This window comes from Diospyros lotus, chromosome 2 (assembly GCF_014633365.1).
Source record: "Diospyros lotus cultivar Yz01 chromosome 2, ASM1463336v1, whole genome shotgun sequence".
In the NCBI taxonomy this organism is placed as follows: Eukaryota; Viridiplantae; Streptophyta; class Magnoliopsida; order Ericales; family Ebenaceae; genus Diospyros; species Diospyros lotus.
Window position 1 is genome coordinate 39,882,811 of NC_068339.1, and position 144,179 is coordinate 40,026,989.

The window sequence follows — 144,179 nt, forward strand, 5'->3', positions numbered from 1 at the left end:
CCAGGAAAGGCGCAGGACCAGAACTCCGCCTAGGGGAGAGAGTCGTTAGAGGGAGGGGGGTCCTCCACAACATTTGATTTTTCACACTTTAGCCGCTGGAATGGTGCCAGGCAAGGAGTCGGGAGAAAGTTCTGGTCTACATCGACATATTGGAGTCAAGAGGGCTCGGCCAGGGGACGTTATCTCTTTTACGGATAACAACTTGCCCGGGTATCCGGTTTCTAATGATCCACTGGTCATCACAGCGAAGTTGGGAAAATGGGAGCTTCGGCAGATCCTCGTGGACCCGGGGAGCTTCTCCGAGGTTTTATATCGACAGGCCTTCTTGGGCATGGGATACTAGATGGAACAGTTGAAGCCAGCTCGGGTCCCTTTGATTGGATTCGACGGGGAAGTGGTATATGCGGACGGTATGTTTCAGCTCTTGTTAACTCTGGGAGAGGGTTCTCGGTCTGCCCAGGTCATGTTAGACATTTTGGTAGCAGAGGTCCCCTCAGCCTACAATATGATCTTGGGGAGATCGGGGTTAAATGCTCTACGGGTCGTGTCGAGCACTTACCACATAGTGCTTAAGTTCCCTACTACTGCGGGGATTGGCGAAGTCAGAGGAGACCTAAAGTCCGCTCGGGAGTGCTACATGGCATCCATCAACACTACTAGGGGTATTGTGCAAAAGCGGTCAGGGGTTTACCCTATGGAATTTGGAACTGCGTATTTTTCCTAAATAAAATCTCATTATGTTTTCTTGTTATATGTGCAGATTTTTTATCCTACAGAGTATAAAACAAAAAAGAAGTGGTGAAGGGGAAGGAATTGTTTTCCCCTGACCTCAGAAACCTCCAAAGAGATTTCTTGAAGTCCTTTCGTCATCAAAGATAGCGAGGACGTAGAAAGAGCAATGGACCGGATATGGTCTTAGGGGACCACCCCTAAGATAAAAAAAGGAAGAGCAAGGGATCAGATATGGTCCTAGGGGACCACCCCTAAAATAAAAAGAAAGAGCAAGGGACCAGATGTGGCCCCAAGGGACCACCCCTAAAATAAAAAGGAAATAAGGGCTAAGGGGGTGGAAATGACCCCCAAAGAAGCCGACCTAAGGAGTTCCGGAGGAGACTCCTAAGTCCTCACCTCCATACCGGAAGTGAAAGAGGGCTAAAAATAAAAGGGGTAGATGTGACCCAGGGGACCACCCCTAATAAAAAGGAACCAGGTATAACGGCATCCATCATCATGAGAATTACAGAAAGAGGTGCAAGAAATCAGATAACAGAGACCACCCAACTCGAACTATTGCAAAAAAGGCATAACTTCGAGGCATTTTATTTAGCAAATGATCAAAGGTCTAGTACAACTCAAGATCACGACAAAAAGGTACATATGAACCTAGAATTAATAACTAGTTTTCTTCTTCGAACTCCTCAGATTCAATGGCAGGGGCTTTGGAGGATGATGCCCGGGTGAGCTCTGCGATCACGTCGTCCATAGGTCTGACGGGGGAGAAATCGAGGTCAAGGTAGGCTTGTCGCACTTCCTTCTTACTCCGAATGAAGTCTTTCTTCTAGACACCCTGCAACTCATGTCTGATAAACCCTTTCACCTCGGGAAGTTGGGTGGGGTTTGCATATCTCTCCCTTAGCTCCCGAACACGCTGTTTAAACTGCCCCAACTCTCCCTCCGTTGCATGGTGGCTAATCTCAAGGCTTTGGAGGCGTTCCTCCAGCTCCGCGTTTCGTTGATGCTGAGCCCTTAGATCCTCATCTCGCTGCTCGACGGTCCTATAGCATTCAGCAAGGGAATTATCCAACTCGAGCATTTTGCAGGAGTTCCTCGCCATTCGTCTCTGGAGTTCGTTCTGAGCGACAATACTCTGCATGCAAATAGCAAAGATTAGAATATGGGGGAACCAAAAGTTCTCCATGATAAAGGACCAAGAGACCAACTTGAACCAAGCCCTGGCAGTAGCACGACTCCAAGGTCTCCGAAGTCAAATCCGCAGCCCCCTCGATGTCCGCCTGAGTTGGTAGACCTTGAATAAGCTGAGTCACCACCCAAGCCTCACTGCTATGGTCTGACTCATGAACATTCCAATCTGGTCGATGGAGAGCCCGAGCAGGAATGGACGCCTCCCCCTCGACCATGTTAGAGAAAGCCTCAGGGCCTTGGGGCCCCCTATCTCGGCTCGGGGCAAAGAAGAGTGTGACCCAGAGGCCTTCGATTTTTTGTGCCTGGGTGGGAGCCGAGAGTCTTTGGTATGTTGCTTGGCATTCTTTCGGGCCTGTTTAGCCTCTTCAGCGGCCTGCTTATCGGTCCCCCATAGCTCCGCGTTGTCAATCATCTTGGCTACAAAGCATGACAAAAGAAGATCAAGGGTCAAGATAAAGAAGTACGCATAAATGGGAGACATAAAGCAGAACGAGGGGATTGAAAAAATCAACCTAAGGGAATGTCGGCTGCTGGATAGGGGTACTGACACACACCCTAGAGAGACAGAGTTTGCTCGTTAATCAATCTGGTAGTACTGACGTGCTCCAAACCCATCAACACCTCAACATCCCTCCTTTCTAAAGGGGACATTTCACATGAAAATTTTGTACAGGGAGGCCGATGCCAGGCGCTGGGCACACCCATAGTAGCGGAGGAAGATCCCATGAAAAAATATCGATTTTTCCAACCTTTCAAAGAGGACGGGGTGTCTACGAGAAACTTACAGCCGGGGTATGCCATGAACGAGTAGCGAAAATTCAGATTTATCAACACATACAAGGCGGAATAATTTTAAGAAGAGCTCGGCTTTAGGGGCGATACCTCTCCCCCAGCAGCATATAATGAAAGAGACTAAGTTCCTACACCCGTTGGGCACTAGCTGAGAAGGAGATAACCCTACGAGGCGAAAGATCTCAGCTAGGGTGCCTTTGAAAGGGATCCGACAGCCGGTTTCAAGAGAGGCTTCATAGATGGTTAAACCCCCATGAGGGGATTGATGGGCTCTAAGTTTGGAGGGTGCAGAGTACCAGTAGCCCTTGGTGGGGAGATGATATTTTTGGGCGAACCCGGAGATCTCATTCTCGGACAAGGAAGAATAAGTAGGGGTTAGGTCATCAGGGAGACCATTATTGTGGAGCTCTAACTCTAAGTCAGTATCGTTATCAAAAGAGGACGCATCAAGATGGGGCCGGGAGGTCCCAGCGTCTCCTATTTGCATACCAGACTGGGAAGAGAAGTTAGAAGAGTCCGAACTATTCCCATTCGAGTTACTAGAGGAGGTCATGGGGATCGACTTACTACAACAACGTGATATGGGGAAGAGAGACAATGAAAAATCACAGAAAAATAAGAGAAGAGAGATAAAGGAATACCGACGGATAAGAAGAATTCCAAAGATGAAAGGGAATGCACTAGAGAACCCTTATGAGGGAGCCGGTCCATCCCCTGTTGAGCTTGAAAGCGCCGCTCAGAGTCTCTCATGCTTTGTGGGAAGCTTGCAAAAAAAAAAAAAAAATTAGTTAGAGAGGTAGGCAGAAAAAAAAAATTAACAAGGCAATAGGACCCGCGCGTGCGGCAAGCCGCACGGCCGAGGCGCGCGGCCTCAGCCAGCGCGGCCAGCGTGCGCGAGCCGCGCGACCTCAGCCAGCACGCGCGGGCAAGCCGCGTGGCCGAGGTGCGCGACCTCCACCAGCGTGGCCGAGACCGCTGCTCTCGGCCACACAAAAAAAAAAAAAATAATAATAATAATAATAATAAATAAATAAATAAACAAAAAAAAAGGAAGAAGAGAGGGAAAACCTCTTACCTTTTTACTCCACCCCAAGCATGCTCTCACTCCAATAATTCTTAGGAGGAGGGGACCATGCCCACATCCCTTTTTATAGAGTCCTTGGAGGGCCATGTGAAGGGTGATGGGATTTTGGGTTGGGAAAAGAGCCAATAATGGAGTTCATTATTCTTATTCATTTTTATTTTGCAAAACTCTTTTTTACAGGAAAGCAGAAAAGCTTAGAGGACTACTCCTTCAGCTGCCCGAGCTCCTCACCCTCACAGCTCAAAGAGTTGGGGGGGCAAGTGATGAGGGGATATTTCACTAAGGGCAAAATTACTATACTACCCTCGGAGTATACCAACCTGGTGCCGCCACGTGGCACTCTCAGGAAGCGCCACATGTCATCTAGATCTTCAATCCATATTTGATTTTGAACGAGACTGACTCGGTCAACCGAGATTATCTCCATTATTCAGAGGTTATCTTATCTCTTCAGGGTATGCTCTACGCCATCTTTAAATAGCGATCAACTTCTACAGGTATGGATGATTTGACTACTGTGTGATTTTTCATTTCAGATATTCTTCTTCTACTGACTTGAGCGTCGGAGTTCTCCCGGGGGATTAAAGGCCTCGCCCTTGCAGGTACTTGCTTCGAGGCAGACCTTAGTGATCGGTCCAGTATCATCAATGATGAATTGTATAATGAGTTGAATATATGTTATGTAGCTCATGTATTTAAGTTCTGCCACATTGAATTCTGAATGTTTTGAGAAATGATGATGTATAACCTTAATTATGGTGAATGAGGATGTAATAATTGATTTATGATTAATGTTAGGATGTTAGGTTCGATTCTAGTTTTCGCATTTAATGTTTATGATGATTCTCTTTCGAGATAAATGTATGGAGATTTTGGGATAGATATGAGGAGTGATATGATTTAGCAATAGTTTTAAAATAGAAAAAATTTATTATCTCATAATTGTCCTAAGTTATAGCGCACTTGAAAAATAGAGCATTATAGATAGAGCTTTAATATTCTTGTGTTATCTCGTATTTAGTGTGAAGGCAGTGCTTTTCTTGTATCTATCTATTGTCTAGCCTTATATTTTCATTAAGAGAACTTATAACTAAGAGGTCAAGCTCTTAGAGTTCTCATTTTACTGTTGTATTCGTTTGTTCCAATCTTGTAGAGCTTGAGGGCTTATCTAGGTGATAGGAGGCTGTATTCTTTCCTAGTCTTTGGACTAAAGGACCTACTTGGTTTGAGTAGGGGGTGTTAGTGGATTGAGTTAAAAAATCCTTACTAAGGAACTAAGGTAGTGGATTAGACTTGAATAAGCCGAATTACTATATATCCTTGTGTTCTTGTGTGTTTGTTTGATTTAATTTCCTTTTAGATTTCCTCCATCCCTCACTTATTTCTTAGAACACTCCTTTGTATTGCAAAAAATATTGAAGAACAACATTAATTTTTTAAAATCGCCAATTCACCCCTCTCTTGGTGTATGCCCTAGTACTTATTTGCTATTACTCACCTCCTTTATTTGATCTAATTTTTTTTAATCTTTTTATTCAATTGATTTTCTACTTTTGTTTTGTATAAAAGAAACATGCTAAAACACCTCACCTTTATTTCTTCTTAAATACATTTTTGTATATCTAGGACAATCATCTATAAATGTAACATAATATTTCTTACATCTTCTAGTCATAGTTTGCTTTAAATCCCCTAAATCAATATGGATTAAACTCGAGCTTAGATTCTTTTTGAATAGAAATACAAGTTTTCTTAGTTAATTTATCTTCAACACATACCTTACATTTATTCAAGCATACATTATTTATGCCAATAATAAGTCCAAGTGATTGCATTTTATTAATATGTGAAACACTAACATGTCTTAATCTAGCATGTTACATATCAATAGAACCAAACATGTAAATAGAAAAGGTTGCATTCTCATTAATTATTTCAAAAACATTAAGCACAAAAAGACTCTAATTACAACAACCATTACCCATAAAAGTATTATTTTTGGTTATTACAATCATGTCATATTCAAATGACATCTTAACCCTAACCTTGCTCAACAAAGATACGAAGGTTAACTCTAATATTAGAAACATTAAGTACATCAATCAAAGCCAAAATATTACTTAGATGAGAACAATTTTCCTTTTTTAAGAATTGGTGTAGGTCTTGAATCACCAAGATAAATTATTTTTTCTTCGTCTCCTATTAGAATATGAGAGGAAAAAACACTCTTGTTTGCACAAATATGCCTAGTAGCTAGCCCCAAAGTCTTATCACCCAATTTTTTACATTGGCAGTGCATTTTCTTGAGAAATAACCACAATAATAATGTCATATGCTTCAACCAAATTTGCTTTCTGTGGAGCATAATTTCTCACTCTATTTTTGCATTGAGATGCATAATGTCTTGATTTTCCACAAACAAAGTAAGAACCTTTCTTTTTCTTGAAATTGGGGTTATTCACTCTAACCTTATATTGGTTTATTACTTTTGTGTCCATAACTTTTGTTGGGATTTTGCGATTTACCTTGCATTAAGTTGGCCTTGGAAGCCATCTTCTTTACATTTGCAGGTTGACACTTTTTGCAATTTGTTTATTTAATTATTATATATGCAACTAGGTCTTCAAGTGATAATTGTTTGTGCTTGTGTTTGAGTTGGTTTTTGTAGGCATTCTATGATTATAGAAAATGAGAAGATCTACTACAAATTCCTTTTGCAACATGATATTTTCAACTCTCAAGTCTTCCAAGAGCTTGTTTGTATTGTCATTGATCTCCTTGTCATTAGTCATCTCCCACAAATAGTACTTTTCAATTACAAATATTTATTTCCCAACATCTTCAGCTATGCACTTAGCATTCAGAGTCCCAAACTTTATTTAGTTCCTTATAAGGACAGTAGGCATCAAACAATTCATCATATAATGTACTAATAATTGTGTGCTACATACCTAATTTCAATGCGTTTAGTGGTCCAGTAGTTTAACATCACCAATTGCTTTATTAGGCTTAGGTTGAGTTAGTACATATGCTATATGCTATACCATGCACATCAAGGATTGAGAAGACCCTTTCTTGCCACCTTTTGAAGTTATTTCCATCAAAAAGTTCAACCTTGGAGACATTTGGAAATGGCTTTGCATCTTGCATAGCCGAAATTGAGGGAAATACAAGACTGATGGAAGCAGTAGATGATAAAACACCACTACCATTGGAAATAGCAATAAGAGGAGTGACATGGTCGATAACAGCAGCAACAGCAGAGACATTGGTAGCGACAGAGACATTCATAATTATCCTTAAGATTGTTAACCTCATAATAGGATTAGGTGAAAATGGTTTAAAGCTTGAGGCATGATAATGATCATTGAGGTTGAGGATAATTTTCACCCCTCAAAGATGTTGGAGAGATTTTCAAAAGAATGGTTGTAACCTTTCACTTGTTTGGGAAGAGATCCAAGTCAAAAAACTAGAGATTGTAACTTTTCAAATTCTATTTACACACATTAATAGTTGTAACCTTTAGTAAAGGGTTGTACCTCACTTGTTTTAAATTTAATTTAAATGGTTATAATCTTTGGTGAAGGGGTATACATTTGGTAAAGGGTTGTAACACACAAAAATTAGTTATATCTTTTTGTAAATAATTGTAATATATATGAATGGTTGTACCTTTGGTGAAGGATTGTAATATTATCTATAAATATATTGGAGTGCAACTGGTCTCTTATCGTGAGTTAGGTACTCACAAAATTGAGCACTCCATGTTTTTTGTTACCTTTATTCCATATCAGATATTTGTTAGTCTCCAGTATTGCTTTTTCTCCCATGCATTGGATATGCATTTTCTCCCTATGTATTTGTGTTAAACTGTTATGTTAATTCTGAATCAGTAAGTTTCATGATCTATATAGGCTTATGTAAATATATATTTTTTTTCAGTACAAGAACACTCGGATGTAGACTCATAGGCATTTGAAAGGAGGACACTATCCCAATTAACATATTACTTACTCATATTAAGCATTTCTATCTATACATATTTTACCTGTTTGTTTTGTATTACTATAAAACCAAATATTATTTATGAATTATATGTTTATCTTTCTACTAGTCACTATAACAAATTTTGGATTAAGAGGCATTTAAAAATGCCTTAATAGATAGTTTATTGGGGTATTTTAACTATTAGGACACTAATAAAAATATCGCGTGTAATTGTGCCTCAAAAATGTATTGAGACACTTACAAATGTCTCAAAAATAACTATAAATTTAAGTTTGTTGCGACACTTAAAAATGCCTCAAAAATCACTATAAATTTATTTTTCATATCCCTCACGTGGCCTTCTCTTAACTCTAACTTACTTCTTCCTCAGCTCGAACCCTGAACCTTTCTTTCTTCTTGCACATGCGTGACCACCTAATCTACACATCATCTTATTAATATATGTACCTATGTTTATTTTATAGTATATCTAAGTTTCATTAAAATTATTCTATTGGGGCACTTAAAATTTGTCTATTAAGCCACTTTATCAGAGTGTCTTGTTAGAATTATTTTAATAGGGGCATTTCAAAAATTCTGCCCTATTAGATTTATCTATTAAGACACTTAGATTTGTCTATTAGGCTATTTCATTGTTGTACCCTATTAGAATTGTTTTATTGGGGCACTTCTTTAAATTGTGCCTTAAAATGATATTTTATAGGGCACTTAATTATTGTGCCTCATTAAAATTATTGTATTGGGGCACTTTTTTAGATTGTGCCTTAAAATGGTATTTTAAATTATACTTTCTAAAAAATACCCTAAAAAAGATGCCTCAACAAATCATTTTTGTTGTAGTAAGTGGACCTAACATGTTTTTATTTACTTGTTAAGTTGATTGCCAAAAGTAAGTCCCCCATTTTTCCTAACAATTTCAAGTATAGATGGATTTGGTGTAGGGTTGCATGGTTGGTACTAATTCCACCTATACCTAAAGGTATGAGTGATCTAAACATTTTGCTAGGCTTACAACTCTTATTTTTGTACAACGTGATGTTTCATGTGTATATAGTTCTTATTGAGGTTGGGTCATATTGTTGGAAATTTTTTTGCCATTAATTAGGAATTATTTTATTTGGTTAAAATCAAGCAAATAATATAATTGATTATTTTTTAAGAAACATGCATGATATTCTCATTGTTGATAGTGGTCTATCTAGTTATTAATGGGATGTGCACATCAATTTTGAATTTAAGTGTGGGTTAAGGTAGAATATAGATCATTATCTAATTAACTCGCAATGAGAGGGTTATTTAATAAATATTTTATTTACGGCTAAGTTTTCTCTCTATTATTTAAAATAATAATATTGAGTTAGGGTTTTTTGTACTTCACTTTTGTACGCTTGTTTTATTGAAAAGCTACTTGTCTGCAACGTAATGAGAGGAAGATTTGGTCACCCAAAGATCTATTTTGATACGAGATTCGCGTTTGTTTTAGTGTAAGATCGAATCATTCATAATTTTATTTTATGACAAACACAAATATGTTGTCTTTTGTCTATTTTATGTGTTTTATTCAATTCATACAATCTTATTGTTTAATTATATTATTCTACATATATCACATGCTCAAATCCTTTGTTTTTAGTTTAGGCATATTGTGATGTATTTAGATTTGGAGAGGTGCTTTGCCCATTTTGTATGGTATAATATTATGTCATGCGTTGTGTATTACGATAATGTATGATGTTCAAAACAAACATATTGTGAGTTACTGGTTTGCTTGCCACATGCTTCTAAATAACTGCACGTGTCTTACATTTGTATGCGTTAAATTACTTCAGTAGGCTACCTACTCCTAATTGTGGGATCTAATGACACATTAGGATCAATGCTAATTACAAATCTCTATTTTTTGTAGTGTGTGCAAAAAAATCGGCACACCGCGAAAACCGGTCAGACCGAACCAAACTGCACCAATCCGGTCGATTTTTTCATCAGAGCGGTCGGAAACGGTTTGCCGTATGCCTAAACCGCTGTTTACACGGTTTGGGCCCTTGGCGGTCTCAAATTTTTCAAATTTTTGTGTATAATAAAAATTATAATTATATAAATTATTATTAAATTAATAAAAAATCGCCCTTAGCATTAATTAAAGTTACCTGGGCGGAGGCCAATGCCATTCATCTCCTTTGCATTAATTAAAGTTGCGCAAGTGTCGTGCCAATGCCATGAAGACTTGTCCTTTGCATTAATTATAAGCCATTTTGAATTGACGGATTCAACCCTTCTCTCTCTCCTACAGCACAAGTGGCGCACTGACACCCCGTCTCTCTCTCACACACATTCTCTCTCTCTCTCTCTGCTCCCACCATTCTCTCTCGCACTCTCTGTGCCCGGCACAACTGGTACCTCCATTTCTCACTTCTCTTTCTCTCACATTATCTCTCTCTCGCTCTCTGCTCCCATAGCCTTTCTTCCATCGTTGCAATTGCCTCCTATCGTCGCGAGCTCTACCGTCGATATCTCCACCGCCCCCTATTGTCGCCATCCACAACGCTGTAGCCAATGGTTGCTGACTTGTTGCATCTCACTCGATGCTATTGTGCGGGCTGCCCAGCACCCCTGCCTCTTTCTCGTGCTCGCTCTCGCTCACTACCACTGTAAGTTATCTCTTTTTGTGCTCTATTGGGTTCTAAGTTTCAGGCTTTAGGACTATTCTATGAATTTGGTTTAGATATGTGATTGTTGCTTGCTTTTGATTAATATTGCATTAGACCGTGAAAATCGCACCAAACCGCACCGTAAATTACTGTGTGATCTGGTGCGATTTTCGTGAACCAAACCAAACCGTGCGATTTGGTTTAATGCCAAACCGCACATGCGGTTTGGCATGTTAAAAATACCCTAAACCGCACCATGAACACCCATAGTTTTTTGAATGGTGACAAATATTAAGATGTCTTTTTATTCATGTGCCATCCTTACAGAGATGTGGGGCGTTTATTTCCACAATAGGCCAATTATAAATTCATAAACTTAAAAATTAAGTTGGATCTGAGTTGATATAAAATTTGAACTATCTAAATTCTACGAATACCCTTCTTATTTAGATGGCTCAAATTCTTTCGATGTTCTCTCATCATACAACTATCAAAAGTTGTTTGATGTACTTAAGCTTTGCCACCTTGAGGTTGATCTAGGCATTGGGGACAAAACCATATTATTTTTCATAGGTTCTCTATAGTTAAAGAATTCTTTATAAATTCACTAATTATATTTATTTAATATTTGTTATGATATAAATGATATAAACCCAATAATATAAGGGGTCAACGAATATTCATGATATTGAATAAATAAATCCCATCCACCCTTGGCTTTTGTGATAGCATCAATAGTCCTTTCATCTCTTAAACTTTGTAGGTAATAATAAATGATTACATAAGACTTAGAGCATTTGATATTTAAACTCTTTTAACCTTTAGACTTATTGGTGCTTGTTAATTATCGTTACCATCTCAATAATAAATTATTTAAATTAAGAAATTTATCTTGTTAGATAATTTAACAAATTTGTGTTGACATATACTAGATTTATTTTATTGGTAAATTATCTTATATGACATATAAATTAGTATTTTTAAAAAAATAAATTATACTGAACAAAATGACACAACACAACATCAAACGTATGGGGGTGCTAATTAACCCTATTAAAAATTAGTTAAAAATAAAATGGTTTTTGATATTTTTCATAAATACTAAATAGCATTATATTGAAAAAATAAAAGTCATAGTATAAATGTGTAGCGTATTGTACCGCACTCTCTCTCACAATTTTCCTCACTCTCACAATCGTAATAATAATAATAAATATTTCCTAAAGGGAGTTAAACGGCAATGGCGTCGCTCTCTGTTCCCCTCATCCCCTGCTCTTCTTCTTCCGCATCTGCTTCTTCTTCCGCCTCCTCTTCTTTGTCTCCACTAAGCTTTAATGGCGGCAGCGGCATTCATCATTACTACCCTCACAACAACCACTGCCGCAAGAAGAAGTTCCTCGAAGCCGACGGCGTTTTTTCTTCATCTCATCATTTCAGGAAAAGGATATCTGCAAAGCCCTTCGTCAGGAGGGGCTTAGTGGTCAAGTCTGCTGCTGCTGGAGCTGACTATTACTCCACTCTTGGGGTTCCTAGAAGCGCCACCACTCAGGAAATCAAGTCCGCTTACCGGAAGTTAGCTCGTCAGGTGAGCACGAAGCTAACCTGAATTGGAATCCTTTTTTGTTTTAGGGTTTCTTCTCATCGCATGTTCTTCTTCTTTCATCTCTTTTCTGTTTTCACGCCCTTGTTTTTCTGGGTTGGGAATTCGAATCTGGCACTGGATGAAAACTGTATTTCTCCGTCGCTGTGCGCGATTACATTTTATCTATTTGAGCTATTGAATTCCATTGTAGTATGCCAGGCCTTGTGCGTTCTTTCATACCGTACGAGGCTTGTAATGTTGTTGTTGAGAACGAAATATTGGATCACTAGATGGTGGATACTCTATAAATCCGAGGTTTCTCCTAGGGAGTATGCTTCCTTAATCCTTGGAATGGCATAAAAACAACTGTTTGGTAAATCTCCTAAACATGAACACTCCCATACCAAAAAAAGAAAGGAAAAAAAATAATAATAAAGAAGATGGGAATCCTCTAGTAATATCAAATTCTGGTATCCAAAAAGGAAGCTATGCCAAAGGTATTCCCCTCTCCAAACGGCATTGTTCTACTCATGGTAGAAAACTTCTTTTATGTCTTCTTTCAAATATGAAAAATATAAGAATCCAGTCTAAGAACTTCTAAGCATGAACCATTTATGCTTCCCATGCATGACTAGGAATCTAACAAAGCAAGGAGCTATCTGTGACGGCCCACCACCCGGAGCCTCGGCTAGCATAGAGGATCCGTGAGGAGGTCATCAGTAGAATGATACAGAAACATCTCAAATAAGAACATTCATAAACACTTCTTGATTCACCATATAGGTACATCCATTCATGACATAAGTACACAAGTTCCAAGCTTCCATTAGACATAGAACCCCCAAGCCATGATCACAACAATATACACATAGCTTTCAAAAGATAGGAGACTGACAAGTTTTCAGTAATACAACAAAAGACTGCTAATGACCTTGTTTTTAAGTAATCTCTGTACACAGCTACGTCCCCGGAGATCCACCTTTGCTAGACTCGCCTTCAGCCTTACCTTTGCCTTTTCCTGGAATGATGTAAGAAGCAAGAGAATGAGCCACAAGGCCCAGCAAGCATAACAATGAATGATAAATGAAATCCGACTACAACATGAGTAATTCGCCATAAGGAGAAGGAGTAAAGCCCAATAAGTCATGCACACCGGCCCCACAAACCAAAGAAAATATATGCACACATATAACTCCCATTAGCTTGTACAATTAGCAATGGATGCTTGGGGACAGACAGCTCAACTCCCAGGGCAGTGCTCGTGAGCACAATTAACCCTCGAGGACAGTCAGCTCCCACCCAAGGTCACAACCAGTTCAAATGCCAGAAGGTCATTGGGTCCGGATAGCTCCACTCCAAGGGCGGTGCTCGTGACCACACACGATCCTTGAGGCCAATCAGCTCCACCCAATACCTAGGCTAACACACCCATATATACATACCATAACATGACAATGCATAAAACACACCCCCAAATATGCATCTCAACCATCTCTCATAATATTCATTCATAAGACCCTAAAACTCAAACCAAGATATGCCATGGATCGCGGATTGGCTCCCAATCCTAGTTGGTACGACTTTAAACCCTAGGGAGACCCTTCAAATATTGTCCAAATAATACCTATAATATATCAAATCGAAGCCTATCGAGTATAGTTTACAACGCTTCAAATGGTTCGTCAATCGGATATCTATACAAAAAGTTATGGCCAAAATAGTAGAAGGTGCGCGGTGTAGAGTCGACTTACAGATAGTCAACTAATGAGGGCTCATTAGTCGACTGGGCCAAGAACTAATCTTCCGAACTCACTCAATAGTCGACTATTGACCCCTAATAGTCGACTAATGAACCCAGAAACGCACAGAACCATCCGGGAACACCCCAAAATCACCCAAAACTTCCAACCATCAATCCCAACCACAAAAATACATCATTCCCAACTAAATATAGGGTGAAGAAGACCCTATTTCAATGTCCAATTGAAATGAACAAGAATAAATGAAATTGGGGAAAGATTTACATACTTAACTAACATGTATTTTCTCCAAAAATCATGGAGGTTCTCAAACTCTAGCATCAATCCAACAAACACAAAGGTATAGAAGAGAAGAGAGAAGTTAGAACTTTCCTTAATCACCACTTTTAGGGACACCACTTGAAGAAGTTCCACCAAAGCCACCTCACTCTTCTTCAACCCAACTTAGAGAAACCATAAGCAAGAGAAGATGAAGATGGTGGAAATCTAACACTCAACCAAACCAAAACCCTCTTGGAGCTTGATCACCAAGGGAAGAAGAAGAAGAAGAAGAAGAAGAAGAAGAAGAAGAAACCCTAGTTGCTCCCCCCTTTTCTTCCTCTCACGAGCGCCCCCTCCTCCAATTTCCTTTTTCTTCTCCCTTTTTCTCCTCTTTCCTCTTATATATATATACTATTATTAACCATTTATAAACCATTTTCATTTATTAAATTTTGTCCAATATTCAAGCAAAATTCCATAATTCACATTACAATATTTCGAATACCTCAAATTCCATAAAATGTTTCTTTACATACCTTACAAAGTCATGGATCCCACCTCCATTAGAACCAACCATTTGATCGTTTTCCACATTCTCTCTACTTTGGTCACATTACCTAAAAATAACACATACAAAGCTCCAATGTCATTACTCAATCAATTAAATATTCATTCCCCAAATTAATATAATCCGATCGAATAACGGGTCGTTACACTATCGAATGTTATTTAGGTGAGTAAAGCCTACTTAATGGTAGGAGAAAGGATGATGAATTATTTCTCTTGCCTTAGTAGACAGCAGTTGGAATTTCTGCTTCTGAAAAATGAGGCATGGTACATAATCATACTTCAAAATCAGCAGAAACTGTTAGTTTCAGTTTCTTAAAAAGATCATCATTATTATTATTATTATTATCATCATCATCTATAAGTGAAAGTTCCTAAATTTCTAATAGTTCCAATTGTTTTTGTGGAGAGTAAAAATGATAATATAAAAGATAAAGTTAGCCTTGTGTCTAACAACTTAAGCTTTTAGATGAGATGGCTATTAACAATTCAACTTGGTATTAGAGGACACAAAAGTCTTGAGTTCAAACCTCATTGCTGATCGAATATTTAAATTGTTGCACATGGTTGTACTAGTTATGTACTAAAACCTAGCCACACTTGAGGGGGGCATGTTGAGAGTAAAAATGATAATATAAAGATAAAGTTAACCTCTACCTAACAGCTTAAGCTTCTAGATGAGGTGGTGATCAACAATTCAACAGTTTTACTTGTCAAGTTATTTGAATGGTGGTGGATCAAGCTTGCTCCCTAAGAATTTGGGTTTAGTCTGGATAGAGTTTTCAAATGTCCCTTGTGAACTCTGTTCATCATCAGTTTTTTGATGAATTATGTATGGTGATCTTATAATACGTACCAAGAAAGTGGACTTTGGATGTTTTGCTTGTCAAATTGTTTGTGTAGAGGTTCAGAGTTGCTCTTTAGTAGTCTGACATTAATCTGGGCACCCATGCCATGCTTTTGCCCCTTCCCAACTATATTCATCAGTTATTTGTAGTATTTCCATCATATGTAAAAGAGCAAGAGAAAACAAAGAAAAACTCTTAAGCACAGATGTGCTAGAGAGAGAATTTCACTGCTTTAGTTATCTCTTAATGAAAAATGAGCTAAAAAAAAAAAAATGAAAACTGAATACAACTGAACCTTATATACAGGTGATCTGAACTGAAACTAAACCCTAACTGAATAACAAACTACAACAGAATCTAGCTGTCAACACAACTTGGCAAATACAAAGAAATCCGCATGTATAACAAACTAAAAACAACTAGCTCAAACTGCAGCACTTTATCAAACTTAACACTTCTTCTCAATATTTCCCCTCAAAAGAGACCTGGCAACTTGACTATCCAAATTGGGTGCCACTTCAATCTCATTAACTTCTTGGTTTGATAAAATTGATTTCTCAACATTTCCCTTCAAAAGATACTGAGAAGAAATCTTCAGCTTTAACTTGTGACACATAAGAAGAAACTTATTTTTGGACAGCCCTTTAGTGAGAACATCTGTTGTTTGATGTTCAGATGGAGCGTATCTAATATCAACCTCTCCACTTTCAACGTTCTCTCGAATAAAATGAACATCTATCTTGGTATGTTTGGTCCAAGAATGAAAAAAAAAGGATTCTCAGCCATACTCTTAGCAGCTGTATTATCACACCAAATAATAGGTGAACTGGAAAAAGGATATCCAAGTTCAGAAAACAGTGACTTTAACCATAGCACTTCGGTAACTCCTTGAGCTAATGCTCGATAATCTGCTTCTCCAACTGATCTTGCCACAGCTGATTGCTTTTTAGAACTCCAAACAATGAGATTACTGCCCAAATAAACACACAAACCACTTGTTCATTTTCTGGTGACTCTACACCCAGCATGATCAGCATCTGAAAACACTTGAACATCCACATTAGAAGAGGAAGTAAAATGCAGTCCCATTTCAAGAGTCCCTTTAAGATATCATAACAGTCTCTTGCAAGCAAGCCAGTGTTGCTGCTTAGGAGAAACTAGAAACTGACTCAGCTTATTGACTATTAAAGCAATATCTGGCCTGGTATATGTAAGATACTGAAGTGACCCAATAATTGTCCTATAAATCCAAGAGTTTTGAGAGAAAATGTGGATCCGAATCTTTAATAAAGGAGTGCATCAAATCTGAACTGCATTCCTAAATCCCCAAGATTTGAGAGCTTGTTTAAGTTTAGAGTACCAGGCCCTAGGAGCTTGTTTAAGACCATAGAGAGACATTTTAAGTTTACAAATACAGGAAGGAAACTGAGAATCCACAAACCCTTTTGGTTGATGCATATAAACCTCTTTTTTTAGATCATCATTCAGGAAAGTATTATTAACATCGATTTGTTGAATATCCCAGTCAAGAAAAACAGGCAGAGAAAAAATAACTTTGATGGTAGGAGCCTTAACAACTGGACTGAATGTTTCAGAAAAGTCAATTCCAGGAGTTTGATTAAATCCCTTAGCCACCAAACGGGCCTTATATTTGAGAACTAAACCATCAGATTTGTATTTGACTCTAAACACCCATCCAATCAAATTCATATCAGAAGAATTGGGAACAAGATTCCAATTGTCACTGTTGGCTAAGGCTGCAAACTCATCTTGCATAGCTGCTAACCACTTAGGATCTAACAAGGCATCTTTAACTGAACAGGGTTCTAGATCTTGTACTAAAGCATCAGACAAACAATGAGAAGAGGTATAAATTTTAGATTTAAAAATACCTCTTTGATATCTAGTGACCATAGAATGAGAAGACTTGGAAAACACAACTTAGTTTTGGATCTGGTTTGCATAGGATGAAAAGAAGCAGGTTGACATGTAAGACTAGGAACAGGAGGAGCAGATAATTCAGAAGCATCTGAGATAGGAACAGACCCCAAATTGTTGCTTTCTGAAATAAGTAGTGTTGTTTGGGAATCAGATGACTGTACTGACTGAGTTGATGAAGAAACAGGTGAGTACGTCACAGAAAAAAAGGAAGGAGAAGAAGAAGGAAAGAAAGACTGCAAATAGGTAATAGGCAAGCTAGGATTGAAAGGTAGATGAAGAAGAGAAGAGTGAAAAATGTCTTGAAAGGAAACTTTAATTCATTAAAAAGAACTTGTCTAGAATTGTAGATTCTACTAGAAGGACGTAAATACTTATAACCAGCATGCACTTGACTATATCCAATGAAAACATATTTGGCTGAATGGAAATTAAATTTGTGTCTATTATAGGGTCTGAGGTAAGGAAAACACGAACAACCAAAAGGTTTATGAGAAGAATAATCTGTCTGTTTCTTGAACAACAGCCCAAATGAAGAAGAAAACTTAAGAGCTGAAGATTGCAGAATATTGATAAGAAATACTGCAGTTTGAAAGGCTTCTACCCAAAATTTGAGAGACATGTGAGCATGAGCAAGCATGGTTAAATCCATTTCAACAATATGTGGATGTTTCCTTTTCAGCAACTCCATTTTGTTGATGGGTATATGGACAAGAGAATCTAGGTAAATCCCATGTTGCTTAAGATAAGGAATAAACACCATGAATTCTCCACCATTATCAGCTTGAAAAGGCTGGATATGTTGTTGCTGTTGTTAACAGCTTGAAAAGATTTCAACTTAGTATAGTATTGTAGTTCAGCAAATCTATGAAATTGAACAAAGGTAGGAAAGGCTTCTGATTTTAGTTTCAGAGGATATAGCCAAGTATACCTGTGTAAGCATCAACAAAAATAATATAATAGCGATATCCTTTAGTAGATAAATGGGGAGCTGGACCCCAAATGTCAGAACAGACAAGTTCATGAGGTTTTGTTGCTGTAATCTCACAGTCATGAAAAGGCAATTGATGTAACTTGCCAAATTTACAAGTGTCACAAGATGAAAGAGATGAACCAGAACAAGGAAGATTCTTATTATTCAGTACTTTTTGAAGTAGAACAAATCAAGGATGGCCTAACTTTGTTTGCCAAAGATTACAATCAGCTTTATTTTGTACTGCTAGAACATTAACAGTATAAAATTCAGATACAAAGGTCTGGGAGTCTTGATGTAGTAACTTCCCAGGAGATCCTGAAACGGAAGAGGAAGCAGCCTTAGAAGCTGGAATAGGACTTGAATTTGATGAACTTGTCTGACAGCAAGGTAGAACAAGTTGAGAAAGTGCATTTTTAAACTTGGCTTTGAGTAGCACAACTCCTGTTGTCTGTCCTTAATCTGAAAATCATCTTGAAACTCAGCTATAGCACTATTTTCTTTGGTAAGGTTAGACACACTAATCAGATTTTTAGTCATAGCAGAAACATGGAGAACATTAGGTAATTCAAATAGAGAAGATAGTTTAGTATGTGTATTAAATAACCAAGATCAATTTGAGAAACAGAAAGTTTCTTACCATTACCAACAGCAACCCCCTCTGGACCTCAATATTGAGAGTGCCGTTGAGATTTGAGGTTACATGGTTTGTTGTGTCAGAATCAACAAACCAGGCTGGATCAGTAATTGATTCAGGAGAGGCATAAAAGGATTCAGGTGAGGTTGAATGATGTGAGTATTGATAAGAACTTGTTTCAGGTAGAGATGCCAAATTAGAATCACTAAGAGTAGCATAGTATGCTCTCTGATTTGGCTGAATAACAGGTCTACCCGAACTAAAATTTGATCGCTGAAAATTATGATCAAATCTATGATAACCAGTGTTCTAAAACTTGTCAGGCGCTAGTCGGGCGCTAGACTAGGGCCTACCGCCTAGGCGGACCGCTGTTTTTTTTTTAGTTTTTGATGCAACATAAACTTATGTGTATATATAAACTGATGATGGATGATGGCTATACGTACTGGAGGGTGGAGGAAGAATAGCCGACAACGAGAGAGATGATTGGCGGCGGTGGCGGCCAAGGCAAATAAGGAAATTGGGGCCAAGAGAGACGATTGGCGGTAACGGCCAAGGGGCCAAGGGAAATCGGGAAATTAGAGGCCAAGAGAGACAACTGGCGGTGACAACCAAGGGGCCAAGGGAAATCGAGAAATCAGGGGTGAAGAGAGACGACTGGCGGCAGCGACGACGAGAAACCCTAACTCAGAACTTAAAAACCCTAACTTAAAACCTTTGAAAATTAGGTGACCCAGGCGGCTAGATGCCGCCGCTGACTGATTAATCAGATCGGCGCCTAGGAGGCCGATTAGCCTATATTTGCAGTGGCCAGGGGCCGCCTAACACTTCGGTGGCCTCCTAGGCCAATTTTTAGAACACTGATGATAACACCTACGAGTGAAGTTTCCAGGCCTGCCACAGAGCTGACAATATGTTTTCTTAGTACCAGTTTTGCCTATTCGTCTACCTCCTGTATTAGTTAAACCCCCCTCTAACATTAGTAGAACCTCTAGAGTAGTCTGTGGAGGAACCAGATCCTTTGGACTGAAAATGAATTCTGATCATTTAATCTTTGTTCATGCATTAATAACAGATACTGAACCTTTTGAATATTTATTTAATCCATCCGATAAGTAATAAGAGAAACAATTGTCTCATAATCAGATCCTAGTCCACTCATTATAGCAAGGAGTAATTCTTTATCTGATAATAAAGGTTCACCAATAGCTGCTAGGGCAAGTCCTATAGTCTTGATTTTCAAGATATAATCATTAATAGTCAAACTTCCTTTCTTGGTAGATCTAAGTTGCTGCTTAAGTTGAGAAGACTTCGGTATAGTTTGTTGAGAATAGAAGTTTTCAAGAACTGTCCAAAGTTCAGCAGAAGATTCACAATGTAACTTGAGCAAGTACTTCTTTAGTAATTGTTGAAAATAACCAGCCTAATAGCAGTTCATCGGACTTGAGCCAGGTGAGATGACCCTCATTTATCTTCTTTCCATCAGGGTTCACAGGGTCTATCTGAATCAGGAAGATACTTAACTGGAGGTTTCTCCAATGAAGACAAAAACTGAACTAGATCAAAAGCTCGAACAGTGGCTTGGATCTGTGCTTTCCAGAACAGATACTTAACTGATTCTAGTTTGATAGGCTAAAATTGAGAGCTTTTGCATTTGAAGAGAAATCTGTGTTCGACTGATGATTCAAAGAAACTAGAAAATTATGCAGAGAAGTTGAGCTTGAGGAATTCTCAGGATCTGTTGACATGATGTTGATCGCTTGCTCTGATACCATGAAAGAGCAAGAGAAAACAAAGAAAAACTCTTAAGCACAGAAGTGCTAGAGAGAGAATTTCAGAGAACTAGTTTTCTCTTAATGAAAAAGAGCTCAAAAAAATGAAAACTGAATACAGCTGAACCTTATATACAGGTGATCTGTACTGAAACTAAACCCTAACTGAATAACAAACTACAACAGAATCTAGCAGTCAACACAAGTTGACAAATACAAAGAAAGCCACGTGTGTAACAAACTCAAAGTGCAGCAATTTTTCGAACTCAACACCAATTCTCAACAATATGTACTAAAAAGATAGCACACTATAGATATAGGCAACACAATTATACTCGCTTTTGACTTGGTGTAGTTTGGAATAATTTCATTGAACCTGTAATAAGTCAGTGGTCTCTGCAATTAGTAAAGCTGGAATGTGCACCTCTATTAAAACTGAACACTGAGATTTAAATATCTCACCAATTTTAATACTATTCTAAATCTTGAAATTAAGGGTTGTTTTCCTTTCTCTGTAAGTAATGAAGGTGGCAACCTGGTTTAGAAGCCTAGCCTTCGTAAACTTGGCTTCAGTGTAGTCAAAGGAAATCACCTTGCTTTCCTAGGCGCTTGGGCCCCTCAAGGCTCCATGGAAGTTCCTTGTCTACCTCTATGCAAGGTGGCTTCAATGATGTGACTCCTAGGTAAGCACCTTAGGTGAGGCTAAAGGTGTTGAAGGTGCTCGCCTGAATATAAAAAGAAGTTACGAATTGGCCCTAAAAATCAAAAGAGGCATACAAAGAGGCACTTGCAAAACAGAAAACAGAGAGGAAAATAGAAACAAAATGGGAAAGAAGATAACTGCTGAGTTGTTGCTATTGTTCACGTGATCACAGTAAGTTGCCTTCCAATTTATTCCCTCTTCTTTGATCTATTGTAGCAAAGGTCACCATGACATAGATCACAAGAAGGTGAATTGGAAAAGAGCCATTGGGGTTGACTATAGCGTCATGTGCCCAAGAGTTATGGCAAGTAAAGTCACTCACCGATCAACCCATAGTATGTGGTGACACATGGTTAACTTTCCAAGTTGTTGATCTTCATTGGCACACAAGACAGTGATAGGCGATGCCTCTGATGGCCATCCCTCTATTTGATTCTCTCTCTAGCCTAGTATTTGTGTCTTAGTGATGCATTTGGCACCCAATCTCTATGTCTATTCTCTTTGGAATTCTAGTTTGTTTTCCTTATTTAAGTTTATAATTGGGCTATTGATGATTACTTTATTATGCAATTAGTTTAGTTTATGTTCGTTCTTTATTCGTTAGTAAATTACTTTTTTTAATTTTTTGTATTGGTATTACTTTTGAATTTGTTTCATTAAGTGGAAGTGGGGGAAAAAAAGATCAAGCCTAGAAATATAGTTTTTTGCAAAATCCCAAAGATGTTTGTTAGGATTTGCATTAGTTAAGCATTCAATTCTCGGTAGAGGGTTTTTTAAATGTAGGTAGAAATAATCTTGCATTTTATATTTTATGAGTTTAAAATGTAACAATAACTAACTCTTATAAGTTAGTACCGACAGTCCTTTTATTTTATTTTTTATTTTAATTTAAGTACTTGTTGTAACCGCCTCTATCTCTTATAAATAGAGGCGGATAGATTCTCTGTTAGGCAATTAAGCATTCATTCATTCTTTTTTTCTTGCACGGGCTCTAGAGAGAATAGAGAGAGAGCAAAGACTCGGTCCTTGTATTCTCATGAGGAAAGGCTATTGTTGATAGCCAAGTGTGTGCTGAGAGGGAGTGTTGTATCCTATTGCTTCCGAGTGAATTCTGTCAAGCTTCGGCAGTTTGGATGTAGGGCATTTTATGCTTGAACCAGGATAAGTGTTCTTGCCTCTTTACTTTCTGTTAATGATTTGATTTACTCTAATATCTGTTTTGGTTTCTAGAGATTGTGAATTGGTTGTGAGAAGTGAGGTTTCTTGTGTGATAATCGGTCCTATAGTCAACAATGTTTATTTGCACATTATGCAATTTTTGCAAGATCAGAAAGTTGTTTGTTTGAACATTATTAAAAGAATTTCTTTCTGGGAGTATTTTCGAAGTCTTAAATATATTATCTTAGTATCTTTTTAATGTTAAATATGTTTTTTAATTTTTTGTTCATTTTTAGCGCCTTGCTTCGGTCAGGCAAATGCTTTTTTGGGTGCGTAGTGCCTCAGGCAATATAATATCATAGTGCCTTTCGCCTTTGACCACCTTGCTTGGCTTGGTTTTTTCATCGAGAAACATGTTACTTTCAAGCCCTGTTACTTTGATTTGCTTCAATTCTAAAACTTGCTAGCGTTGGTGTCTGTAACTTCTGTATCTGCAAATAAACTGATGAAATGTGCCTATTTAAGATAATCTATGGTGAACTCATGTGATTGTTTTCAGCAATTTACTTGAGAGCACCTTTACTGTGCATAAACTGTTTACTTTTGCTACCAATGATTTCTGACATATTGGTTCTTGTTGTTCTCTTAGTACCACCCTGATGTCAACAAACAACCTGGAGCAACAGAAAAGTTTAAGGAGATCAGTGCTGCATACGAGGTACGCAGGGGAGCTAACACTGGAATTTTTTTGATTGTTGAATTCATAGTTTATCTTTTTCCCTTGATTACTTGTCTGCCATGGATAGGATGATTTTGAGTTTGTTGAAGTATTAAGTAAGTGAAGAACTTCACTGTTCTCTTTGTATGTATGGTGTTTAAGGATGTTCATTTATCTATTTTGGTGCCAACTGTGGATAACCATGTTAATAGGTCCTAAAAGTTGTATTTAGTTTGAGTAAGAAAATGTATTAATATCTAGGGGTGATGATTTATCAACATATCTTGGTAGCATTTCTATCGTTGCGGGGGTTTTGATTTCAGTATCTCATTCTTTGTTCTTGTTCGCGCTTTCTTGGGGTTGTTCATAATAGGTGGGGTTGTTGCATCCCTGCTTCTTGTGGCCTTGCTTTTATGCATTAATATAATATAATCTAACCTTCTTTCAAAAAAGAAAAAAAGAAAATGTAAGATGATAAAAATAAACATGCAAGCTTGAGAACCCTATAGACAGTTTTTTCTTTTTTCATTAACATTATCATCTCAATGAGGGTGAGCCCTGATAGCAATGATAACATTGCTTGTTTTATGACTAGCAAGTCAGGGGTTCAAGTTGTAAAAACAATCTCTCTTTGCAAAGCAAGTGTAAGGTTATGTACAAAAATTGACTATCCTCACAAAGTGGTGAGTTTTGTGTATTGAAGATGCCTTTAACTTTTCATCTCAACGTTTACAATATACCTTCTCAAAAGTTTGAATGGATTCTGGTACTTTCTAGCTCTCTGCATGAAACCAGGTCCATAGTGCATCCTTAATGGCAGGCTGTTTGAAACTGTTGTCGGAAATTTCATTCTGTTTCAGGCTTTCCTTTCGATTTCATTTGTGTTGTTTCCATCTGAGTTAGGAAAAATGGAAGCTGAACATGTTTGATTTTGCTGTCAGTTGCCAAAAAAACTAAGGAAAGAAAAACTGAAAACGGTGTTCGATTTTTCTAATCTGTCCATTTTTTTACAAAAATGCATCAAAAATTCTGAAAAAATAATTTCAGCAAAAATTCAGAAATGCAGAATAATAAAATCAACAAAATTCATTTTATTTTGTTAGAGTTACGTAAATTCAAGTAAATCAGAAAATTCAACAAAAATTCAGAAATCCAAAAAATAAATTCAGAAAATATTTTAAAAATTTGAAATATAAAAATCATTGAGAGTAGTGCCTCATTCATTGTTTGACTGTGTAGAGTGGGAGGGGGAAGGGTGGGAAAATGGTTTTTAATAGCTTCTTTCTCTCCATTTCTTTCCATTCCCTTCTCATTTTTTTGGGAATGAAAATGAAATCAAACAGCTTGTACTCTCAAATACTTAGACATGTGTCCTTTCACATTATCATTGTATTTATTTTGTTGGAGTATAGGTATGTTTAAATGAATAAATTTGTTATTGTCACCCATATGAGAGCAGGATGAGTCGTTACGCAAACCATTACTCAATATCTAGAATAAAATTAAGAAATATTTTCTCATCAACATTGTGAAATGGAAAGGAGTCAATTCCTGATCAACGGGAATCAACTCCAATCTCTTGATTGATGCCCCAAATCTCTTGATTGATTGTTTTTATTTTTAGGTGTAGGAATATTTTGTATATTTTGTGAATATTTCCTAATATGTTGTATCATTCCTCTATAAGAAGAGAGGAACCATTGTTTTTCTAATATAGTGAGATAGATTTCCTTCTCCATACCTATTCTTTCTAGTTTACATGGTATTAGAGTAGGGAAAAAATCATAGTCGTTCATTGTGAAACCCTAGGCAACCATTCATTTAATCGCAACCATTCACTGTGAAACCCTAGGCAACCATTCATCCAGCCTTAGGCTGCCATCACCCAAAACTGGACGCTGCTTGATCCTCGACCACTGTCACCATCTAGATCCGATTGTTGTCCAGTCTTAGGCCGTTGTTGCCCAACACCAACCGTCGCCTAATCCTCAATTGCTATCACCTTCCAAATTCAATTGTCATCTAGTCTTAGGCCGCCGCCTAGATTTGGACACTCTCTGTGACCGCTGAAACCCTAATCGCAATGGAGCCCCTGTTAAACCCTAGTCGGCGCTCTAGATCCCCGCCGTTTCAACCTCAGGCAGCCCCTGCACTTGCTAAAACCCTAGCTGCGATGAATTGAGTTTCTCCTCGCAGCCACCATTGTCGTTATCAGACAACCTCGTGAAGCCCTCTGTCCTCGCCTCTAGCCACCACCACGACACTGGATGACCTCTGTGACCTTCCCGTCTTTTTCGCCAGCCATTAGTGCACCGTCAGACGCCCTCTTTGTCATTGCCACCGATACTAGCCTATAGCATCTTTCTGCGACTTTGTTGCTTCATTTTGTAAGAGCCACACTATGGTGCACAGGTTGTTGAGAGATGTCAAATTTGATACTTGGTACACCTAAGCAAGACCCTTCAACGAAGAATAACTCGATCAAATCCTGAAACTGCTAAAGTCTAATCTGTTACCTAGTACACCCAATTGTTCATTGGCCCATTCAGGTGGAAATCCTTAAGCCCTATCTAGTTTTTTTAAATTTGCTCTCTTGATTATTGATTTTGGAGCATCTGATCATATGATTGGTTTATCATATCTATTTGATTCGTACATTCTTTGTTTTGGTAGTGAAAAAATAAGGATAACCGATGGTAGTTGAAGACGATGAGAATATGGAAATTGAATAAAACTTTTATTCAATTTGTTTTAATATTCTTTACATACTTGGTCCCTATTTAACATGTACATAGAGAATCAAAAAATATGGAAACATAAAAGAATATGGAAACATGAAAGTAAACCCAAATAATAAGCCTAAATACTGGATCTCATTATGGTCTCAATCTCTTACCCTAATCTCCTCCAAATCCCCTTCAAATCATTTAGGATTTCCACACTCCCCCTCAAGTTGGATCATAGATGTTGATCATGTCCAACTTGCAAATAAACTCTTCAAAGCTAGACCTCTGTAACCCCTTAGTGAATATATCTGCTAATTGTTCTCTTGTAGGGATATAGGTCATGCAGATTGTCCCTTTCTCAATTTTCTCTTTTATAAAATGTCTGTCAACTTTTATATGTTTAGTCCTGTCGTGCTGAACAAGATTATGAGAAATACTGATAGCAGATTTGTTGTCGCAATAGAGTTTGATGGGGAACTCTACTGTGATATGTAGTTCCTCCAAAAGCTTTTGTAACCATAGCCATTCACACATCCCTTGTGCAACAGCTCTGAATTCAGTTTTGGCACTACTTCTGGCTACCACACTCTGCTTCTTACTCCTCCATGTTACTAGATTTCCCTAAACATAGGTACAGTAGCCGGTAGTAGACCTTTTGTCTTCTGTTGAGCCTGCCCAATCTGCATCCGTATAGATCTCTATCTTCTTACTGTCTCCTTTCTTAAAGAATAGATTTCGTCTTGGAGAGCCTTTCAGATATCTGAGAATCTTATATACCGCTTCTAGGTGACTCTCCTTTGGTGAATGCATATGCTGACTGACCACACTTACAACGAAAGCAATGTCAGGTCTAGTGTGAGATAGGTAGATCAATCTGCCTACTAGTCTCTAATATCTTTCTCTATCCACAGGCTTTCCAATGTCTTCCATTCATTTCCTTGCCTCAATCGGGGTATTGCTTGGCTTGCAACCAAATATACCAGTCTCAATCAAAAGGTCAAGAACTTACTTTCTCTGGGAGACACCAATTCCCTTCTTTGATCTGGCAACTTCCATTCCTAGAAAATATCGCATTTGACCTAGGTTTTTTACCTTAAACTCTGTGGCTAAAACCTTATTCAATCTTTCCACCTCTCCTATGTTATCTCCAGTGAGTATGATGTCGTCGACATACACGATCAGGATGGTCCTCCTTCTATCATTGGATTGTTTGAAGAACATAGTATGATTTGACTGTCCCTGTTGATATCCTTGATTCTTAATTACTTTCGCAAATCTATCAAACCACGCTCTTGGTAATTGTTTGAGTCCATACAAGGATTTCTTCAACCTATGTACTCTGGTTTCTTTTCCCTCCTTGTAAAATCCTAGTGGTAGCGTCATGAACACTTCTTCCTCTAGCTCACCATTCAGAAAAGCATTCTTGATGTCAAACTGATGGAGTGGCCAGTCTAGGTTTGCTGCAACAACAACAACACAACAACATATCCAGCCTTTATCCCACTATGTGGGGTCAGCTACATAAATTCTAGACTTCCATGTTTGCGGCAAAGGACAATAAAACCCGTATAGTAGTCAGCTTTGCTACTGGTGCAAGTGTCTCGGTGTAGTCAATATCGTATGGTTGAGTGAACCCCTTTGCAACTAGGCGGGCTTTGTACCGTTCTACTGTGCCATCTACCTTGTACTTCACCGTGAACACCCATTTACAGCCCATTGGTTTCTTCCCCCTTGGCAATGTCATCACCTCCCAAGTTCCATTTTTTTTAATGCCCTTATTTCTTCCATCACTGCTTCTCTTTGTTCTGGAATCTCCAAGGCTTCTTGAATATTCTTAGGAATTTGGATTCTGTCAAGGTTAGACGTAAAAGCACGACACTTGGCAGAAAGAGCATTGTAAGATACAAATTTTGAGATAGGATGGAGAGTACATGAACGAGGTTGTTTTCTAAGAGCAATGGGTAAGTCATCAAAATTTTTTACCTGGTCAGAATTGGGTTTTGGTTCATGAGTAGTCGGAGCTATCACCGGTTCTAATTCTTTTGGTGCTTCGGATGCGAGAGTCTCATCGGGCTTTGATTTAGGTCTTCTTGAGTAAACAAGTACCTCCCTGTCTGTTTGTTTTCCCACATCTCCCCCTGAGTTCAAGATTCCTTCTGCGTTGGATAAAGAAGGAGAGGGTGTATTGTAAGGAGTAGATTCAAAGATCGCAACGTCGAAGTCGGTGTCTGAGGGTTGAGCTTCACTCAGGGACTCCTCCTGAAGCGAGTAGCAGGGAGAATGCTCAAAAAATGTGACATCTAGACTAACATATGACTTCTATGAGAGAGGGTCATAACATTTGTAACCCTTCTGAGTGGGGGAGTAACCAAGGAAAACACATTTGAGAGCTCTAGGATCCAACTTAGTACGTTGGGAGGCGTGAATGTGGACAAACACGGTGGACCCAAAAACACGAAGCGGGAGAGATGAACTGAGTCGAGAATCAGGGAAGATCTCCTGGAACTTTTGGAGAGGGGTTGCAAATGAGAGAACTCGACTAGGCATTCAATTGACGAGGAATGCGGAGGTCAGAATGGCATCACCCCAAAAATTATTTTTCATGCGAGAGGTGAATAGTAGGGCATGAGCTACCTCAAGAATATGTCGGTTTTTCCGTTCAGCAACCCCATTTTGTTGGGAGGTATGAACACAAGAACTTTGGTGAATAATACCTTTGTCTTGAAGATAGGGGCCCAAGGAATGATTGAAGTACTCAGTGCCATTATCAGTACAAAGAATTTGGATTTTTGTATGAAATTGGGTGTAAATCATAGTGTAGAAGTTCATGAAGACAGAACTAACCTCAGATTTATCGTGTAGTAAATACACCCAACAGAGACGAGAATGATCATCAATAAAGGTAATAAACCATTTTGTGTGGGTCTTATTGGGAACTCGTGAAGGCCCCCAAAGGTCACTGTGAATCAGGGTAAAAGGTAGTGATGGTTTATAAGTAGATGAGGAAAAAGTAGTGCGATGATGTTTTGCAAGTTCACAGACTTCACATTGTAAATCCAAGGGAGTTTTATTCGAACAAAGTGAAGGAAACAAATGTTTAAATATTGAAAACTTGGATGGCCCATTCATTTGTGCCATAACAAAAGGTCACTATCCCTAAGACTAGATGCAGAATTACAAATAGGAGGATGACCCTGTTTACTCATGTGAGCATCATTAAAGTAGTAGAGTCCCTCGCATTCCTTAGCATTGCCAATCGTCTTCCCTGATGATAGGTCCTGAAAGACACAATGAGAAGACAAAAATATAGTTGAGCAATGAGATTGGTTGGTTAGCTGACTAACAGGCAACAGATTGCAAGACAGATTAGGAACATGAAGGATAGACTCCAAAGTAATAAATTCAAAGATACGGATACTCCCCTTGCCAGCTACTGGGGATAGAGTATCATTCGCAATTTTTATTTTCAAGTTACCAGCACAAGGTGAATATGTGGAAAATAAATGATGGGTATCAGTCATATGGTCGGATGCACCAGAGTCAATAATCCAGGAAGTACGGCGCGAAGTAGTACTAAGAGCAGTCAAAAAAGTATATTTGTGGGCTAAGGAACTCGATGGCAGAGGAGTAGAAGACTAACCTGAGGCTTGAAAGGTCGAAAAAAGAGCATATAGCTTCTCAAGTTGCTCTGGATTAAAACCCCCAGTAAAGGCCAACTGAGTGTGATGGGCTGGAGTGCTTGTTTCTGTTTGCTGTTCAGTTGAGGTCTGGTATCCGTGGGATTTGTTGGGCTGTCTAGGCTTCCAATCAGCAGGCTTGCCATGTAAAGCCCAACAAGTATCTTTGGAATGGCCTGATTTTTTATAATGGTCACAAAATGGCCTTTTATTTTGTCTCAGCCTAGATCCTTTGGGAGGCCCACGAGTTACAAGGGCTGAAGCTTCAGGCCCAGGCGCTATTTTCTCCTTTAACATCACCTTTCTTCTACTTTCTTCACGCCGAATTTCGGAGAACACCTCTCGAATGGACGGTAATGGCCGACGACCCAAGACTCGGCTCCTCACATCGTCGAGCTCCCTGTAGAGCCTAGCCAAAAACTCATACACTCTCTTGTTCTCCAGTCTCTTTTTGAATCGTACACTATCACTCGTGCACTCCCAAGATTCTTCACAGCTGAGGTCCAATTCCTGCCATAAACCTAGCATCTCGGTGTAGTATTCTGTCACTTCTCTCTCCTTGCTTCATCTGCCACAACTGAGTCTTCATCTCGAAGATTTGAGAGGCATTCTCAGCATCGGAGTAGGTTTTGCGAACAGCCTCCCACACGTCTTTCGCCATCGGCAGGAACATGTATGTTTTGCCGATTGCTGGTCGCATGGAGTTGATCAAGTAGGAGGTTATGAGGGAATTCTCAGAACACCATTTTTGGAAGGTCGCTACTTCCTTGGAAGGTGGCTGTTTAATTTCGCCGGTAAGGAAGCCCAATTTGCCTTTGTCGTCAATGACCAGCTTGATGGATTGGATCCATTCTCGGTAGTTCTTACCATTCATATTTTCCATGGTAAGATAAATTGAGGAATTTTCAAACTCGCTGGTCGAACCCATGGAGGGAATTATCTCTTATTCTCCCTCCTAGGTTACTGACTGGGTAGACTCATGGCTGGCGGCCATGGCTTGCTAGGGTTATCAGAGTAACCTGGGCTTTGATACCATGAAGACGATGAGAATATAGAAATTGAATCAAACTTTTATTCAATTTGTTTTAATATTCTTTACATACTCAGTCCCTATTTAACATGTACATAGAGAATAAAAAAATATGGAAACATAAAATAATATGGAAACATAAAAGTAAACCCAAATAATCAGCCTAAATACCAGATCTCATTATGGTCTCAATCTCTTACCACAATCTCCTCCAAATCCCCTTCAAATCATTCAGGATTTCCACAGTAGTCTTTCACCTATTGCAGGTAAAGGTCTTATTAAACTCTCTGATAGTATTGGTCTTAAATCAGTATTTCATGTTCCTAAGCTTGCCTGTAATCTTTTATATGTCATTAAACTCTCAAAAGACTCCAACTGTCATGTTATCTTCTTTGATTCATGCTATACATTTCAAGACCAGAATTCAAGGGAGACGATTGGCAGTGCTAGAGAGATAAACAGACTCTACTATTTTAACGAGGATGTCTTCAATCATAAAAAAGCTCACGGATTAAGTGGTACACGTTCAATTTTTGTTTCTGATCAAATTATGCGATGGCATCTTAGGCTAGACTATCCTAGTTTTCCTTATTTGAGACATTTATTTCCTAAGTTGTTTAAAGGAGTAGATCCTTCTATGTTTTAATGCGAAAATTGACATTTGTCTAAAGATCATCTTGTTACATTTATTTTAAAACCCTATTGCCCTTCAAAGCCATTTTATTTGATTCATAGTGATGTTTGGGGACCCCCAAAGGCTGCTACTGTGGTTGGAGAAGGAGGAAGAATTAAAGAAGTTTAGAAGGAATTAGAAGACTAGAGAATGGAGGGAGAACAGATTAGAGAGAAATTTAGAGAATGTCAGAATTTTGATATTAGATATATTCCTTAGGTGTGGACAACTTGTATATATATAAGCTGATCCAACCACCCATGTGCGGCTAACCAGCTCTACATTCTTGGAATTACAAGCAATTAAGCTATTTCACTAGGTACAAGCTCTTGCAACAATAACTAACTAGGTACAACCCCTCAATGCTGTAACTTCCTGAGCACAACTACTCATCATCTATAGCCTTCTCCAAATAAGGTACCCCCCCTACATAGTTGGTACATGACAATTACCCCCTCTTCAAAAATTTATTATCCTCAAGAAATGCAAAGAAGGTTGTTGATTGAGTAAATCTAGAAGGTATTCTCAGGTGTTAGTGTCTAGATGAAGGTTGGAGCATCGAACGACGTGGGCTATAGATGATAGCATGTAGAGGTGGATAAACGTTTTATCAAGAAAAAACTTGACAATGGGATAATTTGTATGTCTTACATTCCAGCAGTTGATCAAGTTGTCGATATTCTCACAGAGGGATTACACAAGAGACAGTTTGAAAATCTAGTGAGTAAGCTTGCGATGGAAGATATCTTCAAGCCAGCTTGAGAGAGAGTATGGAAATAGAAAGAAGTCAATTCCCTTGATCAATGGGAATCAACTCCAATCTCTTGATTGATGCCCCAAATCCCTTGGTTGATTGTTTTTTTATTTTTTAGGTGTAGGAATATTCTGTGAATCTTTCCTAATATGTTGTATCATTCCTCTATAAGAAGAGAGGAACCATAGTTTTTCTAATATAGTGAGATAGATTTCCTTCTCCATACCTATTCTTTCCCGTTTACAAACATGTATTTAACATTACAAAAAATTTAGAATGTAATCTCAGCTGCACTGTTGGATTAGCTGTCAATTAGCTATTAGACTAGCTATGATTAGTAGACAAGTAGACAACTAGGCCTTAATTTTAGGAGTAATTTTAGCCTTAATTATTGTACATTCCTACTATAAATCTCAATAGAAAGAGGTAAGACCTCACTAAATTCTCTGATTCAACACAATACAGAATATTCCAATGTAGGCCAAGTTACTAGCCACCAAATATACATTCTACACTGAAAACATTTCTAGGAGGTCATGCCAGTCGATCCCTCACTCCAGAAGTCTGACTTACAGAAAAAAAAACTCCAGAAGTCTGCACTAACACTTCCATTATTGACCTGAAATAGTATGTTATAGAGTGAGCTCACAGTCCAATGAATGGCAAGCCTTGCAGTAATGTAATAAGTGAAAATATAAGAACTTTAGTAATAATTAAATCAACACATTTTCATTCTCAACAAGTTTTCCAATTGCATTCATGCTCATTTCAAAGTTACTCAAATAAAATTTTCTCAAGTAACTTTTTTTTTTTTCAATAAATTCTTTCCGAAGTAACTCTTTTTCAAGAATTCTCTCTAATAACTCTTCTTCGGGAAATTCTTTCTCAAGTAATACTTTCCTGAGCAACTCTTCTGAAGAAATTCTTTCTTATGTAATACCTTCTTTAAGTAATGGTGTAGCAAGTAATAACAAAAGCTGTAGGCCTAGTGGATCCACATCATACTTTGGGTTTTATTTGGATGGTGCCTGGGTATTCCTTAAGCCAATTCGATTAGGATTACAATACCACTACAGCGATAGGAATCTCATAACTGTTGAGAGCTAGGGTCAGTCCTCTAATTACCAGAGTCATCCTAACTCTTTCATAGCAGATGAATTTATTCCCTGAACTTCTTCTCACTGCAGCAGCTAATATATCTTTATCCAGTTTGGGGTCTTCCTCAAACTGTTAAGAAACTTGGGTAATACCTCTAGTTGCCAATGTCACCCTGACTCTATTGCAGCTGATGGGTCTTTCCCTTGGACTTCATCTAATATTGTCCCGCTCACTTGATACTTACACAATTAAGTAAAATGTTTCTCAATATACATTTTCACTCTTCAGAAATATACTTTGTCAATCTTTGACAAAGCTATTGTTATTTTCTTTCTCAAATAATAACGTTTGAATGGTAAAAATTTCTTCGTATATTATATAATAAAGTTCACATTCCATGAAGTGCCACAATGTATATGAAACATGAGAAAAAAAATCATGCATGAAATTTATTTCTCACAAGCATACATATAGCAAGGGAAACATAATCACTTGTTCTATTTTTCAGCATGTTCAACATGTGCTTTTTTCTCTCTTTCTCAGCTTGATTTCATTGTTCATATGTTAATAACTATCTAAATTAGGCCTAAATTGAGACCTAAATGCTTGCTTGAGTTGAGCTATTTTTTTTCACCTATTTGTTATTATTATTTTTCTTTTTTAATCTTTTTTTTTTCTCTCACTTTTTTTATTTTTATTTTTTTTAGTTGGGGGGTGGGACGGTGTTTCATATACATTAGAGTTGCATGGTTAGATAACCACCATGCTTAGGCCTCCCCAAAACCAGGATTCTTTGGAGTTGGATTGTTTCATAACCACCAAGATGTTTGCCTCCACTTTAGGCTTAATTCTTGTGGTGAAATTTTCAAATGTCATGTCTGGAACTGCTGACTCTGCCATAATTGATTGCTGCATCATATCTGTTCATTGTATCAACCATAACCCCTCCTTTATTTATCCTAATGTGTATTGGCATTTTTTCTTAATTTCATTCGGTAACTTGAATGTGTTTTTCTATATTTTATCTTGGAGGGGGCAGTGCTCATAATTTTGTTCTTTTTGCTAAGATAGGATGTTTCCTTCTCTCTCTCTTGATTTTTTGGGGCACTCGCTTTTTTTGTTCTTATTTTCCAAGTATAATGCAAGTCTACAGGTTGTGCCCCTTCAGGTGCTTTGGAAGAAATGCTCTTTCAAAGAAAAAAAGTCTTTCATGTTTAGTCTCATGAAGTATAACTATGTTGTGTATTGCAGAATTTTAAATGATGAGAGAATTGTTCTATCAATGTTTTGCTTATAGTATGTCAGCTTAATAATTGTTCATATTAATCAAATTGTTCTTTTGAATTCTGAAGTGCAATATTTCAGGTGCTATCAGATGACAAAAAGCGGGCTTTGTATGACCAGTATGGTGAAGCTGGAGTTAGAAGTACAGTAGGAGGAGGACAAGCTGGCCCTTATACGGTACGACTTGCAGTTAAATTTCCCTTTTATTTATTTTTCCTTAAACAAAGGGATGGGAAATTCCCTTTTATGTATTTTTCCTTTAACTAAGGCATAGAAGTGGGTATGTATGTGTAAATCAGTGACAAACTTTTCTATCAATGATGTCGCTAGCTGACATGTAAAACAGGCTTAACATCCTTTTGGCACAATAGCCAATCTGGTGCTACTCTAACAAAGAGAAAAAGAACAGGGAGATGGTGAACATGACAATGTGGTTCAATACTAGATCCAGGTTGACAACTATAAGTACATTGAACTTGCTTTCAGCAGGTTACAGCTAAGTGGACACCAATTAAGATGGATATAGGACTGCTGGCCTCTGTTCTGGACATTGCAATTTTCTCAATATTACTGTATTTCTGGTTAAAATTTTCAGTATAGCTGTATTTCAATTACAGCTTATTCTAATTTTAAGTAATACTAATATTTTTTTTGTCTTAAATCACAGACGAATCCTTTTGATCTGTTTGAGACATTCTTTGGGCCTAGTATGGGTGGTTTCCCTGGCATGGACCAAGCTGGATTTGGAACACGTCGACGTAGTACTGTTACAAAGGGTGATGATCTACGGTGAGCCCAAATTTGACTGCTATTATCAAATGATGTATATATCATGCCTTAAAACTACTGTCTATTTTTATTTTTTTGAACCTGTCAGTTGTTGACATCGAGATTTGTTGAAGATAATGAGGCATTGAGATAATGCCTTTGGGTGCTCGTGTGCTTGTGTGCGAGTTTATTATCTCCGTGTACTTAGTGTGTTATTTGTTATTTTCCAATGCTGTTTGTTTCTGTTTTCATAAGGCGGTTGGTTTGTTATGAGCTGCCTATATAAAGGCAGCTCACGGTGTATTATGTGTTGGCTGTTATTCTAATCAACTAAGTTTCTAGCCTTGCGTTTTCCTTAACCTCGGTTCTTCAACACTTCTGTCCTAGGGTTTACTTTTCTTACAAGATTCCCTGTCTGGACTGGAAATATTAATCAGTAGGAAGGAATATATTTCATACGGTACAAAAAAAAGTTAACTGCTAATCTGACTTAGGTTATCTTATTTATGTATATGGATTTTATGCTGTTCGTTCATGTGGGAAGTTATAGTTTGGTTGATCATATTTCATTTTTCACCACTCTAAATGCTTTCCATGACTTTGCGTAATGTGCTTTAGAAACAATGCATGCACAACATAAGTTGCTAAATGAGTGAGGTTATTCTGCAAGAAACAACTTAAGTATGCTTCATTGAGGAAAACAGAAATGCAATGCATACACAACATAAGTTGTGTTTGTATTATGCAGTGATGCAGCATGCTTATTGCACTCAAATATTTTCCTACCGCTAATTGTTTGGAATTGGAACTTTATATTTATCATTTACATTCCTTGCAACATGTTTTCAAATGACAGAAATACAACAACACAGTAACATTCCTATCATGGTTCCGTAGTTAGGAACATGAAGGCAGGAGTGGAAGAGGGCATTAATGTACAAGGGAGGTTGGGTATTATTGTAATAAGATCAGGAGGTAGTTAGAGAATAATTCAAATTGTGATTGTAATTCAAATGTGGCACCAAGGCTTGGTATATAAACCAAGTCCGGCGACCCATATGAGGCACAAATGGAAAATCATTGGTTCTGTTTTCCCTCTAAACTTCTCTCAATTTGTCCCCCTCCCTTAATTCTCTCCCTCTATTCTTTTATTCTCATTCGAACCCTCAATTCCCTTGCAATTCTCACTGAATTGCGAGAGAATTTCTCTTGTCAAAATTGAGTTATGACAATTTGGTATTAGAGCAAGAATTTGGGTGATTGGATTGGGCCATGGTTGATGGAACGAGGATGAAGCAGATGGAGGTGCAGCTCTAGCAAGTTATGTCCATGGTGTCTGAGATGTAGAATTGCATGGAGATGTTTGAGAATTCGGTGGAAACGAGGATCGACGGGGTGGTGAGTGTGTGGCACGAGGAGAGTAGAGCGCAGGCCACTCGATTGGAGGATCAAATGAGAGAGCAGGGTCACGCTCTTAAGGATCACATGCATCAATTCATGCTGATGCTTTCGCGCCAAACTCAAGTAAGAATCTTATCTAAGTTCCTTCCTAGGGAGCGATCTGACCAAATTCTAAATGGCCAGGGAGGAAATCTCAGATCGGAGGAATTGACAGAATTGGAGATGAAGTAGCCAGTGATGGAGGAGAATGTGGGGGTAAGGAGGCAAGGCATCATAACCGGATCGAATTTGATCGGTTCGCTAATGCCCAAGATGGAGATCCCTCTATTCGATGGCTATAATCCCAGGTGGTGGGTGAGGCGCTATGAGAGGGTGTTTGGCCTTTACAATGTGGCTGGACAATAGAGGGTGTCAGTGGTAGCAACCTACCTGAACGACGTGGGCAATGCATGGTACCAGGGTTGGATGGGTGTGAAAGAGTGCACGTGGGAGGAATTCGTGGAAAGTTTGTGTGGAAGATTTGGGGAGAAGGGGATGCCGGACGTCGTGGAGGAATTCAATAAGCTTCGGCAAGGGGGAACCATACAAGCTTATTAGCAGAGGTTTGAGGAGTTGAAGGCCCTCATGCTAATTTCCAACCCACTCTCACCGAGGGATACTTCGTGTCAAACTTCATGAGTGGCTTGAATGAAGAGATCCGTCCCACCGTTAAGATGTTCTGGCCAACGACAGTTCAACAGGCAACTGAGTGTGCCAGGTTGCAAGAAATGACCGTGGAAGGGTTGGCAAAGAAGTAGAATGGGGTGAACAAGGGGTGGTAGGTGGTGCCCCAACAACAAAGTAATCGCGAGTGGACTAAGGAGGGAGGAACATGGGGACAAAGCAGTAAGGGGTTGGCTCTTCTAGCTCCATCCCAGTCATTCATGGGAAATTTGAGAGAACAGAGGAGGTTGGCAAGACTTTGTTTCAGATGTGGGGATAAGCATACACCAAGCCATCAATGTAAACGACAATTGTTGTTGTTGGATAGCACTGAAGAAGACGTAGAGGAGGAAGGCAGTTAAGGGGAAGGAGGAGTAGAGGAGAAGGTGGACGGATCATCAAATGAGGAAGAAGACTTTGTGTTTGAAGATGATTCTTTAACATTGAGTATTGTTGCTAGAGTTGCTGGAGTTGAGGAGAGTGTCCATCACATTAGATCAACCAAAGAAACAAGTGTTACAGCGAAGGGAAAGGCAAAAGTATCTTATTCTCATTCAAAGATTAGTACTCCTACACTTAGAGATGAGGAGGAAGATATTGATTTTGAAGAAGAATATGAAGAAAAGGAAGAAGAGGAAGACTTTGGAAGTGACCAATATAATTTATATGATGATTATTATGATCATCTTATGATTGATGTTGGATGTTATTATTGTTGTGTTTATTTTCTTGAATTTTTTTGTTTGATTATGAATTGTTTATGTTTGAATTTGAAGATGAATACTTGTTACTTTATTATATTTTGTTTTTATCCTTTTAATTTGCCTATATTTTATTAAATTATATTTTTTTCCTTGGTGCGCCTCGCCTTTGCTAGGCGCGCGACTCACTGTTGTCGGGCACACGCCTCGCCGCACGCCTCATATCTTAGGCTCCAGGACCCTTTTGCACTTTAGTGTGCCTTGTGCCTTTAATAACCAATGCCTAGGCATTTGTGCCAAAGTATAACATCTGAATTTGACATGTTAGATAAGGAAGTAAGTGATCTTCGTCTTGGAGAAGAATCAACACTCATGAGGTAGTAGAGACCATTGCTCTTCTCAGCATCTCCTCAGCATTGCCAATCATCCTTCTCGAAGACAAGTCCTAAAATTCATAGTGTGAAGGAAAAAAGGTTATTGCACAATTTAGATCCCTAGTTATTTTACTAATAGAAAAGAGATTACACTTGAGATTAGGGACATGAAGAACAGATTCAATTGAATGCCAGGAAGCTCAATATTCCATTGACCAACAGCTTTAGAAAATGTACCATCAGCAACGACAATTTTTATGTCGTCGTCACATGATTCATAGGTGGAAAAAACAGTTGATGAACCGATCATGTGGTCAGAAGCACCGGTATCAATAATCCAGCCTTCACTTGAACCGTGTGGGATAAAAAAGATGAGGCAGGTCTTGAGTTACCTCACTGACCTGCAGTGGCTGCAGTAGAAGGAGGGGTAGACTCTGATTCTTTACTGGCTTTGGATGTTGTCAGGAGGTTCCTCAGGAGTTCAACCTATTCAGTAGTGAAGGGAAGTTGGCTGGACTTCTCAGTGGTTGTAACAGACTCAGTCCCATAGGCTGACCAGTTAGGCTTTCTTTGGCTTTGTGGCTTCCAATTAGCTGGTTTGCCATGAATCTCCCAGCACGTGTCTCTAGTGTGATACGGTCTATTACAGTGGTCACAGTATAGCTGCTTGTTTGAAATCCAAGATTCAAGTTGAGCCTAATTGACTTTTCTATCTTTAAAATTTTCTTTTGAATGAATAGAATGAATTCTAATGGAATGAATACAAATGTTTGCTAATCAATCTTTGAAGGTTCTTTGCAAAAGACAAATTTGTAATATTTCATGTTATATGTTGTGTTTTCCTTGAAAATCGTTCTTTACATAAAATTGAAAACTTAAGCTTAATAAAAATGCTTTTTTATCTATTCATAAGTTATATTTGAAATATTAAAATGTGAAGTTTGAAATGCAAGAATAATAGAGCTGTGACATCCCATGAATTAATTATTAGGCATGGTAAGAGGGTTCCAGCGAGAGACTTCTCTGTTTTGCAAATTCCGATGAGAGACTTCTAAAAGGTGAAAGTTCCCTAAAATTGCTGAAGCTAAAATGTTTAAGGTATTAGCTAGTTTTGCCAAAGTAGGAGAAGAAAAAAACCCAGTAAGCAGATGACTTGAACTCAATTTTGGGCACTAAATAAAGAGAGAAATAGCTGCATTTTAATATATTATTTGAGAGGATTGTAATGCTTTTAAAAATTATTAATTTTGGTTAAGAAGAATTGATGGAGTTGGATTAAGGGCTTAATTAAGGTAACTAAGGTTAATCAAACTTGAATTAGTAAAGGGCGAGCTGTGTGGAGCCTTGGAGAAACCTCTAGCAGCACCATGAGGTGGCAAAATTGCTGAAGCACACAAGTGTCTTTGTGCAAGAGAAGCATGCTATAAGGCAGGTGTCACTTAAAGAGGTTGAAATCTGTCCATTGCTTCCATTGCCTATAAATAGGCCTACCCTTCATTTCCCAGCACAAGGACTTGTAGAGTGAGAGGCTCTCCAAAGGAAAGAGGTTAAGAGTGAGAAAGTGCTGGGAAATTAAAAGAAACGCTGGGGAAAAGGGAAATTCTACTAGAAAGCTAAGGGGCTGAAATTCTAAGTGAGGTAAGTGCATGGGTATGGTTCATTATATTGGCATTATGCATGAAATAATTTAATGATAGCTTGTTATGAATTAAGGCATGATTATATGCATGATATGTGTAGGCATTGTGAGCATGCTGCATAATATGAGTAAATCATGAAGGAATTTGAAGGTTCATTGCCATACAAGTGACCCCTCTTGGCTGGGAAATGTGTGGAAAGGTCAAGAGTGAGGCTTCAGGGCCCTTATTGGACTGATCTTCCATAACCATGTGGGAATATGTACCTCCTCTATGATGCATCATTCAAATTTAAGAATGAAGGAGGAGCTGTCATTTACCAGCTGTGGATGCTAAAATCATGCTTTTGATCTCATGTTAACCAATAAAATGCAGTTTATGTTCACATGTTAGCATTTAGTTTGAGTTAGAGCCCGCATTTTCCTCTTACTCATTTGGGCTTCACTTCATGGTTTATTATGTACTTCCATTTTTTTTTTCTTTTTGTACATTGACCTACCAGTGTTACGTTGCTCATTGCAATTTTTTAATGAGTTTTTCATGGAGACTGATAGAGGTAGCTCATGATATGAATGCGTTTCAGCTATGATATGACATTAGAATTTTCGGCGGCTATATTTGGAGCAGAAAAAGAATTTGAGCTTTCACATCTTGAAACATGTGAAGTTTGCACTGGCACTGGAGCAAAGATAGGGTCCAAAATGAGGATATGTTCAACTTGTGGTGGGAGGGGCCAGGTTATGCGGACTGAACAAACGCCATTTGGCATGTTTTCACAGGTAATTTTGTGTTTGGACCTCTTCCCTTGAAATGGCATTGGTTTTCCCTTTATATATGGACTTTTGATGTCTTGCTTCTAAGATGGTGATCACCATGTTGGAGAATTTAATATTGTAAAATACTGATTTTGTTTTATAATATGGGGATGGAGCTTGCAAAATTTTCTTCTGGTGTTTTCCAAAGTAGACTGCTCATAAACTAGGAAAGACAATCGAACTTATGGTTTGGAAGCAGTTACCAGGTCATGCATGTAACATGATCTTGATGGGATGCACATCAACTAATCATCTTTATCATGCTGTTACTTTTAAACACAGAACTTGCTTCTGTGTAATATCTAAAACAGGAAAGGGTGAATTATATTTTTGATACCTTCTCTAGCAACAGTGATATTGTATTTCAAAATGTTAAAACTTAATAAAGCATTAGCACATATCAAGTATATGTATGGATGCCCAATGTGAAGTTATTGCGAACTATGTCTTCACTCTTAATCTCAACTCTGTGATCATACTTCAGGCAGTTTCAAAATACTTATGAAATATTGTAGTTCACAGTCTAATCTAGTCAAGTTTTGAGGTACATTTCACAATTGATGATGTTCTGCTAACTGCATTACCAGACTTTGAACAGAAGAATATAGACAGTTTTTTGCCATGCCTTAACTACCTGATCTTGTATGCCACACCTGGCCCCTGAAAAGTTATCAATAAAAGAATCTACTAATTTGTTGAGAGTAAAAATAATAATCTAGAAGATGAAGTTAACCCTCCATCTAGCAGTTTAAGCTTTTAGATGAGCTGGTGGTTAACAATTTAATAGACCTAATAGACTACAATTTGATATTTATTTATTTAATTTTTATTTTCCTTGAAATAATTTTTGTGGAAAATGAACGCAGGTGAATGACAATATCAAGATGAGTGCTAAGACAGGAACTTTAATTAAACATTGAAATAAATTAAGAAGATTAAATGCTAGTCAAAAGGGGGAAGATGGGGAATGTTTGTTGAGGTGGTTAATCACACATCCAATAGTGAAGGATCAATGCCCCTGTGAGGTGTGATATAATTCACTTTGATAATACTGCTACAAAGAGAGGAAGACTGGTAACATGGGTGGAAATAGACCATGTAACTAAGAAAGTTGTTTTGGTATATTACATTGCTAATGGTCAGGGCCCAAGTTTTCATGGTTATACGTGCTTTCATTCTTTTGTACTGATTTGTCACTGGCATTGTATGGCTTGCCATATCTTATATTCTTCAGCCAAATACGTAAACAAATTTATTCTGCATTCTCTTTATACTTATTATTCTTATGGCTTCAGGTTTCTGTATGTCCAAATTGTGGAGGAGATGGTGAAGTGGTTTCTGAATACTGTAGGAAGTGCTCTGGCGAGGGGCGTGTTCGTGCTAAGAAAGATATCAAAGTTAAAATTCCACCTGGGGTCAGCAAGGGCAGTATTCTTAGAGTTGCTGGGGAGGGTGATGCTGGGCCAAAGGGGTATGGTTATGATTTGTATTCTCTTTTATCCTTCAGCCGTGGGTTTTGTGGTAGTGTTTCGAAAATTCGTTACCTAAATAATATTGTTTGTGTGACTGCATATGTTCTAAACTTCACCTGATTGAGTATTTTTGCATGATGGCATACTTCACTAATCTAGACAACTATATTTTGTACAGTGCATGTTTCGCTTAGAAACAAAGTTCCATTGTACAAATGATGCAAACTTACTAGTGGAAGATTTTATTTAATGGTATAATTTATTGACATTGACATAACTGTGATATTTATCTGAATTATTTATTTTTTAAAAGTTATTTTATCAACTTCTTACTGGATGAAGACAAAAGGGTCTGGTATGCTTTCTCATTTTCTTCAACTAACTTCATTACATTTGAATTACCACCTTTCAACTATAAGCCATCATCTTTTTAATGAAAAAGAAAAAAATAAAATAAATAAATATAACATGTGTGATCCAATAAGAACAGACCTTGGCACATCTGTTGTATCAAGTAATGGACATGTGTATTCTACAAAGCAGAGTTGTCCTCTAGGTGTCTACTTCCAAAATCCTAACAAATCTAAAAATGATGGAAAAGGTTTGGATGATCATCCAATATGTTCATGGAGTGTCAGACACTATCTTGTTCCCTCTTGAAATTGTGCTTCTTAGCTGGCAATCCCTACGACAACCTCCACCTTGTTCTACAAATATTAAGTGCCCCTTGGTCTCTGTGGATGTAGCTTTTTTAGATTCCAGACTAAGCTGGAGGCCAGCACCTTTCTTCTCAGTTTGTGGTTGATGAGTAGTTCCCTTGTGAATGATCTACATGAGTGATGGTTCAATCTTTAGAACCATGGATTAAGCAAAGCATCTTTTTTCTCTTTTCATGTAGATTTGTACTTTCTGTTTAAAAGTTCAATTATTGCAATGAAGATGTCAAACTTATAGGCATGGTTCAGAACATTAATTACTTTCATTCTCTTTTTAGCAGGGGCCCTCCAGGAGATCTTTATGTCTATCTTGATGTTGCGGAAATACCAGAGATACAACGAGATGGCATAAATCTAGTTTCAACTGTTTCAGTTAGTTATCTTGATGCCATATTGGGTAGTATTGTTAAGGTAGAGCTATGATCTTTTTATTATTATTAAAATACAATGACTAAATTGAAGGTGCATAATTCAGGGAGATGGAGGCACATTGTGGTGCCATATTGGTTCCTGTTTCATTTCTCATTCTTCTAATTTTCTTACTTTAGAGACAAGGGCCAAAATATATATGCATATATCAAGATAAGTGCCCAAGACTAATCGAAAGTTTAGGGGCTTTCTCCTTTGTCAAGCCTCCCCAGGACCTGAACGTACAAGCTTTCTCCTTTGTCAAGCCTCCCCAGGACCTGAACACACAAACCCTGTAACAGGGGACAGAAGCTTTTCTTAATCATTCTTCTCACTTTTTTCTCACTTTAATCAATAGCTTCTGTGCATATTTTGATCACTGATTGGACAACAGAGAGATGAGTCCAGAGTAGTTGCTAACTTCACTGGAAAGTGCTGTGCAATAACTGTTTGTTGATTCTTGGCATTTGAACAGGTCAAGACAGTTGAAGGACATACCGAACTGCAGATTCCTCCAGGTACTCAACCTGGAGATGTGCTTGTTTTGGCAAAGAAAGGAGCACCAAAGCTCAACAGACCATCAATACGTGGTGATCACCTATTTACAATTAAAGTTACCATACCCAAACGTATTAGGTATGCCATTACACAAATTTATCCAACCATTTTATCCTCATTGGTAAATTTTAAGGACAATTGGAGCTTGGTCTGGAGGGATTGGAAAAGGGAAAAAGTAATTGAAGTTTGGAAAGTATTGAGATTCTGAGAAAATGCATGCGAACTTTGGAAGAATTACCAATATCATAGTGTGCATCAGTCATCTATTATATATATGTTTAGTACATGTTGTCCTTGTTCCCGTGTATAGTGTTAATTTCAAATGCTACTGAGTACTGTTGACTGTAATGTAGTGGTATATGTTATAAAAAGATAATAATCCTTTTTTGTAAGTGTATAGATAAACAATGTGCCTAGAGTGCACAGACCCTGTCATGAGGTATCCATAAAAAGGTGATAATCCCCTTTGCACTTTTGTTAAGGGGAGCAATTGACACCCCTAGATGTGGTCAATAAGCGTCAGATCTGGGCGAAACTTGCAGAGTTTCAACTGCCATGAATAGAAGTTAGTATATATTTTTCATTGAAAGGCTAATCAATATTGGATCAAGACAAAATTGAGGGTTCTTTATTGTCAGGAAGTGGCACCCTGGTTGTCTGCAGTCATTTTCAATGCGAGCTGTATTGCAAAACAGAGGAGAAGATCAATGCTCTAATACCAAATAGTTGTATTATTTGTCTCCCACCTTACACTTATGTTATTCCTAGCTCATCAGTTAAAAGTTAAATAGCAAGATTATGGCTGTCAACAAAACCTTATTCCTTGACATCGAAGGTATCAAATATAATCAAGTGAAGAGCACATCAAAGTAACCCTAAATCAAACCAAAACCCTCGATGAAGACTAAATCTTAGTCAACCTAATTCTAGACTTAACAACAAATTGTAAATTTTAAAATATGCTAAACCAAACTATTTCAACCTTTTTTTTTTCTTGATTGCAGATCAGTGGATTATCCATTGTACTTCCTTAATCTTGACTGAATAATCTGGATTTAGCATTACTTGTAGGATGATTTCTTTTTGACCTAATGTGTTCAATTTAAGCCTCTCAGTTAACATTGTTTTGGTGCTTAAGCCTCTCAGTTGACTTTGTTTGTGTGTTGCAGCATATATGTTTATCAGTTAGTTTGTGGATTCTATGCACAGGTGACATAAATACATTATATTTTACTGAATTTTGCACACACCATCTCTCAATTTTTGCTGAAGGGGCGAGTAATGGTATGCAGGGTAACCATGGTGTGACCTAGTTAGTCCCAAAGAGGGTGTGAGTGAAGAAGAGGATTCCAGCCCATTGCATAGCTGTAATGTTGTTAGATTGAAGGGGATTTGTGCTGGAAATAGTTAGTTACATGATGGCTGGAGTAGTTGGTTGTTGTAATAGACTGCTATAAATAAAGGGATGAATGATGGAGACGAATAAGAAAAGTTGTGAAATTCTCTCATTCCCATCTCAAGATTGTTCTTCTCCTCTCTATTCTCTCTCGACTCTCTATTCTTTGTAGTCTCGGAGCTGATCACTGGCTTGCAGTGATTTCTTTCATATCAGTTTCCTTCCTTTTTTCTCAAAGGCTATGATAATTCTGGTGTTATGTCCTATCTGAGCATTGTATTTAAGTGATTGCTTACCCAAATAGTTTGTTCAAAATTATAAATATGAAGCTTGTATTTATCATTTTTAATTCTATACTTGCTCATGAAAATATGAATAATATAAAAAAATCTAATTCTATTTCTATACAAACTTTACAGTGCCAAGGAGCGTGAACTGCTTGAAGAACTTTCTTTTCTGAAGGATGGTTCCAGCAACCGTCCACGGACTCGGCCTCGAGCTCAGGAAGCTAGTAAGTTGCTTTATTGTTTATGAATAATTTTTGATTGAATTGAATATGAAGGACCTAAAACTTTTTACCATATACATCTTGAACGAAATATGCTCCATTTGTATATGTGGTTATGTGCAAAAATAGTAAAAAATTTGTTCCCCAGACAGTTATATGAGGTATCTATGCTGGTGAAAGTTCAAGAAATAAATGTATCACAAAAGAAACAAAAATGTATCAAATGTATCACAAATATTTGGCGAGGATTTTGGTTTTGGGGGGGGGGGGGGGGGGGGGTTTCTTTTTTGTACTAAGTGGTGGGATGAGTTATAATATTGAACAAACTATAATCTACCAGTGGCATACTCCAGACTGGAGGGGGGAAGAGCCAGAAACAAGTGGCTAGACTGCTCTGATCAAGCTTAGAAGCAGCCAAATGACTCTAAGAAGCACCCATATAAAAAGCCCTATATGAAGCTTGTATATAAAATACAGTCGCACTTGATCTGTCTTTTGCTGGTTGCAATAGACCAGCTACTAGGGATATTGCTTTGAGCTAAATTTGATAAAAATGTCTTAACAATCTGTCAAGCCTTAGGGCTAAGACTTGGATAGTTCTCGGAATTAAAGAAGAATTGAGAGGAAGAATAGAAATGGAGGGAGGATTTGAAAGTAGGAGGGAGAATTGAGAGAGGGAAAGAGAAATTTAGAGGGAAAAAGATACTTTGTATTACTTTCAAACATGCCTCTCATCCTCTTTGCTTAGCCTCTGTATAGGCTTCTTTTCAATTATAATGTCTAACTAAAAGGTACAATCATTTCCAGCACTAATTGAAAGGAACTACATAGCTTAGGTATTACAAATGTATTGACTAGGTTACCCCTGGGGTAGTGACAATCCCCTCGCCTTAAGAAAGTTCTCCCCAAGAATTTGTAGCAACGGGCTACGACTCAACCAATCCCTGCTTTCACTACTTGTTGTATCTTTCTCCCATGCTTTTCCTCATTGAGGAGTTGAAGTGTAGCAGTATTCGCAGCCTTTGAATGTTCTTCCTCCACTTTAGTCCTTTCTTCGAATTCAATAGCCTGTATAGAATGCAACGATGACTCTTGAGATGCTTTCTGTAATAATTTCTGCAACTTCTTCCCAGTGATCACCTTAAACTCACCGGTTTCTTCTTCGAGAATAACCTCTTCGTCTTCTTCTTCTTTTTCATTTAGTCCTTCCATGTTCAATAACAATCTTCTGCATTGGTGGCCTGGATGGAATTTGTCTCCACATTCAGAGCACGATCCTAGCTGCCTCCTTTGTTCTGGCACATAATTTTTTACTGTATTAAGGTTAGAGTAAACCTCAGGATTTCCTTCCAACTGCTAACTGGTGGGAGGATTATTACTCAATGGGATTTCATGTTTTTTAAAGATTGCTTCTAGAGTAAGCTCCTGTGATGTGGTCACTAACCGGTCCTAAGACCGGTTCAAGAGACAAGATGGAAGGCAGTTCAAGAGCTAGTCCAAACTGCCAAAAAGTAGCCAGCCCAGCCCAACCCGGTTAGTCAAGAACCGGCCCAAACAAGGGCTGGAACTTCATATCTTCATATTCTTTTAGGATTTTAATTTTACTTCATATTTATTAAGGTTTTATTTCTATTAGGATTCTAGTTGGATTTTATTTACAATATTAGATGGATTAGTCGAACACTATATATAATTATTAGTTGGGGTTTGTAAATAGTTATTTAATTGAACTTTCTGCAAGCCTATTCAGGTTTATTAGCAAGCTAGATTCAGCTTTGCGCCTACTTGAGGGGCACGTTTCGATGTTGAAACTTGCTTCTTTTAAGGTTTCTTTCGTGTGTTTTCTCTACACATGCGCTACACGCTACGATAGGTGGTATTAGAGCCATTAATCAACCAATCAGATGGCTGATCTTGACGGTAAAGGTAGCAACTAGCCTCACGACGGTGATCAGGGGCTGCTGGCAGTTTGGAGAGCAATCAAAGAACAATGTGAAATAACTTGTAATATACAGTAGCAATTGGAGCTGATCAACAACCAATTGGGTATTTTATTACGCGTTGATGATAACCAAAACTGGAATAATGGTGTGAATCAAGCCAGCGACATTAACCCGGGAAGACCACCCATTAATCCTAGAAGACCAATGATGGAGGATAGCGATGATGAAGATGATGTTGGTCGTGTAATAGCTAACCTTGGTGGTGGAGGGGTTAGAAGGAATGCACAATAGCATAACCATTGGGGAAACGATTAGTATAAACTAAAAGTTGATATTCCTACCTTTAGTGGAGATCTTGATATTGATGGGTTCCTGGATTAGATCACTAAGGTTGATCATTTTTTCGAATACATGGAGATCCTAGAAGAAAGACAAGTCAAGCTAGTGGCCTATTGATTGAAGGGAGGCATATCTGTTTGGTGGGAACAATTGAGAGAGACTCGATTAAGGGAAGACCAACATCTACTTCAGACATGGAGACGAATGAATCAGCTATTAAGAGGTAGGTTTTTACCCCTTGACTATGAACAATACATGTTTGAAACTTATCAAAGATGTGCACAAGGAATAAGGAGTGTGCATGAGTATACCTCTGAGTTTCTGAGATTGGCGGAGAGAAACCAATTGTCAGAAAGTGACAATCAACAAGCAACTCGTTATTTGAATAGGTTGAAACCTGCTATTCATGATAAAATTGGGGTTCAAATGGTTATAAGTGTGGTGGAAGCAAGGAACTTGACTTTAAAGGATGAGTTAATATTGAGTGAGAAAACTTGCAATGACAACTATCGTCAGTATAGTGTGAATGACAATAAACAATCAGCTTTTATAGAGGCAAGTCGGTTTAAGGAGTGCAACCTTCCATTCCACCTAATGTAGTCAACCCTAATAGGGCTACAACAAGAGGAAACACTCGAGGTACTACTTTTAATTTTCCAAAATCCACTAATCCTTATGCAAAGCCTGTTCTTTTAAAGTGTTTTGAGTGCAATGAGGTTGGGCATAGGTCTAGTGATTGTCCAAGAAGAAAGACTATTAATATTGTAGAAAGGGAGGAGGAAGATGCTGTTGAAGAGGAGCTATATTGCGGGCTTGATGGGGAGGATGATGAAAGAGAGTATGGGCATGAAGAGTATACATGTGTAGTAAGGAAGTTAATGCTGTCTCAGAAGAACGAAGATACTACTTAGCGGCATAAGCTTATTCGCACGAGATGTACGATGAAGGGGAAGATCTTTGAGCTGATTGTTGATAGTGGAAGTCAAGAGAACATCATAGAAAGAGATCTGGTGGAGAAGTTGCAACTAACTCCTAAGAAACATTAAACCCTTACACGATTGGATGGATCAAAGAAGTTGGTGACATACGTGTGGATGAACGTTATAGGGTGCCTTTCCTTATTGGTAAGTACTTTGACGAAGTTTATTGTGATATTGTTGATATGGACGCTTGCCATATTTTATTTGAGAGGCCTTGGCAATTTGATGTGGATGCTAAGCATTCGGGTAGGAAGAACACATATCAGGTTGAGAAAAAGGGTGTGTGTTATACCTTGTTACCTATGGTGGAAAAGAACCAAACCAAATCTTCTAAAGTGGAGGGGAGGAATTTTCGTACCATCACACATAAACACTATGAGTTTGTGAGGGAGTGAAAGGATACCCTAGAGGTTCACTTGTTGGTTGTAAAAGAGGAGAGCGTGAGTAAGCCACTGAAAGTGAATCAAATTCCAATGGAGGTGTAGGGATTGTTGGAGGAATTTCATGATGTGATTCCTGAGGAGTTTGCCTACAACAACGCCATGCATAGTTCAATAGGAAGATCACCATATTCCATCGTATACATGAAAGTTCCTAATCATGCATTGGATTTGGTGAAGTTGCCTGGTATAGCGATTGAGCCGAGCAAGTTCAAGTAGTTTAGGAAGATGTCAAACAAAAGTTGCACAAAGTTAATGAGAAGTACAAGGCAGGAACTAACAAGCATAGGAAGCACAAGGTATTTGAGGTTAGAGATGAAGTCATGATGTTCTTAAGGAAGGAACGAATTCTAGCCTGAAAGCAAAACAAGCTCAAAGCCAAAGAAGTATGATCCTTATAAGATCACAAAGAAGATCAATGACAATGCTTATGTTGTGGATTTGCCTAATCATATGGATATTTTCAAAACCTTTAATGTTGCTAATCTTTCTTTGTATTTGACAAATGTGAAGTTATCATACCTGGATCATAATTCAAGGATGAATTCTTCTCAAGTGGAGGTGAATGATGCGGTCGCTAACCGTTCCTAAAACCAGTTCAAGAGACAAGATGGAAGGCAATTCAAGAGCCGGTCCAAACCGGCTCAAAAGTGGCCAGCCTAGCCCAACCTGGCCAGTCAATAACTAGACCAAACAAGGGCCAAAACTTCATATCTTCATATTCTTTTAGGATTTTTACTTCTATTTTACTTCATATGTTTTAGGATTTTAATTTTACTTCATATTTGTTAGGGTTTTATTTCTATTAGGATTGTAGTTGGATTTTATTTACAATATTAGATGGATTAGCTGAACACTATATATACTTATTAGTTAGGTTTTGTAAACAATTTTATCAACAAGCTAGATTCAGCTTTGCGCCTACTTAAGGGGCACGTTTCGGTGTTGAAACTTGCTTCTTTCAAGGTTTTTTTCGTGTGTTTCTCTACACACGCGCTACACGCTGTATTATCCTGTAACCCTGCCTTCTTTGCCGCGTCTCTCACCATAGCAAGCATCATCATCTTGACCATGGACCTTAGTTCATCTTTGAGGTTGCTGATAAAGTTTGACACAAAATATTGCTCTGTGAGGGATGGTTGGGAGCTCTACATTAGAGGCCCTAGCTCCTCAAACTTCTCCTGATAGTCATCCACCGATCCCTCTTGCTTTAGCTTGTTAAATTCCTTAATTACATCCGCCATATTTCTCTCTCCAAAACATTTGCACAGTTCTTCAGCAAAATCAATCCACTTGGTTTCAGTCCCTCTAGACTTAGTCCACCATTGGTACCAAGAATCAGTCGTATCATTCAGATATGTTGTTGCCAAGTTAATCCTCTAGTTTTTAGCCACATTGTAAAATTGGAAAAAACGCTTACATCGGCAGATCCACCACCTTGGTTTTGATCTGTCAAATAATGGTATCTCCAACCTTAGCATAGGAGTGTAATTGGAAGTATGAGGGGTTAATTCCCTTACCTAAACTGCTTGCTCCATGTTTGGCATCTCCTCCGTCCCTGTCACTCCTTGTGGCGTAGGGAGGATGCCCTGACCAGACAAGCCTAGTTTGGAGACTGTTCGGGGAGGAAATTTCAGTGGTAATTGGAACTGAGGGAGGGATGATAGCATATTGAACATGTTGTTAATCCTTTGGCCATACTATTCATCGTCTCCTGATGCCTCTCTAATTCTTACTACATACTCTGCCATGTGGCCATCAGATCCTCACGTATGGTCTCTCTGATCGCAGTCACATCCTCCCTACTTTGGTTGACTGCCTCATGCATTTAAGTCATTCCAAACTCCAACACCTCCATCCTCGATTCCAATTGCCTCAATCTTGTTCCTTCTGCCATAGTTTTGATTTTGGTCTACTTATAGGTATCGCCTCTGATCACAGTCAAAAGTATCTTAGCCCCACTTCACCTTCACACTTCGAACAGGAATTGCCAAAATTCTCAGCCGAGAATCGTTGGCATGTTCCACCTTTTAGAGTTGCGACAACTGAGGATTGGTTGGCTCTACTTCAATTCTCCTGAATTCAGTACCTTTGATATGCAATTGAATTGTCGACCAGAGCTAACAATCGTGATGGACCAGTAACCTCTGAATCTGCTCTCAATCGCTGTGGATTTAACAGTCGCCCCCTGACCTACTTCTCCTTTGCACCTTCCTTACTTTGTCGGAATCAAGTTTCAATTGCCTTGATTCAATGATCGCCTCCTAGCTGGTGCCTTCTTCTCACCCAATCACCGTCCAATGGTCGGAGGACCACCGACTCTGATGTCGCTCCTTGAGTTCGCCTAGATCATTGGAATCACTTCTTCAGATCCCGTACCTAACTGTCGAGCATTGCTGGAATCACCATCGATGATTGTCGGAATTCACCTGGCCTTGCGTTGTTGCCAACTCGCCTGAGTTTCTACCAAAATTGCTGGACTCACAGCCAAGAAGCGTTGGCTCTGGTACCAAAATGTCAAGCCTCAGGGCTAAGACTTAGATAGTTTATGGAATTAAAGAAGAATCGAGAGGTAGAATAGAAATGGAGGGAGGATTTGAAAGGAGGAGGGACAATTGAGAGAGAGAAAAGAGAGGAAAAGAGAAATTTAGAGGGAAAAAGAAACTTTGTATTTCTTTCAAACATGCCCCTCATCCTCTCCTCTTAGCCTCTTTATAGGCTTCTTTTCAATTATAATGTCTAAATAAAAGGTACAATCGTTTCTAGCACTAACTGAAAGGAACAACACAGCTTAGGTATTACAAGTGTAATGACTAGGTTACCCTTGGGGTCGTGACACAATCTAATAATATATGAAAAGTTTGTTGTTCTAGTGCTTGTGAAAATTACCAAGGACCCTTGTGTCATAACGTAATTACATATCTGTTTTTCCCTGGATAGGTATTTGCTATATTGCATGATCATAGGAACTTAACGTTAACTTGAGTTGCAATGTTCAAGTTACAGTTTATAATGTTGAGTATGCCAGTGACTAAATTCAACAACATATCAAGCCTTAATTCCACTAGATGGGGTTGGGTATGTGCACTCTTGCTTGCAAATCATGACTAAGAGGTTATGCCCTAACAATTTTCTAACTTGTCTAGAATTCATGATGTTTGATTCAACTTTTACTTTGCTGTCATCTACCTACTGTAATCCTTCATCCGAGCTTGGGATTTGTTGTAACTCAAAATAGCATAGATGGAATGAGGGTTTCAAGTGGAATGAGTACCTTAGCAAACTGAGCCAAGAATAGAGTGAATGGAGCAGGAAAAGAGGCTTAGGAGGAGTTGGAGTCAGTACAATATTGTTAGAGTGGTCGGTATTGGTGGTGATAAGTGTGTAGAGGACGCCTGGGAATAGTTGAAGAATCCTACACAAGCAGTGAGAAAGATGGAATTGGGAGAACATTGTTAAGACTAGAAGTGGAGATATAATAGGATGAGAAAAGGGCATAGATTCAAAGAATGTAGCATTAGAGGAAATACAATATCAATTAAGATCTGGAGAATAACACTTGTACCCCATTTGCAGACAAGAAAAACCTAGTAACATACATTTGATTAACTGAGGGGACAATTTATCACAAATGGGATTGAGAAGATGGACAATGGAGGTAGATCCAAAAATACATGGTGGAATAGGATACGAAGGATCATGAGGGAAAAAAAGAGTATGAGGGATGATGCCATTAGTAACCGGTGAAATTCGTATGGAACAATAATTGATTCCATCGTATATTGCTTCACTAGTATAAGGAAATATATATACAATAAATCTCCTAAATAATCTCCAAGAATAACTCCCTACTTATCTCCTATTTTCTAGGAATAGATTTTATAATATTTAAACACTAATTTACAGATTAGTTTTGATAAATAATTGTTGTTGATGGACCTTATCTAGAGCCCATCTCTTCTTTATCTTCCAACAGTCCCCCTTAAGCTGGTGGATAGATGTCAATCATTCCCAGCTTGCCTCTGAGTATTTCAAATCCCTGTTTTTGCATGGCTTTGGTCAATATATCAGCTTCTTGATTCTTTGTTGGTACATATGTGAGTCTTATGTCTCCTTGTTCCATTTCTTGCTTGACAAAGTGTCTATCGATCCTAACATGCTTCATTCGATCGTGTTGCACTGGATTATTCACAATACTAATGGCCGATCTGCTGTCACTATAAAGAAATTTAGGAGATGATGCTGGTATAGATAGGTCTTTCATTAACCGTTCTATCCATATTATCTCACAAATACTTTGAGCAATTGCATGATATTCAACCTCGACACTACTTTGAGCAACTACCTGTTGTTTCTTGCTTCTCTAAGTTACCAGGTTCTCTCATAGCTTGGTACAATACCTTGATATTGATCTACCATCCTCAATAGATCTTGCCCAATCAGAATCGGCAAAACCACAAATACTTTTATCCCGATTTTTCTTAAAGAATAGCTCTTTTCCAGGTGTTCTTTTGAGATACCTAAGGATGTGATAAGCTGCTTCTAGATGTCTCTTAGTAGGGAGATGCATATATTGGCTAATAATACTCACAAGATAGGCAATGTCTGGCCTTATATGAGATAAATAAATAAGTTTCCCTACTAAGTGTTGGTACATTCCTTTATCAACTGGATGCTCTTCCTTTCCTTTTTTATTCTTCCAATTTAGCTCTAGAGGAGTGCTGGCAGGTTTATACCCTAGTTTTCCTATTTCCTTTAAAAGATCTAAGGTGTATTTTCTCTAAGTTATAAATATACCTTCCTTACTTCTCACCACTTCCAAGCCCAAGAAATATCTCAATTCTCCCAAATCTTTTACTTCAAATGCTTCTCTCAGCTGTTGCTTCAATTTCTCTATCTCATGGTGGTTATCACCAGTGATGATAATGTCATCAACATACACTATCAACACTATTCTTCTGCCATCACTTTCTACCTTTGTAAAGAGAGTATGATCTGTTTGTCCATGCTGGTACCCAATTGATGTAAAGTATCACTGAATCTTTTGAACCAAGCCCTAGGAGATTGTTTGAGGCCATATAATGATTTTTTCAACCTACATACCTTGCCTTTAACATAATTTTCTTCGAAGCCCGGGGGTATTCTCAAGTATATTTTTTCTTCTAGCTCACCATTTAAGAATGCATTTTTTACATCCAGTTGATGTAATTTCTAGTCGAGGTTGGCTGCCAAGGATAGCAATACCCGGATAGTATTTAGCTTGGCCACAGGTGCAAACGTTTCCTCATAGTCCAATCCTTGAGTTTGAGTGAATCCTTGAGCTATAAGTCTGGCCTTGAATTTGTCAATACTTCCATCAGCTTTATATTTTACAGTAAATATCCATTTGCTGCCCACTGTATTTTTGCCATCTGGTAAGTCCAGAACTTCCCATGTTCCATTTTTTTCAAAGCTCGCATTTCTTCCAGAACTGCTGCATTCCACCTATCATCCTGTAAGGCATGATATATATCCCTTGGAATAGCTATATTATCCAGGTTAGTAGTGAACAATTTGAATTTTGGAGACAACTTTGAATACCCAAAAAAATTAGAGATGGGGTGTTGTGTGCAGGATCTCACACCTTTCCTTAGGGCAATTGGAAGTTCAAGATCACCTGGATTATTTTCTTCATGCTCCAGTCTATTTGGGACTTCAACATCACTTGAATTTTTGTTTTCTGGACTTACCACCCGTGGTTCAGATGGTTTGGTTTGCTGAGGATCACTCGATTTGTGTGAATACACTTTTAATGGTGTCTGATCTGCTGCTGGAACTATAGTGCTTTCTTTCTCTTCCCCTTGATGGTGTAGGGTAGAGATATCAAACCCAGAACCATTAACTGTATTAGGCAGAAGATTAGGTAGAGTAGCAGGTATGAGATTGACTGGATTGCAATGATAGTCAACCTCTTTGGGGTTATTTTGGAAATATGATTGGTGCTCGACAAATGAGACATCACAGGTGACAATGAATTTTCTTATCGGAGGATGATAACATTTATATCCTTGTTGTGTTGGAGAGTATCCAATAAAGATACACTTGAGGGCTTTAGGATCCAATTTTGACTGAGGTTGATGATTTTGATGTACGAAGACAGTGCAACCAAAAATCTTAGGAGGAAGAGAGTTCAAGACTCTAGTATGACGGCGAAAGTTCTCAAGATGGACATTCAAGGGTGTTTGAAATTTTAGAACTTTGGAAGGAAGTCGGTTAATGAGGTAGGTTGCAGTGAGAACCGCCTCTCCCCAATAAGTATATGGAATTGATTTTGTAAACATCAAAGCCCTGGCTGTCTCAAGGAGGTGACATGTTCTTTTGTTCTGCTACCACATTTTGTTGAGGGTTGTATGGACAAGAGATTTGGTGAATAATACCATGCTCGAGGAGGTATTGACTAAAGTCATTAGAAAAGTATTCTCGGCCATTATCAGTCCGCAAGATGGGTATAGCTGATTGAAAGGCATTTTGGACCATTTGGTGAAAACTTTTGAATAAAGAGTGGGCTTCGGATTTGTCCTTCATTAGAAATACCCAGCTAACCCTAGTATGGTCATCTATGAATGTAATGAACCATATAGTGTTAGTGAGATTAGGAACCCTAGTTGGCCCTCACACATCGCTATGAATCAAATGAAGCGGTTTTGAGAGTTTATAGAGGTGATTCGGATGAGAACTCTTAGTGTGTTTTGCAAGGATACAATTCTCACACTGAAAATGCTAAATTTTATTGCTGGAAACTAATGGGTACAAAAAACGAAGATACTCAAAATTAGGATGGCCTAATCTTTGATGCCATAACACAATGTCCGAATCTGAAAAAGTAGTTAAAAAAGATTGAAAGTAAGACCTAGTTCCAGTGAAATGATCAGGACTTGAGATCTGGTAAAGCCCCCTGCTTTTCTTAGCACTGCCAATCATCTTCCCCGATGATAGGTCCTGAAAAACACAAGATTGAGAGAAGATCAGTGTGCAGCCTCTTTCTCTTGTTATTTTACTCACAGATAGCAGGTTACATGTTAAATTTGGGACATATAGAACTGATTGTAACACTAATCCAGATATGTATGCAGTCCCTCTTCCCTTAGCCATAGAAGTTGTACCATCAGCCATAATTACAGCTATTCCTTGACCACTTGTTTCAAAATTAGACAAAAATTTAAGAGAACCTGCCATATGGTTTGTTGCTCCAGTATCTACAATCCAACTGGTTGAATTGGACGTTTGAGATAATAGGGAATAGCTTGTGTTACCTATTTTTGCTAGGGAAACAGCTGGGGGGTTTTCACTTTTTGCTTTCTGCATTTTTGTTTGACTGAGCAGGTGCTGCAAGGCTTCAATTTGGTTTTCAGTTAGGGAGATATTTGTTGGAGTCCCTTTTTCAGGCTCGGTTGCATATGCAGCTGGTCCTCCTTGCCTTTGATTCCTTGGCTTCCATCCTGCCGGTTTACCATAAATTTTCCAGCAGGTTTCCCTAGTATGATAGGGTTTGTTGCAGTGGTCACACCACTGCCTATCTTTCTGGAGTTCACCCTTAGATGCTGTAGGCTTCATCCAATAAGTGTTTAGGGCAGAATTTTGAGTATTTACCTCATAGTTTGAGTGAACAGAAGCTGATAACATAACCCTTCTCCTGCTTTCTTCACGCCTTACTTCAGCAAAGGCCTCAAGCAGGGATAGAAACGGCTTTGTCCCGAGCAATCTTCCTCTTACTTCATCCAATTCAGGATTCAAGCCATATCTCACTTGCTGATTTGTAGAACAAATAAGTCCGTCCGATGCTAGGCTCCATGGAATTAATCAGCCATGCCATGATGGCATTCTCGGCCTCCCGCACGCTAGAATTGGCTGCATCAGAGCTGGGCTTTGGGATATCCCCTGTCAGGTAGCCTTCGCGTCCCCTTACGCAGATGACCAACAACACGGATTGGAACCACTCTCTGAAGTTGGTTCCATCCATTTGTGTTGGGTGATCTGAAGCGAGTGACTCTTAGTTGCCATCAGGTAGGTTGGAATTTGGGTGGTCCTCATTGTGGCTGGAAGGAGATTCAAAGCTGTGCTGGCTGATGGATTTTCTGCCATGTCGCAATTGGAAGTGTCCGATATGAACTAGAGTTCCAACGCTCGGAAGGCACAGGTACCTGATACTATGCTGAAATTCGTATGGAACAATAATTGATTCCACCGTATATTGTTTCACTAGTCTAAGGAAATATATATACAATAAATCTCCTAAATAATCTCCAAGAACAACTCCTACTTATCACCTATCTACTTATCTCCTATTTTCTAGGAATAGATTTTACAATATTTAAACACTAATTTACAGATTAGTTTTGATAAATAATTGTTGTTGATAGCCCTTATCTAGAGCCCATCTCCTCTTTATCTTCCAACAGTAACAATAGAGGGCATGAATTGATCAAATAACATGATGTGATAACTGTGGCATCCCAAAAGGAAAAAGGAGCACACATGTAACAAAAGAGTATGAGCAGTTCCAATGAGCTGGTGATTCTAAATTTTAGCTACCCCATTTTGCTATGGAGTTATAAGGACAGGATGATTGGTGAATAATACCTGAGAAGAGAGAAGGGAATTAAGACCAATAGAAAAGTATTCTTTAGCATCATCACTATGAAGAACATGCACAGAACAATTAAACTGAGTAGTGATCTCATTGCAAAAGGTAGTGAAAAGATACAATAGTTTGTTTCGATCTTTCATGAAGTAGAGCCAGGTACAATGAGAGTAGTCATCAATGAAAGTAATAAAATAAGAAAACCCATGTTTAGGCTTGACTCAATTGGGACCCCAGGTATTAAAATGAACAAGAGAAAAAGGAGCATTGGCTTGTTTATTGACACAACTTGAAATTGATATACAAACTTGTTTACCCAACTGACATAACTCACATTCTAAAGAGGCTGAGGCTGACAAGGTAGGAACCATTTTTGTAGTAAAGACAAATGGGGATGATGAAGGCATGAACGGATAAGAACAGATGCCGCTGCTGTAGTAACACAGACAGGTGCCAATTGTCCACCCAATACCCTACTCCTGCACAGTGCCAGACCAGAATAAAAAATAACATGACAGTTAAGAGATTGGGTCAGATGACTAACAGAGATGAGATTATAAGAGCAACCAAGAATATGTAAGACAGTCAATAGAAAATGATGGAAGTGGACTACCTTTACCTATTCCCTGTGGGAGTCGTTTTGAATCCCTTGGCCACAGTAATAGGAGGGAGAGAAATAGGAGATTCAATATGAGAGAATAAGGATTTGTTACCAGAAACTCCTCATCAGAAATAGTAACTAGCTTATCTGGAAGAGTGGAAGTAGATTCGGATATCAATGCTCACTTTCTTGAGCTCTTAGAAGCTGCAATATTAGCACGAGGATAGCAGTGAAGAGTATAGCAAGTCTCCCTAACATGTCCGGGGCAACTACAGCAAGTACAATAGGGCCTACAACCACCTCTACCATGACCTCCAGCTTTTTGAGAATGAGTAACTGAACCACCTTTGTACTGGCCGTTGGTTGTGGAAGAAAAAGTGGTCTGAGAAGCTAGAATGGATCTCTCAAGAATTAGAGATCAGAAAAAGTGGTCTGGAAAGAATGGCATTTTAATCTGTGATTGTAGACTGAATATGTTGTACAAACGATTAACATCATTTCTGTGCTACTGCTGAGCATGGAACCATATATCTACTGTAACATCCCGCATTGAGTGATAGGAAGAACCGAAACAATTTATCCTGATGAGTCTACGCGAACTTCCCAGGGGGTCACCCATCCTTGAGCTTTCCCAGCTCAAGCATGCTTAACCCGAGAGTTCTTTATCTACATTCAGACCAAAATATATTCAGTTGGTGTTGTTTTTTTCTTTACTTATCCTCGATATATACTACCCTTCTCTAGGCTCTTGGAGTATTACATCTACACATCTCTCATAGACGCTAAAGATTGAAACAAGATCTAGATCAATAGATTGCCACAAAAGAGAACCTAACTGTGGATCAGCCTTCTCCCACACTGCTCGATCAGATTCTAGTATGTCAAGCTGGGCATTTCCTGAGATGATCACTCGCTAATTGATCCTGAAACCACATTTTGACAAATGAAGACTGAGAGATAATTCTTGCCATTCAATTTATTAATTGTGATGATAGGTGTTCCAGAAAAAGAAGGAACAGTGATGGCAGGAGCAGAAAAAGTAACTTCAGAACTCGACATCAACCTTGGATTGAATAGAGCTCTGCGACAGGAGCTGCAAGATAAATACAGTTCTTCTAAAATCAAACTGAAATTGATTCCGCTGAAGAAGATTATCAGCTACTAAAAATTGACGAGCTCAATTGACAAGACAAGAACAATTAAAATGAAGATTGAATTGACATTGACAGAAATCTATCGAGCTGGAATTGGCAAAAGATCCTGACTGGAAACAATAATGAAATCGATTGAAGATAATTGAAATTGCGACAAAGGGGAGATGCAATCAATGAGAAATTGAACTGAGATGTGATATGGTGGAGATGATCAAAGAAGAAGTAACACTGCGACAGAATTTTTGCAACAAGTGCAATAATAGCAAACTGCAGTCGGATTGAAGAATAGAACTGAGATCGACGATTGTGAACTGAGAATGATCGATGATTGCAATTGATGAAAACAAACTGTCAGATGATTTTCTCTCTAAACTCGTGTGGCTCTAATACCATGAAGAGAGGGAGGGAGATGAATAGCTTATGTATATATCATGTTATGTTTGTATGTTTATATATATTATTCTCAACAAAGTAACAAGTTGAAACTTGTACAAGGCTCCAAGCAAATCAACTTTACAAAATCACAATATGAACTGTGTATGTATATTTCATGTTATGTTTGTATGTTACTGTCTACATACATATCATTCTCAACAAAGTATATATAGATTGAAACTTGTACAAGGTTCCAAACAAATCAACTTTACAAAAGTTATGAAGATAAGAAAAGTGTGATGTATAATAGGATGAATAGTCAATGGTTTCAGAATGAATAGGAAGGGAAAAGGGTCACAATATTGTCTCAACCGCTTAGCATGTGAAGAAAATATAGAACACTATAGCTTGACAAGGGACGTACAACACCTTGTTTTATAATCAAATAGCCAGAGAAGGCCATTTCCTTGGGCATCATGGAGCTCTATGCCAAATTATTTGAGTTAGCGGGGAAAATGTAATTAGATGAGCTTGCTTTCAGATCCATTCAGGTATTGGATAGAAAATGACTTGAACTTCCTTTTACCAGGCTTGGGAGAGTTTATCAGTCTTATCTGGCAAGGAACCAAGGCCAGATAAGACTTTCTTTGGGCTTTGTTGGCAGCACTACGGGGCTTTGGTTAAGCATGATATGATGACTATAATGATTAATATATGACTCAGTGCAATTTGATATGTGGCTAATATGCGTCTTTCATTTACCTGATAAGCAAATTGGAGATGTAGATGTTAAACATTATATGGGCTTTAGGTTATTTGGTATAGCATTTAAAAAGTTTTGGCATAGCTTCTTTCTTGGAGGTTGAAAAGAGTGATTGGGCAGATTATTTATAGGTCACTGAATCCATTTTTGGCTCACATTACAGCTTTGGCGGCCAATGAATTCATGGACTCTAGGGTTCAAGTGGTATTGTGAGCTTAATCTGTAAGTTTAGTCATAAAAGAGTCCTATATGATCAGATATTTGGATTTCTTGATGCATGTCTTGAGATATTGGGTTTAGAGATTGGTGATGCAGGCCTGTCTTTTTTTTTTTTTTTTTTTTGGTATTTTCTCTGTTAGATTCCAGGCTTGGTGAATGGTGATACTCAGGGTTTATTTTATTTATTTTTTTCCAAGGGGTTTCAGTCAAAGGTAAATGTGCTATTAATGTTCATTTGTGTGATGAAACAGCGGTGTGGTAAGTCCAGGGGCCAGGCTGAGTAGTTCTCTTGTGAGGCTATAGAGGAGGCAATCCGATAGCCAACTGCTGATACTAATACTGTATGTTTTTATGGGCCGATAAGGAGGGATCAATGGTTGTGAGGACAGTTTTATCTATTGGTCGCAGATTAATTTGGTGAGCAAGCATATTCCCTTCGAGGAGGTGATTGATATGGCAGGATTAGCAGCTAACCTAGGCTGTTGTCTTGGGACCTTCTCTTGTATTTAAACTTCCTATAGGCTCTTTCTTCTAAATCCAAAGTAGTTTGTGGAGTTGGTAACTTGGAAGAACCTGTCCATGGTAGGCAAGTTGACCATTATCAAGACCTTTTAACTAATTTATTTCTCCCTTCACCATTTTGGCATTGGTGGCTACTACTCATATTTTTAATCAGCTGGCCAGATGATGAAATTAAGTTTCATTTGTTTGAGTAGAGAAAAGATATGCATTCTCTTTGCGGAGGCAGGTTTGCAGATTGGAAAGCTTATGTTCCACAAATTTTTTATGGGGGTGGCCTGTGTTATGAATTAAGTTTTATTGTTTGAGTGGAAAAAGGTTTGCACTCTTGTGGTGGGAGATTTGCAGATTGGAGATCTTCTGTTGTTTGCAAAGGTCTAGAGCTCATGAAAATTATTGTTATCAGGACGTATGTTCTACGAGAGGTTGGTTGGTGTATCCTAGCCAATTATAGAGCCACATATTGTGGAGCTATGGATGAGTGTTGTGTTTGTGAGGCCTGCTTTTATTTTTTATTTTTATTTAATCTCCTTCAGAGTATGAAATGGGAGGACAGAAGTCTGCTCAGATTTCAATCATTTGGATGATTCCTGGTGTTGGCTAACTCCTCTTAGGCATGTGTTCCGGGCTTCCAGCATTAATTTGGTAGTTCTACTTATCTGTCATCTTTAGTGTGTAGGCTGCCGTAAATCTTTTTCTAATCCTTCAGGGTAGGGAATAGGAGGATACTGATTGTTTGGATGTTTCTTAGAGTAGGAGAACTCCTCTTGGGGATATTTTCCAGAATTGTATTGGTGCTGTACTTACCCATCAGCTTCAGTGGCATGCTGCTGATTTCAATCTGCTTGGCAAGGGGGGTTGGTCTACTCTTTTAAAAGACCTTTGCAGGATTAAGAGGTACAATCATTGGACTCTTTTTTGTTAATGTTGTGTGGGTTTCTCTGTTTCCAGAGGAGTTCTATAATGGCTCTTCTGCAGGTCTTTGGTAAACGAATAGTGACATCTTGTCTCCTGTTGTAACTTGGGCGTCTTGTGGACTGGTTAGAGTGGACTTTTTTTTGGCTTGGATGATGGCAAGGGAGGCTCTACTGACAATTAATAATATTATGACAAAGGGGCAATTTGAGTCTTGATTTTCTGTTTTCCTGTTTGTTTATGTTCCTTTTTTGATTTCTTGAGGGAATTGTATATTTGTGGAGACACTTGGGGGTATTTTGGCACTTATTGACTTAACATGGTGTGCCACATAGGGGGGGCAGAGATGGTTGCCCTTAGATCGAGGGGAGAGGTTTTGGTCTCACTTTTTCATATTCTTGCCGAGGAAGGATTTTCCTTTTTTTTCTATTTATAATTATTTTTAATTTCTAGTGATTGAAAATTCCCAGGGATAGTAAGGGGCTTTTTAGCTTTTGCTTGATGCATACTTCCATTTCACATGGTGCAACCCCCCTTGTTGGCGCTGTAAATAAAATAATGTGTATTATACCAGAAGTGTATAATACAAGAGAATATATATACAAGTATTTTAAGCTAATTACATTAATACCCCTTACTTATCTTATTTAACACTCCCCCTCAAACTGAAACATATATATTCATCATGTCCAGTTTGATACAAATGTAATTCACACGAGAATCTCTAAGTGACTTGGTGAGCAAATCAGCTAACTAATCGTTGGAACCCACATATGCTGTGACTACATCTCCAGAGAGCACTTTTTCTCTAACAAAGTGACAATCAATTTCAATATGCTTGGTTCTCTTAAGAAATATAGGATTAGAAGCAATATGCATTGCAGCCTGGTTGTCACAACTCAATTGCATAGACTTGACATGCGTAACTCCTAACTCCTCAATTAATTATTTTAGTCACATTAGCTCACATGTTGTTACCACAGTTCTGAAAGGCGCGAGACACACGAGGCGAGGCGCGTCTTTGCGAAGCGAGGCGCACCTTTTAGAAAAAAACTCAAAATCTTGTAAAATCATAAAAAATTATCAAATTATCAATAATAACACATGCATATAATTAATGATTCATTATCTTCAAATTCTAAACTAACATCATCAAAGTTGATTCATTCATCATCATGCAAATTCTAAACTAGAAATATCATCAAATTTCAAACTTAAAGTCTCAAATTCAAACAAGTACCAATTATCATGCAAAGTTCTAAATAAACATATAAACACTACAATTCCACAATCAAGAAAATGTTTTCATTTTGAAAAATGCTATTTTTCTAAGTCTGGAAGATTAGCGCATTATAAAGAGACATATAAGAAAATGTTTTTATTTTGAAAAACTATCTCCCAGTACTTTGATAGCTAATATTCATTGTTGTTAAAATGATTTTTAATGAATTTTTCAAGAAATAGTAGGCATGTATTTTGGGGGTGGTAAAATCGCTAAATCTCAAGTTTGTACTAAAATCAAAATTATATTTTCTTATTGTTATGGATTTTGATTTTTTAGAAATTTTTATTGAATCCAAATGAGGGGTACTTTCTTATTTACATTTATGTATTAAAGTAAATGGAAGGTAAAATATAAATAAAAGAAAATGTGGACATTTACTTAAACTAAAGAAATGTAAATAAGTTGTATGTTGTAATGTATACATGCTGGAACCAAGAAGATGGGAGGAATTGAGCTACCATAGTTTTAAATTAAAAGCAGTTTCATGAGGCTTGCCTCTCGTCTCTGCGCCTCACCGTGCAAGGCGAGAGCCTTATTGAAATCGCATCGCCTCGCCTCGACCCAAGCGAGGCGCAGAACTGGCGCCTTAAGGTGCCTTGTGCCTAGGCACGCCTTTAACAACTATTGTTGTTACGACCATTACCCTGTATTCAGCTTCTGCACTGGATCTAGCGACAACAGTCTATTTCTTACTTTTTCAAGAGACTAGGTTTCCACTCACAAATACACAATATCCAGATGCAGATCGTCTGTCACTAGGTGATCCTGCCCAATCAGCATCTATATATCCCACAATTTGACTGTGTCCATGATTTTGATACAATACACCCCGACCAGGGGCAACCTTAATATACCGAAGAATACGGATCACTGCATTCCAGTGATTGTCACAAGGTGAATCCGAGAATTGACTTATCACATTCATAGCAAATGAAATATCAGGACGTGTGACTGTGAAGTAATTAAGTTTCTTAACTAGTCGACGGTAGCATCCAGGGTCAAAAAGAGGCTCCCCTTGTCTCGGTAACAGTCTGATATTCGGATCCATAGGGGTGGCTTATATCCAAACAACCCTATCTCCTCTAGCATATCCAAGACATACTTTCTTTGAGAAATATAAATGCCTTGTTTTGACCGTGCTACCTCAATACCTAAAAACTATTACAAGGAATCCAGATCCTTAGTCTGAAACTATTGGTGAAGATGTGCCTTCAATTCAGTGATACCAACATCATCATCTTCTATAAGTACTATATCATTATCATATACCACTAGAAGAATGTGACGGCTAGACTGAGAGCGATAAAAAACAAAATGATTAGCTTCACTATGAGTTAACCCAAACTCAAGAATAACTTAACTGAATTGACCAAATCAAGCTCAAGGAGACTATTTTAAGCCATATAAGAATTTTTGAAGGCGACACACCAACCTAGACTCCTCCTGAGCAACAAAGCCAGGATGTTACTCCATATACACCTTTTCTCATAAATCGTCGTGAAGGAAGACATTTTTTATGTCCAGTTAATGAAAAAACCAGTGAAACATAGTAGTAAGGGACAAGAAAAGGTAGACAGAGGAGATCTTAGCAACAGGAGAAAATGTATCGCCATAATCAATGCTAAAAACCTAAGTGTATCCTTTGGCAACAAGGCGAGCCTTAAGGTGATCAATCTAATTGTCAAGACCAACCTTAAAAGTGTAAACCCGACGACAACCAATAGTAGACTTACCTTTGAGAAGAGTTATCAAGTCCCAAGTCTCAATGAAATGTAAGGCAAGCATTTCTTCAACCATAGCAGCTGTCACGGCTTGTGGCTCGGATTGGCTAGCTGATTTAGAATTAATCAGCGATAGAAGTAGTAAGTCGGGTAGAGAGAAAGAAAGGAAGAGATAGCAAGGGAGAGCAGACAAGTATAGAGGGAAAGAAAGAAATCTGAAGTTGATTGACAGTCTCGTTAATGGACCCAAAGGTCTAAGAAGGATATATAGGCCTCTGCATACTCGAGGATTCCTTCCCTAAACAGTTATAACAACCTATTTTGTCCTATTCACGCCTTTTACACCTGGGCTGCTTTTGGAATATTCTCTCTAACAAATTGATATAGTTGGAAATTAAAACAAATAGCAGAATCTAAAGAAAGTAATAACAGAATGCAATGAAAGGAAATTAGGAGGAGTATCGCCCGCGTGTGACAATTCCCTCCCCCTTAAATCCTTTCTTGTCCTCAAGAAATGCTAAGTAGGCTGGCAGTCATGGGAAACTGTTGGAGAAGACTTGGTAGGTACTCCCATGTGTTGCTTCCCTGTTCTTCGTGTTGCCACTTTACTAACACATGGATGAGGGGTACTCCCTGGCGGAAGATAACTCTTTTGTCGAGAATGGCCTTAGGCTTCTTCGAAATCTCCTTCTCCTTTGGATTGGTGGGCAGTGCAGTATCCACTGGCTCAGTCCCAACTGATTTCTTCAATAAGGAAACGTGGAAAACTGGGTGAATGTGGGTTCCCTGGGGAAGTTGTAGTCGGTAGGCCACCTTCCTTACCCGAGCCAGGATGGGATAGGGACCAAAGTATTTGGGGCTCAATTTGGACACCGATCCTTGGGTAAGGGTCTTCAGATGAGGATACTTCAACCGGAGATACACTCTTTCTCCCACTTCAAACTCCCTCTCACTTCTTTTCTTGTCCGCATACTGCTTCATCGTATTTTGGGCTGATGCTAGCTCCTGCTTAAGCTGCTGCAAAACCATCCTTCTTTGCTGCATATATTCTTCCACAGCGGTTGCAATCACCTGTCCTTATAAGGCGGGTAAGATGGGAGGTTTGTACCCAAATTTGGCCTCGAAAGGAGACATTTTCGAGGCTGTGTGGTAATTAGAGTTATACCACCATTGGGCCAATGCTAACCACCGATGCCAGCTCTTGGGTTGTAGGATGCACATACATCGCAGGTAGGTTTCCAAGCTTTGATTGACCCTCTCCGTCTAACCGCCCGATTGTGGGTGATAAGCTGTCGACATATTAAGTTTGGCCCCCATAGACTTCATCAGGCCTTGCCAGAACTCACTTGTGAAGATCTTATCCCTATCCGAGATGATAGTACTTGGAACTCCATGCAGCGCCACTACTCTGTCCACAAAGGACCTTGCTACCTCCTGCGCTGTAAAAGGGTGGGACAATCCTATGAAGTGGGTGAATTTTGTCAGCCTATCTACGACCACCAGCACACTATCCTTCCTTCAGATTTAGGCAACCCTTCTATAAAATCCATAGAGACACTAGTCCAAGCTTGGTCTGGAATAGGCAGGGGTTGAAGGAGACTGGGGTAGGGTACATTTTCATGTTTGCATCTCCTGCAAGTGTCGCAGGCCAGAACGAATTTCTTGACATCAGTCTTTGACTTGGGCCATTGGAACAGCTGCTTTACCCTAAGGTAAGTTTTTTGAACTCCTGAATGCCCTCCCAAAGGTGATTCATGCAAGGATTGCATGATCTTTTTCTTGAGACTTCCCTTATCACCAATAACAATCCTGCCATTAAATCTGATCAACCCTTCCTGTAGAGCATAACCTTCAGCATCAGTAACTCCCATTGCTTGCTTCTCCAGTATTCCCCTCACCTGTTTGTCCGCTTCGTAGCTGTCGACAACTTCTTGGTACCATGCTGGAATTACGGTAGTGATGGCACTCAGACTTCCTTCTTCTTGGCACCTTGAAAGGGCATCAGCAGCAACATTCTCCTTGCCCTTTCTATACTGAATTATGTAGTCCAATCCCATCAATTTTGCCATTCCCTTTCTTTGCAGTTGTGTTTGCAATTTTTGTTGCAACAAATGTTTTAAGCTCTCATGATCTGTCCTAATTATAAACTTCCCATTCTCTAAGTAATGCTGCCACTTTTCTACTGCCATAAGCACCGCCAAGAATTCCTTTTCATAGATGCTTAATCCCAAATGCCTGGGGCTTAATGCTTGGCTTAGAAATGCCAAGGGCCTTCCTCCTTGTGACAGCACAACCCCAATGCCCCCCCCCCCCCCCCCCGCGCAGGCATCCGTCTCCAACATGAAAGGTTTAGAAAAATCGGGCAGGCCCAAAGCAGGTTCCCTGCTCATCTCAATCTTCAGCTTCTCGAAGGCTTTCTCAGCCTCTTTTCCCCGGCTAAATGAACCCTTCTTAAGTAGGTTGGTCAGTGGTTTACTCACCACTCCATATCCTCTCACAAACCGGCGGTAGTAACCGGTAAGGCTAAGAAATCCCCGTAAAGCCCTTACCGTTGTGGGACGTGGCCAAGCTATCATGGCTTCCACCTTTTTGGGATCAGTCCTAACTCCTCCTTTTGATATCAAATGGCCCAAATACTCAACCTGATCTTGCCCAAAGGAACATTTCGACCTTTTGATGAAGAGTTGATTAGATCTAAGGACTTCTAGGGTGGTTTTGAGGTGTTGTAAATGTTGGTTAAGGTTTGGGCTATAGACAAGGATATCATCGAAAAATACTAATATGAATTTCCTTAAATAGGGTTCGAAGATTTGGTTCATTAGGGCTTGAAAAGTGGCTAGGGCATTAGTGAGCCCAAATGGCATCACCAAGAATTCAAAATGTCCATGGTGGGTTCTAAAAGCTGTTTTATGGACATCATCAGGTTTCATTCTTATTTGGTGGTATCCCGAACGAAGGTCCAGCTTTGAAAAAAATTTGGCATTGTGTAGCTCATCCATTAGGTCTTCTATCAAGGGTATAGGATACTTGTCTTTGATAGTTAAAGTATTTAATTGCCGGTAATCCACACAAAAACGCCAAGATCCATCCTTCTTTTTAACAAGGAGGACTGGTGACGCGAAAGGGCTCTGGCTGGGTCTTATGAAGGATTGTTTTAGCATTTCCTTCACCATTTTCTCAATTTCTGTTTTCTGGATGGGAGAATAACGGTATGATCTGATGTTTATGGGTTCGGTATTGGGCTTTAGGTGGATTGAATGGTCCAAGGCTCGGGTTGGAGGTAGAGTATCTGGTTCAGTAAATAAGTCCTTAAATTCTAATAGCAATTCATCAATAGGGGCCTGAAAGTGTACCTGGTTAAGCTCACATTGTTGGCTGTTGATAGTAAAGCATAATTCCCCATACAGCTTCTGCTCGCCCCCTTCTTCCACTGCTATAATGGAGAACAGTTGAGCCAGTTGGTTCCACTTACTCCTGAACACTCGGTGAAGCCTCTTCCCGGTTATCATTCGGCAAGTCCCAAACTCTCTTCCTCCCGTGAGAGTCATTCTTCTCCCTTCTTTATCAAATGATACCTCCATCCTATTGAAATCAAAGCTTATGGGGCTCACTTCTTTCATCTAGTCAACCCTTAGTACCACATCGTAGCCCCCTAATTGCAACAGCCTCAGGTCCGCTTCAAACTTCTCCCCTTGCATCTCCCAATTAAACCCCCACCATACCGATTCACTGATCACTCTATTCCCATTAGCCACCGTCACACTGAGGGGTTGAGTTTCCTTGGGGGAACACTTCAATCTTTTTGCCGACCCTTCATCCAGGAAGCTATTCGTGCTTCAACTGTCAATTAAGATTAACAAATTGTCATTCTTCATCTTCCCTTCCACCTTAATGATCTTGTTATTGGTCACCCCCTTCAACGCATGGAGTGAAATCTCACCTGTGTCTTCTTCCCCGAGCTCATCGTCCTCTTATCTTTCAACTTCTTCTACTTCTGATTTCTCCTTCAAGTCCCCTTCTAATAACAACAGTTGCCGCCTACATTGATGCCCAGGATAGTATTTATCCCCGCATCTGAAGCACAACCCCGGCTGCCTCCTCGGGTCATTATATTTTCCCCCTGAGTTGGGCCCTCCTGTATTCCTAACACCTTGGCCGCCTCTACCCTAATCTCGGTTATGTACCTTATCTCTTGGATGGGTTGAGTTTCCCGTGACTGCTCGGTGCTGTTGTCTCTGCTTCCTCATTAAAGCTTCGACCACCATTTCTTGTAGTCTAGCGCTTTCTGCCACTTGCTCCACTATTCTAGGCCAAATCATTTTAACCATAGGCCTCAAATCATCGCTGAGGCCACTCAAGAAACTAGAGACAAAATAGGCTTCAAACCTCAGCTCTTCAAACCTCCTCATGTAGGCATTCACGTCTCCTACCTGCTTTAATTTGTTGAATTCTTCAATGACGTCCGACATACTCTTTTCTCCAAACCTCTCACATAACCTCCCCGTGAACTCCACCCAGGTTGGGTTGTTCCTAACCCTTATCCACCCCTGATACCAAGTGTCTACCAGGTCATCAAAGTAGGCCGAGGCCAAGGCTACCCTCTTTTCCTCAGGTACATTGTACCAGTCGAACATGCGCTCACATTTTGTCACCCACCACCGGGGATTATTCCCATCAAACACCGGAATCTCCAACCTGGGTGTCGGGAACCCCGGTTGCTGTGGACGATTCTGTCCTTCATGTCCACCTTCCATCACATTCCTTATATCCCCCTCCGGTTCCACCCCTGCCCCCTCATCTCCCGCTACTCTGTCTCTCCTGACATCTGGTATTAATGGCTCTGTCCTATCTCTAGGAAGAAACTTAGGGGCCAATCTCACAACATTTTGGTGAGTGAACATTACCATAAACTGTTGGAGTTGGGCTCCCAGCTCTGCCCTCATTTGCGCATTATTCTCCCGCATTTGAGACAGAGCCCCGTCGAGCCTCCTCTCCAGTTCACCTATCGAACCTTCCATTCGGCGATCCAGTGTTAAAATCGCCTCGTGATTTCGCTCCGATCCCCGCTCTAACTAATCCACGTGACTCTGGAAGTCTGTCACCGTCGAGCCGAGCTGTTGTAGCTGCGCCTCGAAGCTCTTCATGCAGGTACCGTCCGCCATGGATGAATGTTCCGCTAATCTAGCCAAGACCGAGGCTCTGATACCAAATTGTCACGGCTTGTGGCTCGGATTGGCTAGTTGATTTAGAATTAATCAACGATAGAAGTAGTAAGTCGAGTAGAGAGAAAGAAAGGAAGAGATAGCAAGGGAGAGCAGACGAGTATAGAGGGAAAGAAAGAAATCTGAAGTTGATTGATAGTCTCGTTAATGGACCCAAAGGTCTAAGAAGGATATATAGGCCTCTGCGTACCCGAGGATTCCTTCCCTAAACAGTTATAACAACCTATTTTGTCCTATTCACGCCTTTTACACCTGGGCTGCTTTTGGAATATTCTCTCTAACAAACTGATACAACTAGAAATTAAAACAAATAGCAGAATCTAAAGAAAGTAATAACAGAATGCAATGAAAGGAAATTAGGAGGAGTATCGCCCGTGTGTGACAGCAGCCTGCCACACTAGATGGGAGAAAGCTTCAAGAACAGATTTAGGAAGATAAATAGAAGATAAAGAAGAAACAAAAGCAGAATATCCAGGGGACAGAGAATTTTAACTAACAAAATGTGAAATGGGATGGAGAGTGGTGCAACGACGAGTACCTTTATGAAGAGCAATAAGTAAGTCAAGATCAGAAATCGAGGATGACGGACCAAAGGTGGAAGAACTAACGGGCACAAAGGATGAGTAAGTTGACGGCTCCCTTGGACTAGCGACGACAGGCATTGCTAGTTGGGTCATAGGTCAAGGACTTAGTAAAGCAAGCAGTAGGGTTTGTATGATAGCTTTGATACCATGTAAATAAAATAATATATGTATTCTACCAAAAGTGTATAATACAAGAGAATATATATACAAGTATTTTAAGCTAATTACACTAATACCCTTTACTTATCTTATTTAATAGACACTTTACCAAATTTTGATTAGTTTTGAGAAGTGAAGATTTATATGGTTAGTTGGAAAATATAGTTCATAAAAATACTATAAGAGAATTCCAATGGACTAGTTACAAATGAACAGAATAAGTAAAATCAAATTTCTTATCAACTCCTTGTTCCTTATTTTGCAGGTAGAAGTATAGAAAGTGAAAATGGTTCTGTTACAGAGGAAGCTGATGATGTGGGAGATCATAATGACATTTGGAAGAAGTTAAAAGATTTTGCTGGGTAATACTCTATTCTTTTGATATACCTAGTATTAGATATATTAAGTTTTCTATTTATCAAGTTCTACAACTTGACTGCAAATTGGCATAGATTATTAGATTTATTTGATTTTGGCCTATATTACCCTATTAGATGTCCGTGCGTGAAAGGACTGTTAGGGAAACTTAAGCTTGGACACATACTATGTTATATTTAATTGCTTCATTCGTGATCTTGAGTTTGATATGAAAGAATGCATTTCTATGTTAAATGTATAATTATTGGGGAACTTTTTCCCCTTTTTTAAGCCTTTAGCCTCAAACATGGACTTTAAGAACTCAATAAGTTAGACAATGTAACATTTTGGATCTTGTTCTATTTAAAGAGAATACTACACCCTCTGTGTTTTTCGATGCCCCCACCCTATTTTTTTTTAAAAAAAAAATCGGACACCTTTTAAAGTAATTTCTACTGCCTGTAACATGGTAAATCACTGATGTTCCTTTCCTGATAATCTTCTGTTCCATTATCCTGTGTTGTAGGGAGATTATTTGTTCCAATTAAGAACAAACTCTTAATTCTTATCTTACCAAGTTATACAACAACTTTGGACATCTGAGATATGCTTTCTTTAGATATTCCTTAGAGACCTTCATATGGCAGAAGTTGGAATATATAACTACCAGGTGTTGGCCTCTATCTCATTGATGTCTCCTGCTAATTGTTTTGGAAGTTTCCGTCTTTGAGAGGTACCATACTCTGTCCATATGACCTTGTGCAAATATCACTTTGAAATAAGTGATATTTTGGAAGTGAATATTGCTTGGAAATCATTTTGTATCTGAAAAAGTAGTCATATTTTGTGGCAAATTCGTGCATAATCTTGTGCTTGGATAGTCATTTGGGGTAAATAAGTAATCAAGGCTGTAGGTTTCTATGCGTGAAAGCTTCTTACTGAATATATGATGAATGAGTGATCAAAGTTGATTCTTCCTAGAACTTTGTGTGATCCTTTGTTCCTTTTCTGATTCCATCTTTACCTATTATTCTATTGTCCCTGGTTGACCACAAACCCTGCAAATATTTCAGGTCTGTTGCAAACGGAGCTCTAAAATGGTTCAAAGACAACCTCTAGTTGTTGAATTTCACAGGCTTAGGCTTAGGTTTAGGCTTGGAACAAACATAAATTCATGGCACATTGCTGCTGGCATCTGTTCCATTTTGCTTCTATGGAAAAGGGTGTCACAAAGGTCATGCCTTGTGTTGCTATTGGAGAGGTAAGTTTTTTGGATCATGTCGAATCAATTTTCTTTTTTCACTTTCTTTCCTATTTTTCCACCTTTTAAATCCGTAGCATCTGCTTATTGGGATAGACTTTCATATTGAAGTGTATCCACCTGTATGCCAAGGGCACTTTGAAATTGGTGCATGTAAATATAATTGAATTTTATGGAATGAATAATAGTGTTGCAGCTTAAGAATCTCTTCTTTTTTTTAAAAAAAATAAAAATTATATAAATTGTTTATTCTGGTTAAGAAAAAATAAAATAAAAAACGAATTCATATGTAATAGGATTGGAGTAGTGTCTATTTTGAAAAAAAGATGCAAAAGTGAAAGTAATAGGGAAGATGATTTACACATGCAATAAGAAATTCTAAACCAAGCAATTGACACCTCACTCCCCTTTAAAGTGCCCAAAAATCTCTCTTATAATAATTCATTTCAAGCCTAACACGTGTGGCTTTTATTTTCATCATCATCATCAGTATTATTATAAAACCTTTCCTATTGCTTTAACTGCCACCTAAGACTCGAATTGCATATTAAGTGACCACATACCTACCAGCTGCCGCACACAGCTCTAATTCTCAATTAAATCCTAAATCCTGGCCACCACTCAATTCTTAGCATCATAACTTGATCTTCCTTAGATAATAATGAGATGTTAAAGGGTAGCCCAAATAATTGATCCTTTGTATCTCACTTGATAAGTTTTGACAATTCACAAGTTTATTTTACAATTTTTTTTATATTTTGATGCTATATGAATTTTTTTTCTTTAAATAAAATAAGTTTAAACTAAGACATTCCTCAAAGTTCAACTAAAAATCACACTAGGAGATCTAAATAAGTAATAAAATGTACAAATATATAAATGAACAAGTCTCCTACATCAAAAGAAATGTACAATGTCAAGGGAAAATTTTATCAGCTTTAACTTGTTTAAGGATCATGTAGATTTTGGTCATTCAATATTAAGAATTGTGTTGTCAACCCTGAAATATTTACTAAAATAATCACTTAGGTTGTATAAATATATTCATATTTCAAGCTATCGTTTAATGTGAGAGTAGGTATTTGTGACGTCAACCCTTAGTTACTAAGCCCAAATTAGTGGAGTAGACAACAAGCACTAAAGTGAGCCATCAACTCATGAGTTTTCTTAAAGATTATGTTGGCTTTAGTTGTTTAAAATTAACAGTTATACTAACAATTTTAAGATACTTATCAAAATAATCACTTAAGGTGTATAAGTATACTCGTAACTCAAACTACTATAAATGATTCAAATAAGAGATAGTCAGAAGTTATCAAAAATGTTTCAAAGCTCAACTCTATAAAGTAAGAGGGAAAGAGATAGTAGCTATTCTCGTCTAAACAACACATTAAATCTGATGTATCAATTGGGACACATCACTCTTGCTCCATGAGACATCTATTATTGTGCTCTTATCAGAAAAAAAAATAAACCATAACCTGTAACACATTCGATTAGCAACTTGCTAAGCCTTACCATTCCATCTTATTGCTGTCTATAATCTCCCATTGACGCCAAAGCCATTCAAAAAAGACAACACTTCACAAGAATAGGGATTAAATATGGATTTGTTATTGAAATTTTCAGTGATTGCCCACTTAAATTGTTTTTCAACTTCAATATACCCTCATATTTGTTATAAAAATTCTTATAAATCCCAAGTGTTAAATCAGACTTATTATAAAAATTCTTATAATTTTTGAGGATGACTTGATTATTTTCAATCAATTCAATTAATTAAATTAGTTTCTTATAATTTAGAAACAACTAGAGAAGTGCAAATTTAATCTTCTAATACAATATCCTCAAAATAACCATAACACACCAAGTTTGATAGTGACTGAAAATGATAGAATTAGGTCAATTATTGATGGAGGAGGAAATATATCAAAGTGCACTCAATTCTAGAACAAAAGGACTCTTTAATTGTATTGAGAAATAATACTTGATTTAAACACAAGTCAATCAAAAAATTTGATCTTTTGTAGAAGTAAAATATATAAGATAATACAAAATTAATTCCACTTAATTTTATGCACTTCTAAGAGTTGGTGTCTTGAAAAATGTATAATATAATGTTTTTATTCAAATATTTAAACACTATAGTCCAAATCTCTAAATAAAATATGGATATGATTTTGACTTATTTTGAATATTTGAATTACAAAAGAAGATGACTCGTAACATTTTGGTCTCATTTAGTTGTCCAAGAGTTATTTTTCTCAAACATATGAATACGTATTTTTAAGATTTAAGAAAGGTTTTTGACAGTTAAAAAGAAATTTTTATTCCGTTTGGATAAGCACTTAGAACCATCTAGATATTCTAGTTAAGTTTAAATATCTAAAGATAGTTTCTAGATCTTCGAATATTTGAATACAATTTATTTAGTTATTTGAGAGGTTCTAACTTATTGAAAATTTTTAAGTATTTTTTGCTTCCTTATTTTTGAAAAATGTGTTTTTTTTATTATCATCAAATAATTTTATAAGATTTTCTTTTTACCCTTCAGACTAAAACTGCAGTACTGCACAATACTAAAATAATTAAATACTCATTACTTATATATTAATATTAATAAACACAAAAATAAACGTAATTATTAAATTAAGCAAGGCTTGTGATTGAATATAATGTGGTTTATAAAGTGAGAAAGAGATGATTGGTGTTTGTTAAAGATACAAAAATAACACATGTAAATGTAATTTCATGAAAGCTGACTTAAGCAGCAGTAGTTGGAAGTAGGCCCATCATGAAGTCGTGGTTGGGCCTGGCTGAAGAAGGGGCCCACACTAAGTTGGGAAGGTGTCTTCAAATGGGCCCGCCAATGAATTAATATCAGGATGGACGGACCTTCCACTTCCACTCCACGCGGTGTTTGCCAAGTGGGAACTTGGAAGCATCTGATCTTAAACCAATGGGTCCAGGCCCAGGCCCAGGACTAGGCCCACGCTTACCAATTACAACCATAAAAGGCTGCAAAGGAGCTTATCAATATTAGTATTGTTTTCTTTCTTTTTTTTTAATATTTTTTTAAAATAAATTAACCGTACCCTTATTGAAGCACCTGAAAGTGAGAGGGAGAGAGACATAGCAGTGCTTTTCATTTTCACTTCACGTGCGTGGGGCAGCAATAATCCCACGTGTCGCATCGCAGGCCACTCGTTGTAATATCTCCAGCCAACGGTCTCAGATGCATCATGCCAGCAAAGACGGCAGCTGTTCTGTTCGGTTCCTACGGCCGATTGAATTTCACGTGACACGTCGAAGGGTGGGCTCCATCTCCGTGAGAAGCTACCAGAGGTGTCATGTCACGATGGCAAACTGCAGCTACACTAGATTTATTGCACGTGTCTACTGTCCACGTGGTGTCTCTCCACTAATCCATAATTTTTATAATTTTATGAAAACATTAGCTATATTATTAATTTTGTAAATTAATATTCTTCAATAAAATATTCACGATATTATATATCATGGTAACAACTGATTACAATGCTTATATTGATACTTATATTGATAAATGTTACATAATTAATATCAATAATATTTTATGATATGATGATACTAATGGAATGTTATTAATAATTTTATGTATCTTTAAGAATTAAACATTAGTCGAGAAAACTATTCCAATACCTAAATCAAATGAGGAGCATTAACAAAAAGGTGATAGAGTTAGAGATAACTTGAAATTGCAAGAGAATCAAAGTTAGATATAAGAGAAGCTTCAAAAGTTGACCTTACTCCACAAGTGTGAATGGCCTAGTTGGTTCACACCAAATTGGCTTCTAAAACCCCTCGAAACTCTCTTTTGTGGTAACTAAAAGCTACGAGACTATGTGCAGGCCTATTGTTCTTCTTGGTTTCAATAATCAAAACTCAACCCTTGAGCAATTTGAGATAAAAAAGAAGAAGAAGCAATCAAGAAATAGGAAGTTTACAATCTCTAAATTCCAGCAAAAATAGATTTTTTTCATAACTATCTTCTTCTTTCTATAATCTCCCTTTTTATGTGATAAATGGAAGCTTAAGTGGTGGATTCTAGGATAATGCACCCCTAGGGCCGGCCCTCATATTATAGGGGCCCTAAGTTAAATTTTTTATGGGCCCTCTACATATTTAAAAATAAAATTAATATAAATAAAAAATTATTATATAAAATTCACAATATTTCACTTTAAATTTACTTTTTTAGTAGTTTTAGATGAAAAATTAATAATTAAACTATTATAATTAATTTGTTCTAACATATATTTTTCAATAGATATATTCGTCAATCCATTAGTGTAGATTCACTAATAAGAGAGAAATCACAAATATTGAAATGTAAACACAAAATTAATTGATAATTTAAGGGCTAATAAAAAAAATCAAAAGACATAACTGATAAATCATACAACGAGATGATGAGGACGAAAATGGAATCACTAAAAAGAATGCATAATTATGAAATCAATTGGGTTGAAGACCTATACCCGCGCAAATTGATTGCAGATGCAGTGATAATGGATGGATAAAAAATTGAGAAAGAGTGGAACTGAGGAAGACAATGGAGTCGCGACCACTACTAGATGCATGGAAGTAGTTGTGATACAATCATATAAGAGAGAGATTGAGATTAATTAAAAATACATGGAATAGTTGTGAGGGGATGGGTGCGACTACCAGACGCATATGAATGAAATTGATTATTAATAAAGGAAGTTGAGAAATTGAGATTAATTAAAAATTATATTGATACTCATGGGATTAATTATTGATAAAAGAAATGTGAGAGATTGAGATTAATTAAAATTTTACAATAGTTTAAAATAGGCATGGCCCCTAACGTCTCTTTTATTTTTAAATTTATTATTTTTAATTAATTTTATTTTGTTAATTAATTTAAAATCTAAAAATTAAAATGGGCATGGGCCCCTCTGCTAGCTGAAAATAGGCATAGGCCCTAGGTGACTACCTAAGCAGCCTAAGCCTAGGGCCGGCCCTATGCACCCAAAAAGCATGTTGTCTCAAGAATTGACAAGTGGCATGGGAGTTGATGGACATTTTCACTTACTCTTGAACCTTTCAAGTACAATTTATCAAGCAAAAATTCTCAACAGTATTCATCAAATAATTGACAATTTTTAACTTTTGAAAAATTACCAACAATTCATAAAAGGTGTCTACAATATAGTGTATGTTTCTACAAGGCCTTTACTCAATTGCATACAAATATGTCATTAATTCTCAATGATAATTGGACTCTCTATTAACTTTTAATGACATCTAAAACATAATACAAGCCCTACAATTCTTATTTCAATCACTTTGCTTTTGAGTGTATAACTTTTTAGATTAATCCTTAAGTAGCAATCAAGAAACATCAAACTCCTTTAATGTCAATCGAAACTTTTGATCTATTATGAGAATCTTTCCATTTCTCAAATCATTTGGACAATCTTAAGTGACGTTGTAATACTCCATGTTGGCATAATGTTGCCATGTAATTTAAATGAGTTTGAAATATTGAAAAATTGATTTGATGGTAAAATAAATAGTCAAATTGACGACAAGAAATGCCTCAAAACTTACATATCTAAAGATAAGGTTATGCTATCGATGAGCGTCTCGAGACGAGATTTATGATGTCAAAAGAAATTAAATTTGAGACAGCTTTCAGTACAACTAATATACAGCTTGAAAAACTGAATGATGGTAAAGGGCTTTCAAAAAATTCACGGAACCCTGTAGATGTTCTAATTTCATGATTAGAACAACCTTTAAATGGTTTCGAGATGAAATAAAAGGGTTTATGGTTGAAACATATGTTTGGAGCATAAGTATAATTTTTAATTCTAGTTGAAAATAGGGTGAAAATGATATTTTTTTAAATTTGTTAGGCCAATTGAGAAGTATGGAACTTAGGGGTTCACGTGGTAAAATATCGAAGTTTAAGAACTTGAGGAAGAGATCCAAAATTATATTTGAAGAAAGGCTGGGGTGGAAGCATAATTTTCATAAATGTTGTAATACCCCATATCTGTATAAGGTCACCGCGTACTTTAGATGAATCTAAAATATCGAAAAGTGGGTTTAAAAGTAAAATAAATCGTCGAATCAACTAGAGGGAGTACCCCGGGACTTAGATGTCTAAAGAAAATGGTACATCAGTAATAAGCGTCCCGAGAAAAGAATTATGGCATCGAAAGAAATGAGATCAGGAACAGTTTTCGATACAACAAAAATACAACTACTGTTTAGGTTGTAATACCGAATTGTTATAGACGATGTCCAAAAAGTTAACGGAGTGTGTCTAGGACTAATATTTTATGCATAGAACAACCCTTAAGTGATTTCGGGTTGAATTGAGTGGATTTAAGGTCAAAACGATCAATTGGGCCTAAGTGTAATTTTTTGAATTTACCCAAGGGAGGTCAAAACGGTAATTTTTTGGAAGTTTCAAGGGAGAAATGAGAAGTACTAATCTTGAGGGTCTTAGTGATGGTGCTGGAAAGATCAGGGGCTTGAGGATAAGGACCAAAATGCAAATAAAAATTTCAAGTGGGCCAAACTGTAATTTTTGAAAAATCTGCTCAGAAATGGCAGATCTAGCCGTGATTTGTGGCCGAAAAATCTGGAGATTGCAGCTGTTCTTCGACAGGGCATGGCCAAGGTCGCGTAAGGGCAAAGCAACGGCCTTTGATTGGTCGAAAAAATGGACGAATTTGGCTATAAATAGTCGAGTTTTGGTGAGGGTTTGCATCAAAGATTTTACTTCGGATTTCTCACTTTTGGGAGCGAATCAAAGGTCGGGGATAAGGGGCTTTTGTTTCCCAGGTTGTGAGGAGCAATTCTGGGAATTTTGAGGATTTTTTGAGTAGTGTAGGAAGTGTTTTCGCATATATATACATTCGGCCGTATATAAGAAAAAAAGGAGGAGCAGTAGTCGGAAGGATCCAAACCCTCAGGAGGAGACCGCTCCTAGAGAGTGACGACCCTTCCTTCTACTTGGACATCGGTTGCCGGAGGGGATGGGGGCCACAGGGGAAGCGTCGAAGGGATTGTACACCTCGATGATTCTCCCGCGTGGAGTACCTAGCTAGTCCTCCTCAACCGGTCCTTAGAGAGAAGGTCTAGGAGGCTCATTGGACCTCCACGCAAGAGTTGACACTACTCATCATTATATCGCTCCCGAAGAGCGGGGATGGATAAGGAAAGAATTGGCTTGGCCACTCAATCGTCAGAATGCCAACCTCTGGGGGCATACCATGTACCCGGTGGAGGATCTACTACAAACCAACGAGTGTCGAAGTAGTGAGCCTTGGGTGGAATGCCCTCGAACAAGCGATCCTCAACACGCTCCCTATAAAGTGTATACAAGTGATAGCGAGACTGCCCTAGCTGGAAACGATAAAAAGAAAGAAGAAGATCGACAGTGGGAGACACCCCCCTCTCGTGACATAAGATAAAAAAACCTGCTAGTTGGGCCCAGCCATTGGGATGTAGCTGAGCAGGAGCTAGAAAACTTCGACGAAGGAGCTCTACACTGGAAGGATGAAGAGGAAGGCGAAATTCTAAACGAAAACTTATTTCGTGAATTGCCATACACCCCTCTGAAAACGGTGGCAGCACAAGATTCGCCTGGCTCAGGCAACCTAGCACGATAAGAGGAAGGAACGTGATAGTTGCTCACTAGTTGGGCAAGATCGTCAGCTGTTAAAGAGGAACGTTTGCCCATAAGAAATCGGCATGGACGTCCCTCAAGATCTTGGGTACGAAGGTATACACTCCTAGGTGCCATGACCTTTGGAAGACAAATACTTGAAAAAGGAAAGACCCTAAAAGACTTCAAAAAAGAAAACAGGAACTAAAGAGGCTAATGGCAACATGGCTCATGTAAAATGAAAAGCTCGCGGCAAAGCCAATAGAAGGCTAATGGCAAAAGCTAGCGGCAGGCTTGAGGAAGGCTTGCGGCAACTAAAGAGCTTAGGAACACTTGAGAAGTTAAAAGACTCGTGGCAACGAGCGAAGGCTCGCGGCAAGTGCAAGGAAATCTCGCGGCAAGAGCAGGGAAAGCTCGTGGTAACAACTTGGAAGCTCGCGACAAGAGGAAGGGAGCTCGCGGTAACTCACTGGAGGCTCGCGGTAAGGGGTAGAAGGCTCATGGCAAGGGGAAGAAGGCTCGCGGCAAGAGGAAGAACCTCGCGGCAAGAGCAGAAGCTCGTGACAAGGGGTGGAAAGCTCACGGCAACTCACTGGAAGCTCGCGGCAAGACCAGGAAGCCTCGCGGCAAGCGCTACGATCTCACGGCAAGGCCAGGAAGCCTCGCAGCAAGCGACCAGCAGGCTCGCGGCAAGACTAGGAAAGGTTGGTGGCAACTCCTTGGAAGCTCACGACAACAAAAACCTCACGGCTGAAGGAGCCAATACTCGGAACAAAGACACAGTAAAACCCATGCGGTAACTGGTATTTATAGGGGTGCCGGAAGAACCAATGGGCGGGGAGGAAAATTACCCCGAGGGTAAAGACCAACCTAGCGGCAGTGTGCCCCTCTTACGTAAAATTTATTACTCTTTTCATTTTGTCCATAGACAAAATAAAACGAGTGGGGGCAATTGTTGTGCCAAAGAAATCGGGGCAAGAAATTAAGAAAATAGCTTGCGCAATACACACGACAGTGTGCCGCAAGCTCGCGACACACTACCGCAAGCCCCCTCGCCATCCACTTGGCTACGGCAAGCCCCCTCGGTTGTTCGCTTGGCTAGCGGCAAATGCCGCGATCTCGCGGCATAGTGTTTCATACCGCGAGCCCGATCGCTTAAGCTCGCAGCAATTACTGCGAGCTCGCAGCAAAAAAAGCATGGGTTCGCGGCACAATCCAAGTGTGCCGCGAGCCCGACCGCTTGCACTCATGGCACCCTGCCGCGAGCCCCAAGCTTACGGCGAACCCGACCCTACGGCACGCTCAATGGCTAGCGGCAGTGTACATCTCCCAAAAAAGCCAAGAGTCCCACTCGGCGAGTGCCACGTGTCGACACCAGCCACCCTTGAAAATCGTGCCCTATAAATATCCAGCTAGAAGACAGTGAATAGGACTTCTTCCGACTTTGGTAAAATTTGGACATTTTTTAATACACTTGGACTATTATCTTTTTGGTGAACAATTTCATCGGGATTCGGGACTGACTTTGGCATCGAAGGGTCTTCACGGGAAAGATTCCCGCGAGCCTTCTAACCCATTTTCTCAGCATTAACAGGGTCGAATCTTTGCGACAAAGCCTTGTGGCGAAGCCTGTGGCAAAGCTAGTGGCGAAGCCTTGTGGCAAAGCTAGTGGCAAAGCCTTGTGGCAAAGCTAGTGGCGAAGCCTTGTGGCAAAGCTAGTGGCGAAGCTTTGTGGCGAACCTTGTGGCAAAGCTAGCAGAGAAGTCTTGTGGTGAAGCTTGTGGCAAAGCTAGTGGCGAACCTTGTGGCAAAGCTAGCGGCGAAACCTTGTGGCGAAACTTATGGCGAAGCTTGTGACAAAGCTTGTGGCGAAGCTAGTGGCGAAGCCTTGTGGCCAACCTTGTGGCAAAGTTAGCGGCGAAGCCTTGTGGTGAACCTTGTGGCGAGCATCCTAGCGGCAATTTCCCTTGAGGCGACATCTCTTACAGTAACCCAACTTCACTCGACACTAAGCTCGAGTGGACCCCACATCACAAATTTTAATTGTTGTATTTTGGCAACAACATATATATATATATATATATACATATTACATGAGTATTAAATCGGGTTGTAGAGTGATCGATCGAAGGATCTGTTAAGGGACTTTTGGTCGCAAGGCTATGGGTAGCTAATATGGAAAGTTTCGTGTCAATCGGAATTTGAATCGAAGGTCAATTTGGCTCGCCGGAGTTCGGTGGCGGGTGACTTCAGCAATCTGCTTTCGGTCAAATCGGAAGGCTTTCGGTAGTTTTTTCCGAGCAAGATGGGTACCATTGGGATTGACTAAGGGAGAGGAACAACTTGGTGTCGTCGCTTCAATTTTTCGGTGTGCCGTCGCCGGAGAAGATGACCAGATGTATTTTCTGTATTTTTTTAAATGCTAAAAATATAGAAAATTCGATAAAAAATAGAATTAAAGGAATTAAAATTCTAGAAAAATATCCAGAAATTCAATGAAAGGGAATAGTTTATTTTGATGAATTTTTATCTTGGAAATTTCTTGAGGAAGTAATTATTTTTTATTTTTGAAAGGAAATGTAAATGGAAAATAAATATGAGGGATTTTTATAAAATTATGATAAAATTCCAGAAGTATAAGGAATTTATTTTATGAGTTTGGGTGATTTTTCTTGGAGGATATTCGAAGGAAATCAAGGAGAAATAATTTTTTCTCAAGAAAAAGTAATTATGGAAATTTGAGAAAATAGAAGAAAATCTGGAAATTTTCCATAAAATTCCAGAGGGTTATAAATATTGTTTTATTAATTCTTGTGGAGAAAAATTTGGAAAAAAAAATACTTGAGAGGTATTTATTTGGAATTATCGAGAGAAATTAGGAAGAAATTAAAGAAAATTTATGAGAAAATTGGAAAAATAGATATTGATTTTCTTTTGAATACATATGATGTCGAGGGTATCGTTGAGGTTCGAATTTGAACTATAGAGCGCCTGGCAAAAGAATCGAGGTTGGGCACGCATTTCGAGGAATCTTGAACTTAGCCCCAAAGGTGAGTGGTTCTATCGAAAAAATCATTTGTGGCATATGAATGGTTTACTGTGAGTGTTCATCCTCATGGCTAGGTTTATTGATGGTTTTACAAATGATTACTTACACCTGTGTTATTTTTCGTACGGTAAATTGCATACATTGAGATGTTGATTTTATGCATGTTATGATTTTTCAGCATTGGCATGTTGTGTTGTCCATGTGGGACGTGGGTTGTTAACCTGTGATGTAGCTCTCGAGTGTCAGCACTCGGAATGCGTGCCAAGGGTTAATGCTATGTGACCCACTTGGGACGGGACTGAGACGGACTTCACCCTACGGTACTCAAATGGCGGGGCTGAGAGTGGACACCATCTCGATTGTTGGCTCAAGTGGCGGGGTTGAGAGTGGACACCACCCCAGGTTCCTTTGAGCAATAGCATTAAGGACGAGGTATCGTGGATTTCGGGGATAGTGCTGATGTGACACTTTTGGGGTTAGGGTTGCGTTAGGTTTTGGAATGCTTTTGAGTAGGAGCGTAAAGCCTAACAATGACAATGGGGTGATTCCCGGGTTCATATGTCGAGGTTTTCCCTCTTAAGCAGGATTGGTTTGCCAATGGGTCGATGTAGTCGTGTCGCCTTTAGAGAGATTGCATTTTTCCCGGTTAGGGCTAAGTGCTATGTGGGATTTTCTTAGGCTGGGGCATGTCGGGATTTATCGGTTTTGCATATCTGCATGAAAATGTTTTTGAACTCTCACTTAGATGATTCAACATTTAATTTGGACTATATCCCTGGAATATTCAAATGTTCCAGGTAAATGCAGAGGCGCCAAGGGAAAGAATGTCATCGAGATGTAGCTACTATGTTTAGTTTTCGTAGGTTTTTGTCTATGATTACGATGTTAAGAGGTTATGTAATATTTTGATATTTTCATGTGAAACATCGATTTGGTTATTGTAAAAAGAATTGTCGGTTATATATCATTGAGGTTTCGATCTTGCTTCCGCTGATGTGATTGACAATACCTGTCTTAGTCTATTAATTATTAAATTTTGATATGCTAAGAAGGTACGATCGGGATTGTCGGGAAAAGATTATGATGAAGGTATGTGTATCGAGAGACTTATGTTGTGTGTTTGATGTTGAAAAAAAATATATATATATTCCCGAAATCTCGAGTTAACGCTCGCTTGGGAAAAGTGGGGCGTTACAAATGCTGCAGCAAGGCATGGTCGATCTGGCCGCTGCACATGAAGCCCAAAATTCGGTGATGGGACGATGATATCTCGCCAGGGTATGGCCTCCATCGTCCTAAGAAGCTTGTGGGCTATGCAATGGCCGGTGATTGGCCGAGAAATGTTGGATTTTTCCTATAAATAGGTGAGGGTTTCGGCCAAAAATGAAGTAACAAATTACTCAAATTTGGGAGTGAGTTTGAGGGATTGGATAGAAGGCTTTTGTTTCTCGTAGCTTGGAGAGGATTTCTAGAGATTTTGGTGAGTTTTTGTGATGTTTTAAGTAGGTTTCGAGGGGTGGCCGGAAAGTCGCAACCCGTCGAAGCTGAGAATTTAATCGGTCGTTTGGGGCATTTCCAGTTGGTGTTTCAAGCATCCAAAGGTGCCAACGTGACCGAGTACTTGAGGAGCACTTCACTTCGGTGTAAGAAAATCAATGATCAAAGAAGTTTTGCAGTCGTCGGCGACAAGAGGTAGATCGATGAAGATGATGCGCTTGAGATGCATCCGTAGATCGCACGCACATCACATGAGCCCAGCGCATAAGGGCACGTGAAGTTCGGGTTAAGTTTGATTTTTTTTAATATTTTTATAAAAATATTTTATGAATTATGGTGGAGAAAAATTTGAAAAAAATACTTGAGGAGGTATTTATCTTGGAATTTTAAGAAAAAAATAGAAAGAAAATAAGGAGAAATGATGAGAAAATTATTGACAAAATAGATGTTGATATTCTTTGAATGAATATAATGTTTAGAGATCGTTGAGACTCGAGGTTGAGTAATAGTATGAAAATTGAGATTAACACGATAATCGAGGTATTCTGAATTACCTTTATGGTGAATGTTCGCCCTATAACTCTATTTATTGTGAGTAGTTCTATTTGAAACTTGATTTATTTGGGTGGTTTGACCCTGTTGTTACACGATTACAACAATAAAATTTATAAAATGGGAAACCACCGATGGATGACCCTCGTATGGCTTATCTGAGCGATGGATGAGTCTCCCGGGGTAATGTGGCAGTGATGGGTGAGTCTCGTAGGGCGTTTCTGAGCGATGGATGAGTCTCCGGAGGTGTTTCCGAGCAATGGATGACCTATTAGAGAAAGAATCGGTTAGGAGCGCGGGCGAAAATCCCCGCGCGGACCCTCCGATGCTTAAGTTAGATCACCGTAGAAATTGAGTATTCGAAAGTAAGAGAGTAAATGCGAGAGCCAGAGATTGCATACCGAATGAGAGAAAGTGACCTCCTATTTATAGCAACAAGATGGGCATCCATGTGTCGCTTACTCCGAGTTTTGTGGCAAGAATCTCGGAGGGGCTTTGACCGGGTTTCACGGGAATAGCCTTAGGCCGACTTTCTTGGAGGCGGTTGAGTAAGAATGGGAGGCCCGCGGAGGCGAGTGTGGATCCCTGGGTGACCCTCACTCGGGGGTATCTGTTAGCATGGAAAAAAGAGCGTGAGGGGCCGTGCATGGGCGGCCGCGGCCTTACGCGGGCAGCCATATGCTGCCAGCCGCGCGCGCGGCTAGCTGCGCGCGAGGCCTTGCGCGCGTGGCTGCGCGGGAACAGCCGCGCGCGCGGCCTTGCGCGGGCAACCGCGCGCGAGGCCTTGCGCGCGTGGCCGCGCGCGCGGCCTTGCGCGGGCAACCGCGCGCGAGCAGCCGTGCGCGCGGTTGCCTTCCCCCGAGTGGGGTCACTCGGGGGTACTGTTCCCCCGAGTGACGTCCACTCAGGGGAGGGGGCGCTCCCCTCTGGCACAGGGGCGCGGCCCCCACCAGGTAGCCGCGTGCTGCCTGGCAGCGCACGCGGCTGCCCATGGGGGCCGCGCCTGCCACCCCCGAGTGACCTCACTCGGGGGTGGTTCCCCCTGTGTGGCCTTCTTTGGCCACCCAGGGGCTGCCACGTGGCGCTCTCTTGGGGTGCCACGTGGCGTTCTCTCGGGGGGCCATGGGGCGCTTTCTTGACCCGATTTCTTCGGCACTCACTCTGCTTTTATTTATTTTATACATAACAGACCCTATACTTGATTTATTTTATATAAACGGTTTGACCTGCGATAGGTTAGTTTTATGTGAAAGCTTCGTTCCAAAAATGTTTCATACATAGGCATTGAATTTCATACATTAAGATGCATGCATTGAAATATTGATTTTATATGATGCATGTTATGTGTTGCGGCATTGGTATGTTTATGTGTTGTCCACATGAGAAGTGAGATCTCAATTTAGGATGTAGCCCTTGAGTGATAGCACTAGGGATGCGTGCCAAGGAGTAATACCCACTTGTGGCAGAGGTTGAGAATGGACACCACCCCAGCGGGTCCACAAGTGGCAGGGCTGAGAGTGGACACTACCTCGGATCGGCTCAAGTGGCAAGGTTAAGAGTGGACACCATCCCAGGTTCCTTTGAGCGATAACATTATTGCCAAGGTGGACATTGATTATGAGGATAGTGCCGATGTAATCCTCTTGTGGCTAAGGTTGTGTTGTGTTGAAATCCGTAATGCTTGTGAGTAGGAATGTAAAACTTGACATGATAGTGGGGTGATACTCGGGTTCATGCCTGGTTATTGCCCCCCTTGAGCAGGATTATGTTATGTTAATGTGTCAGTGTGGTTATGTTATCTTTAGAGAGATTGCTCTTTTCCCGTGGTACGAGTTAAGTGCTATATGAGATTCTCTTGGGTTGGGACATGTCGGGATATGTCAATTGTATTTATGGTCTTGCATACATTCACGAAAAAGTTTTGAACTCTCACTTAGATGTTTCAGCATCTAATTTGGACTATGTCCTTAGAATATTCAAACGTTTCAGGTGAAAACAATAGAGTCAAGAGAAAAGAGGTCATCGAGATGTAGCCGTCATTTACGTTTTGGAAGTTTAGTAGGTCTTTGACCATGTTTTTTGATTTTCAGATGTTATGTATTATTTTGATGATGTCATGTTGAATATCGATACATTACTTGGTTATAAATGAGGAATTTACGGTTATATTGAGGTTTCGATCTTACTTTCGCATTTTATGATGATATTACTTGTCTTAACTTATTAATTTTTAAGTTTAATATGCTAAGAAGGTAAAACGAGATTGTTGAAAATGATTTATGTTGAATGTATGTTGAGAAAAAAAATATTTTTGAAATTTCGAATTAACGCATGTTTGGGAAAAATTGGGTGTTACAAACGTTTAACAACATATCAAGATAATTTAAACGACAATGAAATCAATTCAGAGTAAACCTATTTCATTAACGATTACCATACAATTCAATCCTTCCATTACTGATGTCTCAACCAAGTGAGAACCATAGACTAACCAAACTCACTTAGTGCTATGCAATAGATCTTAGTCGATGTAATGACATGACACATTGAAAATTCCTTTTTAATCATTCATATCTTGGCCAAAAACTTTTCTTATCACATATCAATAGAAGATCCATAGGACGTTTGTCTTAAATCAGATGCAATGAATCTTGTCTAGTAAACACCTACCTCTATATACTAGTCAACCGAGACCAAACAATGAACATTCCTACTTTGCAATTGGATGAGTTTGCATCACTAGCAAATTTTACACACCAATATACAAGACAATTGTGTTCCTTTAAATCAAATGATCATCTACACAATTGCAATTGATAACAAATCATTAATTCTCTTACCCATTAATTTGTTATCAATGTTATGCTTAGTGTGTTGTTCAACCAACAACCACTTACACATTTACTATAAGCATCTCATGCTTTTGTGGTATGTGATTCACCACCATTTATTTAAGATTTTTTATATTTTTCTAGAATCTTTTTTTATTTTTTTGTAATTTTCTTTCTTTTCTTTTTCTTTTTATTTCTTTTCCTTTGACGCTTGGGATACACGGGTCAGTCCCCATGTGCATTCACACACGTCTCACCTAACACATCACTCGGCCAAACCCAAAAAACTGGTGTTAGTATTGGTGAAAGCCAAATTTTCAGCCAAACCCAAAACCTTCCCAAATCAAAACCAAAACTCCTTCAAATTAGTCCCTAAATGACCAATTTGAACCCATGAACAAAAACCCTTATCCAAAGCTCTCAAAACACCCCAATTTTCTCCCATTCAAGTCTCAAAGTTTTGAATTTTTAAGCCTCAAACCCTTGCCAACCTCCAATTTATAGCCAAAATCAAGCCCTAATCCAACAACCAGAAGCCATTTCAAACTTGATGAAAATATTGCAAGTATGTTTTTATTACGTTCGTACCTCACAATCCAAAATCAATTTCAAACTTGATGAAATAAGCCTATAATGTATGTCTTAAAGAAATTGAAAAAACAAAGTGAAACATATCTTAAATCAAATCTCTTGAAAGCAATATGAAAGATTTTTCTTAAGGCAAAACCAAGTTTCTGTTGTCTACATTAAATATTTTTCCTATGATCTGCCGACTAACCTCAAGTCATTTGTTGATTAACAGAATAGTAGTTTCTAAACTTTTGAAATTTGTTTTGATCTGTCACCTAACTCATTGGATTTGTTGACTAACAGAATGCATGTAAAATATCTTCATGCTTCTATAGATAGATGTTTAGTCATTTATCAACTAAGTTTTGAAAATCGCCTGAATCTGTCGATAGTTTGTTTCGCATGATCTCATAATGACTAGTTTTTAGACGTAATAAATGCACCCCAACCACCACTAACGGTCTGAATTTTGGATGCATTCACCCACAACTATAAATACATTGATGGTAGCTCATTTAAAGGGCTGAGAACATTTATTACTCAACTATCAAGTGCTCAAAGCTTCAACAATATGCTTCAAATTTTTCTTTGTTACCTATTGTTTATTTATAAAGGCTTTGTATTCAAATGTTTATATTCATTCAAGTGTTTTATTCATTGTTGAAAGAACTTGTAACTAAGAGTGTTAACTCTTAGATCGTTTCTTTCAATTTATATTGTATCTTCCTAATAAGAGCTAGAGGGCCTAAATTGTATACGAGAAATTGTATTTTTCTTAATCATTGGACTGAAGGATCTACTTGATTCAAGTAGGGGGTTTTTAGTGGATTGGTTTAAAAATCCTTAGTGAGTAACTAAGGTAGTGGATTAGGTTTGATAAGTCAAATCACTATAAATTCTTATGTCTCCTTGTTTCATTTTTCTTTCTTCAAGCATTACAAGTTAGTATTTTATTTAACCTATATTTAAATCATTAATCTATTTTTGGATCAAGAATTTTTCAAATTCAGTCAAAAAAATTTTAAATTCTATTATATTTATTAAGTTACGCAATTAACTCCCTTCTCAAATGTTTGTGATAACATTTTAAACCTATCAAAATTTGCACCCCAAATCATTTAGATATTTCTAAATTAACTGCACTTTGGTACTTCTAATAATCACACTTCGGTACCTCTAAGAATGAGCCAACCTTATCCGATCTTAATAGTTATCCAAAACTTTATCCTTAAATTTTAATTTATTTTACTAATTTAATATTACCTACATATTTAATATATTGTATTATTTAACATTATATATATACATATTTCTAACATTTCATTTATATTTCAATTTTCCAATATTCCATATTATATATATATATATATATTTTCTAACACCAGTTCTCATAATTGTTTAAGGGATTCATCCATGTAGTTTATCCATAAGAATATATACATTTTTCTCTTAATTTTTTCTCCCAAAATTTATTAAAGTTTTGGGGTATTACACAAACGGGATTGACGGTACGCATAGATTAAAATAGTACCAAACATATATAGTACTATTTTGTAATTAATACAATACACATTGTCCAATCTTAGCCAGCATGATATGGTATTGGCAATTATAGAATTTAATTTCACTTATAATGATGTTTAACAACCACGATTAATTTAATCCTCACAAGAGATGTCAAATGAGATGGCTTAACTTGACTCGAACCAATTCATGAGCCTTGACAAGCTAAGCGAACCCAACTATTTAGGCTGCGTTCTTTTTGCTTTTCAATTTTTAATTTTAAATTTTAAATTTGTTTTCAGTTTTCTGTTTTGGTAATCTGTTTTTAGAAAATTGAAAATGCGTCCTCTTTGTCATTTTGAAAAATTATTTCTCAAAACAGAAAATTAGAAAATGTGTTTTCTTTGAAATTTTGAAAATAATTTTTTAATAATATTTATTCAATAAATTTGATTATTCAGTATATTAAAAAATTTTAATGTTAATATATTATTAAAAAAATATATACATTTTAAAGTTAATGAATTTTATAATATTTTTTCTCGTTACAATAATAAAATATAAATAAATAAATAAATAAATGTGTTTTGAGTTTAGAGTTTGTTTTAAATGAAAACACTTAAAATAACTTTTTATTGTTTTGAGTTTTCTTTATAATTTTTTTTGTTTTCAAGAATGTATTTTTAAAAACAATAAAGAGAACGTATTTTTATTATTTTAGAAAATTAAAAATTAAAAATGACTTGAAAACAGTAAAGAGAATGCAGTCTTATATTCTTAATTTGACATTATTAAATCAAGATATATTTTATAACGTCAAAATAATTTTTATCTTAAAATTAAAATAATATCTTTTGTACACTTAAATCAATTCATTTTTTAGTCACATAATGACTATAAAATGGTTGTAAACTAGCTAGTCGTGTTCTATCTTCTAACAACTCAATTACTATTAAAATTAACTAGTTCATCCCCGTGCGATGCACGAAAGTTTATATATATTGAGTTTATTTAAAATTGATAACCTCATAATCATAAATTTTATCTACAAGTTTCAAGAATTACACATTTTTCACAAACTAATAACTAATTTAACATATGATAAATATAAGTAGCTTATTCAAAATAATAAATAATATGATCGACAACATATAATAAATTAGTAACATAAATAATAAGAATATAAAACATAATAAAATTTTCAAAAAAAATATGACAACATATGATAAATATAAATAGCCTATACAAAATATTAATTTTGTCAAAATAACTTAAACAACTTATTTAAAATAATTCAATTTTTCCTAAATAACTAATTTAACATAACCTACAAACTAATTATTTTTTAAAATTAATTAATAACATAAACATATATAAGATTTGTACTTTTTTTTGCATGGTTCTAAAACTAATTAAGAGTTTTAGAGTTTTGAGTGGTGGGTTTATTGAGAGAGAATGAGAGGTAAATTATGAAAAATAAAAAAAATAAATTTATTTTTTAAAAAAAATTACTTGGTAGTCGGTATTTGGTGATATTGCCTGATATCTCAAGATTTTTCCCGATTTTAAAAAGTCACATTTTTCTATAATTTATTTTAATTAAAATTTTATGTTAATATTTAGAAATTAATAATATGGATTAAATCTTATTTCTTCATATACCAACATACTTATACATTCTCTAAACACTATTCAATAATGAAAAAAATCATCTACACGTTCCAAGAACTACACATTTCCACAAACTTAGCCTTAATTAATGACCTATAAAAATTTCATTTCGGGTAAGCAAAATAACAAACAAAATATCATAAAATATCGAAATAGAAAGTGAAAATGGGCGGAAAAAAAATTTGACAGTTATTTTGTTATAATATATATATATAGATGTTATATATCTTATAGAATTATTGTTTACAGTGATCGGGTTAGTGCATTTGTGTACAACTTGACCCGTTGGGTTCTTTATTTTTTTAAAAAAATAAAAATAAAAACTAAGTGATTAATTTGTCTATATTTTATTTATTATAGTAAATAATAATAATTTCAGGAGAAATAATATTTATTTTCTTAAAATAAAATATTAATTTGAAAAAATAAAGGGCCTTTTACGGATGGTGGGGCCCAACCCAGGATCTCCTCTGGAAGGCTCGAGGCGGCCCACTTCCTTGGCTGCTTATTTATCATTGAATTCTCGTCTCCTCCATCAACCCATTCTCTACAGTGAATGCCTTTTTGACACCCACAATGCCACAAATCTTGCTCAGCCACTACTTTTTATAAATAATTATTTTTATTAAAAATAAATTATTTCATTAAAAATTATTTTTTACATTTTAAGCATAGAGTATTTCTGAAATTTAATGGTATATTATAATTTTTTATTTTCTATTATCACTTTTTTCTTTTTCTACACATTGATTTCACAACGACAATAATAGTGATAACAGTAGTGGTTGTCGTGATTGTCCGTAATAATAACGACAATGATGAACCAAGATTGGTTTTATCATTTCTCTCTCTCTTTGCGAATAACCCATTGGTCGTACCTTGTCGAAGAGCAACACTTGTTTTTTCTTTTTCTTCTTTTACTTTTCTAAAATAAAAAAGAGAAGAGAAGAAAGAGAATAAAAGGTAAAATAGTTATTTGAATTTTTTGTTTGATATATATATATATATAAGAGGTTATTGTGATTTCTAAAATATGAAAGGTGTTTCTTAAAACCTCAAGAGTAGTTATTGCAATAATTTTTCTTAAAAATAAAATAAGTTATTTATATTTGTGTAGTGGAAGAAAAATTATAAAAATATATAGGGCAATTTCATTATTTGATTTGACATAGAGTATTTTCAGCACGTACAATATAATTTTACAAATAATAATATTCTCCTAATTAAAGGTTAAAATATATCATATATATATATATATAGCATTCACCACATTAATTATATGAATTCATATATCATGCATGGTATAATTTCTTTTTGTTAAGAGAAACTAATTAATTAAGAGGAGAAGTGAAATTAGGTGACAAGTTTGGTGACGAGAAGAGTTCAAAAAATATCATTTTATGAATACTTAAACGTTATTTTTTTAATTTTAATAATAAACTATGAATTAAACTGACCGAATTATGTCTAATTAAAAAAGACAAAATACAAAATGCCTTAATTATTCCCTGAATTTATCAATAAAATGTTATTAAATCAGTTCCCTAGCTATTTATATTGTGTAAATTAATATTCCCATGACTAATTAATTTGGGAGATCACATTGCCATATACAATCCCAATGTTTAAAACTATTAATTATAGGTTTAATTGTAGTGAGATATTATGAAAGGATGAATAATAATTAATTAGTTACTCATGTTAAATTAACTAAGTTCTTAATTAATTACCAAGTAAATTATTTCATATTAAAATCTAATTAATTTTATACAACTAGTATCAATACTAGAGAATAACTGCTGGGTATATGTAAACCAACCAACATCTTTGTAAATTATAGTTACCTATGTGTTCACAATTATGACGCAATGGTAAAGTATTAAAAAATTAAAGTCACTATCAAAGATTCGAATTCTTATGAGTGCGAGATCTTGTCACCCCTTGAAGAGTTTCATCCACATGATGTAAAGAGAAATCGACAAAGAGACATTCACTTTTTGAATATCTATTTTAAATATGTATAAACTGTTATCACATCTAAATTTATTTAGAAGATAAATCAGATGAGAAGACCACTCACTCTTAAAATTAGTCAGGCAAGGCTAGAAACCTAAGTCATAAAAAAAATTATAGTTACATATATACTACTTTAGTGGGTATTTTTGGGATAAGCAAGCCATGGAAATGTATAATTTATATTTCCAATTGTATACTAATTAACTACTATATATATATGTATGTATTCTTGTAATTAAATTAATTAATAAAATTAGAAAGGGACCTGATCCAAGTTTGTGAACCTCAATCTCATGTGGCCGACCACTTAGTCCTAGTTGACCTGCCCGCCATTGTTCCACCATCTTCTCGGAGCTTCCCACAATAGCATGCACAAAACAAAACCTTGCCTTTTCATCACTTATATATATATATATGTGTGTGTGTGTGTGTGTGTGTGTGTGTATTTATCGAACAGAAGATCAAGCACTGATCATATACCATATTTCATAATAGAAATGGTGAAACAAGGCCTTGGACTGGATCTCACAGAGCTCAGGCTTGGCCCGCCGGGCGGCGCCCAAGTGGAGAAAAACGAGAAGAAGAGGAGGGTGTCCGGCGGCGAGATGAAGAATGATGAAGTAGCTGTTGGGTGGCCGCCGGTGTGCTCGTACAGGAGGAAGAAGTGTTTTAACGGCGGCCGCGGCGAAACCAGAAAGGCTAAGGCTAATCATCATTACGTAAAAGTGAGCGCGGACGGCGCTCCTTTTCTTCGGAAGATCGATCTGAGCAACCACAAAGGGTACTGTGATCTCGCAATGGCTCTTGGTAAGCTCTTCGGTTGCCATGGAATTGGTGAGTCATACCTTCTTCCTACTATTCAAATTTGTTTATTTCTGGTTATTTGTAATTAAGTAATTAACTCGTGGGTCGACAGAGAAGGCGTTGAGGGATGAAGGAGACAGCTCCGAATACGTGGCCATCTACGAAGACAAAGATGGAGACTGGATGCTTGTAGAAGACGACGTTCCATGGCAGTAAGCTTATCTCTCTCTCTCTCTCTCTCTCTCAATTATTACAAGTACGCCAGCCATGAAAGCAACCGCACAGACAGTGAATGCAGCAAAAGAGGATGGCTAAATGATTCAATTCATCAGATCAACCCTACCTAGCTGCCTGCAGCAATTTACGTTCGTTAATTTGTCATCAGCGTCACGGAGAAACAGGCTGGCTTTTGGCCCACACTTCCCAGTTCTGAAAAGTAAAAAGACAAAACCTTTTCAACACCTAATACATGCATGCTAGCGACTGCGTGCGACGTTTTATCCCCCCAAGAAATTATATTTAAAAATAAAAAGGCCAACTTTATGTTTACCCAAATTTTCAATAATAATTGCTAGAGATATAACAAAATATTTCATTTGAGTCGAGAGACTGTACGTACGTATATTGTAAATAAGTGGTCACGATCAGTGTCATTTTTAGTCAGCAATTAATTACCTGAAGATGACATATTGAGAAATTTCACAAGAAAAGTATACAGAACAGCTGGAAGAAGAAATATTATTGTTCCTCTTACCATGTATGTACACTCACACTGCATATATATATTGAGGCTTGCCTACTAACTGCTATATAGTTATAACAATTTTATGCTAACAACTACATCTACTAACCAACAAGTTGATTTAGTTAGTTTTAACACACCCCCCCGCAAGTTGGAGACAGTTGAGAATTCAACAGTCCCAACTTGGAAATAAGACTCCAATGTTGAGCGGAGCTGAGAGGTTTAGTGAGGACATCTGCAATTTGAGTTGAAGATACATGAATAGGTGTAATAAACCCCCGCTTGTACTGATCACGTACAATATGACAATCGATGTCCAAATGTTTAGTCCGTTCATGGAATACGAGATTTTCTGTGATGTGAATGGCAGCCTGGTTATCACAATGAAGAGGAATAGGACCAGATATCGAAATATGGAAGTCTTGTAGTAGGTAAGAAAGCCAAAGAAGCTCACAAACAGTGGTACCCGTACTTCGATACTCTGCCTCTGCTGAAGAGCGCGAAACAGTAGGTTGTTTCTTTGTTTTCCAGGACACTAGTGCATCCCCAAGAAAGATACAATATCCTGTAAGGGATCTACAAGTGGAAACACATGATGCCCAATCCGCATCACAATATGCTCTAAGGGACAGATCATTAGAAACTGGGTAGTATAAACTAGTAGAAGCGGTCCCTTTTAAGTAACGAACCACATGGAGGGCAGCATCAAGATGAGGCTGACGTGGACTGGACATAAACTGACTCAGGTGCTGCACAGCATAGCTAATATCAGGCCTCGTTAGATTGAGATATAAGAGTTTTCCAAGCAAACGACGATACTGATCCGGAGCAGACAGGATAACCCCCTCATCAGGATGCAAACGTAACCCTTTGGGTAAAGGAAAAGAAGGTGATTTTGCTGCATCCAAACCTGTCTCAGACACCAAGTCTGTAATGAACTTATGTTGAGAAATAAACGTGCCCCTAGAAGATCTAGCCACTTCAAGGCCAAGAAAATACTTAAGAAATCCAAGGTCTTTAATAGTAAATTTATGGTCAAGCTGATTCTTTACTTGCTGAATTAACTCCGAACTATCTCCAGTGATAATAACATCATCCAAGTACACCAAAAGAGCCAAAAAGGATGTTTGAGTGGATTGTGTAAAGAGACAATTATCATGAGAAAACTGTGCGAAGCCCAAACTAACAAGAAAAGATGAAAATTCAATATTCCACTGACGAGACGCCTGTTTAAGGCCATAAAGAGATCGCTGTAAGAGGCAGACTTGACCAGGTAAAGCCTTAGAATAACCAAGGGGTGGAACCATGTAAACCTCTTCATCTAGGAACCCATGTAAGAAAGCATTGTTAATGTCTAGTTGATGTATTGGCCACCTTTTAGACGTTGCTATCGCTATAAAAAAACGAACAGTGGCCATCTTAGCAACTGGGGAAAAACAATCCTTGAAATCCAAGCCCTCAATCTGAAGATAACCCTTGGCCACTAGCCTGGCCTTGTAACGATCTATAGTCCCGTCAGGCTTATACTTGATTTTATAAACCCACTTAGAGCCTATGGCTTTCTTGCCCTTAGGAAAACTAGTAAGTTGCCAGGTATGATTTTGTTCTAAGGCCTGCAATTCTTTATTCATGGCATCAACCCAATTTGGATCTGATTTAGCGTGATCATAGGTAGACGGCTCAGAAACAAGTGTTACATTGTTAATGAATGAAGTATAAGAAGAGGAAAATGCAAAGGAAATAGGTGAAGTGAGGGTGATACCTGAAGTGAATGAGGCAGGGGCAGTTGGAGCAGTTTGATGCTGTGCAAAACAGACAAAATCCTGAAGCCAAGGGGGTTTATGACAAACACGATTGCTACGTCGTAAAGAAGGAGAAGATGAATGAGGAAGAGTAGCAGGAGATATTGTGATAGGCAAGGAGGATGTAGGTGAAAGTGATGCTATTGGTGGTAAGGAAGTGGCTGTATGGGGCACATTAAATTCTGCATCAAGTGAGAGAGGAACAATTGGAATGGAATGAGTAAAAACCTTGTCTGGATGATTTGCGTGAAAGAAGGGAAATACTGCTTCAAAAAACTGAACATCTCGATTAGTAAATATGGTCTTTGTTTGGAGATTATACAGCCTATATCCTTTTTGCTGCGTAAAATAGCCAATGAACAGGGATGGAATGGCTCGCGGTTCAAATTTATCTTTTCTTGGTTTGGCATTAGTAGCAAAACAAAGACACCCAAATACACGCATGTGAGAATAGTCTGGGATTTTATCATATAGCAACTGATATGGGGTTTTCCAATTCAAGACAACTGAAGGTAAACGATTGATAATATGTAAGTATACATTCTGACCAGAAATTCTTAGGAACATGAGACTGATGCAAGAGTGCCCGTGCAGTGTCAAGAAGATGTCGATGCTTACGCTCAACCACTCCATTTTGTTGTGGCGTGTAAGCACATGTACGCTGATGAATTATACCAGCATTTTCAAACAATTGATTACAGGCATGGTTAACGAATTCACTACCATTATCAGTTCGGATTATTTGAACTTGGGACTGAAATTACGTTTGAACCAAGGCAAGAAAACGAATTAGAACAAAAGTGGTTTGAGACTTATGTTGCATCATAAAAGTCCAAGTGGCTCGGGAAAAATCATCCACAATAGTAAGGAAATATTGAGCCCCACTTATAGACACAGTGGAATAAGGTCCCCATACATCCACATGGATAAGAGCAAAAGGTTTTTTTGTACGGCTAACGCTGTTCGGAAAAAATTGTCTTGGTTGTTTAGCAAGAGGACAAACAATACATGGTTGTTGTGTTGGTTCCAGATGCTCAAGACTATGAATATGAGACATCTTAGCCGATGAAGTATGTCCTAATCTAGCATGCCATACACTGTAATCGACATGTGTATGAAATGCAGTAGATATAACAGACTTGTGCAAAAAATTCCTCTTATTAGCTGAACAACCAGTAGGAACAAGGACATCAACAAGTGAAGGACAACAATGTTGAACATGGGAAACAAAAGTAGAAATCTTATCTTTGAGGAAACTAGATCTTGTCAGCTTGTACAGCCTTCCTTCTAACTGCCCAACTACCACAACCTCACGGGTCTTCAGGTCCTGGACAAGGCAACCAACAGGTAACAATAGGACAAGTAAGTTGCTATCAATCAACAGTTTGCTAACTGACAGCAGGTTAAAATGAAAGGTAGGGATGTATAAAACATCACGGAAGAATAGATTCGGGTTTATACTAATGTTACCAACTTGATTAACTAAAGCAGTGGTTCCATTAGGCAAAGAGATTGTGACAGAACGTTCTAAGGTGTGTAAGGAATCAAACAAGTATTTGTGACAGCACATGTGATCAGTGGCACCACTATCCAAGATCCAAGAATCGTTAATTGCAGAACCAAAAGAACAAAAACTACCAGAAACAACGTTACCAGCGCATCCGAGAGTGTTGTTAGGCACCATAGACAAGTTGCTATTCTTGAGAAGCCTGAGGAAAGAATTGACCAGATCTGCTCCTGATTCAACTTCCTCACCATTATCAATGGGTGTAACCTCTTGTTTAGCAGTCACCTGAGCTGCATTTACACTGTGATTCCCCTTCTTGTCCCTGTTGATCTTATACCACTCCGGATAACCAATGAGTTTAAAACACTGCTCCTTGGTGTGTCCATCTCGTTTACAGTACACACAATGTTTCTTCATCATTTTCCCTTTCTTTTGATCCCACTTTGACTGATTATTAGTAATAGGAGCAGTATTTCTAGCAAATAAGGCAGAACCATCACCTTCTTCAATAAAAGAGGAGGCAACATGCCTCTGTGACTCCACCCGTAAGACCATTGAATAGGCCTTATTAACACTAGGTAGTGGATCAAATAAGAGAATCTGGCTTCGAACCTGGTCATATCCATCATGAAGTCCCATTAAAAATTGCATCAACTTACTTTGATTGAGTAAATCCGCCATAGCATGTGCTGCTCCACACATGCATAACGGCAATGGATCCAGAACTGCTAGCTCATCCCACAACTTCTTGAGCTTTGTATAATAGGCCGAAACAGACAGATTATCTTGTGAGAAAGAAGAAATCTGTCGCTGGAGTTGATAAACCAACGGACCGTTGCTTTCTCCAAATCTATCGGCTATCTCGTCCCAGAGCTCCTTCGTAGTTGTAGCATACAGGAAAGATTCAACCATATCCTTCGAAATAGCATTTAAAATCCAAGATTGTACCATATAATCGCACCTCTTCCAGGCTTCGAACATTTCTACATCTTCATTTGGAGCTTGAATTCGTCCATCGATGAATCCGAGTTTATGTTTGGCACCTAGGGCTATTCGCATTGCCCTAGACCACGATCTATAATTTGTGTCATTTAGAGGGAAAGAAACTAGCTGAACACCTGGATGATCTGCACTGTGCAGATACAACGCATTGTCGATCACCGGAACATTGGTTCGATTGTCAATAACTCCTTCGTGCCTTTCTGTGTTATCAGTCATTTTTGCAGAATAACGCACAACTTCAACAACAATAGAGAAGAAATTAAATCTGAAGATCTTCTTGTGCCTGTGATAACCAAAGAGGAAGCGGAATCAAGGCGAATCAAGGTGTCGGAAGTGGACGGATCTCCGCTCTGATACCATGAGAAATTTCACAAGAAAAGTATACAGAACAGCTGGAAGAAGAAATATTATTGTTCCTCTTACCATGTATGTACACTCACACTGCATATATATATTGAGGCCTGCCTACTAACTGCTATATAGTTATAACAATTTTATGCTAACAACTATATCTACTAACCAACAAGTTGGTTTAGTTAGTTTTAACACATATTGGTGGGTTCTATTTTTCTCACACATATATGTTAGTTCGTGCCCTAAATTGGTATTATGGGTTTAAATGGTTATTTAACTAATTAAGTAAGAAACCAAATATTCGATCATTTGTGTCGTGAATTAATCAAATTGTTTATTTTCTCCTTCCTTTTATATAAGTTATTTTATTCTCTAGACAATTAATATTTGATGAAAGAAATATTTTGTGGGCGAAAAATCTAATAATATTAATGCATGTATATATTGTGCAGGATGTTCAGTGAATCATGCAGGAGGTTGAGGATCATGAAGAGATCGGGGGCCAAGGGCAAAGCCTTAGCCTTTGCTAAGGGAGCCTCCAAAGATGGATATATATGGATATAATTATCTTGAGATATAATTGATGCATGCACATGCAACTACGTACACTAATAATTATTTGTCTTCTTCCTTACTTGTATGTTCAGTATTATCAATTTGAAGCTGTTTAATTACATGTATGAAAAGAATATCTCTGTTCCTAATAGTAACTAATTAATAAGATCGGGTCCTATATATATAGCTAGATTCCAAAGATTAATTTAATTTAGTAACAAGACTAGTCAATAAGAACATCTTAATTAAATAATTAGAGTTCAAATATTAGAAGTGATAATAGACGACTCGAAAGATTAATTTAATAACCAGACTCAATAAGGACATCTTAAATGATTAATTAGGGTTCGAATAGAAATGACAATAAATAGACTGATCACTATATAGATCTCTTCCCATCTCTCTACATCTGCATCTCTTTTGCTATATCCAATTCATATTCATTGAATAACTAATATACTTAATTCTCTATCTCTATTCTCATTAAAAATAAAGAATATTCATCTATATATAATGAATACGTGTATTTATTCAATTTGTATATATTTTTTTATTCTTCCACTACAAAACAGATAAAATTAGTTCCATAAATTAATAAGACCAAATTACCCCCCCCCCCCCCCCCCCCCCCCCCCCCCCCAAAAAAAAAAAAAAATTAAACTTCACCTCATATTCAATTATATAATGAACTTTATCTTTATCGAATACATAGTTGAACTTTCATAATTATATAACACTGTCAAGTTTAAATTAAAGGAGCAACTTTCCATATAAAAGTTAATTTTTTCTTTTACAAAAATTCATCAAAAAATAGAAAGTTAACAAAATTAAAAAATAATAATAAATTGCACTCAGACCCCTTCATTACTAACTCCGTCACTTAAAACCTAGCTAAGTAACCTAAATTAAATTATTATTAAGTAAAATTAAAAATAAATATAAAAAACCAAAAAATTAAACATAAAAAAAGCTGAAGAACTTGTTATTCAGCTGGTTAGGTAGGAAGGTAGAGAAAACTGGCCACTCTTGCATCTTCTTCTTCATTGTTGGGATTGTTCGCCTTTTTCTTTGCCGCCTGCGATGGTCGACGGTTCTTCATCTTCTTCTCCTATTCCTCGTATCTTCTTTTCGATTCCCCTCAACGGCAACCTTAAGGAGGAAGAAAAAGAGGCAAAGAGAGAGAAATAGAGAAATAAAGGATCTATGGATCTCTGAAATGCTTAGGTTATTCCAGATTTAAATGTCATCAGCTGTTTGAGGTTGTCGATCCCTTCAACTTCCGCTTATGACCTCCCAACCCAATACGACGCCATCAATGTTGCCAAAGTGTTTTTCTTTCGACATTAATGGTTCCAACCAGTCGATGGGAACCAATTCTCTATCTTTCGATTTTGAGTTGGTGGGAGAGAAAAAAAAGAAGATATTTTTCGCAATTAGAACATATTGGTTAATTAAAATTATTTATAATTAAAATACATATTTTGATTAAGAGAGAGTAGAGAGAAAATATATACTTTGGTTAAAAGAATGGGGGGTGCCAGGGGGGGCTGGGAAAGGTTGATTTTGTTATTTCAATGTAGATGCATTTAGCTAGGGGTGTTCAAATTTTAGTTGGTTGGAAAAACCAAACTAAAAAACTCAGTCCAATCTAAGATTGAATAAGTTCAGTCTAGTCTTTAGTTTGAAAAATTAAAAAAATTGATCTTTAGTCCAGTCTAATGTGGTCTTGATTTTGGACCAAAGACCAAATAAATTACTATGTGTGTGTACGTGCGCGCGCGCGTGCCTGTGTAACATTCCTTATGATTTGAGGTTCCCTAATTTGGTGGATCTGGTGCGAACAGCTTTTGTGTCTAGTAAATCGATTGGTGATAATATTCTGTTGGCCTAAAAGTTACTTCTTCAATACCACCTACACAAAGGTATGCTTCGCTGTGCTATAAAAAAGTGGAATTGGGTAAGGCTTATGACTTTGTGGATTAGGACTTTTTGTTGATAGCCATGAGAGTTACGGGTTCCCTCAATTTTTTAATGGGTCAACATTTGCATCTTCTTTCCCTAGCTAGGTACTCTGTAAAGATTAATAGGGAGCTTCATAGTTATTTCCTAGGGGTGAACGAGTCTTCGTCTGAGTGACCCTATCTCTCCTCATTTGTTTTTCTCCCTATGGAGATTTTACAGAGGATGGTGCCCTATCATTCTTAGATGAGTGAGTTTTAGTATCATTAACATTGTGAGAGAGAAAGAGTAGTGTGTTGATGTTACTACAAGAAATTCGGTATTTAGTGGCGGAAATTTTCGTCACTATTTAGCGACAGAATTGTGACGGATTGCAACGGATTTTGAGAAATTTTTTTTTTTGAAAATTAGCAACTGAATTTAACGACGGAAAAAAATTTCGTAGCTAAAAAAATTTAAAAAAAATTTTAGCGATGGAAAATAATTCCATCGCTGAAAAAATTAGAAAAAAAATTTTAAAATTTTTTTAGCGACTGGAAAATAATTCGTCGCTAATTTTAGCGACAGATTATGATTTCGTCGCTAAAATGAGTGATGGAAATTATTTCACTTCACTAAATTTTAATAATAAAAAAATTTAAAATTAAATTTTTATATAGAGACGGAATTTATTTTCCATCGCTAATTTTAGTGACGGAATTTCTGTAAGGGCCCACTCTCGAATATTCCCGCTAGCATAGGATATTCGAAAGAGGTCATCACAGAGATGATATAGAACAACCACAATTAAACAAACAACTCATTTCATTCATTAGCAGCGGAAACCATGCTTAAGTTCAATGACACTTCCAATAGCTCAAGAGTCGGGCTCAACGGCCACACAAAATAGATAAGAGACTCTAATGTTAACTAACAAAATAAGACTCATTTCATCTCAAGTCTCACCAAAATACTAACAGGATCTTCAAGTTAGGACGCGTCCCCGTACACCTCTATCCTCAGGCCTTAGTCCCACTGGACTCACCCCCAATAATAGATTTCCCTTTACCTGGAATGACAAAGAAGATCAAGTGAGCCACAAGGCTCAGCAAGTTCTAGGGTAATAAACAATGATCATGAACCAAGAATAAGGTGACACCAAAGAGAGTACTCCAGAACATCACTGATGTATACAAGTATCACATTTTAAGACTTGATCAATTCCAAGTTAAATGTATCATGCCACCATCTACTATTATGCAAATGTGCATATAAATGTAATATCAAAATCAAGTCTCATAGGCTCGCAAGCCATCAATCAATACATGCAAGAGTGCCTCACTTCATTATCAATATCCATTTCCCTGGCTCTCAAGCCATAAATCAATGCATGCAAAAGTGCATAAGTTTCATAGAACCTCACAAATAAATATGGAGCCAACTTGCCGGGCTATGGCCACCTCGTCCCGTGCCAAGTGCTCTAGGGTACCCTTTCTCCCTCCGCGCAAAATAATAGGTGCGCAAAACATATATATATGAAACCTGTACATGTATGCATTATGTATGCATTTGCCAACCACATGTATTTAAATTCTCGATTCTGCAATATTCATGCTGTTAACATCACTTACCCATACCGGGTATTTTCCCATCATCAGATAAATTCAACATATCATACTTCATAATGTTTAGCACATTCAAGATGTAATTTATGGCATAAAAATGCTTAATGTAATTTATAACACAAGAATACTTCCTTGAAAGATGCTATTTAATATTAAATCTCGATTCACCAGTTGATGAGTATTATAAATTTAATAACTATTCTTCTCATCATATGGTTGTTGTGATTTCATTTAACCAGTGATAGTATGCATCTACTTGCATTCATGCTCATAGCTCAAATTCATTATTCGACCCCATGCAATCAAATGACCACACCACGTGAAATTGTTGACCAAACATAATCCTGAAATTTCTCTAAGGTAATGGACCAAATAGAACATTTTTTGAAAATGTCTTCATCTTGAAAAACTAACTCCCGGTAATTTGATTACTAGCATTTATTGTTGTAAAAATGATTTTTAATGAATTTTTCAAGAAACGGAAACTATGTATTTCGATGGTGGTAAGATTGCAAATTCATGGATTTGTACTAAAACCAAAATTCTAACTTTTTATTTTTATGGATTTTGATTTTTTTGATATTTTTATTGAATCCAAATGGGGGGTACTTTCTTATTTACATTTATGTATTAAAGTAAAGGAAAGTAAAATATAAATTAAGGAAAATGCAAACATTTACTTAAGTTAAGGAAAGGTAAATAAACAGGGTGAGAGCTGATAGCTCTCATTTAAAGGCATATGGGACGAGCTCGGGAACAGCTCGGTCTTGAGGTCGCAGCTTACGGAGAGAGCTCAAGAGACCTCGCGGGAAGGACAAGCAAACGAGCTCGGGGTCATGAGGTGAACGAGCTCGCGGTCAAGGGGTTCTTGAGGTCGCAGCTTACGAAGAGAGCTCAAGAGACCTCGCGGGAAGGACAAGCGAACGAGCTCGGGGTCATAAGGTGAATGAGCTCGCGGTCAAGGGGTTGAGCAGGAGCTCGCTGGAAGAGCTTGTGGTCAGGCGCGCGGCAAGAGCTCGCGGCCAAGAGCTTGACAGATGAGCTCGCGATTAAGCGGCCAGGGAGCTTATAGGTGTGAGCTCGCGGCAAAGAGCTGGAACGAGCTCGCGGAAAGAACTGGAACGAGCTCGCTAGAACATCAATGAAGCTGAACGTGTAAATATATATAACTGGGTTTGCCGAACAGAACAGAACAGGGGCATTCGAATGACTGTTTAAGCATAATATATTGTGAATTAGCTAGGCAGGGCATGCTTTAATAAGCTTTTCAAATCTCTGTGTGTGTGGGGGGGGTATCAGCTCGTTATGCATATTGAATATAAGTATTCACAAGTGGGTCTCATATATATATATAGGCAAACAGTTTATATATATTTTCAGTTGAGGCTTTTGCTGTTTGCTCCAAATACCTTAATGAAATCATTTAATGGTGACTTAGCACTCTACATTCAGCTATGGGTGAGAGCTTCCAAAAGTGATGCAACATGTACATATATAAATGCCTGAACAGGGAGCAACGAGCTAAACAAAAACCCAGCTGTAAGTAAGAAGGAAAGCCATTCACTGAACAAATATTAGGGTGAATCAAACCCCGCTTGAGACATCAAATGGACTTCACAGCAACTAGGAACTTTATAAACAAAATAGACACAGTGGAAAACACTAACAACGAGGTGACACAATAAGCAATAGTTTGCAAATCAAGGAAACTTGCATTTCAATACAGAATATATCTAAGAGGGAGCTCGCACTGAAAGATAACGTGGTTGCATTGGAATAAAAATGGGTAAGAGAACTTGCCTATTGAGAATGAAATCAGATAGAGTTCCACCCGCGCACATGAAGCAAACAACAGCAGCAAACAGAAGTGATGAAATAGGATGGAGAGGGTGAAGAAGAAGAAGAGCACGGAGATGGACTTAAATAAGCAATGGAACAGTGCATTCAAAAAGAAGGGATACACCTTGCACTGAAATAGGATATTTGTGCACAGAGGCTGCTGGGAAAAAGGAGCGCGCACAGGTCTGCACGCCAGCTCCAAAATTTACTGAAATAACCCTCTTTTCATATTACAAACAAAAAATATCCAGGGGCTTGAGTGACAAATGCTACTTAATTTATTTTCTTTTCCCCATTTTCTTATTACACCATCAAGCCCATTATTTCCAAATAATTTCTCACCATGGGCCTGAGCCCAAATCACATATATCCCATATACATATATTCCAAGCCCACCAGGCTTAATTCACTACTTGGGTTAGACATCTCATTAACTATTTAATTGAGGCCCTTTCACTTAAATTTCTGATTCCATGCACTATAGAATAAAATTATGTAATCTAAATGATTTCTGTGCCACCAAGGAAATTAACATTAAGCATTAATAAAAATATTTAGTCCAACATTCTAATTGCGAAACACTGACGTCAAGTATTAAAACACCTAGACCCACTTTAGGGTCGTTACAATTTCTATTCCATTGCGACTATTGGTGACGAAAAACAAATTCTGTCGCTAAAGTTTAAAATAAAAAAATAATTTTAATATTAGTTTAAATTAAAAAAATAAAAAATTAAATTTGCAACGGATTTAATTTTCAGTCGCTACTTTAGAGACGCAAAATTAGTTCTGTCGCTATTCCGTCGCTAAAAAATTAAATTTTAATTTTAAATTTTTTGTTATTAAAATATAGTGACGGAAAGTTGTTTCCTCGCGAACTTTAAAAATAAAAATTTAAAATTTAATACTTGTTTAAATAATAAAAAATAAATAAATAAAATTTTTTATTCAATTAATTTATAAATATTAAATTTTATAAAAAATTAAATATGCATTTAAACATGAGATGAATATAAAAAATTAAATTTGTAAAATTTAAATAAATATATTAAATTTAAAAATCATAATATTAGTAAATTCTAAATACATCAATTAATATATTTCATGTGTATAAAAATAAAAATAAAACAATATCAAGGGATTACATTATATATAAAGGAATTTAGGAGCTATCTTGTCAATCTCTTTCTTTCTATAAATAGGATAATTATATAGAAATGAAACAATTAAATGTATAATTAAGTAATTCACAATAAACAACTAAAAAAGTGACATGTGTTACTCTTATTAAAAAATAAAAAATATATATAATAAAATATTTATTTAATATATTTAAGTAGTATTTGTTAAAATGAACAAGATAAGAAAGTATTAAGATAAGTCCGAAATGTTTTTGGACTAAGATATTGAATGGTTTTCCCCTTAATAGTTATACTATAAAAAAATTATAGGGGATTAATTTTTATTTTTGAAGTTTAAGTATTATGCATAAAACATTAATGTTGAATAAGAAAAAAATAAATATATTTTTATGTTGTTTGTGATACCAAACATCCCAAGGCTATGATGATCATTTGGGCCACTTTTGTGTGGATTCAACCCAATGTGCAGGTCACCAAATAGAGAAGTAAGCCCAAAGGGCCTTTGAGGAGGTAGGGCCAATTTTGGCCCAACAGCTCAGGCCGAAATTGAAGCCCAGCTCGGCCAGCCCTCTCCCAGGTATATAATAGTTGTTTCTCGTTTTGTGACCTACTTCTCTGGCCGTTTGCGACTCCGTCCAAAACCCTAGCTTATCCTCTCCTCCTATCTCGCCATTTCTATCTTCTCCGAAAGCCTGGTTCCCTTATCCTCCTTTGACAGATTTTTTACTGGTTTCGGTTTATCTCTTGATGGCTATAAAACCTATGTGGGTTCGATGGGACGGGTGTGTGAAAAAGAAGAGAAACCTAGTTGAACTCGTTGGGTCTCTGTGTGAACCATTTCTGTGTGATCTTCTTGCTGTGTGCTGGTACTGAGCTGGGCCGATTGGACTTCGGTTTGGGAGAGCTTCTCGTTGGTTCGCTGTAGGTGATGATATACAGATCTGAGCCTTGAATAAGCTGTAACCTTCATTGGTATTTTAAAAGAGAAGTTTAACTTTCTGTTCTTGTGTTTGTTGCTATCACTTGTGATTTGATTTGTTCGCTACTAACAGAAAGTGTTTTGGCTTTGTGCGAGATTATTTTCCCAACATTTTATATAAATTTAAAAATTCTAATACAGATCTCTCTTTTTTCTTTGCCAGTATTTGTTAGTCACTAACTATTATTTGTCAACAACCAACTATCGATCATTTGTCGTCATCGCCATTATCTCTTTCCTCGCACCATTAGTTGGTGTCGCAATAAATTACCTCATGTTATTAAATATCATCTCTTCGTTATTTTGTTGATCATCATTTGACCTCTTTATTTGTATGATAATATATCATTAGTTTTTAAAATTTATTATTTTTTTAATATTTAATTTTATTTTTGTTGTTTACTACTTTATTGAATCAAATTAATTAAAATTATCAATTTATTTTATTTTTTTTAAATTCGCTTCTATTCAATTAATGTTTTTAAGAAAAATTAGTTTTTTGTTTTCGATTATATTTTTTAGTTAAAAATAACCGAATCGACTAGTGTTTAAGACAATGGCATTTTTATGGTTATAAAACGACATAATTTTATAACCATCACATAATTTTTCAACTTGTTTGATTTTTCAGCTTGTTCGTTTTATAACCATCTCACAATTTTTCAAGTTGTTTGATTTTTCAGCTTGTTTGGTTTATCGGTTAATTTAGTTTTAATTAATTTTTTTTATGTGTTTGTGCGGTTTATTTAATTGGTTCAGTTTATGTAGTCTATATTTAGTTTTTTCTATTGTCGGTTAATTCAGTTTATTGGTTTTAATCAGTTAGGTCAATTCAGTTTAATTTATCGATTCAATTTCTTGATTTTCAATTAGTTCGATAATTGAACCGATCGTTTACGTACCCCTAACAATGAGGTAAACTCTTCATATATGAAAGACAGTAACCAAAATTTTATTTTTTAAAAAATTAAAAATTACTCAACATTCAAAATATGTAAAGAATACTGTTATAACATTTTTGAGTTTTTTTTTGTATCTTTTACAATTTTTTTATTAAAGTAGTATTTATAATATATGAAATTAATTTATTATAATTATTAGATTTATAATATAAGTATATTTTTAAATTAATATTAATTTAAAATGCAATGATTTAAATTATTTTATTATGACATTTTAAATGATTATAATAAATTATCAATAAAATTATTTAATAATTATCACAATTTTATTCATTATTATAATTTTACATTAATATCAATTTTATTAAATAAATAATAATAATAATTACTTTAATAATTTTAATATTACATAAATTTATATAAAATTTAATATAAATATTTTTTATCAATTAAAGAGGAGGAGAATTTCCCCGCCTCTTTCCCTCCCCCAAAAAACCCTGCTGCCCCCCCCTCTCCCTCTTTCCCTCCCCCCGTAAAACCCTACTACCTCCACCTCTCCCTCTTTTCCTCCCCCGTAAAACCCTTTCTCCCTTCTCTGTGGGCGTCCCTGTCTCCCTCTCTTTGGTTCGATCTCTTGCCTCTCGCCCTCGCTCTCGCCTCTCGCGGCTCGCCCTCGCTCACTGGCTCGCCCTCACCCTCACTCTCGCCTCTCGCAGTTTGCCCTCGCCTTCACCTGTCGCTCTCATTCGCTGCCTTGCCCCTCGCCCTTACCTCTCACTTTCGCTCTCGCTCGCTGCCTCGCCTCTCTCCCTCGTCCTCGCCCTCTCCCTTGCTCTCGCCTCTCGTGGCTCGGCCTCACTCTCGCCTGTCGCTCTCACTCGCTGCCTCACCCCTCGGCTCTCACTCTCGCTCGTTGCCTCGCCCCTCGCTCGTTGCCTTCTCTGGCTTGCTCGCTCTCTCGCTTGCTCGCTCGCACTTGGTCCGTCCCTGGAGAGGTTGGTTGTTGGAATTCTTGATTGCTGGAATTTATATATGATTTTAATTTTTATATTATTAAATTTTTATATGATTGCTGGAATTTATATTATTGAATTCAATATTGTATGTATGTATGTTAAATAATACATTATCAAGTTGAATTGTGTTATGTTTGTTTTGAAAAGCATAAGGGTTGTTTTAATTTCCTTCTTATAGAGGCTGTAACTGTAATGCCATTGTTGAAATATCAGCAGATAGAAGCCTTAATTATAAAATGGTGAATTCAGTTGGGTCTTCTGATGTGCTATTTAATTAGCAGAAATGAAATGTTATTTGGACACTCTTGCGAGCATTGATTAACTGTCCTTTAAATACATCATTCATAATAATTGATGGTACCCTCAATTTCAGAGGAAGAAAACCAAAAATAACAATCAGAGTTCTCAATCTAATAACCCTTTAGAATGAAAAACTCGGAATGTATCATTTGTAGATTGAAGGGGTTAAAATGAGATGTATATGTAGTTAAGGGATTTGGGTGAAATATTTTGATTCTCACGTGGCAACGTCTTTTTATTTATACGAATTTTATTATATTTTTAGAATTTATCTTAATTAATTTACCTTATAATTTGAGCTATTTTATTCTCAAACTTTCACTAATTTTGTTAAAAACATAAAATAAAAACGCTAACTGAAAAACTCAAATAAAATACTTAGAAAAAAACTAAATAAAACCTTCTATTATATTGTTCTATTATGATAAAAGTAAAATAAAAATATCACATGCAAAAACGTGTAATAAATGCGACAGAATCGAAACTTTGAGATTTTTGTGTCTTGAGTTTGGTGTTTTTATTTATTTAACTTATTATTGATTTTGTTAAGTATTTATTCTTTAGCATTGAAATTATTATTAATTTTAGAAGAGAGTTTAGACTCAAGTATACTCGATGATCTCTCCCAACATCATTAATACTGATAGAAAATATTTTTAATTCGAGTAAAAAATATAAATAAGAAGAATCTCTAAAAATATTTTTAAACCACAGTGAATCTTCTTGTAATTAACTTAAACGATAAGAAATATGATTGAAATTTAACTTTGTTTAAACTTATACCAGACATTGAAACCTAGAATTGCAACGTTTTCTCTACTTCTCTTGTGTGTGTGTGTATAATATAGTTCTAGATTGTTCCTCTACAATTGGTGTTTATTTCAACATCTAAATGTGTTTTCTGTTTATAAGACCAATATGACCAAAAGCGAGTTAATTTCTTAGATTGCGTTCTTCTCAATAAAATTTAACATAGAAATAGAATCCTTAAATAAAAACTGGTTGAATATTATCTCCTATTTCTCACTCTTTGCTCACTTTGATTCTATTGTGAAACAATTCAAATTGTGACCCAAGTGAAAGACTACAATATTTGCCTTTGGTTGTTCTTGTTGTTTAGCTCCTTATGGTAGTTGTTTTAATTATAATTATAGTGGACCAAATTGCGTAAAATTTCTATTTGTTATTGTGTCCATAATTTATTAGCAAAGTAAATTAACCTTAGATTCCCGTTCAGTGACTTCCTCGATGGAGCGAGGAGATCTGAAAATTTGATGTCGTGTTGTGTGCCCAGCGAATACGCATTAATTTACTCATGCATGGTACAAAAATTCAGTAGCATTTCACGTTGTTCTTCGGTTGCATATAGGAATATGTTATGATTCATGCAATTGACTCAAATTGAGTTTAACACATATGAATTGGCACATAATCCTTATCGTGCAGCTGGAGAACTTGCGCTGAGATGCTGCTAAAATTTCGTATCGTGAGTAAATGCGTCCGCTAGTGGTCATATCACGACTCATTTTCGGATGGGATAGGTCCTAACCTTAAAATTTTAAGGAGGAGTTATAAGGAGTGGTTCAGTGGAAGAATATTAAAACAACTCAAATAAAAAAAAATGTTGTAATTATAATTTAGTAATTTTTTGTTATTTAATTACCACAGGAAAAAAATGAGATCAGATCGTCAGTGAATGTATATCAGGTTTAAGGAGGATGGTTATGTTTCTACGGAATTTATCAAGGGTGTTGAGAAGTTTGTTAATTTTGCTAAGAGTCAATCAGAGTGGATGGATGGGAATAAGATTAAATGTCCCTGTAATCAACGAAAGTGTAGGAACACGGCTTTTCGTGACCAGGAAACCGTGACAAGTCACTTGCTCACCAAAGGTTTCGTACCAGGGTATTACGAGTGGACATTTCATGGGGAAGTTGTCGCTACGGTAGATTCGATCGATATGCCGTACTTAGCATCGACGCTTGAAGCAAAGCCAAACAACTTATTTGAGACTATGGTAATGGATGCTGCCGGGACTGATTTCAATATGAATATGGAGGAGGAACCTCCGAATCCAAAAGCTCAAGCATTCTATGACATGCTTAGTGCTGCGAAAAAAGAGTTATATCTTGATTGTCGAAAGCATACGCAGTTGTCGCTTGTTGCTAGATTGCTTAGCTTTAAGTCAGAGCACCATCTATCTGAGAGGCGATTTGATCAACTTTGTGAATTACTTAAAGAGGTTCTTCCTGAACCTAGTACGGTGATTGATAATTTTTACAGCATTAAAAAACTGGTTCGAGGGTTGGACCTTCTTGTTGAGAAAATTGATTGTTGTAGAAACAACTGTATGATTTTTTTGGGTGATGAGAGTGATTTAACAGTCTGCAAGTTTTGTCATGAGAATCGGTACAAGTAAGTTGATCGAGTCGATAGTAGCAAACGACAAAAAATTTGTGTTCGTCATAAAAATATGCATTATTTTCCTTTAACTCCTCGGCTTTTGAGACTGTATGCATCCAATTCAACAACAGTAGAAATGAGGTGGCATGCAAATCATGTGGTCGAAAATAGCGTCATGCGTCATCCTTCGGATTCCCCTGCATGGATTCATTTCAATGAGACTCATAGGGAATTTGCTGCCGAGAAAAGGAATGTCAGACTTGGTCTTTGTACTGATGGGTTTCAGCCGTTTGGTCAATCTGGGAAGCAATATTCTTGTTGGCCAGTCATTGTCACGGTGTATAATTTACCACCCTGGATGTGTATGAAGGATACAACAATGTTCTTAACTGTGCTAGTTCCAGGACCAAAGAATCCTAAGATAAAACTTGATGTTTTTTTACAACCCCTTATTGCAGAGTTAAGACATTTGTGGGATGTTGGTGTGCATGCATATGATATCTCATTAAAACAAAATTTTCAACTGAGAGCAGCTTTGATGTGGACCATCAGTGATTTTCCTGCATATTCAATGGTCTCGGGGTACAGCACGGCAGGAAAGCTAGCATGTCCTTATTGCACGATTCACTCGGATGCATTTTACCTGTTAAAGAGTCGAAAGATTTCATGGTTTGACAACCATCGGAAATTCTTGCGTCGAGATCATCCGTATCGACGGAATAGGTATGGATTCCGCAAGAATACTTTGGTTAAAAAAATAGCACCTCCTGTACTATTTGGACTTGAGATATTTTCTTCCTTGGACGAGTTGGGTCTAGTGAAGGCGATAGAACCCAATGCTACACAGACTAATGCGGATAACAATCATGGTAGTGGCTGGAAGAGTAAGAGCATTTTTTGGGATTTGCCTTATTGAAAAACTCAACTCATTCAACACAACTTGGATGTTATGCATATAGAGAAAAATGTGTTCGAAAATGTGTTCAATACAGTAATGAATGTACCGGGCAAAACTAAGGACACGGTGAAGTCGAGAGAAGAGTTGAATCAATATTGCCGCCGCATTGCTCAACCAACTTTTACACTAAACAAGAAAGAAAAAGTTGTCCTGTGTGCGTGGGTAAAAAATCTGAAATTTCTTGATGGGTGTGTGTCGAACATGGCTAGATGTGTTGACACAAAGAAGCTTAAGTTGTTTGGGATGAAAAGCCATGACTGTCATGTGTTCATGCAAAGGTTGGTGCCCATTGCATTTCGGGAATTACTACCACAAAAAGTATGGGAGGCACTGACTGAGTTGAGTCTTTTCTTCAAAGATTTAACATTGACTACTATTAAAAGTGAGCACATGATGAAATTAGAGAACGGCATCCCCATCACTCTGTGTAAGTTGGAACTCATATTCCCTCCAAGCTTCTTTGACTCTATAGAGCATCTTCTAATTCATTTGGCTTATGAAGCAAGGATAGCAGATCCAGTTCAATATCGATGGATGTATCCGTTTGAAAGGTACTATTTATTAGATTGATATTTTTTTTTATTTTATAAGAAACATATTTATTTTGTAGTTCTCTTATCTAATTACTTTACATATTTTATATAGATACCTTGGAAAGTTGAAAAAAATAGTTAGAAATAAAGCTTGAGTGGAAGGCTCTATTTATAATTCATACGTTGTGGAAGAAGCATCGTTGTTGTGTTCTCATTACTTTGAAGACCATGTTGTTACAAGGCATACATGAGTACCGCGCAACGATGCTAGTGTTGTAAATTAAGGGGATGACCAGGAGGGGAAGTTATCCATTTTCAAGCATCCTTGTCGACCATTTGGATGTAAAAAGTCACGAATGTTGTTCGGTGAAGAATATGATGTTGTGCACAAATATATTTTGATGAATTGTCCAGAAGTAGAACTATATCTGCAATAAGATTTTGCTAATTAATTGTTAATTTCTGAATTATCTTTAAATTGAATAGTCTAATGGAGTTATTTTCATTTTTCTTATTAATTTGTCAAGAATTTACGATGCTGAGATAAGGTAATGTAATCCCGGCATTGACGACCACATCATTGAACAATTAACAAATAACGAATTCCCTTCCTAGTACAATAGCTATGTGAGTTGATTAATTGAAATATTAATTTCACTCAATTTCTTATATAATTATTTCTTATATATCTGTCTTATTTAATAGGCTCGCGATCCTACAAATAATGTGACTAATTCATACATAAGGGATCTCGCAAAAAAGGCCTTTTAACACTGTTACAACGTACCATGGCTGCTTTGTTAATGGATTTAAATTTCACACGATTAGCCATGGTTCGAATAAAGGCACTATGTGTTAGAACGGGAGGTGCTATGGCACACACCAAAAGGGGGGGTGAATTGGTTATATTAAAAATTGAAGTAGAGAAATACAGATATCAACCGTGTAAAAACAATCTTGTTTTGTGAAAAGTAAATATGAAATCTTATGAATGAATGAATGAATTAAGTAGGGATAAAAATGCTAACATGAACAAATAAAAACAGGAAGCACAGAAGATAAAAGATTTATAGTGGTTCGGCTTTCCAAGCCTAATCCAATACCTTAGCTACCCACTAAGGATTTTGAAGCAAATTCACTATCAACCCCCTACTCAACCCGAGTAGGTCATCTAGTCCGTGACTAGGAAAAACTTACAAACCTCCCAATATAATAGGCCCTCTAGCTTAGGCTAGGACAATTACAGTAATCGTGAAGATGAGAGTCTAAGAGTACAAACTCTTAGTTACAAGCTCTCTCCAACTGATAAATTTAGGCTTATAATGAATGTAACAGTGTATACAAAGCCTCAGAAATGTAAATACAGAGAGAGAAGATATTAATCGCTCGATGTAAAAATGAAAGCTTGGTGGTTGAAGATATTAAATGTTTTCCAACAACCTTCAATCGATTCTCCCAACCCATATTTATAGTTGATGGTAGATAGATCCAAAAATCCAACCATTGTGGTGGTTGGGCGAGCATTAAATGCGCCAAAAACTAGCCGTTGGAAGCTTTCTGCAAAACACATAGTCGACAGAAGAAAATGCATAGTTGATTATTTTTACAAATAAAACAAAACATAATCGACGGACAAAAACACGTAGTCGACTATCTTATAACACAAAAATCCCATAGTCGACAGATACATATGCACAGTCGACTATTGCAAAAATGTGAAGAAAATTTTGAATTTTATGAATAAAAATAGTCGACAGATGAAAAGCCATAGTCGACTATCCTTACTTGATAGTCGACAGATACAAAAATAGTCGACAGAAGCCTTAAATAGTCGACAGATCAAATCAGCATAGTCGACTATTTTCAGACATAGTTGACAGCACTAAACCACATAGTCGACTATCCACAACATAGTCAACAGAACATAAACACATAGTCGACTATTCTTTTTATAAAAACTGAAACGATAAATGATAACATGAAAAAGAATATTTTGAATCATAAAATTCTTTAACATTGAAATCTCATAACTTTATGCGAGAATTAAAATACAATTGTTTTTCATCATCAAAATTATATCAAATGTAAAACATCACTATGAACAGTGGCATGTGCGTTAAAGGATCCAACTATGATGATCCCGAGAAGGACTATTATGGTCGGATAATAGAGATTGTCGAGCTCGAGTATCCATCAGTATCGTCGTTCAAGAAAGTTGTATTGTTTAAGGGCGATTGGTTTATTCCAACTTTGAAAGAGGGGGTGAAGATTCATAATGCATATAAGATCGTCGAGGTCAATGAAAAGAAAAAATGGAATACAAACGAGCAATTTGTATTAGCTTCTCAAGCGATTCAAGTATATTTTTTCGAATATCCAAGCTTGAGACGCAACAAAAGCGATTGGTTGGTTGTAACCAAAGTCAAACCAAGGTTTATAGTAGATGTTCCATAATCTTTTAATAATCAAGAGGTGACCCTTCCACGTGAAGCGTTGCCTTACCAAGAGGATGACGTGAAACTAAACGATATCGCAGTTGATGATGCCCAAATCCATGAGACAATGAATGATGGTGATGACGCTGATTTAAATGTTGAGCTAGTTATGGAATCAGAATTTGACGAAGCCCCAGAGTTGAATGATGAGCAAGTTTTTTGAGATCTGATTCTGAAGATAAGTCTGAATCGTATGATGGCCAAGTCCTGCGATCAGACTCTGAATATGACTCTGAATCAGAGGATGAGCAAGTTCTTCAATTAGATTCTGATGATAACTTAGAATCTAATGACACAGATGTAGACTTATCTGATAGTGATTAGAGGTAAATTTTATGATTTAAATACTTATGTTTAATTATTAATGATATTGATTTTGCTAATTGATTTATTTCATTATAGCTATGACAGGTGTTAGAGGACGATATCATGCAGGACGCAGTGGTTCTAGACCTAACTCTTCTGGGTCTACTGTTGTTTCCACCTCATCTACTGCAACACCGCATATTTCGGGGGACGTTTCACCGGCCTCTATCCCATCAGCATCTCCTGTTGCTACCCCTACAGTTGCTTCTGCACTGACCCTTCCTGCAGAGTCACCAGTACATCCATCATCTCACTCGATTGCTCATCATTTTATGTCCGATTCACTGCATATTATAGAGCAAGATGGCGATGGGTAAATTTAATTTTTTTTTTTACATTATGACGTGTTAGTTTTTATACTAATTTCTAATTATTTGTATACAGGAGCATTTTTTGTCGTACAATGAATATCTCCAATATTATATCGACGATATTCATGAAACGTCTTCATAAGGAAGGTCATGTTTGGAAAAAAGTGCCTTCGGAGATAAAGGGCTTGTATTGGGATGAATTTGCGGTATTATATTCAAATTAATAATATATATTTAAATTATTAATGTAAAAATGTTTAAACTATTTAATCTTATTTTTTTTTACAGAAACGTTTTCAGTGGGATCCTGCAATTGATGCATTAGTGAGAAGATAATAGGCACAAAAAACAACTAAGCGATACATTGAAAACATTCGTAACTGGCATGCCAATGAAAAATCGATCTTCGTGCTAGATGATGTTTGGGATAGTTGGATGCAAAAATGGGAACAAGATGAAGCTTTCAAGAAACGTTCTGCACAAGCATCGTTGAACCGTTTGAGTGAGACAGGTGGTCCTGGCGCTGGTCCTTCCCACCATATTGGGGGTTCTATATCTTCAACGGAGCATAAAAGACGAATGATGAGAAATTTAATTTATTTAATTTGTTAATATTTAAAATTTTTTATTATTAAAATTAATAATTTTATATCATTTTTTTTTTAGACACAGGAGTTTGGGAGAGAGCCTACATTGATTGAACTGTTTGAAAGAACTCATTCTAAAAAAACTGAGGAGGGATAGATGGTGTATGTCGACAGACGTTTTTCGAGCGTCGCTGTAAGTTTTTTTTAATTGTAAATAAAATTATTTTTATAATTAACATAAAATTTAATATTCATAATTGATTTATTCTATTTTCTTCGTTAAACTATTGTAAGAAACCTACAGACAATTACTGAAGCAGACGAGTCAACCGAATGAGGGGTCTGAGGAGCCTCAGCAACCAGATTTGCGATCAGATATTCATCCAAACCGTCGGGGGAAAAAACAAGAAGAAGAGGATTTATGGCACGGGATCCTTATCCCAATCAAAATTTTCTGACGTTGGCAGCTCATCCACTGTCTCATCTGGTCTTAATGAAAACCCGGTTATACAAGAAATGATAGAGAAATTAAATTTACAATCGAAGCAGATAAATTCGCAGTCAGAGTAGATAAATTCGCAGGCAGAACAGATAAATTCGCAGGCGGAGCAGATAAATTCACAGGCATAAGAGCTAAACGCCGTTCGACGACAGATGTTTGAGATGCGATTTTTGATTGAACAACTTACTACATCTACTCGTGGCATATTTCTTTCTTCTTCTTCTCAGCCACATTCGACTTATCAACCTGACTCACCAAATGCTAGTGATGATTTAGATGATTAGTTTTTGCATTTATTTTTATGCAATGATTAGTATGTAACAGATAGTTATCAGTATCTTGTTTGAATATTAATTTTTATATTATAAATATAAATTTTAGAATTTATATATAATTTGTTTAATATTTTTTATATTATTTAAATTTAAAAATTAAATAATTAATTATAATTAATTTTTAATTTTGTAAAAAAATTAATGGATTGCCATGGAATTATTCTGTCGCAATATTTTTAAATGTTTTATATATTTTTTTAATTTATTGTAGCGACGAAATTTCCATCACTAGAATTAATTTAATAAAAAAATTTAAAATAATAGTGACGGAAACTTCCATCGCTAGAATTAATTTAATAAAAAAATTTAAAATAATAGCGACGAAAACTTTCGTCCCTAGAATTAATTTAATAAAAAAATTTAAAATAATAGCGACGGAAAATTCCTTCACTAGAATTAATTTAATAAAAAATTTAAAATGATAGCAACGGAAAATTTCATCGCTAAAATTAATTTAAAAAAAATTAACATTATAGCGACTAAAAATTCTGTCACTACAATTAATTTAATAAAATAATTCTAAAATTGTAGAGACGGAATAATTCCATCGCAATTTGTAAAAAAAAGGAAAATATAACAACGGAATATTTCGTCGCTAATTAAAAATTTTTATTTTTTAAATAATTTTTTTAAAAAAAATTGCGACAAAATATTCTATCGCAAAAATTTAAAAAATTACAGTTACCAATGGAAATATTTCCGTCACTAAGGCATCGCTAAATTGACGATGGACCCGTTGCAAAAAAAAAAAATTAACGATGAAGACTTTTGCAACGGACATTTTCCATCGCTAAAAACATTTAGCGACGGATTTTTGGATTTAGCAACGGAAATTTTCCGTCGCTAAATTTCGAAATTCTTGTAGTTTACAAATGAATTTATTCTATTCTTCCATGGTTGATTAGGTTTCTGTTATAACCCTGAAGTCATACTTAGAGCATTTTGCTAAGTTATCGGGTTTGGAGGTGAGTACTTAGAGGAGCGACTTCTTTGTGTCTTATTCTAATGCGGCTTTTCTTGAGGAGTTGCTGTAGTTTTTTGGTTTTGGATGGGGCCAACTTCCTATTTGTTATCTTGGTATTCCCCTCAATCCAAAAAGCTTACCTATGGAGATTACATACCTATTTTTGATAGGATTTTACAGCATGTCACTTGTTGGAGGAGTAGATATTGTTGTCTTTTGGTGATCGTTTATAGCTCGTTCAATATGTGCTCTCCATTATTCATCTCTAAAGGCTTCTCTATTTATTCTACCCAAGAAAGTGCCTTTGGAGATTGAGTATATATATTTTGTGAGCCTTTCGTTGTGTTGTCCCAAAGACTGGGATGGCCTTGGTATTCGACGTATCCTTTAGAAGGGTAAGAAGCTTATTTAACTTAAATGGTTTCATGTATATCATCTCTGGGATAAGTGTTTTTGGTTCATCCATTTGCCCTATGGCTACCCCATGGCATTAGAGGAAGATCATTTAGATCCGGGATTATGTGAAGCCTCATGTGAGATGGAGCATTAGTGATGGACGTTCTCTTTTCCTATCATTGGATCCCTGACACCCTAGAGGGCATCTTGGTCGAGACTTATCCTTTTTAGTTAGCTATAGAGATGGGTCTTTCTATTGAGGCTAGTCATCTTACTGATATTATACAAGAGTCTTTGTGGTTTTGGCTTGATGGTGGTTTTCATCTCATGATGGAGATTTAGTCTGCAATGCTTACCTATTCCTTGAGGGTTGTTCATGACCCTATGTAATGGAGCCCTACTTCATCTTATATTTTTTTTTATTTAATATGTGATGCATAATTTATATATAATTAATTCGAGTAAATATACCTTAGTCAAATATGCATATAATGATGAAAGGAGTGTCGATCCCACGAGAACTAGATTATAATACCAAAATAATTTTAATTTAACTTAAGTTGAACTTAATTAATTAATTGGATGAGTAAAATGAGGAATAAAAACTAATAAGAAGAAATTAATGCAAAAATTAAATTATTTTATGAAAAAAATTAATAAGTGAATGCAACTAGGGTTTAGATTTTATTTAATCTAGGTTGTGTAATTATCTTTTTAACCCGATTCAAACCCAAAAATACCCTTACAATATATTTAAAATTATTTGCATGTGATAGTAGATTTTTCTTAATTAATTAATAAGTTTTTTCAAGTTATATTAATCCTTTATTAATTTAATTTTACAATCAAATTTCTGATCACTAGATGTCAAAAGAATAAATAAGCATTAATTTCTTTAGAAAACCTTTAATTTTGGAAGGGAATTTAACTCATAAATTTCATCAATTTTCATACATGAGCTAATCATCTCTCGATATCAAAATCAAGTTTGTGATTTTTATTACATATGGATCTAATATATAATATTAGTCGGTCATGGATAAATGATTAACTCATTAAAAGATGATAAATCTTTTAAATCATTGAGCACAATAATATATATAAATTTCTCATATAAATAATAGTGAGTTTTGAATTGAATTAAACAAATAATAACATAATCCCAAAATTAAAATCCATCTATCTTCTCAATTCTTTCTTTATAATATTTTTTACATACACCCATGCAATTTCTCTTCTTTTTTTTTTCCAAATTATTTATATATATAAATATATATTTCAAACCATGGCCCCCAATGTCTATTTTAAATAATATATATATATATATATATAATCATGCGGATCCAATGCCACCTATTCAATTTCAATTCAATTGCCAGCTCATTTCTCCTTTATATTCTACTCTCTTTGTTTGTTTCCTCATATTATAATATTCTATAAATCCTTAATTTCATATACTATGAATTAATTAATAATATAATATCAAACGGGTCTCAATTGCTTTCTCCTTAATTAATTTCTCTAATAATAATAATAATAATAAAATATATAGTATACATGCGGCCGGGTATCCAATTTCAATGCACCAATTCCTTCACTAGTGTTTCAATTTCTCCTCAATGAACGTGCGTTATCTCCTTCTTGTAATTCTTTATTATTAATTTTTAATATCAAAATTAATATTATAAAATCAATGCACCAATTCTTGCTTATTTCCTTTGGAGGTAATTAAGGAACTCCAACTGTTTTCCAAATGTTGCGTGCATATATAAAAGACTAGGTCGGTCGCTCCTCTCATTTATATATCATGCAATCTGGACTTGACTTGGAACCTTATCTTTCCTTCGCTCTTTTCAAGAGCAAACTTTGGTTCACTGTTGGCACTTCCCTCTATCTTGTCTCCATTTGATCATGTTGTATCCGAGCTCTCTCGGAGGAACAAGGTTATTAAAATTGAGATTTTAATTGAGGTTGAAGAATGGTCAATAACATAGAATCATAAACTTGTATAGTAAAATCATAAAATTTTAGAGACAATTAAAAATACCTTTTAATTTATGTAATTAATTAAATATAAGTTTATAATGACATAATTTTATTAAAAAAATAAATTAATATTACTTAATAACATAATTATTTCAACCTTATTCCTTTTTATGAATGAAATACATGTTACTTATTTCAAAATAACTTTATCCATCAATTTCAAAAATAATAAATAACATGAAATTTCTAAATATTAAGTTCATTTATCATCATTCATGTATCCATAATGAAAATTGTGAATATTAGTTTATATAATATAAATTCTCATAAATCATATGAGTTATAACTTAATATAAATGAAAACAACACATGTTGGTAAACTTTTACATTATAAGTAATAATTATAATAAAACCTCCAACAAACATTCAATTCTTTAAGAAAACCAACAATAATTCACTTTCAAATTAAGGAAACCAACAACAATCAAATTAATGAAGGCAGGCGAAAAAGAAATAGATGAAGCTGTGTTGGACAGGAATCACCGAATCAAACCAAGAAATTGCAAAAGAAGAATTCGATCAAGAAATTGCAAAAGAAGAAACAAACAAAGAAATTGCCAAAAAAGAAACAGACGAAATTGTATACCTCTTTATGATAAATGATGGTGGCACTGAGCAATCGGAGCTATGAATCAATTTGTGTTGCATTGAAATGACGACATCGAGCAAGCGAGCACAAAAACATCAATTCGTGTTTGTAAATCGACAACGACTCAACCGACAGTTTATGTTTTTGAATCGATAATGGCACCGAGCAATCAAAGTTGTGAATTGACAATAACACTGAGCACCAAGTAACCTCATGACAAGGAGAAACAACATAAGGTTGTGACAAAGGTGCTTGAGAAAGATAAGGGTTCGTAGAGGCAGAAGGCATTCCTCAAATTAAAATTAATATTATCCTAGTAAGAGACACTAATCTTTCTGTGCATGAAAGTTGAAATCAGTAAAATCGTTATCCAATTTGGGATTCTATCGATTTTACCAAGTTAAATTAAGATTCACTCTGATTTTACTACAACTTAAATTTTATATGGACGTTGAGTCGTTTATAGATTCCTGACACGTAAAATCGTAAAATTCCATGAATTGATTCAGGATATTGACAACCATGCTTGGGAGGTCTACTTTGTGATTTATGGTAGTCTTGTGGCTTGGTGGCTGTTTGTTTTTGGCAACTTTGTTTTGAGCCAAGGGTTGTCCATATGGTGGTTGGCGGTTTTGGCAATTTCAATCTTAGTCTTGTGGATATCTTTTGGTGGTTGGTTGTATTGGTCCTTTTTGTTTCAGGTCAGGTTGGTTTAGGAGGGCTTAGTTGTGGCGTGTTAGTCAATATGTTTGAGCTAATTATTATGATGCTGCAGTACATGTAACGTTGGTGTTGGATGGAAATTAGAAACGACCAGAACATACTAAATTAGGAAGTGTTCAATGATTTAGTAATCTCAGCTCAGTAAAAGAAGAAAAAAAGGAAAAACATAATCTCTGAACCTGTGATTCCGTGCAACATCAGTGACCAGACCACTTACGGACCGGGGCCACTCTTGCGGTGCCCCGTCCCATCCATCAGGATCATCCTCTCTCTCTCTCTCTCTCTCTCCCTGGCGGCACCTGTTACACAAACTTCCCAATCAACCAGGTGTCGGTGCTCCCAAAAATCCAGGGTCCCGCGGCAGATTCTGAAATCAACAATCGTCAATTCCAGATCTATCGTCACAGCTCTGAATCTGATGCCTTTAATAACAGCAATTCACTCCTCTTCTTCCCTGTTCATGCTTAGGTCTGCTACTGCTTGAAGAGGTGAGTTCGATCGCTTCTTTCTCAATCTTCTCTACTTCATAAGCTTACATGTTCACATACTCGAAACTGAACTGATCTTGCAGTAGTAAATCCTCGCATTGCAATGTCGACATTGATAGCGAGTGCTAAATATTCGAACGGCCACGAGGTTCGGTTCGCGAGCCCTGCAGGCGCCAAATCAGATCCAGTTCCAAAGGATTTCGGCAATGGCGACGTCGATACGCCGCCGCCGCCGTTCAGGATCTTCATTGGCTACGATGCGCGCGAAGACATCGCCTACGAGGTCTGCCGCTACTCCATCCTCAAGCGATCCTCCATTCCGGTCGAGATCTCGCCGATCAAGCAGTCCGATGTGAGGGAACGTGGCGTGTACTGGCGAGAGAGAGGCAAGCTCGAGAGCACCGAGTTTTCCTTCACGCGGTTCTTGACGCCCTACCTGGCCGGTTATCAAGGCTGGGCGCTGTTCGCGGATTGCGATTTTCTCTACTTGGCGGACGTTAAGGAACTGGTCGAATTGCTCGACGATAAATACGCTGTAATGTGCGTTCAACACGATTACGCGCCGAAAGACGCCACGAAGATGGACGGCGCCATTCAGACGAATTATCCGAGGAAGAACTGGTCGTCGATGGTGCTGTACAATTGCGGCCATCCGAAGAACCGAGTGTTGACGCCGGAGGTTGTGAATTCTGAGTCGGGAGCGTTCCTCCACCGATTCCAGTGGCTGGATGACGATGAGATTGGGTCCGTCCCATTCGTTTGGAACTTCCTAGTGGGGCATAACCAGGTGGTGGAAGGCGACGCCAGTACTTTCCCCAAGGCCATCCATTACACTCTGGGAGGGCCCTGGTTTGAGGCATGGAAAGAGTGCGAATTCGGCGATCTCTGGATTCGGGAAATGGAGGAGTACGAGAAGACGACGGTTAAGCACTGAGCTTCGAAATCAGGTAATTAATGGCAGTTGGCTTCTTGCAGTAGTGTAGATTTGTGTACTTGTCTCGTTTTTGGATATGTCAGTGTTCTCTTGTTAGACCGATGCGTACTGGGAGGTAGCTAAATCGGTTTTAAGCTACCTGTACTGTATGCGATCCGTTTGTTGTTTCTTTCATTCATGCGTGTTCCAAAGTACCGAAGTGTCGCATCTAATAAGCCGCACTGGTAGGTAAAATGGGCATATAAGCTATCATGCGTGTGTTATTCGTGGAGTGTCATATCTAATTCAGAGGACGTTTGGCTTATCGTTTTTTAACATGGCTTTTTAAGCATTTTTATTTAAAAGTTATGTAAAATTTTGAAGTTGATAATGTATTTAGATAAATATATTTTTAAATTATTATTTATATAGTTATATATTTGGTTTGAAACAGCTAATAAGTAATCTGAACTTAACAAAAAAATTAAAATTGATATGTTGTTGGATAATATAAATAAATTTTAATAAAAATAAATTATAAATTAATTTCTAACTGATAAATTATTATCATTATATGTTGATAAATTATATATAATTATTAATAAATATATTAATATAATTATTAAATAATATTTAAAATTAAATGTTAAATGATAAGACGAAAATGAAGCAGTAACAAAGAAAGGTGGCGACAGAAAATGATGCTGGAAAGCACAATAGGAATGACGAAAGTGATAGAGGCTAGAGATGGCCGCGATGGAGGAGTTGGAGGCGATGATGATGGAGGGAGGCAGAGAAAGAGAGAATGAAGAGGGAGAGGTGTAATACCTTGAGAGCCCATAAAAGAATAGTATATATTGAGTATTACAAAAAAATTGATTTTTAGCAGCGATTTTTTTGTGGCGGTTTTTAAAATCACCGCAAAAAATGAAATTTTGCGGCGGTTTGTAAACCGTCGCAAAATACTATTTTAGCAGCGTTTTTTTAACATTTTGTGGCGGTTTTGAAAAATCGTCGTAAAATTCATTAAAACATTCAATTTTGCGACGATTTTTAAAAAATCGCCGCTAAATTTAGAAAATAATTAAATAATTAAAAAATTAAATTAAATTTAGCAACTGTTTTTGAGAAACTGCTGCTAAATTAAAAATAATTAAATAATTTAAAATTTAAAATTAAATTAATATTTGCGGCGGTTTTCGAAACCGCAACAAAATTCATTAAAAAATTTAATTCAAAAACCGCCGCTAAATTCAAAAATAATTAAATAATTTATAATTAATATTTGCAGTAGTTTTCGAAACCGCCGCAAAATTCATTAAAAAATTTAATTTCAAAAACCACCGCTAAATTCAAAAATAATTAAATAATTTATAATTAAAATTAAATTAATATTTGCGGCGGTTTTGAAAACCGCCGCAAAATTCAAAAATAATTAAATAATTTAAAATTAAAATTAAATTATAAATTCATTAAATAATTTAATTTAATGGCGGTTTTTAAAATCGCCGCAAAATTCATTAAAAATTTTAATTTAGCGACGGTTAATAACCGCCGCTAAATTTAAAAATAATTAAATAATTCAAAATTAAAATTAAATTGAATTAAATTAATAAAAAGAAATATAAAATCTTAAAAAGAAATTAAAATTTTAATTTAAATTAATTACAAAATCTTTATATATATAAAAGTAGGATAGTCTTGAAAAAAGAAATTTCCTCCTAAAACTTGTATTAATTAATGATTTGTAATTAATACCTATTGTATTAATAATTTACATTTTGTAATTTACATTAATAATTTAAATTTTTCAATTGCTTTGAAGTAATAAGTAGTAATAAAATTTTCTCCCAAAATTTGCATTAATGATTTGCATTAGTTAATCATTAATGGTGGGAAGGTAATATTATGTTGGGAATATTAGTTAAGTCTAATCTTAGAATTGATATAAATGAAGGAATAAATGTTGGGAAGGTAATATTTGTTTGTATCCCACCAAACATGCCGTGGAGGTTTTATTGGTGGAGACACAGCCCATTGAGAGAAATAACACACACACACAAAAAAAAAAAATAGTTTAACAGAGTCAGAGTTAGCTTAACAATTGGTAGCGCCTAAGGCAATAAGCGATGGTGGTATGTTGACAATATATAAATATATATATATATATATCGTCATTGTCTTGCGTGAGCATTGAATAGCGTCATCGTTGCTTGATCGACGTCTATTATTTTTTGCTCTTGGTCTTTTTTCTCCTGCTAGCAATCGCGTCTCTTGACCTCTCAACTCTAGTCGACGTCCACAATCTCCCTTCTACGTTTCTCTCACTTTCTGATGTCTCATCTCTCAAACATCTTCTTCGACATTTCTTGTACTTCTTTTGATATACCATTTTTTCGACGTCCACCCCTCTTTGGGGTCCCCAGACATAGGCCATTATGGCTTATGTCTTAAGTTAACCCTAGACTATAATAATAAGAATAAAATAATTCATTAAATATAATTTTATATAAAAATATATATAAACCCTCCCACCATACAGTTTCCACCAACAAAATTAAAAATCATTCAAATCTTGACTACTTCAAACAATTAATTACACAAATGATCGGTTTTTGGTTTATCTTAGCAATGGACACGCATTCATAATAATAATTTGACCACATCAATATCTCATAAATTATTAGTGGTATGGTCAATAAAAAATTAAACTCTGTAGACACTTCATCTATATTGGAGAAGAGATGTGTCCAAGGTTAAGCTATATATATGCATTTTTAATAAATATAATATTTATTAAAATTATGATTTAAAAAAATTAAAAATTGAAATCCATCAATTATATTAATTAAGATTGTTTTATAATTAATTTTTTTTATTTATATATTAATATAATAATAAATAATACATCTAAACAGCTGATGTCACGTTATTATATTTTATTAAATTGACTTTAGGAGTCCGTCCTGATAAGGTTGATATATAATCAGCTTTACAGGCTAAATTGTTTGTATATTTTTTAAATTAGTTCAAATATTTTTTCAATTTTTTATTTTATTGAATATTTTATTTTTTTAAAAAAAATTAACCACAATATTCTTGTCCTTATGAGTGATATTAAATAAATTGACCACATATCCCTTAAATTTTAAACATTCAACCTCTTAATTTTATTTTTTATTAAATTAATTTCTAAATTCTTTTAAAATGGTGTGAACACCTCCAGAAAGAAACGACGTTAATTAAATTAATTTAATTTAAATTTTTTCCTAATCTCTATTTAATTTAATTAACATTGTCCTATTCAAATGAGATGTCTTGACTGTTTTAGATAAGTTTAGAGAGATCCATTTGACAAAAATTAAAGTTTAAGAGGTGTTAAGACTAGGTATTCAAGAGCTCCTCTACACTGCTCGATAGATTTTATTGAGGGGTTATCAAAGGTGTCAAAAAGACATAAATGTCCTCATCCAAATTATAAATTTGCAAAACCCTGCCATTGTCTTGCTCGCCTGTTCTCTCATTTCTCTCTCCTTCTCTTAATCGCCCATGCAACTATTGATCGTTGTTGCCTTTGTCTTATCATTGTCGCCTCGTTGTCATCGCCTTGTTGATCGTCGTTGCATTCTCGATGGAGAAATGATGTAATGGCAATTGGTGATGCGACGATGCAGTAAAGTGAAGGCAACGACGGTCGACAATTGCAACGACGATCATGCAAATGAGAGAAAGGAGAGAGCAAGCAGGCAAAACAATGGTAGGGTTTGCAAATTGGGCAAAGACATTTTCGTGTTTTTGACGTTTGTCGGTAACCCCTTGAGATATATAATTTTAAGTGACTAAAAATTAAGAAAAATGTATAATTTTAAGTTAGAATGATGTTGGCATGCAACCAAAACCGAGAGCCTAAATGGGTTTAGTCTAACTAATTTATTATGGTGAGTTAGAAGGAGTTTAGCAGCACGCCACTGATTGTGCCACTTCAATTAGCCATAATTGTTTGTGATAAAGATGTGTTTGGCTGCAATTGTTACCATACATTTTGTGCGTCTGCCGCAACATCAGGCCAATTTAGGTTTATTTTTAGATTAAATAATTATTTTTTATATTAAAATTATATTTACAAAAAAAATCTCTATATTTTTTTTATTTACACATTTTTATTTTTTACTTTTTTAAAAAAATTAATATTTTTATATTTTTATTTTATATTTTATTTATTTTTTATTTTTTATTTTCTTTTTTGTACAATCTAACTAGGTTGCAGTCGAGTTACTTTTGTTGTTGTTGACGTGTTTGAAAATTCAATGACCAGAGTGAGACTGGATTGGGGGGGGGGGGGGGGGGGGGGGTCCCAATCTTTTAGCAACCGTCAATTATTAGGGTGGAGTTGCCATACTGGTGGTGTCGGTGGAGGACATTTGTTAACATTGCTAGAAATGGCAATTTGAGAGGCTTTTTCATACGAAGATTTGTGATAATTATAATTTAAAATTTTTGTTTATTTGTGATTGAATTTTTTAATCTAATCGTGATTACAATTTTAAATTTAATCTTGATTATGAAATTGTCAAATTCAATTTTATGTGAGATTTATCGCATTTAGAAGAATATTCTCATACGTCATCTTTTGATCAGGATGTAATTTTTTGTATTCATCCATAAATAATTTTAGATCTATAAATAAGTGTTTAGATCACATGAAAAAAGACAGAGTGTGTAAGAACCCATATTTTCGTAATATTGTCACGTAATTTAGGCAAGTTTAGAATATCGAAAAATTGGCTTAATAACAGTTATAAGTACCGAATCAACTGTAGGGAATGCCTTAGAGTGAAATTTTCTAAGAAAAATAATATGGTTTTGATGAGCGTTCCAAGATAGGATTTATGGTATCGAAAGAAATCGGATCGGGAACGATTTTTGGTACAGCTAAAATACAACTGTCATTTAGGCTGCAAAACCGAATTATTGTAAGAGACTCCCGAAAAATCAACGGAACCCTAGGAGGTTTCGATTTTGCATAATGAGCAACCCTTCAGTGGTTTCAAGATAAAACAATAGCCCGGTAAGGACACTGGGGCGAAATCGTCATTTTGAATAACTTTGAAGTTATTAATTTTGCATTTTCGGTATTATAATGCAAATTAATTCAGTGTTTAAGGGCATGGTTGCAATAAGAGAATTGCCCAAATGAATTAGAGATGAGATTTGAAATTTAAATGTGTAATTTTTCTATTATGATAATGTAATATATAATTATATATATATATAGAGAGAGAGAGAGGGGGGGGCATAAGTGTGTGTGCGTGAGTGGCCATGGTTAGCTTTTGTGAAGATTTAATGGCCGAGATTTTGGCTGCAAAATGGGGAGATTATGGCAGTAGGATTTGAGGAAGATAATTGCAGCTAGACTTAAGGAATATATGGTACCAAGATTTAAGAGCTAAGCAATTAATATGATGTACATATAAATATATATATATGCATTTCGTGCAACAGCTTGCCTATAAATTGAGATGCATTTTGACCAATTGAGAGTATCAAGCAAGTGGGAGATCGAAAGAGAGAGAGATCAGAGTGAGAGAGAGGGAGATAGCCGAGAATGGCCATGGCCGCGGACCTCAAGCTCGGTAGAGCCAGGCCAGCGAGCAGAGCAGCAGCGATGGAGGCGCGTGATGGCTGCTAATGCGTGGTGTCAACGCGAAGGCAGCCGAAAGCCCGAGAGGCGACAACCGAGGCTATCGAATGTGGCTTGGGATGGCCAGTTTTAGCCATGGCAGCCGCAACCAGCGATAATGGGCAGCGAGCGGGCAGCCGCGACGGAGGCAGCCGAGATTGGGGATGGCGTAGTCGGCGGCGAAGGCTTGCGGTGGAGCTGGCAGCAGCTCACGGCTGCAGTGGTAGCGGTGACTTGTGCAAATTTTGAGGTTGGCACGCAAATTGATGTGATGCACGCATTTCGAGGCAAGACACGAATATCGAGGTAAGTGGTACTTCCCAACTGAATTTTGTTTTATGAAAAATGCTTGGTTCGTAAGTGATTTATGTTCCTCAAAAATGTTTTCATCATGTTGACATGCTTGGATATGTATCCATCACGTAGACTACATACATGACATGGTATGAAATGCATATGTACACGTTGATATCATCGTTCACGAGCATTGTGGCCGTAGGGAGTATGAACTGGCACCGCTGCTTTACCAAAGGTGCACCCATACACCCCAGCTTCGAAAGAGGTGGCCGCAAAAATGGTAGGTAGCATGAGGGGTGTAGTTGACACCTACGATGAGTAAGACATTACATTTATGCACGAAATATGTTTTCTGTACCCTTACTTAGATGATTCATCATCTAACTTGAGCTTTATCCCTAGAATATTCAAACGTTTCAGATGGAGATTGTAGTAGATACGAGGATAAATGAGGCAAGAAATGGCAGTTAGCAGAGTGCATGAAAAATGAAATGTATGTTATGTAGCCCATGTATTTAAGTTCTGTTATTTTAAATTCTGAACGTTTTGAGGAATGTTGAAGATGTAAGAATTTATTTTCAATGTTAAGATATCAGGTTTCGATCATTGCTTCAGCATTTGATGTGTATAATGATTCTCTTTCGAGATTAATGTATGGAAATTTTGGGACGCATTTGAGGTATGATGTGGTTTAGCATTAGTGTTTGAAAGAAAAAAATTTATTGTCCCAAGTTATAACGTGCCCGGAAAAGCGGGGCGTTACAAAGTGTGTGTGCAACTATATCACTTTTGTATTACTAATATTTGGTTCGTAATATTTTGTTCTTTTTTGCCCGTGGTTTTTTTCGATTTGGGTTTTTCATGTTAAATTCTATGTTCGTGTGGTTGATTGGTTTGATTATGGTTTGTATTCAATCTAATTTCATAACAAACTAGTATAAGAGTCGTTAAATCAAACCATCAGCATCTGACAGATCTCAGTCATTGATCTGCATCATCATCATCTTCTTTTCCTTCCTTCAGCAAGGTTTCAGAGCGGCTGCCACTACCATTCAGCCACCGCTGCTGCCGTCAACTGAGCCGGCCGTCGCTGTCATTCGCTCACGCCCACCGTCGTCGTCGACCCCGCCGTTGTCACTGCCGCTGCCTTTGTTCATTTTCTTTGTCGTCAAAGCCATTTGAACGCCTTGTGAACGCGACGATTTGACTTCCTCGCCATCGTCGTTCCCATCACTATTGATCCTCACGTTCTTTGTCATCGACCGCTTTCGCGGCAATAGTCTTTGCCATCATCATCGGTGTCATAGCTGTCGCCAGCCTTCCATTCCCAATAACTGGCCGCCTTTACTTCTTATTGGATCGTCCACGACCCATTCATCATTGCCTTTGCTGACGGTATCCTTCACGCATTGCCATAGTGGGTCGACCTCAGATTCGCTGCTAGTCGCCTTAATCTACCTTCGCCAATTTTCTTTTTCTTCACCTTCTATGGCCATCGTTTTTCCCCATTACAGAGAGCTTCAAGTTTTTCAGCAAGACCCAGATCTGGTTTGACCCACTTGGATTCGCGACCCACTTCAGATCCGTCAGCCAAATCCAACAGATTTTAGATTTCTTTTTGCCGAGATTCGATATTTTTAATCCATTTTTCAATTAGGTTTATTATTGAAATTATTTGATTTTATTTAGGGATATTTAATGGCTTCGTTGAAGTACAATATTCCTCTATTGGATCAGAATATTAAATTTTAACTATAGTAGGTTAACTTGTGTGCAATTTTGGCACATATGGATTTAGACGATGCACTTTTGGGCTTCGAAAAAATGCCACAATCATGGAGCATTGAAGAAAAACAACATAAGGATTGTAAGGTTTTGTTTCAGATACATCTACATTTATCGAATCAAATTTTGTAAGATATTTTGAAAGAAAAAATCGTTGTTGCTTTATAATTAAAACTATAACAGTTGTGTATGACGAAGAACTTAACTAGTAAATTGCATCTGAAGCAAATATTATATTCTCATTGAATGGCTGAAGATACGTCTATTGAAAGCCATTTAATAATTTTTTAAAAAATCATTTTTGATTTGAAATCCATGGAGGTCAAGTATGATGATGAGGATTTGGTTCTAATTTTGTTATGTTCTCTACTGGCCTCGTATTTAACTTTTAGAGACACCATACTGGCCTTGTATTTAACTTTTATAATCAGGATACTCTCACCCTAGATGAAGTTTATGATACTTTATTTTTGAAAGAAAAAATTGATAAGCAATTATTGGGGACTTTTGAGAATTAGGGGGAGGGTCTGTTGATTAGAGAAAAAACACATGATAAAAATTATAGTGGTAGAGGAAAATGTATATCCAAGTCCAGGAACAAAGAAAAAGCCTGTAATTACTGCAAGAAAAAAGGACATATAAAGAATGAGTGTTATAAGCTACAGAACAAACTTAAGAGACAAGAAACTGATTAGAAATGAAAAGAACTAGAAACTTCAGGAGAAATCAATGTTGTTGAAAATAACAATACTGATGGGAAACTTATGGTTGTTACTAATGAGGGTACTAAACCTAGTGAAGATTGTATCCTCAACACAGCATGCATGTTTCATTTATCTCTTAATAGGGATTGGCTTTCGACATATAAAACTTTGAATTCTGGCGATGTGTTGATGGAAAATAATTCTTGTAAAATTCTTGGTATTTGAATTTTCAAAATTAAGATGTTCGATGGTATTGTTCAAATTTTAACTGATGTCAAACATATTTCCAATCTTAAAAGAAATCTTATTCATTGAGTAGTCTTGATTCAAATGGGTACAAATTCATTGGTAAAGATGGAATTATTAGAGTCAGTAGATGTGCTCTTTTTGTGATAAAAGGCACGAAATAGTACGGTTAATTATATGTTCTACAGGATTCTAACATTATAGGTGATGCTTCTGTTTCTACTTTTTCTTTATTTGATACTCATCTCACTCTGTCATGACATATGCGTCTTGGGCATATGAGTGAAATAGATATGGCTAAATTCACATATCTAATATTTAGGTGGAGCTTGAAATTGACAAAAGTCAGACATCTGAGCCGTTGTCGTCATCTCAGATTCAATCAACCCCCAAGTTAAGTCCAGAAGCAAGTGTCGATCTATCAAATTATTGTATTGCTAAGGATAGACTCAAAAGAAATATCAAACCTCCTCAAAGATATACTAAAACTGATCTCATTGCATATGCTTTAAATGTGGCTAAAGATATTGATTGTAGTGAAAAGCCTTTCACTTATTCTAAAGTAGTTAATTGTGCTGAATCAGGAAGATGGATTACTGCAATGCATGAAGAGATGAGATCCTTACACAAAAATGTTACTTGGAAGTTGATGTAACTACTCGAGGATAAGAAAACAGTTAAGTGCAAATAGATATTCAAGAGGAAAGAAGGTACACTAAGAGTTGAAAAAGCAAGATACAAAACCAGATTCGTACCAAAGAGACACAGTCGGGTTCCAGGTGTGGACTTCACAAACTTATTTTTCTCAGTTGTGAAACACAGTTCCATTTGGGCACTACTTGGTATTGTGGCTATTCAAGATTTTGAATTGGAACAGTTGGATGTTAAGATAATGTTCCTACATGGGGAACTTAATGAGGATATCTATATATAGTAACCATAAGGTTTTGAAGTTTCAAGCAAAGAAGACTATGCATGCTTGTTGAAGAAGTTTTTATATGGCTTAAAACAGTCTCCTCGACAATGGCTAAACCCATAGGCGTAGCTATTATCATTTGGTAACCCAACTCCCTAGGTTTTAGCTTTAGACTTTCTACTGATGCATGCGAAACAAACGAATACGTAGCACTCGGATCTATTAAAGCATGAACTGGAATATTTGAAAAGAACAGTGTACCTTCAATAACTGTAGGATCGGCCTCAGCGTCCTCATAAGTTAGATTATAGACCCGACTAGGACGAACATTCGGTGCTCCTCCACTTGGCGGCTCCATCTTTTGTCTTTTTGGGCATTCTCACGAAATATGCCCCGGTTGCTCGCAATTGTAGCACACCACATTTCCCTGATACCCGACTTGGGGCGTTCCTTTGATATTCGGGCAGTTTCTTCCAATGTGGCCTTCCTCGCCGCATACGTAGCATTTTACGACACATCTTTTGTTAAAGTGTTTCTTCTTACATCGAGGGCACTTCCCTTCGTCCTTAGATTGAGCCGTTAAATTTCCCGGCTTACTGTTTTAACAGCCCACTTCTTCAGGGCGTGTTATGCCTTAGGGAATTTGGTCTATTTTTTTTTTTATCTTTACATTATCCCGAAATTCCCTAAGACCTTATCTAGTGCGAGATATCTACACTAGAAAATAAATACAAAGTGGAAGCTGAATCGAACCTGCTCATATAATAATAACTAGACATGACATTCATTACAAAGTTGATTCATAAGCGTCTGACAATAAATACAATGTACATAATTCTTAAACTACTCATATTACAACATAACATGGTATATTTACTCGCTTCTTGACGTCTCGCGTCACTACATATCACCAATCTTGGAATCATCTCTGCAAGTCCCGACTGGAACGTTGAATGTTCCAGGGGCGAACCCAAGTTAGATGATGAACCATCTAAGTAAGGGTACATAATGCTATGTCATGAGTGTATGCAATGTCTTTCATCGTAGGTGTCAACTGAACCCCTCATGCTACCTACCATTTTAGCAGCCACCTCTTTCGAAGCCGGGGTGTATGGGTGCACCCTTGGTAAGGCAAGGGTGCCAGTTCGTACTCCCTACGGCCTCATATGCGTGTGATCGATGATATTAACGTGTATTTATGCATTTCATAGTCATGTATGCAGTCTACGTGATGGGTACATATCAGGGCATGTCAATATGATGAAAACATTTTTGAAAAAGTACCACTTATCTTCTCAAGCTTATCGGGCTACCTCAATATCCGTGCCTTGCTTTGATTTGCGTGCCAACCTCAAAATTTGTACCAATCTCTTCAACTTCAGACTCAAAGTATCCTAATCACCATAATTATTTAAATAAACATTAAAACCTATTTTTCCATAATTTCTGGCATTTTCTATAATTTTCTCTCTATTTCTTTCTATTTTCTCTCTATTTCTTTCTATTTTCCCTCAATAATTCCAAATTAAATATTTCTAAAATATTTTCTCAAATATTTCACTACGAAAATTCATAAAATAATATTTTGAAATTTGTGAAATTTTTTAGAGAATTTTACTCACCTTGACTTAGCATCTTCGGTTTTCTCGGTATGCATGCCATATCCTTGAAACGCGTGCCCGGGCTGTTTTTCTCACCAAAATCTCCGGGATATCATTACATCTTCATTTCCTATTTTTCAGGATTTTTCTAGGACTTTTCAGCATTTTTCCCAATTTTCTTTTCTTTTTCTTCCTTTTCTTTATTTTTCTTTTCTTTCTTTTTCTTTTCTATTTTTCTTTTTCTCTTTTCTTCTTACTGTTCATCTTCCTACTTCCTTTCATGCACCTGCAACTTCTCTTCTTCCTTTCCTCTTCTTTCTTTTCTTCTTCCTTTCTTCTCTTCTTCTTCCTTCTCTTCTTCTTCCTGTTTGTTGTCTTCTTCGCGTAGCCCCTGCGCGCGCCCGGCCACCGCCAGCCACTGCCTCAGCCAGCTTCGCCGACCATCGCGGTCGCCCTCGCCGTGCCCTCTGCCGCGAGCCGCCACCGCCGCGACCTCTTCCGCGTGCTGCAGGGCCCGCACGCCGCCCCTGCCGCTGCTGCTTGTAGCGGCTGCCATGGCCGCCGCTGCCATGCGGCTGGCTTGGCGGCCTTTGGCTTCGCCTTGCCGGCCTCCACCGAGGGCTGCCCCTGCTTCGCGCCACCACCTGCAACTCTTCCTCATGCTGCTGCTTCTCCAGCTTGCGGGTGCTCCTTCGCTCGGCTGCCATGGCCGAGCTTGTTGGAAGCTTGGATGCGGCTATGGCAGCCGCCTGACGCTTCTCCGACCAGCCTCTCTCCCCCTTGCGATCTCTCTCTTTTGGGCTCTCAAGCTTCTCTCGGCCTTCTCTGCTCCCAGCTCTCTGTCATGGCCGATTCGGCCATGCTCTGTAAATGGGAGAAGGAAATTCAATGCCACTTCTTCCATTTCTTCAAACTCTCTCTCTCTCTCTCTATATATATATATATATATCCGAAGCAACTTGGGCGCTACCCATCCCTCTCGACAACCCTCTGCAAATCCCTCAACCTAAAACCATCGAGCTTCCTGCTGCTTCTCAATCGGCCAAGATGGCTGCCAATTTATAGCCTTCATTGCCTTAGCCGCTACTCCATTTATACATCATATTAATTGCTTCATTACTCACTCCATACCTCTGACAAATTTTTTCCTCAATTCACGCTGCCACAATCTTCCATTTTGCAGCCCAAATTTCGGCCATTAAAGCTTCACAGAAGCTTCGCGAAGCCAGCTTGCACACATGCACTATGCATATATATATATATATATTTATATAACTATTATATAATACACTAATATATAAGAGAAATTATATTTTTAATTCTCATAATTCATTTAATATCACTTGGGTAACTTTCTTATTACAATCATGTCCTCAAACATAGATTAAATTTGCATTTTAATACCGAAAATTCATAATTAATAATCCAAATCTTAGTTGAAAAGGACAATTTCATCCCAGTGTCCTCAACGGGCTATTGTTTCATCCCGAAACCACTGAAGGGTTGCTCATTAAGCAAAACCGGAGTCTCCCTAGGGTTCCGTTGATTTTTCGGGAGCCTCATACAACGATTCGGTTTCACAGCCTAAATGGCAGTTGTATTTTAGCTGTACCGAAAATCGTTCCGAATTCGATTTCTTTCGATACCATAAATCCTATCTCGATACGCTCGTCGAGACCATATAATTTTTCTTAGACAATTTTACTCTGAGGCATTCCCTACAGTTGATTCAGTACTTAAAATTGCTATAAAATCAATTTTTCGGTATTGTACACTTATCGAAATTACGTGGCAACCTCATACGAACATGGGGTATTACAACTGCCCTTGCTCCCTTCTTCAGTCTTGATTATTTTCACCCTCGTCAGGTTTTTCTCAATGGTTAGAGCTCGGTGTAACGCTTCCTTGTAAGTGTCAATGTCCCATCTGCTTAACAGTTGTTGAAGACTTACTTGCAATCCTGAAACAAATTTATGTGCCTTTTGACTTTCGTCAGTTTCGTACATAGGCACGTATTTAATCAGCTAAGTGAATCGGTTGTCATATTGATTCACAGACATCTCATCAGTCTGCTTGAGCCTCATAAACTCCCAGATTCTTTCTTCCTTCCAGCTCTTTGGGAAATACTTGGCTTTAAACTTTTCCTTGAATCCCATCCAAGTATACACTAGCGCATCCTCATCTTCTTCCTCATGTTCTTGTTGAGACCTTATCATTGAACGCTCGGTAGACTGCCACCACTGACCTGCTTCTTCCTCCAATGTGTAGGTTGCACACCTCACTTTCTCCTCTTCACTGCACTAAAGGTGTTGAAGTAGTTTCTCTGTCTGCTCAAGCCAATACTCGGCTGAGCTAGGATCATCGCCAATCCTTCCTTTGAACACAGGTGGTCTCAAGTTTTGGTACTGTTCTAGTGCTATGGTTGTATGCCACGTAGGCTCTTCCTAACTCACGTATGTCAGCATATTCTCTAGGAATCATTCCATTCGCTCGAATCGATCCTCGCTAGAGCTCGACTCTCCAACATACCTTCTGTTCCCTCTTGAGTGGTTTCTACGATCACCCTGATCTCCGGGATTATTTTCCTCTCTTCTCCCATTTTCATCGTGAGCTGTGTAACACCCGGTGTAACCGGTGTTAAGAGAATAGGAAAGGAAGTAAGAAAACTTCCAAAAATACCCTTGAGAGGGAGATGGATCCTTGAGATTGAGAATGCCCATGAGAAGGGTATTTTGATAATTTGGATTGTGAAATCCAATAAAAAGGGTATTTTGGTAAATTAGAAATAATTCCTATGTGGAATTAGGTGAGTAGGTGAATTAAATCCCAATTTTGTAATTATGTGGAGATAAGGGATTAATAAATTCACAAAGGGTATTTTGGGAAATTTGGAATCTAATTCCATAAAGGAAATTTAATTTTGGAAATAGGGAAAATGGTGGATATTAAATTATTTGAGGAGAATAATTTTATTTTCCCTAAGTTGTGAATTAATGTGGTAATGCCACTTAGAGAGATGAGATTAAACTTGGAAGCCAAAGTTAGTGTCTTGTTGTGACACTTGGCATTTTGTGGTTCAAGTATAAATGAGAGATTTAATTAAATGCAAAAGAAAATTTAATTGGTCTTTCAAGCATTTAATGAGAGGCATAATTATATGGATTAAAGTAAATTCAAAAGAAAATGGTAAATGGTCACCATTAATGCCTTGGAAATTATGAGAGTTAAATAAATCTAAAAGAAAATGGGAAAATGGTCTCCCATTAATGCTTTGGAAAATTGTGGGATTTATTTAAATGAGAAGGAAAGTATTATGTCTTTCAAAGTGGTCTCTTATGTGATGGTGGAAATTAGTCCCATTAAATTAAATGGGAAAGAAATTATTTATGTCTCTCAAGTGTGATGGTTATGAAAATAGTCCCATTAATTTAAATGGGAAAGAAATGAGAAATTGGGAGATGGTGGCTAGGGACACATGGCATGATCTTGTGAATCAAGAATAGGCATTTAAAAGAAATTTAAATTGGTGAATAAATGGTCTTTCAAGTGTTAAATGCAAGCCACGATGTTGTTGCCTAAAAATAAAATGCAAAAGAAATGGAAATTAGTCACTCATTTATGAGTGAAAAAGAAAGGATTTATTTGAATGAGAAATGAATGGAAATTTCAAGAGATCTAGTGGATGAAATGTATTCTTGAAATAAAGAATAAATCCAATGGTGGGAATTTAAAGAGAGTAAATGGCATGGATTGCCAACACATGTAAAGGTGTGTTTTCTCTTAGAGAGGAGACTTGTTTGTTTTAAATGAATGGTTGAGATTAGTTTTCCCTTAAGCACATGGATTGTGCCTTTAGTGAATGGCTAGGATGCATTCTTGAAAAATGGAAAACTAGTATATAATGGCAAGTGGGAAAGTCTTGGTTTTCTTTGGCCATTTGGAGAATGAAATGAAGAAGGAAAGAAAGAAAGGGAGATAAGAAAGTCTCCCATGGAAGAAAAAGAAAGAGAAGAGAATCAAGGTAAGATGTATTTTCTTCTTCTCTTTAATTAGTGTTCTTGTATGCAAAGTGAGTTCTTGTTTGAATGCCATTTTAGATGGGAGAAAATGAAGATGGAAGCTCTCTTGAAATGGAGATTTAATATTCAAGAAGAGGTAAGGGATGGCCCCATGGGAGGGTGGCCTTGCAATGGATTTTAAATATGTTTCATAAATGTATATGTTGCATTTGGCATGATCTTTTATGTTCATAAGACTTATGGCCATAGGTTAGTTTGAGAACATGGTTGAAATGGTGGGTTGATGCCTCTAACCTTGGAGGGTTGTGAGGGCAAAGAAACCTAGCCACATTTGCATGCATTTGGCATCATATAACTTGTTATGTTCATATTTATTTGGCATTGTACCCTTATTGAGCTTAATAGCTCATGAGGTTTTTACCCTCACATGTAGGTTGTGAAAGCATGGTAAAGTAAAGGAAATGGTGGAATGGCATGTGGAAGCATGGAAGAAGATTCAAGTGCATGTTATGGCTTATGGAAGCCTATCTTGTTATGTTTAATTATGAGATGTAATTTCATTTGTATGGTGATGGCTTGTTAAATCCCAAGAGCATGTGTGTATTTTATATTTTGGGAATGTATGTTTCCATTTAAAAATGAGGCATTGGATTATGGCTTATGGCATGTTGAAGCCTAAGCTTTGGTGAAGTTATATTTTTTTGAAGTTATGTGGAAGCCTTAAGTATGTTGTAATAAATAAAAATAAGAAGATTTTATTTATGAAATGAGGCTTTGGAATGAGAAAAGTGAAGGATTTGAGGCAAATTAAGGGTGTATATTTTATGAAAAATTTGGGGTTTTATAGCCCAAAGAAAAAAGAAAAAAAAAAAAGGAGTGAAGGAGTAGTAGGAGGCTGCTGGAAGCCAGCGCCCAGTGAGGCCCCGCGCGGGCCCCGAGCGCGCCAGCGGACCCCGCTGTCCAATTTTTTTTTAAAATTTGGACTTTTGGGGGATTTTGGGCCATTTCTTAATTGATTTTGGGCCTCGGAGGAATTTTCAAAATAAATGGATTTTCGGGCATTTTTGGAGAAAATGCCGAAATTTTGGAAAAATTGAAAATTTGAGTTTTTCCTTCAAATTTGGTAATCAATCAATGGATTGATTTAAATGGTGATTTTATGGAGCCCGATAAAAATTCTTGAATGGAAAAGAATTAAAAATAATTGAGAAAATGGTGATTGGGCGTTTGAAGGAGATTTTCTTTATTAGCCTATGTGGTTTGGTTAAAGCCCAATTCTGCTAGTGAATCTTGGGTTTAAATGAAGGGAAGGACGAGCCTAGTTCCCACCTAAGGCGTTTCTTCTTGAAACATGGTCTGCCCTTCACCTAAGGCCGGGCAGGTGGACAATTCGGGTGATTGTTCACGATTAACACCCGTAAGTGGGAGCGGGGCGTTACAAGCTGCATCTCGAAGTCTTCGTGTATTCACCATCTAAAGTGAACCACGAAAATGAGTTATGCACAAGACAAGATCATTTCTTTACAAGAGGGACAGTTTTATTTATTAACAGTATCCCACAAAACATAATAGCTTAGCACAACCGAAAAAGGAAATAGACATAACATTTTATTATATTTTATATATTCCTTCTTCCTTCAGTTATCTCCTCGGCCTTGTTCAGTAGTCCTTTGGCCTCCAGATCCATAACTCTTTGTGGTCCCCGTCACTGTCAGACGCCACCAGGGGTCCTTCGTCATCATCCTGTGCCTTCTGAGATTCCTCATCGGAACTGATGTCGATGACCTCATCCTCAGGATTTGCAGCGCCCTCTTCCTGATCTTCCTCATCCATGGCCTCCCCTTGCAGCTCCACATGCTCATCTCGCATCCTTGTGCAGAATTCGTGTAGGGAGTCATATTCCCAGTCCTACCATAGCCACTGAGCAAAAGTCTTCCACTCCCTTTCCATCTGGTCAATAAGAAAACCGATCTGGTATTCCGATAAATCTATCAATAGTCAGTAACTTGGAGGTATATCATCAATGATTTCCTCCATCACATTCAGAAACATATTCATATCCTCGTCTTGCAGGTTTCCTCGTGCTTCGATCCTATTCGTTCAGTGTGATTTTAACACTTGATCTACCATGGCTTGCTAATAACACACAAATGTTTTTCTCAATAACTTTGATTATGTGTTTCCTAGAGTTTCCATATGTCACTTAGAATCCATAACCCTATTCTAAGTTAACAATTCTAACCATGCTAAGTTCGATAATCTAGCCTAACCATCCTAGGGTTTTAACTTAGGGCTCTGATACCAATTGTAACACCCCACCTTACACGGGCGCGTCACTATAAGGGAATTCTCGGAAATCTTTTTTTTTTTCAAGTCTATCACACGTCGCGCCATGGGAACAATCTTCACATGCAGATGAAACACTCGTCGCATACAATGATCGGCGCCCATGGTGATTTCAAGAACAATCTTCACATGCAAGTAAAAGTCCCGAGAACCCCAGTCTTACTTGTTTAATTAACAAGATCAATAGACTTAAGACTAAACGACACATAATACAACACAGCGGAATAATTAACACCAAAATGTCGTGGCCTACCACGAGTTTCATACAAGGTATCCCCATACCAAAATATGTATTACAAACTATCAAACGATATAACGTTGTCATAGAATCGTGTTGGAAATGTATGCCCTAAAGACACGTTTTGTTTAATTTATGGTAATGATGTTTCTTTTATTCAGTTTATGGCACATATATTATTTGCATTTAATTGTTGGAAAGGTGTCCATGCTATTAAGTAAGTGATTCATGTGATGGGTCGTTCTTCACAGTTAGGCATGAATCATGGGTACTTAATAAGCAAGAAAATATAACTCTTGATCTTTTGATAGAACTGGGCATTCTA

The 144,179-nt window shown here is 37.2% G+C and overlaps 4 protein-coding genes across 5 annotated transcripts; 3 read left to right on the forward strand and 1 right to left on the reverse strand.

Annotated features, from left to right (window-relative positions):
• The first annotated feature begins 11,643 nt into the window (after positions 1–11,643).
• On the forward strand, positions 11,644–73,752 carry LOC127795277 (uncharacterized). 2 transcript variants are annotated; one of them, XM_052326853.1, is made up of 11 exons: positions 11,646–12,040; positions 23,304–23,372; positions 34,696–34,791; positions 35,282–35,403; positions 40,781–40,976; positions 42,308–42,483; positions 43,482–43,611; positions 44,084–44,244; positions 45,982–46,073; positions 72,175–72,271; positions 73,340–73,752. In XM_052326853.1, exons 1-11 carry the CDS (start codon positions 11,696–11,698, stop codon positions 73,383–73,385), a joined length of 1,530 nt encoding a protein of 509 aa, XP_052182813.1. In that variant the 5' UTR covers positions 11,646–11,695; the 3' UTR covers positions 73,386–73,752. The 2 variants fall into 2 exon arrangements, 1 of the variants encoding a protein (XP_052182813.1); XR_008021773.1 differs by lacking the exon at positions 73,340–73,752 and having other exon boundaries at positions 11,644–12,040; positions 44,084–44,198.
• Positions 73,753–95,290: 21,538 nt separating this feature from the next.
• On the forward strand, positions 95,291–101,806 carry LOC127793853 (auxin-induced protein AUX22-like). Its single transcript, XM_052324607.1, has 3 exons — positions 95,291–95,740; positions 95,823–95,922; positions 101,570–101,806. Exons 1-3 carry the CDS (start codon positions 95,404–95,406, stop codon positions 101,679–101,681), a joined length of 549 nt encoding a protein of 182 aa, XP_052180567.1. The 5' UTR covers positions 95,291–95,403; the 3' UTR covers positions 101,682–101,806.
• Positions 101,807–124,871: 23,065 nt separating this feature from the next.
• LOC127795410 (protein CDI-like) lies at positions 124,872–126,339 on the forward strand. The gene is made up of 2 exons (XM_052327069.1): positions 124,872–125,109; positions 125,193–126,339. Exon 2 carries the CDS (start codon positions 125,213–125,215, stop codon positions 126,041–126,043), a length of 831 nt encoding a protein of 276 aa, XP_052183029.1. The 5' UTR covers positions 124,872–125,109; positions 125,193–125,212; the 3' UTR covers positions 126,044–126,339.
• Positions 126,340–139,275: 12,936 nt separating this feature from the next.
• On the reverse strand, positions 139,276–143,139 carry LOC127794811 (uncharacterized). Its single transcript, XM_052326066.1, has 2 exons — positions 142,961–143,139; positions 139,276–139,546 (listed from the first exon to the last, which is right to left on the reverse strand). The coding sequence occupies exons 1-2, from the start codon at positions 143,137–143,139 to the stop codon at positions 139,276–139,278; spliced, it is 450 nt and encodes a 149-aa protein (XP_052182026.1).
• Between the last annotated feature and the right edge of the window lie 1,040 nt (positions 143,140–144,179).

What these genes read in the sequence shown, in the direction of transcription:
- LOC127793853 (XM_052324607.1), top strand. Translation starts at nt 95,404, where the DNA reads ATGGTGAAACAAGGCCTTGGACTGGATCTCACAGAGCTCAGGCTTGGC. An exon ending in CTTCGGTTGCCATGGAATTG is followed by an intron (nt 95,741 to 95,822) that starts GTGAGTCATACC and finishes GTGGGTCGACAG; the next exon opens with AGAAGGCGTTGAGGGATGAA. An exon ending in GAAGACGACGTTCCATGGCA is followed by an intron (nt 95,923 to 101,569) that starts GTAAGCTTATCT and finishes TATATTGTGCAG; the next exon opens with GATGTTCAGTGAATCATGCA.
- LOC127794811 (XM_052326066.1), bottom strand. Translation starts at nt 143,139, where the DNA reads ATGCGAGATGAGCATGTGGAGCTGCAAGGGGAGGCCATGGATGAGGAA. An exon ending in AGTGACGGGGACCACAAAGA is followed by an intron (nt 139,547 to 142,960) that starts GTTATGGATCTG and finishes CCTTTAGTGCAG; the next exon opens with TGAAGAGGAGAAAGTGAGGT.
- LOC127795410 (XM_052327069.1), top strand. Translation starts at nt 125,213, where the DNA reads ATGTCGACATTGATAGCGAGTGCTAAATATTCGAACGGCCACGAGGTT.
- LOC127795277 (XM_052326853.1), top strand. Translation starts at nt 11,696, where the DNA reads ATGGCGTCGCTCTCTGTTCCCCTCATCCCCTGCTCTTCTTCTTCCGCA. An exon ending in AGATCAGTGCTGCATACGAG is followed by an intron (nt 23,373 to 34,695) that starts GTACGCAGGGGA and finishes GCAATATTTCAG; the next exon opens with GTGCTATCAGATGACAAAAA. An exon ending in GACAAGCTGGCCCTTATACG is followed by an intron (nt 34,792 to 35,281) that starts GTACGACTTGCA and finishes CTTAAATCACAG; the next exon opens with ACGAATCCTTTTGATCTGTT.